At 41.8% G+C, this 144,179-nt stretch overlaps 1 pseudogene; it reads right to left on the reverse strand.

The window, feature by feature from the left end:
• Positions 1 to 10,918: 10,918 nt before the first annotated feature.
• On the reverse strand, positions 10,919 to 102,659 carry LOC137497000 (uncharacterized; annotated as a pseudogene).
• Positions 102,660 to 144,179: the final 41,520 nt, after the last annotated feature.

Below are 144,179 nucleotides of genomic sequence, written 5' to 3' on the forward strand. Positions count from 1 at the left end.
ATTGACGTTTTAAACATTTTTATGTACGTCGTGTACTATTGACGATACATATCTCGTGCATCGTACAGTCAAAGTGTTACACTTTTAAGAAATAAATACAGAAAATCTAAATTCTAGTTCCATTCGGAAGTGGATTATGGCAACATTGCAACACTGGTAAGTTCGGAAGCCAAGTGAAGTAAACATCAAATGCGGCCGGCGTGTCACTCGCTCACCCACATCAGTCAATTAGTGAAGTTTGGCTTGTATGGTGTTGTCAGCAGCGCATAATTATTCTTAGTATGTAACTGTCTTTTTCTGTAAGACAAATAGTTGCCAAGAGATTATCCCAATTTCCGGATTTGGAGAAAATATCGCACTTTATTTCAATACCTCATATTGCACAAATGAATGATATTAAGGTCAATTTTTGAGTGGTAAGAAATTGACAGTTTATAAGTGGAACTGACTGAATTTCAAGAAAGCAGTATATGGGTGAACAAATTCATACATTCGTGAAAATCGAGTGTGCTGTTGATGGTGAATACTCCGTTCAGAAGCCGGAGAACATAATACTTGCAGTGGAACAGCCTCTCACAAATGTTTTCGGCCATGAAGAAACTTGCTACAGTGCTACTTACTTTGTTTTGGTCGTTGTACGCATGCGAGTAGCTATTTTCTACAATGAACGTTGTGAAGTCAACAGTTAGGAACCGTCTTGGTTCAGACCTAAGTACTTCTTGTGTGTTATTGAAGACAAGAAGTAGTGAACCTAACATAAATGACATGCCTACTAAGATTCAGCAACAAATTTCGCACTAAAGCTGCGAATGGTATTTCACTTAATGTCCTTTGGCAATATTAGTATTTTTGATTTCTACATCTGATAATATTTGATGACGAAGTGCGTTACAATGGGCGGTTATTATGATTTTTTTTTACTAATAATGTTAGGTATTCTTAATACTTAGATATTTAAAAATGTATTTTTGAGGTATTGACGAAATACGACCATGGAACATGCAATCAAATGCATTATTTTACAATGTATTATTAAGAACGCATTATGAAACATAATATAGAATTAGGGATAGAAGTCGAGTTGAGGGGGGGGGGTTATAGCCATTCCAAGCAAAATAACAAGTGGCACAGTAGGCAGTTGAGAATAATAAACCAGACTTAAAATGACACGCTAGTTGGAAAAGGTTCGCCATCTCTGGGTTAAACGGTTTGCTGGGAAACTGCAAAAACCGAGTTTTCTAGGAAAGATGAGGACTGAGGTTCCCAGGGCTTTATTCACTTGGTCAGAAAGTGGTATTGCAGCGCGACTGACCGTATGAGTAACAACACATTTCGTAACTGTCTTTTTTACAATTAAAATTAGTTTTACATCGCACCGACGCAGATAGGTCTTATGGCGATGATGGCATAGGACAGGGCTAGGAGCAGCATTTGCCTAGTGTGACAATTTGAAACCACGGAAAACCATCTTTAGGGCTGCCGACAGTGGGGTCGAACCCACTGTCTCTCGAATGCAAGCTCACAGCTTCGCGCCCCTAACCGCACGGCCAACTCGCTCGGTCCTTTCGTAACACTCCGACGCATTAATCGTACTTCGAACGTCATTTCGTTACTCAGCATCACCCATACCTCGGCAGCTTTTATATTGTCACAGCCATGAATGACTAGGATTTCGATAGAAGCTTAATATTCTCTGGGCTGTGCCAAGAGCAGCTACAGAAGTACATCCATCAAGAAATGGCAACAGGTGGGCGATCTGTGATTGTTGTCCGACTATCGACGAAAGTTTAAGGATATCGATTTCAACCGAGTTTGCCAGCTCGGTACCGAAGCCTTAGTCTCACATATTATTGTTGGTTTAAATGATTATATTTACTCACAAGGAGGTAATAATAATAATAATAATAATAATAATAATAATAATAATAATAATAATAATAATCGTATGACCTAAGCTACCATCTGCAGGCATTTTGGTTTGACTTTATTTAGAATGCCTGAGTATCAGTGCCGACGTTCCATTTTACTCTTTCAGATGGCAGAGAAACGAATCTCTGTTGGGCGATCCGTAGCTGAGTTTTAATTTGCTTTTTCCGGTGAACATTAAACTTGTCACCAGAGATCGCGTACATGTCGATATCGTACTACATGAAGTGGCGAATACACTTTCTTCCGCCCTTCAAATATCCATCTCCCTCTGCCAGGTTTGAACCCGCTATCTTGGGGTCTAGAAGTTAGCACTCTACCACTTATCCACAACAAAGGGAGCTACAACGAGATATCATTATCCTCGAAACTTGAAATTTGTCGGAGAGTAGTGGCCTTGAGCAGAGACGGCATTGGACCGCAAGACCCTCGCTAATTACCATTCTTGAGAGAGTGAAATTGCAGTGTAATTTCCCAGGCCCTCCCTCAGTAACCCACCACGTGACTACGATCTCAGCAACGATATGCCACTAGTATTTTCGGGGATATGTGTGGGTGGAACTAGAACATTACATCATTATGTGTGGGGCTGGTTCGTACAGTATTGAGATTCCTTTCTCTCATGCGCTTCACTGAAATTACTGGAAACCTCTCCCACCTGTATACTCTAATTGAAGAGACCGATTGAACTGAACGTACTGTGTTCGTCAGTAGCATCTCACCACAGCACCGAATACGTATGTTATTTATTTATTTATTTATTTATTTATTTATTTATTTATTTATTTATTTATTTATTTATTTATTTATTTATTTATTTTAGCGTAGCTGTTATTTTGCTCTGATACATTTTTCGAACTTACATTATCACATTTGTTTTGTCCGGTTCAGCGGTATTAGGCCATTCAAGGCCGAGGCTTTCAACCCCCCTCCCCTCTTCCTTTCCCCTTTCTTGTATGATTTATTACCCCTTCGTTCTTCACGTGATTATTATTATTATTATTATTATTATTATTATTATTATTATTATTATTATTATTATTATTATTATTATTATTACCTACAAACTAGAAGTAATATGACACAAAATAACATAACATAAGCACAATAAATATTATTAGTCATATATTAAAGCTATCGTTACAAACTAAAGGTAACATGACACAAAATACCATAAGCACAGTAAACGTACATTCACACCACAAGATTCATTCAACCTGGTGACACACATCAAGGAGATGCTCACGGCAAGACGACTTAAAATAATTTAATTTTTATGCAACTTTATTTACGTCGCACCGACCCAGATAGGTCTTATGGCGAGGATGGGATAGGAAAGGCCTAGGAGTGGGAAGGAATCGGCCGTGACCTTAATTAAGGTACAGGCCCAGCATTTGCCTGGTGTAAAAATGGGAAATCACGGAAAACCATCTTCAGGGCTGCCGACAGTGGGGCTCGAACCCGTTATCTCCCGGATGCAAACTCACACCTATGCGACCCTAACCGCACGGCCAACTCGCCCGCTAAGTTTGTTATGGCTCTAATGTTTTGAGGGAGAGAATTCCATATTCTAGCTCCATTTGCAACAAAGGAATGGCTATATGCTGCTGACCTGCTGAAAGGGATACTAGTGTACTGCCGGAGCGTGTGTTATGCTGTTGGAAAGAGGACAGGGGATATTCTCGTTTAATACTCGATAGATTAATTCTGCCACGTGGAGTTTCTATTTTGTTCAAATTTAGATGGGAAAGTTGACGATAATAAGGGATAACGTGAACATCATAGCGTAAGAAGAAGATAAATCGAATACAAGAGTTCATAGCACGTTATAATCGGTTTAGTTGTTCTCTCGTGGCATCATAAGCACGGTTACATTAGGAAAAGAGGATAAGAGTATTTATAAGACTCATGTTTAGTGGCAGCATATTTTGATGATGTTTTAATGGGTGAAGGGAGGCGTGCACTTTTGTAGAGACATTGGTAATGTGCTCTCCCCAGTGAAGACTCTCGTTTATAATTACACCAAGTTTTCTTACCGAGTTTTTCGAACGGAATAATTTTAACAGATAAAGTTAGTGGAGGAATGTTTTTTAATTTTATTTTTACAGCAGTATAATAATACTCTTCAGGACCTGTCCACCCGATAAGTTAAACTGTGCACTGTCCCTGCACTGCAGGAGGCCATAGTCCTCAAGGGATTTACAAGACTATTTTTATCTATTTAATTTATTATTATTTTTTGTGTGGTTATTAGGCAGACCCTCCGATGAGAGTGGGTCGCATTTGCCGTGTGTAAGGAACTGCGTGAAAGTGTGGTGGAGGACAGTGTTGTCGGTGGCGTATGGGTTGTAGGGATGTTGGCGACAGCTCAAATTTCCAGTCCCCGAGCCAAGGGAATTAACCATTTAAGGTTAAAAATCTTCCACCCGGCCGAAAATCGAACCCGAGGCCCTCTGAATCGAAAGCCACTACGCTGACCATTCAGCCAAGGAGCCGGAGAAGTAAACTCTTAAATACCGGTAGTGCTAAACCCGAGGCGGTGTAGCTCGTTTTAGGCACACCCTGCATGTATAATTTTAACCACATATCAATTCTCCTGCATTCTTAAATCTCTGGTTGTACCGGGAACCGAACCCAGACCTCCGACGACGGCAGCTAATAGCGTTAACCGTTACGCTACCGAGACGGACAAACTTGTGTCCTTGTCCCGAGGTGGTGCAGCTCTTTTCAGGCACATTCCCAACGGAAGTGAGCTCTATGTACCATTTTAACCGTATACCAGTCCTCTTGCCATTTTAAAATCTTCGACACTACTATGAATCGAACCCGGGCCGAAGAGGACGGCAGCAAATAGTGATAACCGTTACATAATAATAATAATAATAATAATAATAATAATAATAATAATAATAATAATAATAAATGAAAATCCACAGGCTGTTTCCAGTCATTTGACCGGGTCAGAAATGGGATGAATGAAACCCACCATCTAGCGGCGAGGATAGGATTTGTGCCGGCTGCAGAAGCCTGTCGCGCTCCCCTGCGGGGCAATGATTAATGAAAGACAGATGGAATGAAATGATGTTGGAGAGTGTTGCTGGAATGAAAGATGACAGGGAAAACCGGAGTACCCGGAGAAAAACCTGTCCCGCCTCCGCTTTGTCCAGCGCAAATCTCACATGGAGTGACCGGGATTTGAACCACGGAGCCCAGTGGTGAGAGACCGGCGAATAATAATAATAATAATAATAATAATAATAATAATAATAATAATTTTTATATTCTGTTTAGTGCGTGAAACCGAAAAATTTGTAGTCACACTGTTACAACCTCAACTCACTGCCGTCGTACTCTTGGCGTAGCGGGAAGCGGGAGGGCTGTCCATCGAGATGCGGGCACAGGCTTGTGGCAAAACGAGAAGGAAAGCCACCAGTGGCTGTTTCTGACAACGCTGGCCTTAGCTTCAGTGAAGTGGCGAACTAGAAAAATGCTTTTTTTTTTTGGCTAATTGCTTTACGTCGCATCGACACAGATAGGTCTTATGGCGACGATGGGATAGGAAAGGCCTAGGAATTGGAAGGAAGCGGCCGTGGCCTTAATTAAGGTACAGCCCCGGCATTTGCCTGGTGTGAAAATGGGAAACCACGGAAAACCATCTTCAGGGCTGCCGACAGTGGGGCTCGAACCCACTATCTCCCGATTACTGGATACTGGCCGCACTTAAGCGACTGCAGCTATCGAGCTCGGTCTAGAAAAATGAGGAGTGGGGTAGTTAGGTAGGAGTTGCCCCGTTGCTTTCGTCACTGAGCCAGAAGGCTCAGCTTGCCAAGCTCACATAAATTTATTCATCACCCGACCCATTGAGCAACACTTTCCCACCATTTATCACAGTTTATTTGGGTTCTTCCTTGAAAACAATAATCACCTCCATATATTATAGACGCATGCAGTCCGGCCCCGCGGTGTAGGGGGCAACGCTCCCACCTGTCACCCGGCGGCCCCGGGTTCGATTCCCGGCCGGGTCAGGGGTTTCTAGTTGTAAATGATTAATATCCCTGGCCTAGGGACTGGGTGTTTGTGTCGTCCTTAACGTTCTTTTCCTCACATTCAGCACTTTACATTTCCGCAATATCCGAATACACGCAGGTTCATAACATATGGTTTCAGTAGGGGCAAAAGATATTTCTAGGTCAACGCCCCGAACAAATAGCATTTTTAAAAAATACACGCATGTAAGCGTTTAAATGTTACGATGCAATACAAGTAAAGTGCACTGGAGTAGAATGTAACAACAGCCTGCCTGGTGGCCATGTTTGTAGTTATGGTTTGACACGGTGGTTAGCCATTTGGAGTCCCATTAGCAAAAGAAAAAGTCACCATCAGAATGGTGGCCGGCAGGGAAGGAGAAGTGGTGGTATACAATTCCTAATCCTAGATAGCGTGCCAATAGCCTGGTTTCAATTCTAAACATCCCTGCAGTGCTCATGTAGTGTGAGAGCTTATATCACTGTTGATGGTGATTCGTCCGTCCGATGGAGACCCCTTGATGTTACTCGAGTAGTAGGCTATGTGCCGGCACCGGGTTTCACCTCCTCTTCTGAGGGAAGCACAATAGATCTAATTGGTTGCAGTGCAAGATCATGTGGTGGCCTCCCCATTTGTAAACCAACGTCACACTTTTGTTTTATACACCATGCTAATCCATGATATTATTTAAGTTAAATGGAATGTTTATAGCCCAACGACTTGAATAATTCGTCTCCGATTGAAGTCGGAGTCCAGGCGTGGTTCACATAATATTAAAGAATGATTGCTATACCTACACCTGTTTCAGCAATTCTGAAGAAACTACTGCCAGGAAAAGCATTTTACTTTCGAAATTGATGTGTTTAGTGAACTCCCTCATAGTGAATATACCACAGCTCGATCAGTGGGTGCTGTCTTCATTGTGAATTCTCTATCTCGACATTGGAGAGCGTACATTTATTAAAAATTCCTAGCATAACAGCTCTCGTTCTGCTTTATTTCGGTCGTATAATAACGTCGTAGTCTTCCTATATGCACTGCCGACAACCAGAGTTGAACAGTAGTTTTTTATTCGTCCATCCTCATTGGGGGATTTCTTGTTAGGCTTCTGTCACTCCATGTATGTTTCTGAACAGCATATGTGGTATTTTAGGGTCTAGGACCATATTAGCTCCATCTGCTAACTCACTCCTTCTGTAATTGTTGGCTGCCTGATGGCATCCAACTTTTACTCGCAAATTCGTACCCGTGGAATTTGTGCACATTCGTAGAATTCGTAGAATGGTAATATAAAAACGCATGCAGTAGTTCCTTTGTTGTTGTTGAAGGGGTAAGAAGGTATTACCGGACCTGTAACGTATATAGTTTTCAGCAGAACAAATAAGACCTAGAACGTCATAGCAGAACGTCATAATCCGACGCGAAATCGGAAGATTGTGGGCTCGGATTCCATTGTCGTGCGATTGTCCATTTTTTTCTATTTGCTTTACGTCGCACCGACACAGATAGGCCTTATGGCGACGATGGGACATGAAAGGCCTAGGAATCGAAAGGAAGCGACCGTGGCCTTAATTAAGAAACAGCCCCAGCATTTGCCTGGTGAAAAATGGCAAACCATGGAAAACCATCTTCAGAGCTGCCGACAGTGGGGTTCGAACCCACTATCTCCCGGATGCGTGCTCACAGCTGCACGCTCCTCACCGCACGGCCAACTCGCCCGGTCATTTTTGTTATGTAATTAACATGTCTTCTATATGCATTGAATGTACTGAACATTACCTAATACGTTGAAAGTCTATTTGAGTACTATGCGTTCGTGAAAATTCAATATTCATAGAAATATCATTATTAAGGCCACGGCCGCTTCCTTCCCACTCCTAGCCCTTTCCTGTCCCATCGTCGCCATAAGACCTATCTGAGTCGGTGCGACGTAAAGCAACTGGCGAAAAAACTAGTAGAAATATAATCCTTTGCGCTTTAATGCTATAATAAGTTTAATTTTCCTTCAGCTGCTTCAGAACGGGTCTTTAACGTGCCAGCAGTGGAACGAGTTCCCCGCATGTAGGCAGTATCTTTTTTTTTTTACAAGTTGCTTTACTTCGCACCGACACAGGTAGGTCTTATGGCAACGATGGAACAGAAAGGGGCTAGGAGTGGGAAGGAAGCGGGCGTGGCCTTACTTAAGGTACAGCCCCAGCATTTGCCTGGTGTGAAAATGGGAAACCACGGAAAACCACCTTCAGGGCTGCCGACAGTGGGGTTGGAACCCACTATCTCCCGAATACTGGATACTGGCCGCACTTAAGCGACTATAGCTATCGAGCTCGGTTGTAGACAGTCTTAAATGACTGCTGCTTGCACGAAGATATAAATACAAGACAAATCATGTTATTCCAAGGGTTATCGATTATCTAGGTTTTGAAAGCTGCAACAGACTTTCATCGTCGTTCGACGTCTATAAAGGCGGGGACGAAGAGGAAAAAGCATAAAGTAAAAAAACAAATAAAACAATAAACAGTTATAAACCACTAAAACAGAAAGTCAGTATGTATTAGTGTTTTATAAATTTGTATTTTATGTTCGACAGACAGAAAAAAGCTTAAAACGGCTTTATTAACTAAGGCGATACTGAAAAGTGTCGAGCCTCCTTGGCTCAGGTGGCAGCGCACCGGCCTCTCACCGCTGGGTTCCGTGCTTCAAATCCCGGTCACTCCATGTGAGATTTGTACTGGACGAAGCGGAGGCAGAACAGGTTTTTCTCCGGTTACTCCGATTTTTCCTGTCATCTTTCATTCTAGCAACACTCTCCAATATCATTTCATTTCATCTGTCATTCATTAATCATTGTCCCAGAGGAGTGCGACAGGCTTCGGCAGGCGGTGCAATTCCCATCCTCGTCGCTAGATGGGGGCTTCATTCATTCCATTCCTGACCCGGTCGAATGACTGGAAACAGGCTGTGGATTTTCATACTGAAAAGCAGCAGCTCGGTGGTAGACAGTATTAAATGACTGCTGCCTGCACGAAGATATAAATACAAGGACAGTCAAGTTATTCTAAAAGGGTTCTCGATGTAATGTAATTTTAATTAACTTTACCAACACTGACATATTTATAAACATCTTCCGAATTTTTTTGAGTCCTATTGTCCGAAGTATTGTTTCTTGATTTGGCAATACTGTTCTATATATAAACAAATTTACACACTTTCGTTCTTGTATTATATTAAAGTAAAAACGTCATCTCCATACAGGCCATGAATGTCTTTGGAGAGGTAGAAGGTAAAGGCTTCAACTATCCGTAACCTCGGCACTTAGTGAGATAGAGTGGTTAGCTCTACCTACACCAGGCCGCCTTTGCCCGCAGGAATTAACCTGGTACTCATTTTTAATGTAGGGTGGGTGAACCTCAGGGCCATGTATACCTCCAGAAGTGGAAATCTCGTTTCTTAAATTTTACGACTTCCTGACAGGGAATCGAACCCACGTCCTTCCGGCTTGTATTATATTAGTATAGATTAATTAACTCTGGATTAGGAAGGATATAGCCGCAGCCTATGAGGAAGATACTGTCGTACCATTTGCTTGAAATGAATTGTATGGGTAGCGTGTCTGTCTGTTACACGGTAATCCCAGATTCAATTTCCGTGTGAATTCAACTGAAGCGTTGTCTCATATAAGAGGCAGAAAACTCGGTCAAGAAATCCGAGCACCGGGCGACTTGACCCTGCGGTTAGGGGAGCGCAGCAGTGAGCTTGCACTCGGGAGATAGTGGGTCGGACACCACTGTCGGCAGCCCTGAAGATGGTTTTCCATGGTTTGCCATTTTTCACCAGGCAAATGCTGAGGCTGTACCTTAGTTAAGGCCATGGCCATTCCTTCCCATTCCTAGATCTTTCCTGTTTCATCGTCGCCATAAGACGTATCTGTGACGGTGGAACGTAAAGCAAAAATTGAAAAAAAAAATAGAGTAATACAGCTGAGGATGTTGCCGTGCTGATCACGTACACTGCAATATCTGCAGGCTGTGTTGCTTGACAGCAACCATCTTGGCAGGCCAAGGCTTTTAATGTATGTGCTACGAATTGGTTTCAATAGATTGATTGTTTGAGGTGAGAAAGTTAGAATTAGCATTTTAGAGATCAATTCGAAGACACCCTGCTATAATCCATTGATGTGGCTGAATTGACATGTGTTAACTGCACTGAGCTATCCTGGCCCGTGTATTTTACCAGAAAAAATATGATTGTCAAAAACCGTCGTTATAGATTATCAATGAAATTCGCGACAGTTTGAATACACAACAGACAGAAACAAGTGTGTGTCTCTCTCTCTTTTCAATAGTGCAAGTATTAATTGCATTAATATTTTAAGCTACAGGGTCATTTCATATAATAGTCGGAGACAGCGTTGGAGTATCAAAAGCTACGCTTAGCTAAATGGTCTCTAAAAGTGTCTGCACAACTGTTTAAATTGCTTGTTAGTTCGCACTGTCACGTACTCATTGAGTGCTAGTAAATTCCGCCTGTATTATTTTTCCCGTGTGTCCTCGTTTTTTTCTGAAGTAGAAAAAATTGTGCCTCTGTTTCTCTTGGGAATCTCTTCCATTTTTTCGATCACTACTATCAGCCTGTTCTGAAAGAATTATACAGTCTACCACGGAACTGTGAAAGAAAACAAAATAACACACAGAAAAGAAACAAAAGAACCCCGCAAGAAGAGTTCGGACATTTATGAGAAATAGATACGTGAACCTAGTAAAGCAGTATAAGTGTGTGAGAAATGAAAGGAAGGAAAACATGAAATGGACACATTCAAAGTAACCCAACATACTTCAAAAACTGTGACGAGAATGCATGTTCTGTAATTTTTCTCTTGTCCTTTCGAAATAGTGAGTACAATGAATACAATGCAGCGTAGTTAGTGATTGTACGTATTTTAAACACACATTAATCTTCTTCTTCTTCTTCAGCGTTTGTCCTTCCCGCTGGCGGGGTCCGCTACATGGATTCGTTGTCTCCATTTAGTGTTCTCCTGGCCCATGCCAAGGTGGAGATTGATACTCTTCAGATCTTTGTGAAGGGTATCGGGCCATCGCTGTTTTGGCCGTCCATTTGGCCTCCTACCGGCGTCTTGTACCATGTAACCCGTCTTCGCGATAGTGTCGGCGTCTCCCCTTAGTACATGTTCAGACCATCGTAGACGAGTCTCGCGCATGTTTTCCTGAATCTGTGCAATACCAAATCTCTCCCTGATGGATTCATTGGAGATGCGATCCAGTTTAGTGACGCCAGCTGTCCACCTCAGCATCTTGGTCTGCATGACACCCAGTCAACGCTCTGTCTCAGTCGTAGTTGGCCAACATTCGCAACCATACATTGGCAACAGGTCGGATGACAGTACGATGGATTTTTGATTGGAGATTATCTTTCATCCTCCGGTCGCAAGTGACGCCGCTTGTTCTCCATTTCACCCAGGCTGTGGATATCCTCATATTGACCTCTTCGACAAGTCGGCTATCATCAGTGATCGTGGAGCCAAGATACTTGAATCTTGCCACTCGCGACAGGTCCTCAACGTCTACGAGAATGGTTTCGATTGCTTGTGGATTAATAACCTGATAATAATAATAATAATAATAATAATAATAATAATAATAATAATAATAATAATAATAATAATAATAATAAAGCTTCTCCCCCTTCCCCCTACTTTTTGTTTTACAATCGGCACGTAGCACTGCACTTAAAGGCAGTCACACAGCTGCAACTGGCTAACGGAGCGCACGCCTCAAACGTTAAGATGTTTGGTCTGCATTGGCTGATGGCGAGGGACAGGAGAATATTTTGCTACAGAAGTTTCCAAGTGGAAAGCTGTTTCAGTCACAGCAATCATATGCGACTTGCAGTGCTAGGTTGCCGGCTCTCTCGTAGACCCATTCGCTTATTCTTACGTGGGGAACAAAATAATGAACTGTCAACCGTACTACATCAATAATACTTTTCTGTTCGATCGTACTATAATAAACTAATTACACGTGACGTAACTGTATCCTAATGACATACATTACAGTACTGTTGTTTTTCCAAGTATCGATTTCCAACCATGCCCGATATCTACTAATATCGTACGTGGAACAATCCTCAAGCCTCGAAATCAGCAATGCAAAATGGCGATTATGGCTGTCACATGTTTCATCAAGTATTGAAAAGTAAGATATAATCATCTGCAATACTGTTCATTAATAAGAAATACATACTCTTGTCTATTTTGTTTGTTGCTGTTACTTCTATAGCTCATCCCAAATACATTTGATCATTTCCGCGTTTTAATGTGTCCTGCTTCGAGGTTAAAATCTCGCTGCTCCGTGCAGGCCAGTGGTTTAACTAATCGGGAATATCCATGTTCAGTATATATCATGCCTGGCATCTGTCGCAGTAGTCGAGGCTTCATCCTTCGAACTTCGAAGCCAGACATTTTTCTAACAATATTCCACCATGCTGGATCATTTGGTCATTTCTGATAAAACTCTAAAAGATGTTTCTTGAATAATTGTTTTTTTTCAATTTGCCGAACGTCCCACCGACACAGATAGGTCTTACGGCTACGATGGGATGGGAAAGGGCTAGGAGTGGGAGAGAAGTGGCGTTGGTCGTAATTAAGGATCAGCCCCAGCATTTACCTGGTGTGAAAATGGAAAACCACGGAAACCATCTTAATAGCTGCTGACAGTGAGGTTCGAACCCACTACCTCCCGAATGCAAGCTGATAGCTACGTCACACAAACCGCGCAGCCATTTTCTCGGTCGTTATCAAACTGATCGGCGATGTTTATTGATGCTCAGTTTATGGGATGGAGACCGTTTTAACCTGGCAAAGTAAAGCAAGGTATGCTACAATGTGATGTATAATAATTCCTCACTAAGGTCATATCATATATCATCACATAGCATAGCATAGACCCTATATTTTTTTTTAACTTCTCTCCGAGTGCTAAATCTATTGATTTAAAATTTATCATCATTTGTGTACCAGACATGCCATTAATGCTGACATGAAGAAATTTGACCACCCATTATATTAACAACATGCTGTTGGAGAGTATAGAGGTATATTGGACATGGCTATTATTTAATGGCTATATTTAAGTAGGTAATCTCTGTTTTAACGTTTTGAATTAGTTCTGTCGAACGTTTGCCACATACGGCTGGTATGTAAAGCGAGTGTTTATCCACATTTGCTTTAGCGAATACAGTACTTGTGGTAACTTAATCATTGAACCCTGTTATCTGTTCACCGTTGGTTTAAATTTCTATTTAGTAAACGATTATGGGCGATTTTGCTGTCAAATCAGAAAACACTTTGCGTAAATTTCATTCTCGGAGCAAGATTTTTTTTTTCAATTTGCTTTACGTCGCAACGACGCAAATAGGTCTTATGGCGACGGTGGGATAGGAAAGGACTAGGAATGGGTAGAAAGTGGCCGTGGCTTTAACTAAGATACAGCCCCAGCATTTCCCTTGTGTGAAAATGGTAAACCACGAAAAATCAACTTCAGGGCTGCCAACATTGGGGTTTGAACTCACTATCTTCCGGATGCAAGTTCACAGCTGCGCGTCCCTAACCGCATGGTCACAAGTTGGTGTTATTATTATTGTTATTATCTATATATTAAAAGAGTTTACCAAACAGCTTTGGCAAGTCCATCCGTCTGTTCTACTGGACCAACTTGCTTCATTTTTCTTTTATTTTCTCCGGAATTACCTACCGATGAATCATGAGACATTGGTAGGTCTCTAAGTTCAGCCAGCTTTGAGTAATCATAAAATCAAATCCCTCGTCGCCACAAGACCTATCTGTGTCGGAGCGACGTAAAGCCCCTAGCAAAAAAAAATAAAAAAAAAATACAAATCTTTAAATGATCACTCCAATAATTGCAGGTGATGGCTTAACCCGCAATACATTCTGTACTTAGCAGGTTGCTAAGCGACTAACACCTTAATTAATATTCTGATTGTATGATTTTCATTCTTAGTAATGTCATTGCACGCAGCCATGTTTGATTATATCTGTCAAGCCAGAGATTATACACTTCCTCTGATCATGGAAGAATATTATTCTGTGCTAAATACTAGTTGACTCTCTGACCTTCCCCAGGGGGAAGAACTTTGCTAATAACGTACATGCTGGTAATAGAAAACATCGACGTACGCACTAACGGGAAGGTACTAAGTCTACTAGCCTTCTGCATGACCATTACCAGTAAAAAAGCGCAGGGGCAATCTCTTGAAAAAGTGGGTGTCTACTTACCTGGACCTGTATTCAGTCACGACCAGTTGTATGTAGCAGTATCTTGGGCAAGATCGTTTGAAAATGATAAGATCCAGATAAGCCCGAAAGGTAGAAGCACAATGAATACTGTATGGAAAGAAATGTTATAAACTACAGAACGAATGAATCAGTTATTATATATCGGTACGTGAAATGGCGTATAGTTGTTGTTGTTGTTTTTTTTTTGCTAGTGGCTTTTCGTTGCACCGACACAGATAGGTCTTATGGCGACGATGGGATAGGAAAGACCTAGGAGTTGGAAGGACGTGGCCGTGGTGTTAATTAAGGTACAGCCCCAGCATTTGCCTGGTGTGAAAATGTGAAACCGAAGAAAACCATCTTCAGGGCTGCCGACAGTGGGATTCGAGTCCACTATCTCCCGGATGCAGGCTTACAGCCGCGCGCCGCTAACCGCACGGCCAACTCGCCCGGGGAGTGGGAAGTGGCGAGCATGGGGTTGCGTCAGGAAGGGCATCTAACCATGTTCACATGTTCGATGGAGTTCGCACCCGCGACCCCATCGTGGCGTGGGAAAAGTGGCGGAAGAAGAACATTATTTCATTTCGTCCCTTTCCACGTAACTCAGATTAAAGGTGGCATTCCTTTTGATAACTTCTTGACTTGCCTGAAGCTTCAAAACATCTTTGAAGTTGTACTGTACCAGCAGTGATAAGACAGCAGTCACTTGTATATTTTTATATTCTGCACGTGGGATTTTTGAAATGAAAAGTCGCGTGCTTGTCATTCACAATCAACGAAAAATTGTAGGTCCCGTGCCTATGATCATGATACTGTCCTCAACAAGTCTGTGGTTCGCTATTTGTTTTGAGAGTGGAAAATGAAAAACTTTAAACACCTTGCTGCTTCTTTTTTTAATGATATTTATTCGGGGCGTCGACCTAAGGAGATCTTTTGCCCTTACTTTGCACCATATGTTATGAACCTGCGTGTATTTGGAAATTGCGGAAGTGTAAAGTGTTGAATGTGAGGAAATGAACATTAAGGCCGACACAAACGCCCATTCCCCAGGCCAGGGATATTAATCATGTGCAATTAAAACCCCCGACCCGGCCGGGAATCGAAACCGGGCCCGCCGGGTGACAGGCGGACTTGCTTCCTCTTTATTATTTTATTTCGCTTTCAGAATACCAAGTACAGAATCTAATGGAAGCTTACGTGATAAACGCAACGACTATACTTTTTTTTTCGAATACACTACCCCCTGTGGGTGGGGGAGGCAGACGAATATTACACCCACGGTATCCCCTGCCTGTCGTGAGAGGCGACTAAAAGGGGCGACCAAGGGATGATTGGATTAGAACCATGAAACTACTTGTGATTAGTACCACCACGCGGGGAACACCATGGGTCGTTATTACTTGCGCGTAGTACCACTGTGTTAGGTACCAAATAGGTTTGTGATTAGTAGCAATCAGGAGCACCGTGCGGTCAGGCTTTTACGGTACCTGTGATTAGTAGCACTATATGAGTGACACCAGGGTTCTGGCTTGCCTATGATTAGTACCCACTATATAAGGAACACCACGGGATAGTACGAGTCCCTGTGGTTAGTACACGTATGTGATGAAAACCATAGGTTTGCGTTGCTTGTAAATGGCGCCGCTATGTGTGAAACACCATAGGTCTGTATTACCTGTGCGAATTTCATTACCTGTGAGTAGTACCATAATGTGTGGAATACCGTGAGTCTACGATACTGTTGATTAGTACCGCACCATGTCAAATACCATGGTTGTACTTTCCAAGCGTTAAGTACCATTATGAGAGTGCGATGACCTATATTTTGGACCCCTTTAGCTTGCAAGCATCATCGATTTAGTATTGAGCTATGGGACCAGCCCCTTGGTCAGTATTGCTATTGTTTTCCGTCAGTTTCTGAGACTGAGGCATTGCGGGTCGTCCCCACTGATTGTTTTTAGCTTCATATCCATCCGTTCATTTTTTCGTCTTCACGTTTTGAATTCTGGTCAGTGGAGGATTTTGTGCGTATTTTTATTTTGTCATTGCATTTGGTCTCATTTCGTACCATTAGGGGCCGATGACCTCGATGTTAGGCCCCTTAAAACAACAAGCATCATCATCATCATCATTATTTTTTCGAATAGTCTTCAAGTATTGTTTAAATAGCACAGTGGTCCGCAAACTTCTTTTGTCACTCTCCCCTTGTGGAATATAAAATTTCTGGTGCTTGTTTATTGTTCCTTACTTCGAACTACTATTCTTTACCCAAAATATTGGCTCACGAGGTCTTCTGTTTGGGCTTATCTATCTAACTAACTAACTAACTAACTAACTAACTAACTAACTAACTAACTAACTAACTAATAATAATAATAATAATGATAATAATAATAATAATAATAATAATATAATGTCCGGCTCCATGGCTAAATGGTTAGCGTGCCGGCCTTTGGTTGAAGGGATCCCGGGCTCGATTATCGGCCGGATTAGGAATTTTAACCTTCATTGGTTAATTCCGATGGCTTGGGGGTTGTGTGTTTGTGTGTGTGCCGTCTTCAGCATTATAATTCATCATAGGTAGGGCTCCATCTTCGCAGACGCGCAGGTCGCCTATAGGGTGTCAACTCCAGAAACCTGCACCAGGCCTCTCCGGAGGCACCACACGCTAATAATAATAATAATAATAATAATAATAATAATAATAATAATAATAATAATAATAACGAAAAGAAGAAGACGAATTTAACAAGTACATGTTTATTCGCGTATCATAAAACAAAATGAAGCCCTCTTCGAAGAAAAGCACAAATTCAGAAATTTCACTTACACGAAAACTAAATAATATCCCTAAAGTACATCCAACAGTTTTATATAATCTTGTCTTTGTACTACTCAAAGGTATCGAAGATTTCAAATTGCACTTCACTTCAGAAAGTTTGTCACTAATTTTAGTTCTAACCAGTTCACATCCATGTTTCTTAGTTCATTTAGATTGCTTTTAACACTCGAAAGCATGACTTAAAGGCAGTACTACTGCCAAAACACGAAATAATAAAGAATATGAAAGCGTGTTCATTAACAACGTGTGAATGTCAGTTAAGAATGAGATTATTAAAATATATATCATTCTCTCAACTAAGCAAAAACACAACTGTGTATTCATAAAGATCAAAATCTGGTAGGTGAAGTTTTTCCGCGTCCCCTTGCATTACACTCTATGCTGTACCGTGAGAACCCCCCCCCCTCTCTCTCTTTCTCTCTCTCTCTCTCTCTCTCTCTCTCTGAAATAGCTTATATCAGAGTCAGTGTTATGGACATTAATGCAAGGTGTACAAGAAAACCATCAGAGAAATCTGTGGCGCATAGATTTAGGGTGTTGGCTTATATAGATAACTGGTGTCCAGTCAGATGGCCTACAGATATTGGAGTATCATGTGGTCATCTTGATGACACCTTCAGTCGTATTGTGAGGCTTTCGTGATCATACCGTGAAAATTATAATTGAATAAAAAATAGTAACGTTGTTTGTTCATATGTATTCCTAGACTTGCTGTCTAACAGCGTTTTAGGTCAGTTTGTAAATTCTCAGCTGACATATTGGCGTCGGCATCGTACGTGACTATCGGAGTAGGCCTAGTCGGGACGATAAAGGCATGCTCGATTCACCCGTAAGGTCGTGAGTTCGATTCCCGACCAGGAAGGCTAAACTTTAAAAAAAGAGATTTGCAGTACTAGAGAGGCATATGACTGAGGTTCACTCAGCCTACACCAAAAAAGACTACTACGTTAATTCCTGGGGGTGGGGAAGATGGCTGAGCATAGGACTAGCCACTCTATCCTCCTATAACTCCACTGTTATCGACGCTTTGTAGAGTAAACTAGATGGAACACAGTGGTGGTGGTGATTATTTTAAGAGGAAGTACAAATAGGCAACCATCTTCTATTAACACTAATCAGAGGGAAAACATGGAACGGGTCCGACACTTCGAAAAATGTTATCGGCCAAAGAAAGACATGGGCCACAAAGGGCGTGAAAATAAACGACTCCCTAGGCCTCGAATGCTCTAATATCGTCGGGGTCGAAAAAGAACAAGAGTTGACCAAGAGTGGTCGGATAGAATAGATGAAAGTGAGGAGCCTGGCAAAAGTAAGTGGAAGCAATGCCAGAACTCAGCTAAGGGCTCCGTGGTCGCCAACCCACGCTTGTGCAGGTAAACGGACTTAAATGAGTAGAATTTTGCTTAACTTTGACTCGAACGTTTACGGAATATGGTTCCTTATCTCAAATTGATCCATTTCCGTCCTCCATCATCCCTGAAATTTCGTAACATTCTGTATATAATATCGGTATAGTGCTCTGGTTTAGGGCTAGGATCTGAGAGATTGTCTCACTTGTTTCAATTGAAAAGCAAGTAATATTACGGCGCTTATTTGTCGTGACGACGGTGGTAGTTGTTACAGAAGGTGAATTACTTCCTAATTCGTGTACACGTCGACCCGTGAGATTCGTAGCTGTAGGGAGTAGGTTGCAAACTGAGATGATGGTGTAATCACGTCGTTTTATTATATCAACAAGTTTGCTCAGCTTTTAACGCTTGTACGCTAAAGTAGACTGTTAGTTTACCTGCCCATTGCTTAGTGACGTTGTTATTTTGTTGAAGGATAGCGTGTCCCATTGACTCGGAGAGTCACTCTGGCGAAGCGGGTACTGTACTTGCAATTTCTTCATGAAATTTATAATTTCTATAGAACTGTTTGATCGATTACCAAATTAGTCAAGTGTTAGATATTTATTTTTGTTGCCCAGATGCTTTTCTGGCGAGATATAGTATGCAGTGTGGACCATGTGTCCTAGTATGGGCTAGTTCAATATGAGGGGCATTCAAAATGTTACACATGTCGCTCGAACTAGAGAGCATTGCGCAACAAGCGTGGCGCATTGTCCGAATAGTGAATTTGTCCACGGCTTCCTGCAGCGACACTTGTGCTGTAGTACTGGTAAATTGTCCATACGCTGAATGGTAGCATTTTATGGGTAAACCGTCCCTACTGCACTGAAATTAACCGTATAATTGTGGCGGTGTATGGGCCAAATGCAATGTCACGTCGAGCCATGATTATGAAATGGTGTCAACAATTCGAACAAGACCGCACACACCTGGGTGATGCTGACCGGACAGGAAGGCCATCAACGTCGACTACAGAAGACAGTATCCTGCAAATCGCGACATCGGCTCGCAGCAATAGTGGGGTGCGCATCGCAGATATAGCACAGTAGATGGGTATCCGAATCGGCACGCATGCCATCGCCGGACACCGGCTAGATGATTGCAAATTGTGCTCACGGTGGGTTCCGCCATCATTGACACCCGAACACAAAACAACAAGGTTTATGGTTCTCTGGATTACCTTCAGCGTTACACTGTAAAAGGCAATGCATTTCTAAGCCGCGGTGAGACATGTGTGCATTTCAGACAAGAAAAAGAGGGTGTGTATGGAACGGACGCTGGCCCCGCGGTGTAGGGGGCCCCGCGTTCGATTCCCATCCAGGTCAGGAATTTTTCCGTGGATCTGAGGGTTGGTTCGAGGTCCACTCAGCCTCAGCCATATGACAGTGAAATGGTGGCCCGCGTCTAGAAAGCCAAGAATAACGATCGAGAAGATTCGTCGTGCTGACCACACGACACCTCGTAATCTGGAGGCCTTCGGGCCGAGCAGTGGTCGCTTGGTAGGCCGTGGCCCTTCGGGGTTGTTGCGCTATGTGGTTTGGTTTTTTTTTTTTTATAGAACGGAGATACACATCCTCGCCAAGAAATTCGAAGTCAGCATGGAAGGTTATGACCACTGTTTTTTTTTTTTTTTTTTCGATTATGAATTTGTTGTTTACACAGAGTAGTTTAATTAAGGTCACGACCACTATCTTCCCAATCCTAGCCCTTTTCCATCCTTGCGTCGCCGGAAACCTTCGTTAGTGCGACGTTAAATCTCTAGCAAAAACAAAACAAAAAGCATAGTCAATTTGTGATGATATTAATTTCAAACTGTTTATTCATCTATGGTTTCTTCTTCTTCTAATTATCATTGACTTAAATTTCTCTATAGAGTATTTTCTCATCATTATTGTGCTTCTGCTATTATAAGGAACAGCCTTTTCGAAATTCCTTCACCGAGCTGGATAGCTGCAGTCGCTTAAGTGCGGCCAGAATCCAGTATTCGGGAGATAGTGGGTTCGAGCCCCACTATCGGCAGTCCTGAAAATGGTTTTCCGTGGTTTCCCATTTTCACACCAGGCAAATGCTGGGGTTCTACCTTAACTAAGGCCACGGCCACTTCCTTCCAACTCCTAGCCCCTCCCTGTCCCATCGTCGCCATAAGACCTAACTGTGTCGGTGCGACGTAAAGGAAATGGCGAAATTCCTTCTGTTTCGTGTTGTTACAGTATCTTTTTAAGCTTTGTTTGAGAAAATGGCAGAAATCGACTTTCGAGCAAACGTTAGAAATACCGAATCTGCTTACTTCACCAGTCAGCGGGCTAAAGTGTATATAATATTTAGATACATACCTCAGATAGCTCCTGATGAAAGAGACAACAGCGCTCCACGACACACGTGTCCTTGCGTAGCCGTCCTAGAGCGAATTGCAATACTTCAATCTTCCTATTAGTGCAGAATAATTGTCCTGCTCAAGATACTGCCAAGTGTGATATCGCAAGTCTTGAAAGGCGATGAAATAGTATGTACGAATTCTGTTATCTCTGCTACGGAACGTCATCAATAAACCTAAGTCAGTTCTTTAGCTTTTGACGGTCGTTAAGTGTGTACAGCGAGATGAAAAGTTCATTTCGTACCCTCGGAACAAACACCTCAAGATTCTATCTTCATTTTACTGAAATTTGAATACGCTTGGTAAGATAATAACAGTGCAAAAGCAGTAGGCTATGCTAGTATTGCAGTTTGAAAGTCTAGAGAAACGTTGACATTTCATGAATATATCACAAGTCAGAGTGAGAGACCGGCATTTACCTTTCAATTACATGGCAGTAAGGGTAGAAGAGAGAGAGCGAGAGAGGGAACTGTTCAATATCACCACTCCCCGGCTTAATGAGATGCTGCGTTAACAAAAGAGTGCGGCTTCGCGCTCTCTGCAGGCAAACTCTACTTCGCTGGCCGCGTCTCTCATAACACCTGGCTACGATAGCACACCAACGCAGAGTTCAGAAGGCCACTCTTAATTATACAATTTCCGGGAAACATCTGGATTAGAACACACCCTAAAGTTAAAATACAAAACAGACAATGAACGAAATTCACTATGGAAATCAGTTCAGTGTATAAACATGTGCAGCATGAATACAGTAAGTTTAAATAGTGCGTTTGCTATTCTGTTAAACTCAACCTTTGTCAGCGAGCAGATCTCATACGAATTGCATTGCCATTATCGATAAAAGTTCAAATGTTATCATCAGTGCAGGAATTTCGATACGGTTCTCCTACTACACTGATGTGCAACCATTTTGTTACAGATAAACTGTTCATATTTTTCAGTCTCTCTTCCCCCCCATGGGTAGTTACGAAGCCCATGTGTACTTTCGTTTCATCACGTCCATGTTTTTAAAAAACAACTTTTTTTTTGAAATTCATGAAAATTTCTAAATACTGACATTAATATATATCTTTGTATCATTTATACTATTATTATTGCGTCGAAGCTGGTAATTTAGCCATGTCCGACTCGTTGGCTGAACGGTTAGCGTACTGGCCTTCGGTTCAGAGGGTCCCGGGTTCGATTCCCGACCGGGTCGGGGATTTTAACCTTAATTGGTTAATTCCAATGACACGGGGCCTGGGTGCATGTGTTGTCTTCATCATCATTTTCATCCTCATCACGACGCGCAGGTCGCCTATGGGCGTCGAATAGAAAGACCTGCACCTGGCGAGTCGAACCCGTCCTGGGATATCCCGGCACTAAAAGCCATACGACATTTCATTTCATTTAGCCATAATGGAATCACTAAAATCTTATAAAACAAATGAAATTAAAAATAATGAACAAAGTATCTTATAATACAGTCGAACTTCGATATCTCGAACCTCCATTCCTCGACTTTTCAGTATCTCGAAGTAACTTCAATTTTCCGGCCGTTTGTCCTATTATTCGCGTGTATTTATCTCTCTATCACTCGAAATTCGGTTACACGAATTTTTCGATTTCTTGAAGCAAACTTTTCCTCCCTTAAAGCAAAAATACTCTGTAACTCGAATTTTGTACAACATTGACTGTGCAATACAGCATTTGTAGTTTGTGAGGAACAGTTAACAAGTAACAGTGATGCTGAGAGCTAATATGACGTTATCGCGTACTTTCAAGGAGGTATATTACGATAGTATTTGCACGACCATGGGTAGTATAAACACGGAAATACCCAATAGAAGGTCGCAGCAACACGTGGAAGATACAAGGGCCCACCAAGGTCAGGTGGATAAAGAATAAATAATTTACTACTAAGTAAAAGAAGTTAATACTGACTAAAATAAAACAACTGACTTAAGTTAAACAGGAACTTTAATAATAGGAAAGAAAAGGTTGACACAAATCAAATAATAAGTCCTGCATATAAGACACAGGGAAGATTAAATTAAATTAGGAAGCCTTGGACATCAAGTTAGATTCAAATTAAAATCAAAAGAAACTGCTTTCACTATTCATATCGTAGGATAAATCTGGAATATATTTCAGGGTAAATTAGGAAACGTAGTACTTAAAGAAAGTTCCAATCCTAAAATCTTGGTTTGATTACACTATGGTAGTAGAGTAGAAAATGTTTTTCTATGACTACTTCAGAAGTTCATCAGCATAAATCAGAAAAGCCAAGTTACTGATCCCCAAAAAGCACCAAGAGCAGATCAGACGAGCGTAATTAAAATAAAACATAGAGGAGAAATTAGAAATAAAACTCACCGAGTAAACTAATTATTTAGTTTAAAATGTTAATACTTTAGAACACCAAGAACCGCAGAAATACGAAGCACGAACTCCGATTCACATACCCAACCAGAACAAAAAACACTCAACTCACGTCATATGTCCACCAGCAACAGTCGTATCAGACGTCAAATGTCAAAATATAATAATTACATTCACCAACCAAGGGTTGTGAATGTAACCAAGGTAACCGGTCACATGACCAAGAAAATGGCTACCCTTACAAGATAATCAACCAAAGCTAGAACCAGTCATTTGAAAACATTTTTTCTACTCGTACATTCTCCCATTTTCACACAATGCTTCGTATAGTAAGATATTAAAGATTTTCCAGACAGGACTAATGCATAATACCCCCTTTTAAAATTAAGACGTACTCTCGAAGGTATAGTAGAAGTATGGAGACGAACTTGTCACAAAATCTTTGAATACATTAATTTTCGAATTAAAAGAACATCTTTAGAGTGGTTAACAACCCAAAATCATTTTATGAATAATTATATAAAAGCCCCACGAAAGTTTATAACCTATTCACAATAAAGATAACCAGCAATTCAGTCTGTTTGGTTAATCGAATTTTTCACTAACAGTGATAATTGAATTTTACTTAGTACAATTTAGGTGTAGATATACCCGACGACACGGAACAGTTCGCTGATAATTACTGTTATCACATCCATATACTTCCAGGATCAAACGAAGATTGTAGTTACTTACAGTTTCCCAAGTTGACAAATAAAATACATCAAAACCGACTGGTGACTATCACCACACGGCGATAGAATTACCCCGGATCAAAAGGGTACATTTTCCTCCTTTTTTCCTCTGTTAATATGTAATTTAAAGATCCAACAGCAAGAGCAAGATTTTTCTTCTTCTATCCTCCATTGAGGAAAAAAAAAAACAGATGACGACCGAAAATATTGTTATTGTGTACAGGAACAATACAGTACAAGTTAAGTTGGGTACATGCTACAAGAGGGCAGCACAATACATGTCTTGAAGTTCACTGGAGGCTACTGCCTGCGGGAGGCACCAGTACTACTAGCACTTTGCAGAAAGATAATGTGGCTTATTTTAAATGCCCTTAAATTGTTCAATTTCCGTCAGAACGTGAACCGGAAAACAAACTTCTAGTGATCAGAAAATCGGCGAAGCCTCGTTGTTTTTCGGGTATGAATTCATTACCGGTCACGTAAGAAAGGAACCCCGGAAGTCGTGGATGACAAGTTCCATTTACGAATCTTGACTGCGTGGTTTCGAAACTACATACATAGTGAAACGAATATAAAATTCTTCCCGCTCATGCCATATTTTTCTCCCTCTATTACAGCGGACCGAGAGCGTTTTTGCTAACGGCGAGTCTTTTGGTTCAAAGGGACGGTACTGAGCCATGTACCAGCGTCAAAAACTCAAAAGCAATAAGTTGTGGACTGAAAGCGTCTTTCCCTCTGATCCTTCAAATGTCAGTGTTTCTTAAAGCAATAAATGCTGTACCGAGCTCGATAGCTGCAGTCGCTTAAGTGCGGCCAGTATCCAGTATTCGGGAGATAGTAGGTTCGAATCCCACTGTCGGCAGCCCTGAAAATGGTTTCCCATTTTCACACCAGGCAAATGCTGGGGCTGTACCTTTATTAAGGCCACGGCCGCTTCCTTCCTATTCCTAACCCCTTCCTGTCCCATCGTCGCCATAAGACATATCTGTGTCGGTGCGACGTAAAGCAACTAGCAAAAAAAAAATAAAAAATAAAAAAATAAAATAAAAATAAATGCTGTTTAAAAGTATGTAGAAGAAAAGAAGGTAAACAGTGAAAACAGAGGAGACGAACGTATTTTTTCCAAAGGTGTTAACGGACGCATGTTTCTTGTTTCGCTACTGTATGTACTGTATTTTGTCTTCTAAAAAGTTACTTTAATAATGGTCATAATTAAAGCGATGCCGCAAAATACGAGTTTGTTAGTGGAACATAAAAACAATAACATTATTATTATTATTTATTAAAACTCTACAGGTCATATGTAAAACAGGATTCGGTCATTTAGCTGCAGTTGGACCTTTTGCAGCTGTAATCTGTATTGATTAGACCAGAAAGCTTAGAAAGATGGTAATTGGATGAAAACGTCCGCTGTGAAATCTCCATTGAGGAATGAAAGTCTGGAGGTGAACAACATTCCACCACCATTTTGCGACAGACTGACGAAGCACATTGCACCTTGGTTGTGTAATATCCTTGTTCTTAGCGCTTTGCCCTCTCAAGTAGCACTTGAGTACAGAGGGTAAAATGAAGCTTGAAACTGCTACATTTTATAACGGCACGAAACACGGGGTGAAGTGACTTGTAAGTACAGGCATCGTCAACGATGGTAGGTCGATGTCTTCTATCGATGGTTCAAGTGGAGTGGCGGTCAGGTTATTTAAAAGTTTAACTTACATTTTCGAGATTATCATTAAAGACACGACACGTACAATTCGCTGAAAACAATGCAGAATAAATTACAACCTTTAATAGTTCTGTAGCTAGCACTAGCTGTCGTACCCGTCGTGGAAGAGTTAGTTTCAGATGACAACAGTTACACTGTCTTGCGGAGCTGACTGGCATCAGAAGAGACAGAGCGCACTTCATCTAACAATGTCATTGTTGATACATTTTAGGGACATTGTAGGCCATCACGTATTAAACCGTTCAAGGCCTAGGCGTCCAACCTTCTCTTTTATAATTCCGTTTATCCCCATTTTTCGAGTTATCGTTCCTCATGCTCTTCTGCTCATTTCGATAGTCATCTTTATTATCTTACTGATAAACAGGTACTAATGATCACGTGATTTTTCTGCTAATATCATAACAACCACCCGCCACCATCGCCAGCAGGTTCGTTACCATAGGGAATTAATAATAATTCCACGTCAGCAATGCTTGCCGTTGGTGGATTTCGTAACAAAAGCCTAAATTCCTGATCATCTCCATTATTATATTACCGGGCGAGTTGGCGTGTGGTCAGGGGTGTGCGGCTGTGAGCTTGCATCCGGGAGATAGTGGGTTCGAAACCCACTGTCGGCAGCCCTGAAGATGGTTTTCCGTGGTTTCCCATGTTCACACCAGGCAAATGCTGGGGGTGTACCTTAATTAAGGCCACGGCCGCTTCCTTCCAACTCCTAGGCCTTTTCTATCCCATCGTCGCCATGAGACCTATCTGTGTCTATGCGACGTTAAGCCTCTAGCAACAAAATAAAATAAAAAAAGGTAGCCATTATTATAGCTCGTGCGGTAAAACTGTATGAGACATAAAAGATGGATTTTTTGTATAATTGATGTATACGGATAGAAATTATTTTCCCGAATATCATTGAAAGTTCAATAAAAATTAAAGAATCGCACATATATCCGCAAGTACGCTTCGTACTGTAAAAGGACGTGAAGCATAAAAGATCGGAAATTATATTTATTCCACACTATGACGCAATTGATTTCTTTCCGTATGGAAAATTACACTTTACCGTACTACTGTAGTTACTTCCCGCACTGTTTTATTAAAATCATCTCTGATTTGTTGACCTCCGCTTCACAGTAATGTAAACACGGATAGTCAGAGAGATTATTAATCAGAATCCTGTTGACTTGTTCCTCCACCTGATTGCAGCACTGTGGTTCTGTATATGTACCCATCTACAGCAAAAATGGCGTGTCTGCATTCCCTGCTCAAGTAATCTGTCGCTATGACCTTTTTGACTAATGTATTGGGTAATCCATTTATGACAGACTAACTGTTGCCCACGGCTTCGCTCGGGAGGATTTCGTATTTTGATAAAAATGACTTGTTCCTCAGTATTGCACTAAGACATTATCTGTAAATCAGTAAAGTATAAAATCTCACCGAAAAATTGCATTTCATTTACCCCAGAAACTCTTTGTAAACCACGTTTTTGATATTGCCTTTTGGGGTTAAGATGAACAAGCTACTGGCAGACCTAAATCTGGAACATGCGACATGGAAACAGTAGTCTTTTTATGTCGAGAAAAAGAAAGTGTTCTTTATTTCTAAAGGAGATTCCAAATACCAATTTTCACGTCTGTAACATCTTGGTTTTTGAGATATAAGAATCTTCATAAAGATAATTCAACTCCTTCTTCACTTATTTTCGATCTCCTGCTTAAGTTGATTTTCCGAAAACAAAAAGTATGTGTTTCTTTATTTTTAAAGGAGACTACAAATAGCAATTTTCACGTCTGTAACATGTTAAGTTTATGAGATATACTGTAGATATACTCATTTTAAAAACTGCCCCAATCCTTGGCTGAGTGGTGAGCGTTGAGGTCTTAGGTTCACAGGGTTCTGGCTTCGATTCCGGGCTGGGTCGGGGTTTTTAATCGCATGTGATTCTTCTGGCTCGGGGACAGGTTGTTTGTATTTGTTCCAGCACTCTCCTCTTCATATTCACTCAACACACCACATTACCAACCACAACAGGAACACGCAATAGTAATGACATCCCTACACATTGGGTTGCCGTCAGGAAGGGCATCCAGCCGTAAAACAGGGCCAAATCCACATATATATGTGTGACACAGTGCGCACCATCAACCTCACAGGCGTGATAAAAGCGGTAGAAGAAGAATATACTAATTTTAAAAATTCACCCGATTTTTTTATCCTTTTCGCCCCCTTAAGTGAATTTTCCAAAAAAAGTGTGTTCATTTATTTTAAAAGGAGATTCAAAGTACCAAGTTTAACGTCTGTAACATGTTCAATTTCTGAGATATATGTATCCTCATATAAAAAATCTAACTCCTTCCTCACTTCTTCCCCCCCCCCCTCACCCCTTAAGTGGATTTTCTGAAAACAAAAATGTGTGTTGTTTTATTTTAAAGCAGATTCCAAATACCAAATTGTATGTCTGTAATATGTTAGGTTTTTGTGATATATTGTAGAAAATCTCGCTGCTTTAGAATCCTGGGGCTGACGTTGCCATGGGTACGGCAGTTCATTTCTTTATCCGATTCCTAGAGCAGGGGTAGTGTGTTGCCATAACGGTTAGTTTTAGGACCTTAAAACGTGGTTTTCGGGCCCGTAGGGCTTACCGAGTTTTGTTCTTTGCGTCAAGGGGCTTAAATTGACCTTTGCCTCGTCCTTGTACGGCAGATTCGATATTTTGCCTATATTAGCCTATTATTTTTATATATTCCCCCGTGCCTCCCCCCCCTCGAATTGTTTTGAAAATAAAATACAGCCCATGTCCCTCAGGGCTAATGTATATTCACATTAGTAAAATCATTATTAGAATCGGTCCGGTAGTTCCTGAGATTAGCCATTACATACAAACAAACAAACAAACAAACAAACAAACAAATAAACTTTACCCCTCTATATATTAGTATAGGTAAATATTGCATATAATTATTACAGTTAATCATACATTGCCGGTCCCGTGGTGTAGGGGTAGCGTGCCTGCCTCTCTCACCCGGAGGCCCCAGGTTCGATACCCGGCCAGGTCGGGGATTTTTACCTGGACCTGAGGGCTGGTTCGAGGTCCACTCAGCCTACCTGCTTAGAATTGAGGAGCTATCTGACGGTGAGATAGCGGCCCTGATCTAGAAAGCCAAGAATAACGACCGAGAGGATTCGTCGTGCTGACCACACGGCACCTCGTAATCTGCAGGCCTTCGGGCTGAGCAGCGGTCGCTTGGTAGGCCAAGGCCCTTCAAGGGCTGTAGTGCCATGGGGTTTGGTTTGGTTTATATCATACATTTCGTATTACCTTCATTAATCCAGGATCGGATGACCATGTTAACGACTTTGGTAGCTTAGTGGACACTTCACTGCTTCAGATCACATTCATTTTGATGTTTTATTATTACACTATTATTTTAATATTTCACCCCCTTTCAACCCCCGCCTTTAGGGGTGTCTTACTCTATTGTTTTCTTTCCCAAACAGTAAGTCATATGAGTATCATGTTTGGTTGAGAGCTACACCTACATCCATGATCTCGGTCATTTGAGACATTCCTTTCACCCCTTCTAACCTCCATCCTGATTGGTAAACTTTGGCTCAAACGGTATCCAGAGTGCCACGGTTCATGTCAGCTACCCCCAAAACTATTAAATCGCCACTAATATCAGTCATGTTTCAGATTTTGACATTTCACCCCTTTCTTCTTTTAGGGGTGCTAGGGGTTTCTTGCCAGTACAGTAATTTTTCCAGATATTAAGTTATATGTGTATCTAGTTTGCTTGAGAGCTATGCTGAAACATACACACACATTCACCCGTAATCTCTGTCATTTTAGACATTATCTTTCTTCAGTCCGCACCCCCTATGCCATGGGGACTTAACTTCGAATTTCATTTTTATATAAGGTTCATAGAAGAAGAAGAAGAAAACTTTTAAGAAACACGTTATAATCTTTACGTACTGTTGGTTAGGCAACCCGCTGATCAGACTGTTCATGCGGTTTACTTACCTTCTCCTGTTTTCTTTTTTACACCCTTCTCACCCTCTATGCTGAACTATCCATCAGATTACGTTCAAACCACACCTTCCTTAGCAACATACAACAAAACAAAGTCACCGAATAAGTCTAACATGGGTGATTTGCGCGATGACGTGGCAAAATAATGTACAATTAAATATCTGCCAACTTTCCCAATTATTCTTTCTTCCGATTTTTGCTTATTTTTGTTGAACTTCAAACATTTGTTTTCAAATCCCACCATTTCAGCTTTGTACGCCAGTCGCCGGAAGTCCTTCGCTCATTGGCGGCTTTCGAACGAAATATCGACGTTTATTAATACGAGAAATGCGCGCGAATGTGCGATGTTTATTGAAACCTATATATCGCGACGCGTATATTAGTTGTCGATCTCTCGTTCTCGCGTGCAATGTTACTGTTCATTCACATCAGTCTAGTCGATTCTAAAGACTAGTCGTAGATTTGGAGTCTATTTTAGTAATTGACAGAATTTCAGAGATAGCGACTAGTGACTTTCTTAGAGATTTTTGGTGCCATTTGGAGACAATGTAACGTTCCAGACGTTACAGTGTAATTATATTAATTTTATTATGTGTAATTAATTCAGGAATTTAACGTCATGATATTTATTTTGGTATGTAATTGTATTATAATTCATGTTTAATCATTTGCTCACTATCATTTCATTACTTTGTAACTACGACTTGTAAACGAGGGCTGAATATTCTAATATTCACTTAGATTCTTGCGACATTTGTTTAAAATTAACTTGCAGTAGATTTCCTCTATCTTGCCACATCACCGAGGAGGGAGGAAGGACAAATTTAGACCCCAAGTTCTGGGAAAGCGAGCACGTGTTCACGCGTCCTAACGAAAGCTACCGTATTTCGACCAGAATTATTCAAACTGACTCAACGCCTATATTTTCAAAGGAGCGTCATGTTGCCATGGATAATGAGTGAATGGACCAATAGAAGAACAGTTAATATCAGAGTTAAGACCCGTCAACTCTAATATCTGGAGTGGGGAGAGACATGTCATCTGATTGGACCACGTGTAGCGACCTGTAATTAGCGCCAGTGAAGGTTATAAAAGGGCATGCTGGAGCTCTTGGCTTCATCTCTTCTTATATCTTAGATCTTGGATCTTCTACGTGACCGGCTACTTAATCTTCTTCGTTTGATTCTGCGGTAGTATTCTACATTAATTACTTCATTTACCACGACGTGGTACTTAGAAATTCTGAATGAGGGATGTATAGCCACTTTCATCAGGAAGTACGTACAGCTCGGCTACAAGACCGGTTTGAACCAGTCTAAGTCAATAGGTAGTATTAATCTAGATAGAAATGAAACTTCAGAGAACATTTTCAGTAAAGTTGGAAGGATTCTTAATTGAGTATCCTCTCCAAATAACCCAAGGTGGTTCTGCTAACTATGACTTAGGGCTTATCTCCAATATACGGGATAAAGCATAATAGGGAGTGTTAGTTTTGAAGTCATCTTCCAATTAGTGGTGGGTGCAATTTGCAAGGCAGGAATGGTACTTACCTGCAGATGAAGAGATCTCAAAGACGACCGATGATGTTCCCGCTACAAGGATGGAAGCTTCCCAAGGACCAGCAGAACAAGACTAAATGGTGAGCAAGCGAGTTAAAGATATTGCAAATTTTTTCGAAGTAGAGTCATTCAATTTTCTGTTAAATTCATTTTTTAATTTAAATTCAGTTCTCGTTAAACCGTCGTCAATCATATTAAATATAATAAATAGTATTTTTCTAGTTCACTTTCATCAATCTGCCTTAATTAGCCTTTTGATTTTTAATTCTCCTGCTTAATGATTAGTGCACTATCACCCCACCCCTGTGATAAGAGTCCGTCCAAGCTTGATTATAAATTTTATCTTTAAGTCTTCAACTTAAAGATTGGCGCCCTTAGCTTGTATGGTTGCATTTCTCATTTGATGATTGTTCTCCGAGAGGGGAAGTCACATAAATGCCGCTCCAACGTGTGGCGAGAAAATCATTAAGTACGGAGCAGTTAATGACAGTAACGATATCAGAATTCGTATTATGGGCAAAATTTGGATATCCACGTTTCATTAGGAGTGTTTGATTGTGGGAAGGGTCATGGCTGATCAGACGAAAGAGGAGAGTATGTTGCGCAGTGGACGGGCGATAAAAGGCAATAACGTATTGAGTTCAGAGGAAGAGTTGTGTAGTCTAGTAGAGGAAATTGAAGATAGAAGTGTAAGTAGTATGGAGAGTGAAGGCAAGCAGAAAGAAGTCAGTATGGAGTCAGATGATAGTAGGATGGGGGGCGAAGCGGAAGTAAACACTAACAATGAAAGTAATAATAATGATCAGTTAATGAGAATGATGCAGTTAATGTTAAGTAAGATAGAGGACAGTAAAACTGAAATAAAAAGTGAATTAGAACAAATAAAATCTGAGCTTAAAGGTGAATTAGAACAAACTAACACTAAAATTGAGAATATTAAATATGAACTTAAAGAACAGTTAGAGCAAACTAAAGCTGAATTAAGCAGGGAGATGAGGGAAAATAAGGAGGAAGCGAATCGGAGAATGGACGAACACAGTAGGCAGTTACGAGATCTGGTGGTAAAAAATGAACATTTTAATAAGCGATTAGAGGACCAGAAAAGTGAATATGAACGGCGAGGGAAAGAGGTAGAAGAAAAGTTTGCGGGGCAGAGAAGTGAATTCCTGGAATTAATGGGGAAGGAAAACAACTCTACTAGGGAGGAAGTAATGAGGCAGGTCACTAGTATTGATAAGAGAGTTGAGACTCAAAGAGGGGAAATACGGATATTTAAAGACCACGTCCAACAAGAGATTGACACGGTAAAGCTTAGAATAGAAGATGAGACCCGGGCAAGTGAAGAAAGGTTTGCGATAGCTGAAGAGAATAAGATTGAAATTAGGACATTGAAAGAGAAGCAGGTTAATTTGGAGAGAGACATTGATAGGAGAGACAGAGATGTAGAATGCCGGATAGAGAAAGCAGAAAATCAGTTAAAACAGGTGGAAAAGGATAAACAGGTTTTCACGGGAAGGCAATGTCTAGGAAATAGCTACATTAGGGAAATAGAACTACCTAAATTTAATGGGAAACAAACGAACCCGCTAGATTTCCTTAAGATGATAGAAAAACGATTTGAAAAGCGTCTAGAGGAAGGGTCTATGGACTGGGAAGACGTTATGGAAAATATTGACCATGCTTTTGTAGGAGAAACTCGGTCTTGGTTCATGGTATATAGGCAGACGATGACGAACCTGAAAGAATTCAGAAATAAGTTTAGAGAGAAATTCTGGAATGAAGCGATACAAGCTCGGGAGAGAGAAAGGGTGGTATTTGGGAGGTACAAACAGCATGAAGGAGTTACTATGACCGAGTACTTCCTGGCACATGTCATGATTTGTCAGAACTTAGATGGTATAACCGAGGGGTCTGATGTAGTAAACTACTTTTAAGACATTTTCCGGACAGGGTGAGAGAAGCGGCCTGTATGCAAAAAGTTGGTACTATTCAGGAGATGGAGAACCTATTAGGCAGTTTTGATGCGTTAGGTAACCTTAGGAGTAGAACGGAGAATATTCAGAACTTTAGTCATCACAACGGAATGAGACATAACGGTAGAACACAGAATCACGAAGCTCGCAATCAGTTCAGACCTCAGCAGAACAGCAGGAGCGGAGCACAGGAATATAGGACAGGAAATTCCCAACGGAGGCCAGAGCAATGTACTAATGAGTCTAACGTCAATACACAAAGGGAACCTTTAAACTAACTAGAGGCTGTAATGTTAGGTCAGAATTCCAGCCTAGTACGAAGGTAGCGATGTGTCTTGCCATGAAAGTGTTACCATATGACCTCGATATTAGAGACGATTTGTTGTATGAACCCGAGCAGAATAATGGAGATTCAAGTAATAAAGTAGTCAATCCCGTTGTTAAATTGAAAGTCTGGGGGGCGTGGGTTAAAGTTTTGATTGATTCTGGTAGCCAAATATCATGTATTAGTTCTCAGTGGTATGAGTCATTAGTGAAACAGGGTATTCAGTTGGAGGAAATGCCTGTTAAGTCTACGTTTATCATTACGGCTGTTGGAAAGAAGTCTAAGCAAATTTGTAAACAAGTAGTTGTCCCGATCTGTATTAATAATTCTATTAGCGTTCAGATATGTTTGGTAATTCCGCATTTGATATTTGATCTTATCTTGGGATCTGACTGGTTAATGTTAAAATTGGCTCAGTTAAATTACAATGATCTAGTGCTAAATTTGAGGTGGAATAATGAGGATATCAAGGTCAAGTTTGAGGAGGAAATTCAGAGGAAAACGGAAGTTAGTACAGTGTGGAGAATGAGAGAGGTTTCTAAAGTAAATGAAGAGGCTAGTGAGGGCCTGAAGTTGTGTCAGTTGTGGATTAATGAGGATAAAATATGTGGCTTGAAAGAAGCCGTAAGTAGAAATGAGTTAAATGAAATCCAGAAGGACAAGTTATTTGAAGTGTTATGTGAACACGTGGAGATTTTCTCCGAGAAACCTGGTGTTACCCATCTGTATGAACATTCTTTTTCTGTGCTGGATAAGACTCCATTCAGCGGACCGCGGTATCCGATACCACACAAATATGCAAAAGCCGTAGAGGATCAAATTCAAGCTATGTTAGCAGACGATGTGATTGAATTATCAAACAGTCAATATGTTAATCCCTTAATTGTCGTGCCTAAGTCTGATGGATCAATACGTCTGTGTATTGAATACGAGAGCGTAGTGAGAGTGTTAGGTTTGCCTGAGGAACCGCCTCGTAATGCTGAATTTTACGTTCGACTGGCACGGGAGAACCTGATTAAATCTGGAGATAAACGGAAAAGGCAACAGAAACGTAAGGTACTTGATAACTTTGAGGTAGGTGATATGGTTTTGGTGAGAGTTCCCATGTTGTCAAATAGTGAGGATAAGGTAACTAAGAAATTTTTTCTGTTATATCAAGGCCCTTATAAAGTACATCGTAAACTAGGACCCTGTGCGTACAAGTTAGCGGATGGCGAGAGCGTAATGAATGGTTCATATAACATTAGTAGTTTACGGAGATACCTGTCGTGTGAGGTGGCTGAACCGGATTGTAAGATATAGGTCAGTAACTCGGGGAAGTTGCTACTTGTTATGTCAGACTACGAGTGGATGAGTTTACGTCTCTATTGTGGTGGTATTTCCTAGTTGTGTTTGTAAACAAGGGAGGTGTTGTGTGACGGTAGATTTACGCTTGTTCATTGACGATAGATCATCTGTTTTCCGTATGTGAGGCCATGAAATTTTGTATATTTGTTTTCTGAGATGTTACAGAAGGCTAATTAAAGCTGACGACGGCAAATAATTAATTTTCCCGTATGTGCATTTCTAACTTGCAATAATTTTACCGTGAGCTTAAATCACGTGTGTATTCGAGTGAAGTGTATTGCATCCTGCTTCAAGATAAGGTTGAAACATTCGAAAGGGTGATAAAAGTGTAAATTGTTTGTATCATTTGTTTTGCATGTTTCTAATGTAAAAGATTGGAAGAGAACGTGTTACTGCTATCTAGCAAAGAATGTCGGAGAGATGTGGGGAGTAAAAGGACAGATAGACACTCGGCAGAGTCTGTAATCTGAATTGTATATATATTATGTTATATTTTCTAGGATAATCTTGTTTTTTTTACAAAAGTGAAAAGTTGCTCATGTTGGGCATAATTTAGCATCTAAACCTCAAGATGAACTGAAATAACAGACAGTCGCAATGGTAAGCAGTCTAAGAGAGATATGATGGAAAGAGTGAGATATAATTAATTGTATGAAAATAATGTCGCTCGTTATGGGCAGGTAATAGAGGTATTTCAAGTCAATGTGGGAGTAAGTGTGTGAGTTCTCAACTCATGTGATATTTGTTAAGAACTCATGGGGGCGTATGTAACGTTCCAGACGTTACAGTGTAATTATATTAATTTTATTATGTGTAATTAATTCAGGAATTTAACGTCATGATATTTATTTTGGTATGTAATTGTATTATAATTCATGTTTAATCATTTGCTCACTATCATTTCATTACTTTGTAACTACGACTTGTAAACGAGGGCTGAATATTCTAATATTCACTTAGATTCTTGCGACATTTGTTTAAAATTAACTTGCAGTAGATTTCCTCTATCTTGCCACATCACCGAGGAGGGAGGAAGGACAAATTTAGACCCCAAGTTCTGGGAAAGCGAGCACGTGTTCACGCGTCCTAACGAAAGCTACCGTATTTCGACCAGAATTATTCAAACTGACTCAACGCCTATATTTTCAAAGGAGCGTCATGTTGCCATGGATAATGAGTGAATGGACCAATAGAAGAACAGTTAATATCAGAGTTAAGACCCGTCAACTCTAATATCTGGAGTGGGGAGAGACATGTCATCTGATTGGACCACGTGTAGCGACCTGTAATTAGCGCCAGTGAAGGTTATAAAAGGGCATGCTGGAGCTCTTGGCTTCATCTCTTCTTATATCTTAGATCTTGGATCTTCTACGTGACCGGCTACTTAATCTTCTTCGTTTGATTCTGCAGTAGTATTCTACATTAATTACTTCATTTACCACGACGTGGTACTTAGAAATTCTGAATGAGGGATGTATAGCCACTTTCATCAGGAAGTACGTACAGCTCGGCTACAAGACCGGTTTGAACCAGTCTAAGTCAATAGGTAGTATTAATCTAGATAGAAATGAAACTTCAGAGAACATTTTCAGTAAAGTTGGAAGGATTCTTAATTGAGTATCCTCTCCAAATAACCCAAGGTGGTTCTGCTAACTATGACTTAGGGCTTATCTCCAATATACGGGATAAAGCATAATAGGGAGTGTTAGTTTTGAAGTCATCTTCCAATTAGTGGTGGGTGCAATTTGCAAGGCAGGAATGGTACTTAGCTGCAGATGAAGAGATCTCAAAGACGACCGATGATGTTCCCGCTACAAGGATGGAAGCTTCCCAAGGACCAGCAGAACAAGACTAAATGGTGAGCAAGCGAGTTAAAGATATTGCAAATTTTTTCGAAGTAGAGTCATTCAATTTTCTGTTAAATTCATTTTTTAATTTAAATTCAGTTCTCGTTAAACCGTCGTCAATCATATTAAATATAATAAATAGTATTTTTCTAGTTCACTTTCATCAATCTGCCTTAATTAGCCTTTTGTTTTTTAATTCTCCTGCTTAATGATTAGTGCACTATCACCCCACCCCTGTGATAAGAGTCCGTCCAAGCTTGATTATAAATTTTATCTTTAAGTCTTCAACTTAAAGATTGGCGCCCTTAGCTTGTATGGTTGCATTTCTCATTTGATGATTGTTCACCGAGAGGGGAAGTCACAACAATTCTGGCGAATTTTAATTTATTACTTGATGAAAATAGCATTGCGCTTCGCATAATCGCGCGGGCGCGTGATGCAATATATTAATCTATGCATTTTCTAAGTAATGGCATCTGAGTGCATGATTGATTCACACGTGTGGAGTATGAGTTCATACTATTTTCGGAAGACTTACCAGAGACCGATCATCTCAGTCACATACTTCCTGTGAGGGAATAGAAATGTGTAATTTTTTAGCCTTGTAGCCTCGTATATCAACATTCGGGTTTTGAGATAGTGTTTTATACCATAGTACTCCTGTATTGTGCAAGAGATGTAGAATAAGCACTTTTGACTAATTGTTTCTTCTGATTTTTCCTGGTTTGCGTATCAAAATTTCCTGATTTTTGTGTTTGTAAAGTTGGCAGGTATGTTATTGTTATCATCCTTATATTTCACATCCAGACGCGCAGTCCACCTTGGGTGTCAAATGGAAAGATCTACATCAGGCGAACCGAGCATGTCTTCGGAAACTAAAAGTCATACACTAAGAACTTCACAAACACGCAGTTTACACGGGAAACGCCGCCCACCCTCGTTGGAAGGTCATTCTTACCAGGGCTACACAAGTCTAACAGTAGCCACAGGAAATAATAATAATTATTAGTATAAAAGTACTGGTCCGCCTCTGTGGTGTAGTGGTTAGCGTGATTAGCTGCCACCCCCGGAGGTCCGGGTTCGATTCCCGGCTCTGCCACGAAATTTGAAAAGTGGTACGAGGGCTGGAACGGGGTCCACTCAGCCTCGGGAGGTCAACTGAGTAGAGGTGGGTTCGATTCCCACCTCAGCCATCCTCGAAGTGGTTTTCCGTGGTTTCCCACTTCTCCTCCAGGCGAATGCCGGGATGGTACCTAACTTAAGGCCACGGCCGCTTCCTTCCCTCTTCCTTGCCTATCCCTTCCAATCTTCCCATCCCTCCACAAGGCCCCTGTTCAGCATAGCAGGTGAGGCCGCCTGGGCGAGGTACTGGTCATACTCCCCAGTTGTATCCCACGACCAAGAGTCTGAAGCTCCAGGACACTGCCCTTGAGGCGGTAGAGGTGGGATCCCTCGCTGAGTACGCGGGAAAAACCGAACCTGGAGGGTAAACAGATGATGATGATGATAAAAGTACTGTAAATTTAGAAAAAAATAAACCGAAACGAAATGACCGACAGGCTTTGACCTTTTAAAAGAATCATAATTTTCTTTGAATTGTGTCTCCTATACTTTATTTTTAACTAAATAAAACTGAGTAAATTCCGTCCCCAACCAGAAGCGCACCTCAACCGGAAATACGTCCACGATCTTTCTTTTCCTTTATTTGAGTTGCTATTTTATAAAGTGGAGAACTTTTCTTGTTCTTATTACAGGGGAGTTAAGCTGACTGTTATAGCTGCCACGTCGGATTAAGTGAAAATACCATTTCCTCCCTCTTTGTATTGTCACGCGAACTTCCTCCGCAATGAAGGTTTATTTTTTCCGGTAACGCGCGCGCTCGCTCACTTTCAGCCTCCCTTTCATGTTACAACCTATCTCGTAAGTGCGTGTGGGGTAGGACATAATCAAGACGGAATTCCACCAAATTAGATAAGTGTTATGTGTATGTACTTAGTTTGATAAGGCTTCATACTGAAAAGTATGTTGGATATCCGCTGACACTAACGCACCTTCTAATGTCATCTTATTTAGCAAGTTAGGTATTATTTCCTGTCTCTCTGCATCATTTTTTCATGGCCCCGTAAAACGAGACACTTCGTTAACAAGTAGTTTAAAACGGAACTGATCCATTCCGAAGTTCTAGCTTTTGAATTCAAGTTAACAGATCACTGAGCAAGAAAACAGAGTATTTCAATGTATTCCTTACCATCACTTGCGAGCCCCTGGGAAACACTTTGACGATCGGAACCGAGCTCTCTGGGAGTGTTTGCACGTATGTCAGGTTCCTACCCGACTTCCGACCACAACCGTATTAGAGGACTAGCGTAATGAGACATTCTTCTCCTTTCGTGACCTTTCCTTAGCCGATACTTTCATTTTTCGAAGGGTCAGATCACTTCGTCTTTCTCGTTGATGTCAGCGCGGGATGATAATTATCGCTCGTTCCTTAAGACAACTTTTACCAGCATTCTTAAAAAAATGCTCCGTATTTTGTTACGTCCTGTATTCGAACACCAAGTGTCGAGACATTTTCAGTGAATTAGATTTAGCAAACCGATCACTGTCTCTCAAATTTCTGATATGTTGAGTCCCAACTAATATTAAGATTGAAGCGAAATCTCAAAGATAACTGGATCGGTAATTAGTCATTTTGCACAGTACCCATGAAACGCCGCTTCATATGATCGCTTCAGCATATTTTTGATCAGACTCTAAACCAAAGTCTCAATATTCGGTAGACTTTTTGAATATTCCATGACGCCTCTCTAGCCAGGCACGTTGGACGCTTTGGTAAACATTGCAGTCTCATCTTCGGTGGACATTTTGAATATTCAATGACGCCCCTCTAAGCCAGCCCCGACTGACAGTTTGGTAAGCATTAAAATAAACATTAAAAAAAGGGCATGCCAAAGATTTTTATACTCTTTTGACGGCCGCTTTGTCTGTCTTCATCTGAAGTCTCCTAATTTATTATTATTATTATTATTATTATTATTATTATTATTATTATTATTATTGTAAAAATATGAATTTCAGGCAGAGATTTATTTTATTAAATCATCAGCCCCAGTTTGGGTTATTGCTGATATAAGGCTCATCATTGAAATTATGACTGCAGTGAAAGATTGAAATACACATTGAATACCAGGACCGAACGGGAGGCTGCGTGGTTTGGGGCACGTAGCTGTCAACTTGCATTCGGGAGATAATGGGTTCGAACCCCACTGTTGGCAGTCCTTGAGATGGTTTTCCGTGATTTCCCATTTCCACACCCAGTCAAATGCTGGGGTGGACCTTAATTAAAGCCACGATCGCTTCCTTCCTTCCCCCACCGAGCTCGATAGCTGCAGTCGCTTAATTGCGGCCAGTATCCAGTATTCGGGAGATAGTAGTCTCGAACCCCACTATCGGCAGCCCTGAAAATGGTTTTCCATGGTTTCCCATTTTCACACCAGGCAAATGCTGGGGTTGTACCTTAATTAAGGCCACGGCCGATTCCTTCCTACTCCTAGCCCTATCCTGTCCCATCGTCGCCATAAGACCTATCTGAGTCGGTGCGACGTAAAGCAACTAGCTAGCTTCCTTCCCGCTCCTAGCCCTTTCCTATCCCATCGTCGCCGTAAGACCTATCTGTATCGGTGCGATGTACGGCAAATAAAATGAGTACCAGGAAGACTATCTTAAAAACATTTAAACAAATGAAAATGAACTAGATTATTTAACATGTGTAACATGGCATTACAAATAAAATACATCACTGTAGCACATTAAGACGACCGACCAAGTGGCCGTGCGATTAGGGTCGCGCAGCTGAGAGCTTGCATTCGGGAGATAGTGGGTTCTAACCCCACTGTCGGCAGCGCTGAATATGGTTGTCCGTGGTTTCTCATTTTTACACCAGGCAAATCCTGGGGCTGCATCTTAATTAAGGCCGCGGCCGCTTCCTTCCCACTCCCAGCACGTTCCTATCCCATCGTCGCCATAAGACCTATCTGTGTCGGTGCAACGTAAAGGAAATTGCGACACATTACGAGGAAGGAAAAATGGTTAAATATACACTGATGAGTAGTTGAATTTGAGATAGCTTCGGTTTTAGGGGTTATTTGGCCCGATGAATATAATAGTACAGCGTCAAACATGACTGTGATGTCGTCAGACCTCATACTGACCCTGCAAGTAACAGTTAAGCACAGGATGGGAAAGACATGAGATCTTAGTGCATTTAATGGCGTCCATTTTTTTCGGCTGCAGACGTATGGATCATTTCATCTGGGCTTTCCACTGGCCACCGTGTCAAGAGGGCAGCATGAGTACGTGAATTCGGGAAAAACAACCGCCACCAGGGTGAGCTCCCATGGCGTACAAGGTGTTGATTTCTGTGGTATTTGGGAGATAGTAGGTTCAAACCCCACTGTCGACAGCCCTGAAAATGGTTTTCCGTGGTTTCCTTTTCACACCAGGCAAATGCTGGGTTGTACCTTAATTAAGGCCACAGCCGCTTCCTTCCCACTCCTAGCCCTTTCCTGTCCCATCGTCGCCATAAGACCTATCTGTGTCGGTCCGACGTAAAGCAACTAGCAAAGTAGAAAAAACATTTCTGTGGTCGCCGTCGGCTATCTCGGATGGTATGAGCGGATACACGGGTCACAGTGCAGCAGATCTCCCGCGAATTCAGTATTCAATAACAGCGAGGTGTGAGCAGCCGTACCATCCAGAACTATTCCTCCACTGGGGGTACCCCGAAGCCACTCCCCCACTAGAGGACTTCTTACCTCACGTCATAAGGAACAAAGACTGAGATGGGCAAACGAACATCGCCATTGAACTCTCAATGCATGGTAAAAGATCTGTACAGATAAGTCGAGGTACCAGTCAGTATAAGCCGATGGCGTAGTACGAGTGAGTAGCAAAGCGCATGAGGCGATGGTTCCCCCTTGCCAGCAGGGTGGTAATAATAATTTCGTGTGGCTATTTCTAGCCGAGTGCAGCCCTTGTAATGCAGACCCTCCGATGAGGGTGGGTGGCATCTGCCATGTGTAGGTAATTGCGTGTTATTGTGGTGGAGGATAGTGTTATGTGTGAGTTGTGGGATGTTGGGGACAGCACAAACACACAGTTCCCGACCCAAGGCAAATTAACCATTTAAGGTTAAAATCTCCGACCCGGCCAGGAATCGAACCCGGGATCCTCTGAACCGAAGAGCACTGCGCTGACCATTCAGCTAAGGAGTCGGACAGCAGGGTGGTGATGGTGTTCTCGTGTGCAGACTGCTCACGTGTGATGAAATGTGGCCCCTGATACGTCTGTCTACGGCCCTCACCGGCTAACGATACAGGAACCTGTTGTTAGATCATATCTACCCGTTTTTTTTTTTTGCCTTCAGCATCCTGGAGGAGACCTACACTTACAGCAAAACTATCACTCACTTATTGCACCCGAATTGTGGCTGATTGCTTCAGTTAACACTGCAAGGGCATGAGGATGCTTGCCTAGCCCTCAAGGTCATCCGACCTCAATCGTATTGAGCACATGTTGGATGCTGTGGGGAGGGATGTGCGTGCCCTGGATATTGTTCCGACAAGTATTCGTGCATTATGGGAGTGTCCACGGATCTGGATGTCTTCGCAACACTTCCATATTTCCGTTCAGAATTGTAGTAAATTAATAGACTACTAATACCAATACCTGCAAAGGTGCGGTTGAAATTATGCTAGATTGGTCGCTAATCTCTTAGAATACAGCTTAAATATCTCCTGTAACACGAGAACCACTGCGCAATAAATTCCCTGTTCAACTTGCTGAAATTTATTAAACTGCCCCTTACTTATGTGTTGTTAATTATTTGTACAAAAGTGTATACAGTGTATGAGTTAAACTTGAAATAGATTTCATGTCCAAATTATCTTGAAGGTAAAGAAAATCTGCCAAATAATCTAGCTGTCGTACTTGTTTCACTCCACAATATAATGATTGTTTTCTAGAACATTATCCGTGGTCTACTTGCTGAACTTCGGGACTTATGCGGTCTAAAAACGGTATACAAAGGCAAAGCAATCTGTGTACAGTCCACGAAGGCCATGGAAGAGTGTAAGATTGAACATTCACTACTTGTAACCGTGGCTGTAGTGGTTAGCTCTATGCTCTGCCGCATTTGCCCCACTAATACCCATTTCCGGTGTAGGCCGATTAGTCCCACGGGCAAATGCTTTTCCAGAAGTGGAAGTCTTCTCCTTCCTGACAGGGAATAGAGCCCATATCCTTCTGGGTGAACCAAGTACACCTTTACTGACTCGGCTTGGCAGATGGTTTCAAAACAGTACTTATAATTAATTCAGCTATAGTTAAACTACACAACAGCATTTTGAATATAAAATCCGTACGCAGCTTTAACAACTCCGGCGTAAAATTACCACACGTCTTCTCTTAGCCGACTATTTCTTCTTTTTCAGCTGTTGGTCCGTGCTCAGAATGGATTTCTTAAAAATCGCAAATTGTTAGCTTCTTTTTTCCTTAATCTGAAATAATCTGTTTAACATCTTCTTTTTTAAAAGAATTACAAGGCAATCTATGACTGCATTGTCGTCAATGGAGCCGATAAACCAAAAGGGAGAAATGTCATTTTCTAAGTTTTGTCATGTTCCATACCTATTTCTTATTCCATTACCACATTCTAAATATGATGCATAAATAGTGTGCCATTGATGTAATCGTAAGTTACCTCTGTTTCTTAAGTATGCCAGTCACGTACTTTTAAAAAGTAATTTTAAATGAGTAATTGCCACTTATTTATGTAAATTTACTGATGTTCTTGCGAAAAAGATAATCAGTTTTCAAGACAGGAATGAGTGAAGCCTAGTGCAAAATTTGTGTTGTATACCTTATCTCAGTATCAAGTTACGGTTAATGTTTTATTTTTTAAATGCAGTTATATGAATGGCGACTCTTTAATGTTATTCAGTAAGATAAGGAGGCCTTCGAAGTTACATTTCATATTTTAATCGTGCCCCCTTTTCCCCAGCCTTTTCCTCCCTTTTTAGCCATGTTTTTCCCTTGTGTGTCAACATTTGGGCACCCAACATCTATACCAATACTTGTGGACAGAGAGGCGTTAAAAGTATAGCCACTTCGTTAAAACGATCAGGGTCATACTAACCTAGGACACGAATAATAGACTATCAATAATACACACGAATACAGGACGAAGGAAAATTTCACATAAAAACATCTTTCTTAAAATAATGTATAAGCACAAATTGGCGTTTTTTAATAGTACCCACTATAATCAGGACAAGTTTAAGATTAATCGGGACGTACGCTCACCGTACTTTTGACAAGTATAATTACTATGTAATATTTTTGATATACAGTATTTTGTATGAGGTGCATTCATGTTCTGAGGTCGTATGTTCTTCTCGCTCAGAAAGTACTTTCATCAAAACTCGGAAACTTCTGTCAATTCTCCACAGTCTCTACATGCATACATTTTTCGTATCGTCGACACCGTGATTGCATGGCTGCGCAAAGGCTTCCTTAGGGGCCTTCTTCTTCTTTTTGTTCTTACTAGAAATGTTTTGATGCTAGAGCAGTGAGAATGGAAACTTTGTGACCCCAGGGAGTGTCCGTCAGCATTGAAAGAGCCAAAATTACCTAGGCTCAAAGTCAGGTGAGTAAGGAGCGTGAGAAATCACTTCGAAGTTGTCGGTGTGAAGGAACCTTTGAAGAAGGGCTGCCCATTGAGCAGGAGCATTGTCTTGATGAAAAAGCACAGCTGCACCTCTCTCTGTTTCTGTTATTACATTGGCAGAAACTTTTTCCTCAGAATTTTTACCTGGAAGTCGCTGTCTTGCTCTTGGGAACGTAATATGTGAGGATCACTTCTTTGCTACCCTAAAACATGACCGTTGTCGTTTTGGTAGCACTGGCGATAAGTCGACATTTATTTAGTGGCTGTGAGTCTGAGTAGCCGGCCCCGTGGTGTAGGGGTAGCGTGCCTGCCTCTTACCCGGAGGCCCCGGGTTGGATTCCCGGCCAGGTCAGGGATTTTTACATGGTACTGAGGGCTGGTTCGAGGTCCACTCAGCCTACGTGATTAGAATTGAGGAGTTATCTGACGGTGATATAGCTGCCTCGGTCTCGAAAGCCAAAAATAACGGCCGAGAGGATTTGTCGTGCTGACCACACGGCACTTCGTAATCTGCAGGCTTTCGGGCTGAGCAGCGGTCGCTTGGTAGGCCAAGGTCCTTCAAGGACTGTAGTGCCATGGGGTTTGGTTTGGTTTGGTTTGGAGTCTGAGTATTTCCATTGCTTCGACTGCAGTTTGGTTTTAGGATTGTGGAAAGCCATCCATGTCTCATCCGTCGTAAGAAAATTTCTAATGGAACCATCATTCATGACATGACGTTCTGTCTTCGTTGAATTGTCGCACCCACAAATGCACGTTTTTCACATCCATGAGACCATCACCGCTTGTCTCACTCAACTCACAATGAATTTCAATTGGTGTGACACCACGCAAGTGGAGAAAACGGATGATTATACGCTATTCCAGGAACGTGAAAGTTGCCATTTTAAGTATGAAGCGCCGTATATTCCCAGCCGCTGCTACCCAGATTCTGTGAGCCGGATGACGATGCAGTCTGTGTCACTTATTCACAAAGGATGGCCACGTGTTGTAAAATGCGTCTACCTACCTGCTACCATTTTCAAGAAAAAGATAGGAAACCTCAGAATTTGAATGCATCTCGTACTTTTCTATTTCTGTTCAGTATAAGGATAGCTGATATGACCAGCTTTTTCTTTCTTCCGTGAAAACGACGGGGTGAGTATTAGACTTAATATTGACCTTTTTGACGGGGAGATTAAAATAAGAGTAGGATATCTGATGTCATATGCGCTCTGAATTAATTCACTGTTTTAGTAAGAATACTACGCGTTTTGTAGCACAGTTTAATTTCCCGTATAAACATTTACTTTTTCTAGGAATACTACCAAACCTCTTCTAAAACAGCTGACAATCAGTATAGGATGTGTGGTTGCAGTGCTCGTATCAGTTACGAGATATTAGAGTTAAAGAATTTAAAAAATACGATGAACACTTCTTTCTTTCTTTCTTTCTTTCTTTCTTTCTTTCTTTCTTTCTTTCTTTCCTTCTTTCTTTCTTTCTTTCATTTTCGGGATCAGTATTTTGTGTAAATTGAAGCAAATTTTACGGCGGGATGCACTTCCTGAGGCCAACCCTTTGTACAGGGATGTATTCAATATTGCTTGTTTCTGCGGTGGTTGGTAGTGTGGTGTGTTGTATGTGTGAAGAGGAGAGTGTTGGGACGAGCACAAACACCCAGTTCCTCGACCAGGTCAGGAATCGAACCCGGATTCCTCTGAGCCTGAAGGCCTCGTCGCTGGCCATTCAGCTAAAGAGCTGGAAGTATGATAAATAATATCATAAATACTGTATTGTTTAGAGAGCTATAGTAATTCCTTTCGGGAGTAAAGAGTGCTTAAAGAGAGGTGTGATAGAACTTAGCAACACCGGGCGAGTTGGCCGTGCGGTTAGGAGCTCGCAGCTGTGAGCTTGCATCCGGGAGATAGTAGGTTCGAATCCCACTATCGGCAGCCCTGAAGATGGTTTTCCGTGGTTTCACATTTTCACACCAGGCAAATGCTGGGGCTGTACCTTAATTAAGGCCACGGCCGCTTCCTTCCAACTCCTAGGCCTTTCCTATCCCATCGTCGCCATAAGACCTATCTGTGTCGGTGTGACGTAAAGCCCTAGCAAAAAAAAAAAAAAAAAGAACTTAGCAACTGTTAAATCTTTGATCGTTATTTAAACCTGATACTAAACCATCTTCAGATAGTAAAAGGATCAAATATATTCTCAGACGAGGATTTGAAGAAACGTACAAATTCCTGTTCGTAAATATAACTTCATTTAAGGATGAGTAATCCAGTCAGTACACATGCGCGGAGCGCTATTTCTTATTTTTTTGAGTTGGTATGTAGTAGAACACATAGTAGAACACATACACATTAAATACTCAACGGTAACGAAAGCGTTGTTTCCGTTCTCTGAAGCTAACAATGTCATCCTTCATACTTCTAGTCTACTGAAGTCACACTATTGTGTCAATATGTCGTCGTAGTTCTTGCTACGGAATTTATGCGAATAAACCTTGCAATTGCTTATACTATTTTAAGCATGATCGGAGAACTGTTAACTTTAGTTGTCGCAGTTATGACTGGCATCAACTGGACGCTAGAGTTCTCCAGGATTTCACAGCATTTTCATTCAATGCGTTCTAAGAAACTTGCAAAAACGAATTAGTAGATGCTTTATTGCATTCATTTATCCCTCTGTACTTTGTCTTGAAACAGTATGGATGTTGGCTAAACTGCAGAAAATCGAACTGATGGTTGATATTAATATGCTGGCACATTGCCCTACATTGTTCATCTACCAAGTGGGCTGGCCCTACGTCTTGTAAAACATTGTGTGCCTGACGGACCATGTTTTGAGTAAGATAGCACGATGCCATGCATCTTAATACGAAGACAGAGTTAACTTCATTCAAGCGGATGCTTATTGATCCTCCCCTCTGTTCTCTTCTCCCATCATCATATTTCGTCAACTTGCGAGGAAAAATTGATTCATAATTTTCGAACCTCGTTCAGACTGTGCCGTGTTAATGAGCCATCTAATGGAGAAGTGTTGAGTGAAAATTACTTCATCATGTTGGAATGCTTTGATGGCCAAACGTCAGATGAGGTATGTACATTTATGTTCGCAACGGTAATAATAATAATAATAATAATAATAATAATAATAATAATAATAATAATAATAATAATAATAATAATAATAATAATAATAATAATAATAATAATAATAATAAATTTGAAGAGAACTTCAAATGCGAAATTTTGTTTGTGTTACCAGTCACTATGAATTGTTATTAAATAATTCATTATTCAGCGCTTTTCGGAGACTTTGCTCCATCTTCAGGGTTCTAGTAGTGAACCATATGTCCAGAATGATCTGGAGGTAGAAGCTACTAGAATCTCCCGCTCTTCTTTATAAAGACTGCAACTAGCATCTATGAAGTCTCTCGGTCTGTCTGTCTGTCTGTCTCAAGTGAATCAATTTTGAGTGCGTTAATCGCGAATGAAACTAAGCTGTACGAGAAGTCACAAGTCTATGATGAGTCATTCATCGGAATTGTGTCCGCCAGACGGCTACGCGGAGTTTTAATTTGTCTTTCGGTCTTATCGACCATGAAGTCAGGTACAGTTTTGTGTTTTTTAACTGTGCATTGACTTGATGAATTGAACTTACATTTAAGACAAACAGCCAGCCCCCGAGCGGGAGAAATTAACCAGGCGAAGTTAAAATCCCCGACCCAGCCGGGAATCTAAACCGGGACCCCCTGAATCGAAGGCCACTACGCTGACCATTCAGCCAAGGAGCCTACGCGGAGGTCAACGAGGATTGCTGTTGTGAACTCTGGAACGGCAGTGCGCTGTGTGAAGCCGTGTGGAGAACAGGGGTGCATTGTGATCGATCGAGTGAGTGCAGATGTGTGAGTAGAGAAAAACTGTGTCGGGTGGAAAACTCGATCGTGAGTCGTACGACATGGAGTGTCGAATGGACTTTTTTTCCGCCCTTCAAAAATCCGAGTACCTCTGCCGGATTTGAACCCGCTATCTTGGAATCCGGAGGCCGACACTCTACCACTGATCCACTGGCGGATGTAAATGTGGTTATATCATTGTATTATTGCAAGTTACTAAAATATAATATTCTGCTACCGTGGGGAGGGATGATAAATACACGCTGTTCCTTGCCTGTCGTAAAAGAAGACCCTGGAGCTTTTATCTTGGAACAGTGAGTTGGTGATCAGGGATCTCCTAGCCGACTCTGACGTTGCTTCCACGTACTTGTTAGGTTCCTTGCCTTATCTATTCGACCTCCCTCGGTCAAATCGGGCTGAGTGGCTCAGACGGTTGAGGCGCTGGCCTTCTGACCCCAACTTGGCAGGCTCGATCCTGGCTCAGTCCGGTGGTATTTGAAAGTGCTCAAATACGTCAGCATCGTGTCGGTAAATTTACTGGCACGTAAAGGAACTCATGTGGGACTAAATTCCGGCACCTTGGCGTCTCCGAAAACCGTAACAGTAGTTAGTGGGACGTAAAGCAAATAACATTCATTCCCTCGGTCAACTCTTGTTCTTTTCTGACTGCGATGTTATTAGGTATGTGAGGCCTTTCATGCCCTTCGTGGTCCTTCTCTTTCTTTTGCCGACTCCTTCATTCTTCAAAATGTCGGACCTCTTCCATTTTCTTTCAAATTGCAGTAGTGTTTATGGGTTGTCATTATTCATCATACGCCAAATAAATAAATAATAGAGAATGATTGTCAAATCTTAAAACAGTAATCACCCCCACCACCTCGTCACAAAATCAGAAATAATTGTGTGTACAATAATTACTTTAAGACATCGAGTTATCTACAGACGTCAGTAGGAAATACAAAACACTCTCACTCTCAGTGTGTGTGTGTGTGTGTGTGTGTGTGTGTGTGTGTGTGTGTGTGTGTGTGTGTGTGTGTGTGTGTGTGTGTGTGTGTGTGTGTGTGTGTGTGTGTGTGTGTGTGTGTGTGTGTGTGTGTGTGTGTGTGTGTGTGTGTGTGTGTGTGTGTGTGTGTGTGTGTGTGTGTGTGTGTGTGTGTGTGTGTGTGTGTGTGTGTGTGTGTGTGTGTGTGTGTGTGTGTGAGAGAGAGAGAGAGAGAGAGAGAGAGAGAGAGAGAGAGAGAGAGAGAGAGAGAGAGAGAACATAATGCAGCTGAGCTCTCGGAATTTGCGACCTTTAGCTTCGGAATGTCCGGTACTATACACTAGGGCTCTTTCTTAGGCATAGCCGCTCGTGAATTAATTTACGTAGAAGGCGCTGTAAGTAGGTCGCACGTACTTTGCCTTCCGTAAGTTCCCGATCGTTGGATTTTACTCCACCCTGTTAAGTACTGGGATTTACACAATTTCATTGAGGAGATCGTCCAATCGCTGTCATCAGAGAGAAGAGAAGAGAAGAGAAGTAATTGGACAGGGTCCTGTAATTGTGTTGCGTTATACGTTCGAAATTGTTCCTTCATATTGTTATTGAGGCCCGACAATGAAGGTAGGGCATGTTCTCGGAAGGAGAATGGTCTGATAAGAAATGCCCGACAAAATAGCGTCGACGTTGTATCGTTCATCGCTCTACCGATCTCCCTTGAAGTTTATAAAAATTTATAAATTTATAAACTACCTGAAAGAGAAAACATAGTAACAGTCTTACACCTGAAAAAGAAACAAAAAAAAATTGAGCAGTGTGTCAAAATAAGACCTCGTGCATAGCAGTATTGCATCCAGTTCTTTACACAAGCAGTGAAAACAATCATTAAGGCGTAAATTTACGTTTAAACTGAGTTATTTTACTTGGTATCTTTCCCGATTATGGAGGAATTGTATTTAGGCTTCCTTAATTAGTTATTTGTAATTGTTTGAAAAAGAAAAATTGTAAATGCTCTTAGTTTTGTCAAAACTACATGTTGTCACAATTCATTTGTCGTTTTGATTGAAACCATCTTTCCGTTTCCGGATGTGTTTAGGTGAACCCTTTTTCTTATCACCATAGTACATTTTATATGATTGGACTGAATAGAGATTTCATTTGTAACATCGCAATTACTAGACTAAAGAATTCCATTATGATCTTCAAGTATCATGCTTACGCACCTCAAGTAAAAGTTTTGACGTGCCTCACTATAATTACCTACGCTTTCGCCTATTTTTATGTAACTCATACTGTTTCGTGTAGGGCTAATCCGTTCACCCGTATATTTTTTAAGTACTCCTTGGGCAACCGGCAGCTATTGCGGGAAGAATGTACAATTTCATTTAGACAGCGTATTTATTTTTAAGAAATATGAAGCCCCAGGGTACATTTATTTTAAACTACCAGGTTGCGTAAGGAAATATACCATTTTAGATTTTTAGAATTCATTCATCCTATTCGCAATCCGTCTTCTTGGCTGAATATTTAGCGTATTGGTCCCGGGTTCGATTCCCGGCCGAGCCGAGGGTTTTATCTGCGCATAGTTAAATTCCTCCGGTTCGGGAACTGTATGTCTGTCTTTGTCTAAACACACATCTACAGACACCTTATCACACTCCCACAGACACGCATAATAGTGAATACATCCCTCCACGGAGGGTTGGCGTCTTGAAAGGCATCCGGCTATGAAGCTGGGCGTAATCCACATTAGTGCCGATCGTATATAATTGGGAAAAGACTCTTAAAAGAACATCCTCTTTGGTATAGTCTTTATCAATATAGAATTCGTTGGTGTTCCCGTGTCATAGTTTGAAAAACTACGGATTTCATATTATTTACTGATGGTAGCCATTTTTGTTAGGGGTTGATATCTATCCTCCTTCGATGTACTTGTGCCAGCATCCTCAGTATTATATTTCCTATTCGATCTCACTATGTTCACTCTTGTTATTTTCCGACCTCGAAGGGATTAGGTTTGCGAAGCCGAAGGAGTCCTTACTTTACACGCCATGCGTGGCCCTTCCTTCTTTCACCGACTCTTCGAAATATCGTACCTCTTCTTTTTTTTCTCTGATCAGTATTAAGAGAATGTTGCCCAGATATACTTCCACTTAAAGTTGTACCAGGGATACACCTTCACCGGTTTGTTAAACTGCTTGTCTTCTATAAGGCCATCTATGTCGACAAATTTGAACTTGTGAACTGCAAGAAACTTTGGCCTTCAACTGTTAGATGTCTCTACCATCGGTTTAATTGCTCCCTCTAGTGAACTAAACGCTAATTATTTCATAAAGAAATGTGTATTTTTTATGTTTGTCAACCTGGTTCTTAGGATTGTTTTTTATGTAGCGAAATTGTCAATACTTCAGCCGGTTCCTCCTCGATTGTAATCAACCTATCATATTCTTGGATATATCTTCTTTAGCCAGTTAAAAAACGGGGGTGTGTATAGGGATCCAGCCTATCAGTAAAGAGTTCTGGAAGCTTCACCTGAAGGTACTATAAAGTAGGGGGCTTTCGGGCCGTATTGTCGTAACTGCTCCAGTGTTTGTGAGTGCGGCGTGTCCTAATTGAGGCAGGGGCGCGGCCTGCGCGAGGAAGGCCCAGCGACTCAAGGTAATGACAGAATTTTCATAGATATATGATAGCTCCTATGGGTAGTATGCCAACGGCCGTAGCCGTGTTGAAACACCGGATCCCGTGAGATCTCCGAAGTTAAGCAACATTGGGCGTGGTCAGGAGTTGGATGGGTTGCCACGCGCTGTTGGTGGGGAGTAAGGGAATGGAGGGGCGGAAAGGAACTGGCCACCCTACCTCACGTAAACTCCGGCTCAGGAACACCTCTGCGGAGGTTCGGACCTGCCTTCGGGCAGAATAACCCTTACCTTACCTATGGGTAGTATGAGAGGAAGGTTTCAACCTCTTTTATTTAATGCAACTTTCTAAATTTGGTTGTTTAAATGTAGAATTTTCGGCAAGTCTGAGGACTGTGTTCTATTTCCTACTGGGAAATATATAATGTAAGGGAACAAAGAATGACTACCCTCTGTCGGTTCCCATTCATCTTGGCTGGGGTGACTAAAGTTTTCAAAATCTCTAAATTTCTTAAAACTTATTATTTGGCATTAACGTTTCTCATTTAGTCACCCCAGTGTAGTATAGGATCAGCCTCTTTATCTTTGGGCCATAATCCCACTTATGGTTTTAACCATTTCTAGGAGTGCAAGTGTTTCGCCTCCTTGCATTTTTTTATGGCCGGTTACAACCAACCTTTCTCTTTTGTCCTTAAGGCCATTTAGTATGGGCAATTATGCCCCTGTTTATTCGGTAATTGTTTCTGGTGTTAGTTCCCTTTGGGAACATTGAATTATATAACTGCTTGAGGAGTAGATAAGCCCACGTTGGGCAATTTTGTACAAATATTTTAATGTGAGGACAATCGATAGGTTTTCAGGTGGAACTTAAGTGCGCCATAAGTAATTGATACCTCTGCAAGACTGGACTATGGTATTTTTGGAATGCGGACTCCCATGTAGTTGTAAATGATCGGAGCAAATTGTGCACTTGTAAATTCTGTATCTGTCAAGAGCAATAAGGCTCTTTTCTATGTAACTGCCTGCTAATTATTACGAGTTTTGTACCTGATGTGCGGAATTCTAACTCCCATACTGTTAGAGCTGACAAGCGAATTTTAATAATCTATTCTATTGATGTGTTATTCTTTCAGATTCTTTATCAATTAGAAAAAAGGAAATAAATAAAATTTCAAAAATGTGTTGTGTTAAGGTCTGCTCTAGTTAATTCCTTGTTCAGCCATTCAAACCATACGCTTGCGTAATCATGTGTCAAGATTGTTTACGTTGCGGAAACAATACTGTACATATATACGCATGTTTTAAGTGATTTGATAGAATCTGAAGATGTTCTTGTAGAACGAAACATGCCATTCTTTGTATAATAGTGTGTATTTTTACAACTATGTTTATAGTGCTATAATTTATATTGAAATTGCTGTGTGTTTGACAGACTGGAAAATTTTTATGTTATATTTTTCACCTGTTTCTCCAGTGAGAACACCCATCAGTGTCGTTTGCATTGATGACCATCATTAAAGTGATAGTATGATAAGATTGTGTGACCGCATGTGTTAGGAATCATGAAACTGTTGCTCTCACCTGAAGATCATGCTAGGTATTTAGCATCTGTCAAGATTTGACAGGCTTGATATTGCAGTTGCTTTGATTCCTCAATTACCATTCTGTTATGTTACGGGGGGTGCCTTCTTCGATCTCCCAGACTGTGGCTTGCACGTATAGTTCGAGATTTTCTGAACTTGGAACTACCTGCCCTTCACTTTTTAGATTGGCTTCCACTTCAACAGTAACTTGTTTTTAAGAAATGCTCATTGTTATAGCAATGGGTCTCCTCCCATCTGATTACTTACCAACTTACCGGAAGTTCTACCGTTCAAAGATCCGAGTTTCAAATCCTCGCAGTGACAGCGGCTATATTATGTGTGTTTGCCTTCAGATTTTCCCTCACATTCTAAGAAACCTGAAATAGATACTGAAATAGGTCTTTATTTGAAGTCCATACCTTCTTATACCATACCTCACCTGTGTTAGTTACTTCCTCACAGTCCGCACAACAAACATTTGATATCCGTCATTGTACCGCCTACAGTATGTCTCTCAAGCTTGAGGACCACGTAAATTATATTGTCAGTCTAAAAGAAAAGTGAGGAAGAAAGTGCGATGCCTGATCCTCAGGATTGAAGGACTTAATACTTTAGGAAGATTAGCTTATACACCTTACCGATACAGCATACCACCCACATCTGCTCCCATCCGAACGATTAGCGATCAGGGTCCGGGCTGTTTCAAATGCCATGAGATTAATCAAGCGGGCGTTTCCACCGTTAAAGAACATCGTCATTTATTGATGTGGAAAGACAACACTCATTACTCATAACATGAAGTGAATAAGGTAGGAGGAATAAGTTTAACCCATCATAAGATTAGAACTTGCATAAAACTGCTGATGATGTTGTCATTGTAGCTAGAGACGAAAGATTCTGCCAAGTCACTTGCAGAGCTAGATATTGCAAAACTTTAAAGAAGTTCGATTAAAAGAAATTTAGCAAATCTATAAGCATGCCTAGCCCACAAAACTGTTTTGCTTTACGTTCAAGTTCAGGCCCTTTACTGCTAACAAAGTCAGCATTCTCCATTTTAAAGGAGAAGTAATGAACTTTTTGTGCTGGTTAGGGAACGAAAATTGTTTTAAAATCTTACTGAATGTATAGTTTGATGCCAAGAATGAAATTTACTAAATACGATATATATATAACACTTTTAGTTCGGAGTTTGCTAATTTTGCTTCTGAAACATGAATTTTGTTGCGTTTGCATCAAAGGTCAGGGAGAATTTTGACGGAGCGACTGTGTTCAGCAGACTTGTATATGCATAAAGTCACATTGAATAAAATATATGTTTAATCAATACCTATGTAGTAAATCTTCACAATATATAAATAATTGGACTTTACTTTAATCAATACTTTCGAGTAATTATCCAAATCATTTTCATTTGAAGTAAAAGTTAATCTAAAAGCAATGTAAATCAGAAATAAAATCGAACTTACGAATTGCAGCAGACTTTATTTTATACTGTTCTGGACATTTTTCCATCAACATATGCTCACATTCTTTTTCATCTGCCTCATCATTGGTTTCTAAATTGCTATCCACTAGCTGCTTAAAAAGACATCTGGTTCGGTGTTGTGACCCCAGTTGTCACTGAAATGAACTTCCAGCGCTCATTTCGCGTCATGTAGTTTCTTTGGATGAAAGCTGCATTGATTTGGATGACGTTCACTGCTCTATATAGTAACATACTTTGGAGCCAGTCTCATGCATATGCGTTATCTCTTCCCAACGGAAATTCCTCTTATTAGTTTTGGGTCTCCTACAAGGAAAAATACCAAGCATTTAGAGTCATCGAATACCGTATAAGATCTCACATTGAGTTTTTAGTTTCATGAACGATTTCTTATTGATTTATTGATTTGACGTCTCTCTAACTACTTCAACGGATTTCAGAGACCCCGAGTATTGCTTTCAGAACAGTTCGTTGGAGAGGATCTTGTTAATTAAGGCCACGGCCGCTTCCTTCCAACTCCTAGACCTTTCCTATTCCATCGTCGCCATAAGACCTATCTGTGTCGGTGCGACGTAAAGCCCCTAGCAAAAAAAAGAGGATCTTGTTATTTGGGTCATCAGTCCATAGACTGGCTTGAGATAGCTCTCCGTCCCACCTTATCCTGTGCTAACCTTTTCATGTCTGTGTAACATATACTCGAATCTTTTTGTCATGTTCATTCCTTGGTCTACCCCTATCGTTTTTACCGCGTACACTTCCCTCAAAAACCTACTGAACAAGTCCTGGGTGTCTTAACATGTTGTCCTATCATTATCTCTTCTTCTGGTTAAATTTCTCAACGTTCTTCTCTCACGTCTGTCATTAGTTATTCTACTGCCCAAGTAACAATATTTATCTACATCCCTTAAGACTTTTTCCTAATCGAATATTCCCTGCATCACCTGACTTCGTTCGACTGCACTCCATTACTTTTGTTTTGGATTCATTTATTTTCGTTTTGTACTCCTTCTCCTAGGGGCTGCCTGGCCGAGGCGGTAAAGGCGTGCTCGGTTCGCCCGGAAGGACGTGGGTTCGAATCCCCGTCAGGAAGTCGTAAAATGTAAGAAAGGAGATTTCCACTTCCGGAGGTGCACATGGCCCTGAAGGTTCACTCAGCCTACACCAAAAATGAGTACCAGGTTAATTCCTGGGGGCAAAGGCGGCCGGGCGTAGAGTTAACCACTCTACCTCATCAAGTGCCGAGGTTACGGATAGTGGAAGCCTTTACCTTCCACCCCTCCAGGGGTCTTCATGGCCTGTACGGAGATGACCTTGCTTTGCTTTGCTTTGCTGTTACTCCTTCTCCAAGACTGTGTCTATACCATTTCGCAATTTCTTCAGATCTTCTGGATACCCTCCAAATTTCTATCAAATGTAACTGTTTTGAACAAAATTATATCAAAAGATATGGTATTTCTAACATTATGTTTTATTCCTTGCAAAATATAACAGTTTGATCTTTATAAAGGAAGTTGGGAGGAATTTTTATAGTTCATCAATGCTTGTGTATCTCTTTTTAAAGTCATTAGCATGGATGGTTAATGCCCACGAACTTGGTTGATAGACAGGGGGACTAGCCAAGCTGGTGTGTTCACCCGAAAGGACCTGAGTTCGTTAGGAAGTCCAAAATTTAGAAACGAGATTTTGTTTCGATATCATTTATTCAGTAGGGGGCTGCCTGGCCGAGGCGGTAAAGGCGTGCTCGGTTCGCTCGGAAGGACGTGGGTTCGAATCCCCGTCAGGTAGTCGTAAAATGTAAGAAAGGAGATTTCCAATTCCGGAGGTGCATATGACCCTGAGGTTCACTCAGCCTACACCAAAAATGAGTACCAGGTCAATTCCTGGGTGCAAAGGCGGCCGGGCGTAGAGCTAACCACTCTACCCCCATCATGTGCCGCGGTTAACACTGGTGGAATCCTTTACCTTCCACTCCTCCAAAGGCCTTCATGGTGACTTTGTCCTTTTTTTATTCAGTGGAAACGACCGTTATCCATAGTGACTGTATGTTATCCTGCATTCTCCCTCTCTCTCTCACACACAATAATTATTACATAACTAGCAACTACTTCTGCATATACGTAAAGAGCATTCTCACAGTTCATTGTCATTCGCACGCTCAGCTGTACAGCGCACACACGTCAGTCGTTAGCTTTCAACAGGTAGTTTTGCCATGCCATCCTCATGTTCGTTGCATCGAGCCGTAGGGTCTTTTCAAGATCTTTTGAATTCAACTAATGAGTCACTGTTCCTGACATGCCGATCCCGCCGTGTAGGGGTAGCGAGTCTGCCTCTACCTAACGGCTACGGTTTCGATTTCCGGCCAGATAAGGTATTTTTATCTGGATCTGAGGGCTGGTTCGAGGCTTACACTGCCTACGTGAGAAAAATTGAGCTATCTGACGGTAAGATAGCGGCCCGGTCTAGAAAGCCAAGAATAACGGCTGAGAGGATTCGTCACCTTATAATCTGCAGGACCGACCGAGTTCGCCGTGCGTTTATGGACACTCAGCTGTGAGCTTCCATTCGAAAGATAGTGGGTTCGAACCCCCAGTGTCGGCAGCCCTAAAGATGGTTTTCCGTGGTTTCCCATTTTCACACCAGACGGATGCTGAGGCTGTACCATAATTAAGGCCACGGCCGCTTCGTTCCCACTTCTAGCCAGTTCCTACCCCATCATCGCCCAAGAGAGATCCGGTTTACTCGGTCTGCCATCTAGTGGGCATAGAGTAAAACGGAACGTCGAAATTGACGAGCAGACAGCCAGATGGCGTCAAATCGAAATGTCTGCACACGGTAGCTGAGGCCATACGATTATTATTATTATTATTATTATTATTATTATTATTATTATTATTATTATTATTATTATTATTATTATTATTATCGCCATAAGACCTATCTGTGCCGGTGCGACGTAAAGCAACTTGTAAATAATAATAATAATAATAATAATAATAATAATAATAATAATAATAATAATAGACTAATAATAATAATAATAATAATAATAATAATAATAATCTGCATGCGTTCGAGCTGAGCGGTGGTCGCTTGATAGGCCAAACCCTATCAAAGCTGCAGTGCCAAGGGTTTTACTGAAAGGGGTTTTCCCTGACACTTCCTGGCAAGGAATTCGTAAGTCTAGAACCGTTCACGATAAAGGTGTTGTACAGTCGTTCAAAAAGCGAATGAGCGCAGGGTATTGTTTAAGTTCCTGGCGGGCACATCTGCGTATGCGGAATCCATCATGCACAGTTCATATGCTCCTGAAAACAGTTATTCGATTATTCTAAGCAATGGAAAGAATGACTGTGGGGAATTCAAGTTTTAGCTCTTATTAATCCAATAAATTAAGAAGTACAGTAGAACCTCTGTTCATCGAAGGAAAGGGGAGAAGGGGGTTTCGGATAATCAAAATTTCAGATAATAATTGAATGTCATATTTAGAAGTTAAGAATCGTTTTTTGAAGATTTGGATGAAAGTAAATGAAGGCAATAGGTTATATAATAGTACACTGTTGACAAAGTATTTTAATACTGGAAACTCAGACTCAACTGGATTTACAAAACAAAACGATGCTCGATAGTGCTTATACTGCAAATATACAGTAGGTCGTACTTTTTTTTTTCTGAGTCTTCTATTTTTTCCTTTCCTCATCGTTTGCTACACGCTGTGTCACGCCACGGTTTCTTTAGCAGAAAGTCAGAATACCATAACAAATTATGTTTGTAATTGAACCAATTTTTTTCAGGATCGTTTTGGTTAAACGCTATTTCGGTTAAAAGTGTTCCAAATAACGGAGGTTCTTCTGTACACATGTAGATTGTAATTAGGTTTATTCGTCCAAGTTCAGTAGTATAATGCAATGCAGGCCGCTTCATACCTGTGCCAGGTGGCGTAGATGGTTGGGGCGTCCGGCCCAGCGGTGTAGGGGGCAACGCGTCCGCCTGTCACCCGGCGGCCCCGGGTTCGATTCCCGGCCGGGTCAGGGGTTTTTAATTGTAAATGATTAATAATCCTGGCCTGGGGACGTTCCTTTCCTCACATTCAACACTTTACACCTCCGCAATTTCCTAATACACGCAGATTCCTAACATATGGTGCAAGTAGGGGCAAAAGATCTTTCTAGGTCGACGCCCCGAACAAATAGCATTAAGAAAAAAAAAGATGGTTGGGGCACGGGACATAGACCCAAACATCGCGAGAACGTTTGTGTATTTTAAAGATACGTTTCGTTATTCACGTCATAGATGTCGTTGCTAGTTAAATTGCTTATAGTTCATTAATCTTAATCATTACACTCTTTTGTGTTTGTTATGAAACATGAATCGATTTCTTGTCCATTCTTGCGAAGATACATTTTGCTACCTACAGTCTGATATCCTTGCATGGCGGTACGTGGCGCAAACTCTGTTCGCAGCCGTCATTCCTATAATGGCGGAGCTTCTAGAACGTAGGTCAGTCGTGTTGGCGCTGGTGAAGGCTGGTTTTTCAGCAACAGAAGCAGGTTGTAGGGAAGGCGTTCCCCGCTTCTGCTAGCCGATGAGCTTTTATCGCGAACACGCTCACGAAGCAAAGAGACATTTTATAAGCCACCTACGCATCTCTACTAGGGAGCAAGTTGAGGCCCTTCTGGCAGCGCTTGAGAGGGAACCCTTCCTCTCAGCTGTTTTAGAGATATAGTGGGTTCGAACCACACTGTCGGCAGCCCTGGAGATGGTTTTCCGTGGTTTCCCATTTTCACACCAGGAAAATGCTGGGGCTGTACCTTAATTAAAAAGTAGTTTTAGTGAGGACTTAATCTTCCTTTCCTGGTGCGGTGCAGACTGCACGTAACCGAATAAATTAGGGATGCGGGACTGCTAAATTACGTCGCCACTAGGAAGGTCCATTTGACCGAGGATCAAATAATTGATTGCCTCGCATATGCCACGGGACTGCTGAACTTCGCGTTTAAGATAATTATAGTCTTCAGCGATGAAGTCAAGTTATACTGTGGAGATGCAGGGCAGATCCGCGTATATCGTGAACCTAACGCCAGGTATGATGCTAAATACGTTGTCACCTCTCACAGAAGTGGTCATTTTAGCGTCCATTAATGGGGTTAGTTTACCTTACATGGTGCCAAGATGTTGAGAATTCCGGCTGCACTCTAACGCCGAGATTTACTAACATCTTTTGAGTCTATGTGTGATTCCACCATTGGACATAGTGTATCCCGAAGGGTAGCTTGTGAACTTCCAGCAGGTTAATCGCCCAGTTCATAACACAAAGGCAATTCAGTGATAGTTTGTTTTGCAGGCAGGGATCGAGGCGATACTTTGGCCTCCGAATAGTCCTGATCTGAACCCCATTGAGAATGTCTGGTGTGTAATGAAGAGGACTCTGCGGGAACGTCGTCAACACTGGAGCTCAAAAGGAAGAGCTATGGACAATGGTGTTCAACCTTTGGGAAGAACTAGCCTTTTAAGGAGAGTTTCTCCCACACCCTCGTAGCTTCTGTGCCCACTCGATTTCGAGCAGTCATAGAGCATAGGGGTCGTCAGATCCTATACTGGTTTGTGTTTTGTTTTTGTTTTTTTGTAGGGACTGGCGTTAAATCTCGCGGCATATTTTTATTTTATTTTTGTTTAGTCCTTGAGGGCAAGGGAATCAACGGATACTCGTAATAAATACGATGCAGTAACTTACTCCCCGTGCATGGTAACATCCGCATCTCTCCTAGCAACAAGGAATCAATATAATGAAATTGAAGGATTTTAATCTACGTCCTACTACACTGTCTTCTCAACCTAATGCCTCTACCCGCACAGCTAACACGTGGCGTCGTGACTCAATTTCTTTCTAAAGTATTCCCGTTCCAATTTATTTCTTCGTAGACACATTGATTTAAGTCCCGGGGCACATTTTTACATTCTTTCTTGTTTAATTCTCGATTCCAGAGCCAAATCTCAAAGGAATGAGTAGAGAGAGTAACGTCGTAATATATAGGTACTTATAATCCGTAACACTGCTGTACAATTCCTCATGTGAACCCGCTGTCAGGAGTTGGCCAAAACAGCACTCAAGAGTGCGCAAAAAACTTTTTTGAGCGACTGTACATACATGAATGGTAAAGAGGAATAGCAAGGGTGGAGCCAGTTCGAGTGTTACAGTTATGAAAGGACAGAAAGTTAAATTTAGTATAGTATACGTCTTTTATCAGGTTTTAGCCAGCGAAATGCTTGATAGTAAGGAGTAATCATAGCTCAAGGTAAACATGAATCCAAGGTAACAGTTCAAAGCTCGCTGCAGTTTCATTGTTTGTTCTTTAGTTGCCTCAATTGCGTGTATTTCTGTACGCTCATTCGGGTAATACTTATTCTCTCCCAAAAAATAGACGGTTCTGATTTCTTCCGCAGAAAGGATACAGTTCCTTTCCCTTCCAATTTACCATTATTCATCTTTAGTGTAGTCTGATTTTCCGTCACACCTAAGGTATCTCAGATTTAGGACTGTGAAGGGTAAAAGTAATTAATACACTTCGTATGTGTTTGAACACTATGTATTTGTTGGCCAAGGTTGTCTTTTTACCTTCCGTTCATGTCAATTAATTAAAACTGAAATCGCAATTAAAATCTTTAAAATGTTTAAACGTTCTTGAAAACATTTTTCTTCTACATAAAGATATTGGAAAAAGCCTTGGAAGACGTAGCATTGCAATACTGTGAAAATGTATTTTAATTTTAACAAACGGTAACTTTTTCTTTAGAGGTCTTTGTAGTCAGGACGGAGTTGATAAGGGTGGAATTGTTTATTTTAGTGTCTGCCAGTATTTAATATAAAACATCTAAAATAGTTTAAAAATGCAAATCTTGCCCCCTCATTGTTTTTTCACACTCACCATAGTGTGCTCACTGCACAGTCTACTCCCTAGAGTACTATTCTATGACGAATGAATATGCCTTAGTTCCTGTAAGTCAACGGTGTGCTATAGAATTATGGAAAGGAAGACGTTTCATGGGAGGGAGTTGGGCGTGTTTAAATCCTGTTATTCCTTTCTGATGAAGAGAGAATTGGGTTATTTACAATTTTTGTTCTGGAGAGAATCGGGAATAAAAAATTAATCACTGGAGGGAATCTATAGTCTCCCCGTTCATTTGCTATCGAAAAGTAAGCTTGTGTCGGACATATATCCTTTCTATTAGGAGTATTGTAAATCTCACTCAGATACAGAGATCATGTGAGTCCGTTTTTGTACGGAATATATTTCGTGGGAGATGAAAGAGAGAGTAAACTGCATAAAAAGTTTGCGAGCCTCTAGCGTAACCAACTGCGCTACTTAACTCGTCACGAAAGTGGTGCTGTACAAGTTTTTAAGGTTGTAGGTAGAGTATTCTGACCTTGGATAGCGCGGGACAAGACACCAGCCGGTAAAAGAGCAGTGATGTAACCCAGCAATGACTGATGGACGGTTTTACTTGCGTACGTTGTAGGTGGCAGGCAGGTTTGTAGACAGCACACCTTGCCGATAATACGTGTATGTACTGTCCATAGGTTTTAAACACACAGTAAACACTGCTTAATCCGCAAAACTTACTAACGGATGAATTGCCCTGTTGGGAAACAAAAGTTCGAAAACGATCTGTAACATAATTGAAACCGCTATGAATTATTTAAATTTTCAGTAATTTTAAGTAGTTTGCTTAATGCATTTTATTTTATTAATGATACTAACCAATAATTATAGGGAAAACCAGATTTTACATGACATTATATCGCAATAGTAGTCTCGAGACCTTCAGTTTGACGTGGGTGCCGAACCACAAGACGTGGCCCCTGTAGATGCAGGGTGGCGGAATAACATTCACGGTACCCCTGCCTGTCGTAAGAGGCGACTAAGAGGTCTCAGGGGCTCTTACCTTGGGAGCGTGGGTTGACGATCATGGGGCCCTTTTGTTTTTCATCTTAAACAATAATCACCTTCACCACCACTAGAGGACGTGGCTTTTCACTGCAGGCTCCTTGCTAGAATGGTCAGCGTAGTGGTTTTCGGTTCAGAGACACATACCCCCAGTTCGATTCCAAGCCGGGTTTGGGATTTCAATCTTAAAAACTCACTTCTTTTGGCTCGGCCAAACACAGTAGGGACAATACGCGATACTTCCGGATTTAGCCTTGTTCAAATGGGGAGACAAGTCGCAAGTGGCGCTCCTAGTGGCTTGACCTGAAAATTCGCGCTAAATTCAAATATCAATGGAAATGTATATACGGAAATTGATAAATAAATTACGTCTAGAAAGAAAGTGTTACTAAGATATTAACTTCAAAGTTGCTAAAGCAATTCTGGATAAATGAATGAAGAATTATTTAACAGGTTATTATTTAAAGACTGAAATTAGACATATAATCAAGACGTGAAATGGACTGCTGTGATAGGGCTTGATCTTTCATTTATGCATTACTGTTTTAGCTTTAGAATTCCTGCCTGAACGTTCACGGCTAGATTTTTCTTTTTCCTCATTTAAAAGCATTGTAACATCATATTAAAACACTTGTCAACAAAAATATCGGCACATTCCTTGCACACATGATTCAATGAATTTACATTTAAGAGCTGGACATTTTTCCTTTTAACTTGAAGCCTAGTAACAGAAAGAAAATTTATAAATTTAGCCTCAAAACATTCAAACTTTCCCTATAAGCAATATTTGCCATAATGCCATTACATTAGGGTAAATCAAATTTGCATTATCATATTGTTTCAACAAAATATTTACATTTCTTAAATCGCCCATATTTTATTCAGTGCTTGACAACGCATTACGGCATTTCAAATGGGGTAACTTGGAACACAACCAGCCACACTCATATGCATATGTATTTTCCTGAATTAAATCAAACCCACAGGTCACACCTACAACAACACATCGGTATTGAAGGTTAACTGCTGCACTATACAATAAAATATGCGTATTATATTTTAAGCCAGTTAAAATATGGGTCGAGCAGGTCAGAGGATTATGAAGTTCTATAAAAATATCTTTGTCACTGGAAGAATATATATGCAAACACAATATTACATTTTCTTGTCAGGAGGGAAACGAAAGAAAGACCGCGCATTCTTCTCTACTTCATAGTTACTGCAGCTAAACACAGCACATACCTTTCCCCTCATGTTGAGAGGAGATATCAAGGAATGACACACGCTACTATTTAATTGTCAGCTCACTGAAAACGCATAAATAACACCAAAAACTTCACACACAAATACACGTGCTGTTATGACAGAATCAGTAGTTCTCAGGTCAATCCGCTAGAGAGAGCTCTAATAGCTGTCTCTCGATATCTCGCAGAGTGTCGCGTATTGTCTCTACTGTATTTGGCTCGGCGACTGGGTTTTGTGCTGTCCTCAACATCCCTACAACTCACACACAACACTATTCTCCACTACAGTCACATGCGACATGCAGCTTCCTACACATGGCAGATGCCGCGTACCATCGACGGAGGATCTGCCTTGCAAGGGCTGCAACCAGGCTAGCAATAGCCACAAATTTTTTTATTTATTTATAGAATCGTAATTTTGCAATCGTAGTGTCATACTTTTTTTGGCTCGAAGAGTCCCTTTCTAGTTTTAATTTATGCTCCATTTGTGAAATAATAATAATAATAATAATAATAATAATAATAATAATAATAATAATAATAATACACTGACTGACAGAGCAAATGCAACACCAAGAAGGAGTGGTTCGAAAGGGATGAAAGTTGGGGAAAAAACAGAGACGGCACGGACGAATAATTGATGTTTATTTCAAACCGATATGCAGGTTACACAATGCGCACGGCATCGACTCAGTAGGATGTAGGACCACCGCGAGCGGCGATGCACGCAGAAACACGTCGAGGTACAGAGTCAATAAGAGTGCGGATGGTGTCCTGAGGGATGGTTCTCCATTCTCTGTCAACCATTTGCCACAGTTGATCGTCCGTACGAGGCTGGGGCAGAGTTTGCAAATGGCGTCCAATGAGATCCCACACGTGTTCGATTGGTGAGAGATCCGGAGAGTACGCTGGCCACGGAAGCATCTGTACACCTCGTAGAGCCTGTTGGGAGATGCGAGCAGTGTGTGGGCGGGCATTATCCTGCTGAAACAGAGCATTGGGCAGCCCCTGAAGGTACGGGAGTGCCACCGGCCGCAGCACATGCTGCACGTAGAGGTGGGCATTTAACGTGCCTTGAATACGCACTAGAGGTGACGTGGAATCATACGCAATAGCGCCCCAAACCATGATGCCGCGTTGTCTAGCGGTAGGGCGCTCCACAGTTACTGCCGGATTTGACCTTTCTCCACGTCGACGCCACACTCGTCTGCGGTGACTATCACTGACAGAACAGAAGCGTGACTCATCGGAGAACACGACGTTCCGCCATTCCCTCATCCAAGTCGCTCTAGCCCGGCACCATGCCAGGCGTGCACGTCTATGCTGTGGAGTCAATGGTAGTCTTCTGAGCGGACGCCGGGAGTGCAGGCCTCCTTCAACCAATCGACGGGAAATTGTTCTGGTCGATATTGGAACAGCCAGGGTGTCTTGCACATGCTGAAGAATGGCGGTTGACGTGGCGTGCGGGGCTGCCATCGCTTGACGGCGGATGCGCCGATCCTCGCGTGCTGACGTCACTCGGGCTGCGCCTGGACCCCTCGCACGTGCCACATGGACATGGCGCCAACCATCTTCGCCACAGGCGCTGCACCGTGGACACATCCCTATGGGTATCGGCTGCGATTTGACGAAGCGACCAACCTGCCCTTCTCAGCCCGATCACCATACCCCCTCGTAAAGTCGTCTGTCTGCTGGAAATGCCTCCGTTGACGGCGGCCTGGCATTCTTAGCTATACACGTGTCCTGTGGCACACGACAACACGTTCTACAATGACTGTCGGCTGAGAAATCACGGTACGAAGTGGGCCATTCGCCAACGCCGTGTTCCATTTATCGTTCGCTACGTGCGCAGCACAGCGGCGCATTTCACATCATGAGCATACCTCAGTGACGTCAGTCTACCCTGCAATTGGCATAAAGTTCTGACCACTCCTTCTTGGTGTTGCATTTGCTCTGTCAGTCAGTGTAATAATAATAATAATAATAATATGGGTAGATAATGAGGGAAAGTATGAAATCCAACAAGTGGTCTGTTGAGTAGAATTTAAAAAATATATAATTTGCTTTACGTCGCACCGACACAGATAGGTCTTATGGCGACAGTGGGATAGGAAAGGCCTAGGAGTTGAAAGGAAGCGGTCGTGGCCTTAATTAAAGTACAGCATTTGCCTGGTGTGAAATGGGAAACCACGGAAAACCATCTTCAGGGCTGCCGATAATGGGGTTCGAACCCACCATCTCGCGGATGCAAGGTCACAGCTGCGCGTCCCTATCAATCAATCAATCAATCAATCAATCAATCAATCAATCAATCAATCAATCAATCAATCACCACTGATCTGCAGTTAGGGCAGTCGCCCAGGTGGCAGATTCCCTATCTGTTGTTTTCCTAGCCTTTTCTTAAATGATTACAAACAAATTGGAATTTTATTGAACATCTCCCTTGGTAAGTTATTCCAATCCCTAACGCCCCTTCCTATAAACAAATATTTTCCCCAATTTCCTCTTGGATTCCAACTTTATCTTCATATTGTGATTTTTCCTACTTTTAAAGGCACCAGTTAAACTTATTCGTCTACTGATGTCATTCCACGCCATCCCTCCACTGACAGCTCGGAACATACCACTTAGTCGAGCAGCTTGTCTCCTTTCTCCCAAGTCTTCCCAGCCCAAACTTTGCAACTTTTTTGTAACGCTACTCTTTGTCGGAAATCGCCCAGAACAAATCGAGCTGTTTTTCTTTGGATTTGTTCCAGTTATTGAATCAAGTAATCCTGGTGATGGTCTCATACATTGGAACCATATATAGTTGGTGTCTTACTAGAGACTTATATGCCCTCTCCTTTACATCCCTAACCGCACGGCCAACTCGCTCGGTTTGAGCAGAATCACCATGAAGATACGTCGTATGCCTGCACTGCATATAAAGAGGTTTGGAAATGAATGCGGGGCTTTTGGCACGCAATGCGGAGATTAGAAATTGTATACCACCACCTTCCCTATCCTGTCGCCCAACATTCTGATTGTGAAACTATTTTCCACGGTGTCAGGCCATGGAACCTGGACGCCTTAACGATCGTGACCACTATGCATTCAACAGTTCAGTAGAGACAGAACACGTCCAGATATTACAAATTTTCTCCCCCTTATAAGTACCGAGCGGAGGTTACTGACTTCAAGAATGATGTCACGTTCATGCTGTATGCACGGCCTTAGCAGACAGGATTGTATCATGAGTGCACAACTGCATCAGCTCCGAGAACGAGGCCGACACTAGGGCCCATTGTGTTCCTTATTGGCTATAAACGGACGGTCATAATTCTATCTTACAGTTCATAAAACTACCTTGAACAGAAATGAAAACTTGGCTTTCTTTGAACATTGAATAGCCTTGAATGTGTATTACGAGTATAAAAGAAATTAATCCCTCTCAGAAGTACATAATAATAATAATAATAATAATAATAATGATAATGTCCGTCTCTGTTGTGTATTGGTTAGTGTGATAGCTGTCACCCCCTGAAGCCCGGGTTCGATTCCTGCTTTGCCGCGAAATTTGAAAAGTGGTACGAGGAGTGGAACGGCGTCCCCTCAGCCATCCTCGAACTGGTTTTCTGTGGTTTCCCCTTTCTTCTCCAGGCAAATGCCGGGATGCCTAACTTAAGGCCACGTGCGCTTCCTCCCCTCTTCCTTGCCTATTCCTTTTAATCTTCCCATCCCTCACAAGGCCCCTGTTCAGCACAGTAGGTGAAGCCGCCTGGGAAAGGTACTTGTCCTACTCCCCAGTTGTATCCGCGATTAAATATTTCACGCTCCAGGTCGCTGCCCTGGAGGCGATAAAGGTGGGATCCCTCGCTGAGTCCGCGGGAGAAATCAAACCTAGACGGTAAACTGACTAAATAAATAAATAAATAAGGGATCCCTCGCTGAGTCCGCGGGAGAAATCAAACCTAGACGGTAAACTGACTAAATAAATAAATAAATAAATAAATAAATAAATAAAATAATATTCATCGTCATCATCATCATCGATTTGAATTTAGAGCTGTCGCCTAGGTGGCAGATTACGTATCATTTGTTTGCGCAGTCTTCTGTTCAATAATTTCAAAGAATATGAAAATTAAATAAACAGCTCCGTTGATAAATTATTCCAATCCCGAATTTCTCTTCCAACTTGTCCTGAATTCCTACTTTTTACGATCTTTCCTACTTTTAAAAACTTAATTTAGGCTTATTCGTTTACTGATGTTATTCCATGCCATCTCTCCACTTACATTTCGGAACATACCGCTTAGTCGAGCAGCTCGTCTCTTTACTCCCAAGTCTTCTCAGCCCAAAGTTTGCAACATTTTCTTAATCTTAATTTAATCTTTTGGCGGAAATCATGCAAAATAGATCGTGCTGCTTTCCATTGGATCTTTTCCAATTTTTCGAATCAAGTAATCAAGTAATCCCATTTTTTAACAGACTGAGGACTGTGTACCTCAGTATGTACGGTTTTAAAATGTTATACATTATCAGAATTGATTCCCCAGTTTCGAGGTAAAATAAATTTTTCAATAAGATAACTAAAATCTAAAATACATTTTTGACTAGTTAAAGTTTAAAACAGAGGTGTTACAAGAATGAATATCTTCTTTTGCAATTGTTCTTTTAAACCTGGTTATATATTTGCTTCTTAATTTGATATGAGTGTTGAATTTCCTTGATGACATCTGTATGTGTAACTACAGTATAATTCAAGGCCTAAAACTTACGGAATCAACTGGAGTAATGTTAAATTCAGACCCAAAATTTACGGAAATCAACTCAAGCTCCAAAAGTTCGGCTTCGGAACCAACTCGAGAATTCCGGGCAGCAGGTAGGGCAGCCTGTAATGTGTCTGATGGTTGCAGACGGTTAGCAATGTGGAACTAACCTTCTTGCTGGTTGCATTCAGCGACGAAAGCTTCATTCAGACGCTGATTATAATCATTTGGCTTTCAGATATGAATACTATTGTGTTCTTGGTGCAATGCATTGCGTACACCATCTGTATATAATGTTTCGGTCGATTGACCCTGTCCATCGCAAACAGCTCTGCCATAATGATCGTGAATGGTCTTCGAGAACGTAGCGCTGTATTGCGGAGTCGATTCCGTCTTTTGTGGATTGTGTCTGTAATTTTCTCTATTTTGTTATAGACTTCCTTGTTTGAATTTGTTTTTGGTGGATGCCATTTTAATTGGATCTCATGATTCCTCTAATAATTCTGCGTTCTTTTTTTCTCCAGTTCTTCGAGGAACCCTTTATTGGTATCTAGGGATGAGGTTTCGGCTGCATACATAACTACTGGCTTCAGTGCCGTTTCATAGTGACGTATCTCAGTGTTATGGAAAAGGCATTTTTTGTTTGTAGTTTGTGCGTGACGTTTGATAGGCTATTTCATATTTGCGTATTCGTTCCCTAAATACTTCCTTGTCTAGTCCATTTTTCATGATTGTATCATCCAGGTATTTACATTTTTCTACTCGGCTGATGTCCATGTATTTCGTTCGAATTTTATTATTATTATTATTATTATTATTATTATTATTATTATTATTATTGAACAGTTTTCATTATGGCCTTGCGCCTAGAAGTCTCAATCTGCAAACGTAAATTTGTTTCGTACAATAAGGATCAGTATGGCTTTGTACCGAGAAAAGTTATTTTATTCAGAACCGCTAACTATATTTAAGATTTAGAAACCAAAGGCATCTTTAGAAACTTCATACGGCCTTCCTTTGAATTTCTGACAAATCCTTTCCAGTCACCATACTACATAATCCATTTTCTTGTATCTTCGATTATGTCCTTGTTATTTACCATAACATCCGCCAACAAATTTCCTTCCTGAATTGCTCAGCTGATGCAAGTAAAGAATAATCAGAAGATCGAAATGTGCTTCATACTTCTGACGATAGAAGGTGCATCAATCGAAAGCGAAAATTTGCTAAAAATCAGTTTTGCCAGTCGCTGTATATCGTTATCAAGAGTAGCTCCTGGTAGGTACCTAACGCTCACACGTTGGTGGTGGTACGCAAGGCATAGTAGCAGCGCATTTACACATTCGGGTGGTTTATTTCCAATGTGGCTTCCATCTAGTTTGACCTTAGGTGGCAGGATCAGCCCCTAGTTGTAGTCCGCAAACCATTCTTCAAGCTTTCGCTCCAAACTATCATTACTTAACATGTGGAAGGCCTTGGTAAATTATCACTTTCCGTTCGGTCTTATAGCTTTTTGTTTTGTTCCGTTTCCCAATCACTGATTCTTATTTCATTATATAGAAACTAAAGAAATGTTTTAAAAGCAATAACGACGGATGTGTGTGAAAGAGGAGAAGAGAAGCAACTGTTCAATTCAAATGTACAATTGGATGTTTTTTGTATTCGAATGTTCGAGAAGCGGAGTAGGACTTATGACCTGTAGATACATGATAAAGAAAGATGGTGGGTTCGAATCCCACCGTTAGCAGCCCTGAAGATGGTTTACGGTGGTTTATCATTTTATACCAGGCAAATAGTGGTAGGGGGGGATTTGTGCCTGTCTTAATTAAGGCCACGGCAGCTGCCTTCCCAGTCGTAGCTCTTTCCCACCCTTGCGTTGCCGAAAATGTTCAATGTGTTATTGCGACGTTAAAACAAAACAAGAAAAAAAAACTGAAATGCACGGTAAATCTTACAGAGACACAGTAGTATCGAAGTTAGATAACCGAGGTAATCCCTTGCCTAGCTAAAGGGAGTAGACAAATGGCAAGGCAAACCAGTCGCAAAACTGAATACCTCACGACGACTTCTTGGTTTTCCCTCCATTACACAGGATTAGTCTGCTAAGAACGTCGGAGGTCTGAGTTCGATTCCCGGCACTGCCAGAGATTCTAATTAAATCAGTATAGAAATTGAATGTTAATTACGTCCATCATTTGTCATTTTGCCTTCCACATGGAACCACTTCCATTTTTATTCCAGAATATCGTGTTGCTCTCCGTCTTGACGGCGCGTAGCTTTGTGTCTTCTCCCGTCCCAAGGCGAGAGCCGTATTGGACTCACCACGCGCGCCTCCACCTGTTCCGCACGTTGTCAGTAGCAGCGCAGGAGCAGTCTCGTGACAGGTTTTCTGTGGGAGGAGAGTTCTGCCATCCAGGGACGATGCTTTAGCGGGTTAACTCTACGGAGTTCCGTCGGGTGTACCCAGATGGCAGCACAGTATGGCAGTATTGCTCTAATTCTCGTACTTCTCGCCAGGAGCGTGAAGGTAGCACATGGGTTTTTTAATGTTGATGACTCAGATTTTCGCCTTGAATTACAGAACAGTTTCACACGTTCATTTAGGCCTATGTTTGAAATTATGTACCAGGTCAGAATGGATAGTGCCGGGCTGAGTGGCTCAGAAAGTTGAGGCGCTGGCCTTTTAACCCCAACTTGGCAGGTTCGGATCCAGTGGTATTTGAAGGTGCTCGTCTGTACCCTCGTGTCGCTAGATTTACTGGAACATAAAAGAGCTCCTGCGGGACTAAATTCCGAAAACCGTAAAAGTAGTTAGTGGGATGCAAAGCAAATAACATTAATTATTAATTAGAATCGATAGTGATTGTGAGAGCGTAAAAACTTCCCAATACCGATAGGTTGAATACAGTGTATTTTTTAAATTTTTTTGTTTGCAAGATACTTTACTTCCCACCCACACAGATAGGTCTTATGGCGACGATTGGATAGTAAAGGGCTAGAAGTGGGAAGGAAGCGGTCGTGACCTTAATTAAGGTATACCACCCCAGCATTTGTCTGGTGTGAAAATGGAGAACCACGGAAAACCATCTTTAGGGATGCTGTCAGTGGGATTTGGACACACTATCTTTTGATATTTAACATCGCTGTTTTTAGTAATTTTATGTAGGATAGCACCAAAAATTCGGCAGCGCGTCGGCCTCTCACCGCTGGATACCGTGGTTCAAATCCCGGTCGTTCCATGTGAGATTTGTGCTGGACAAAGCGGAGGCGGGACAGGTTTTTCTCCGGGTACTCCGGTTTTCCCTGTCATCTTTCATTCCAGCAACACTCTCCATTCTCATTTCGTAGCGTCTATCATTCATTAATAAATCACTTTGGGAGTGGCGACCCCATCGTACTAATAGCCTATATCTGCTTCATTCATTCCATCCCTGACCCGGTCAAAGACTGGCAAACAGGTTGTAGGATTTCATTTCAGCACCAAAAATTAATATAATATAATTATAGATCACTTCATCTAAAACTTTTATACTACTTACTACAAATTTTAAATATTGATTACATTTGGAACATTTTACTGTTACAAATAAACGGAATGCAAGTTGGATGTTAGATTACCATGTTCCAAGTCATCAGCTGTTGACAAGTCATCATGGGAACTGCTTGGAAATGTGCATTTTGCTTAAGATGAATTTGAATTAATGGAGGATATATAACAAAAACACGCAGCTCCCATACACGGCAGATGCCGCTCACCCTCATTGGAGGGTCTGCCTTGCAAAGGCTGCACCTGGCTAGCCGAACATGCCCTCGGACACTCGCGGTACTAAATAAACCATACGTTAAATAAAGATTTTTTAATGCTATTTGCTCGAGGCATCGACCCATGTGGATCTTTTGCCCCTACTGGCACCGTGTTGTATGAACCTGCGTGTAATTGGAATGGCGGTAGTGTGGAATGTTGTGTGCGAGGAAAGGAGGATTAAGGACGTCACAAACACCCAGTTCCCAGGACTGGGATATGGATATTAATCATTACAATTAAAATCCCCTGACCCGGCCGGGAATCGAATCCGGGGCCGCCGGGTGAAGGCGGACGCGTTGCTCCCTTCACCGCGGGGCCGAACGAGAATAAAGTTACTTTGATTGTAAAATTATCCTATGGATATAGTGCTTTTCGGAAAGAAAGCTTATTTTAGCCCTGGATTTAGTTCAGGGAAAAATTGCATTCCTTTCGTTGTTCACAAGGATTTAATATTATTTTGCATGAAATAATGTCACCAGTGGATGCCTAACCTCAAATATTGTACAGCTGTACTTTTAGTTGAAAAATTCAATTTTCGTAGATAGTGAGAAAGCTCGCATAATACCAAGCCACATAAACTGAACGAAAGGGACTGTTGGTTGCGTACGACAATAACGATTTGTATAGCATTTGTTCACACTCAACAATTAGGACACGAGATGTAGGCACAAAGATGAACACAAAAACTGCTGAGTACTGCAGCTCCCTCTGAGTAGTAAATGTAGTGCTTCCGCTAATGATCACAACTTTTTCCTTCTGTGTGTTGTATTGATTTCTGTAGGACATATATCTCAATCTTCGTCCTCCTCCATGATTATTTCTTATTTTGTTTTCCATCGTAACTAGTTTCTCTTGTTATTTGTTTCAGAAAATATACCGGTTTATATAATATGGGACACTTGTGTATTTTGGGCACTCCGCTGGTGTTTAATTTTTCTGTGTTGACAATTATTTCTGTTTGTTTGTTTGTTTGTTTGTTTGTTTGTTAGCCCGAATGGTGGCAGGTTTCCCAACTGTTTATCACCAGCTGGCAGAAAAAGCCCAGGCGTCAGTAAAGATTCAAAAGTATGGATACTCGAGATTTAAGCGTCAATAGAAAAGCGAACGAGTAGACCAGTCTCAGACCTACTCCTACTAAATCATAACTGCATTCGTTTTGCGTTTAAGGGTGGTTCACAATTTTATTTTTATTTTTACATATCCACTCCTTATTATCGGAACGAAGAAAAGAACCTGTTTTCCGGCCCTCTGCGGAGAAACCTCGACTTTAAAACTCCGTAAAATAAAAATGCATCATCCTATCATATTCAACTCGTAATATGCCAAAGCCGTATGTGTTCTTAGCAAGTTTTCAAAATTACAGACTTCTATCATCACTATTTAAAATCCTGTCAATTTAATTTCTCATTACTGCGAAGTCAGACGAAGTTGTGTTTAACATCGTTATGAACATCGTAATTATTATTTTCATAATCAATATGTACAGAAAACGTACACTTAATAGTTATGCATCGATTATCTGACCAAAAAAAAAAATGAATGAGTGCCATGATGAGAAAACAGCGATAGTCAGGGCGGTATCGGAAGCGCTGTTGCCGCGTTCACCGATTTCCTCGCGCTTAACACTGTATTATTATCGAAATACTTTTTTAAACTCTCTTTAAAAAGAAAAACAATATTTTGCAAACTTGTAAAGGCATCTCCGTATGGGCCATTAAAGGCTTCGACCATTTTCATCACCCATTTGCATGCAGGCATTGGACTTCTATGGCAGGTCTTAGAATAGTGAAGTACGTTATGATTTAAGACATTGTTATTAACTATCCTTGTTATGTACACAATATTTATATATAAAGTTTGGTCAACATTATTCTTATTTACATATTTGCAGGAAATCAGGTAGTAGGGATGCATCACTCAAAACTTGTCCGCTAGGCAGCGTAACGGTAATACACGGTATGCGCTTTCCGCTTCTCGATTGTTTTACATGGGACTAACATGGAGTATTTCTAAATTTATGATATGTGTTGGATGTTGGGTATTCAGCCCAAAGGCTGGTTTGATCCTCTACAGCTCCACCAACAGCTGTCATAGATAGCCTAGGTGTCACTGTAGAGGCATACTAGGGAAATGAGGAGTGAGGTAGTTTCCCGTTGCTTTCCTCACCGAGTCAGAAGTTGCTATTACATGTCAGTCTGCCATGCCCACTGAAATGCATGAACCAACTGACCCTATGAGCGATATTTTCACACCATTCATAACAGGGACTGGCTGCATAAGGAACGGTGTTACCAGTATCACTCATACCTCGGTCACTTTCATATTGTCAAAGCCAAGGATGAGACTGAGACAGGTCAGTGAAAGTAACAAATTTATTCTAGCCCATACCAGAAGACATAGTGCACTGTAAACACTACATCCTGCCAGCAAAGGCAAATCGAAACGAAATTGTTACTTTAAATGCATGAAAATGAAATTACCAGATTATGCTGATGTTTTGAAAGACCCAAACCAAACCCCATGGCACTACAGCCCTTGAAGGGCCTTGGCCTACCAAGCGACCGCTGCTCAGCCCGAAGGCCTGCAGATTACGAGGTGTCGTGTGGTCACACGACGAATCCTCTCGGCCGCTATTTTTGGCTTTCTAGACCGGGGCCGCTATCTCACCGTCAGATAGCTCCTCAATTCTAATCACGTAGGCTGAGTGGACCTCGAACCAGCCCTCAGGTCCAGGTAAAAATCCCTGACCTGTCCGGGAATCGAACCCGGGGCCTCCAGGTAAGAGGCAGGCACGCTACCCCTACACGACGGGGCCGGCTATATTTTGAAAGAAATGGGAAATAATATAGGTGCAATGATGACGGCGGATTTGAAAGCGGAATTGAAGGAAAAGGACAGAAAATTATCCGGAAAGAAGAAAGGTGACTGAAAGGGAAGGACTAAAAGTAGCAAGCATTTCTCTCAGTGTCTTTGTTAAGATTGAGTTCTTTAAGTGCAAATAGCCTTTGGAAAACATGTGTAATATATATACTTTAGGTTAGAGGTGTACTGTATAGTACGCGAACCTTTTTTGAGCCGTGAACTCCATAGTGCATAATGGGAACTAGGGCTCAAGAAAAAGTCCGCGTACTATACATAAAGCACGATATTGGTACGACTCTAGTTGATCGTAGTACTGTACCAGAGGCTACATCCAGTACTACTGAATTTAATTTCCCTTCAACGCACAAGTTTCATGGCCTTGTTTCGGGTCATATGTGAGATATCAATATTTTAAAATTGGAATTGATGAATTATTTCGTGTTCAGGAAGTCTGAAATTGATGATGTTCCAGTGTCATAATAAAAAAGCCTCCGTGGCTCAGACGGCAGCGCGTCGGCCTATCACCGCTGGGATCCGTGGTTCAAATCCCGGTCACTGCATGTGAGATTTATTCTGGACAAAGCGGAGGCGGGACAGGATTTCTCTGGGTACTCCGGTTTTCCCTGTCATCTTTCATTCCAGCAACACTCTCCAATATAATTTCATTTCATCTGTCAGTCATTAATCATTGCAGGTGCCACTCCGTGAAAATATCGAAGGTGCAGGCGTTCTCCTTAAGTCTTCATCTCTCACATAAAATTATTGGATAATAATGAAACTGAAAATCCTCATTCGACCGGGACAGGAATGAAATAAGTGAAGCCCCATCTAGCGGCGAGAATAGGCATTGTGCTGGCTGCTCAAGCCTGTCGCACTCCTCTGGGACAATGATTAGTGGATGACAGATGAAAAGAAATGAAATTGGAGAGTGTTGCTGGAATGAAATATGACAGGGAAAACCAGAGAAAAACCTGCCCGGCCCTCGCTTTGTCCAGCACAAATCTCACATGGAGTGACCGGGTTTTGAACCACGAAATCCAGCGATGAGAGGCCGGCGCGCTGCCGCATAAGCCACGGAGGCTCATTGAATAATAATGAAGAATGTTATGGTTTTTACGTCCCACTTAATACGTTTAGTGTTTTCGGAGACGCTGAGATGCCGGAAGTTTGTCCCGCAGGAGTTCTTTTATGTGACAGATAATCTACCGACACGAGGCTTAAGTGTTTGAGCACCTTCAAATACCACCGGACTGAGCCAGGATTGAACCTGCCAGTTTGGTCTTAGAAGGCCAGCGCTCTACGGTCCGAGCTACTCAGCTCGGCTAAAATGATGAAATAATAATGATTTATAATATCGTGTGGCTATTTCTAGCCGAGCACAGCACTTGTAAGGCAGACCTTCCGATGAGGGTGGGCGGCATCTGCCATGTGTAGGTAGCTGCGTGTTATTGTGATGGAGGATAGTGTTGTGTGTGGTGTATGAGTTGCAGGGATGTTGGGGACAGTACAAACACCCATTCCCTGAGTCAAGGGAATTAACCAATGAAGGTTAAATTCCAAGACCCGACCGGGAATCGAACCCAGGACCCTCTGAACCGAAGGCCAGTACGCTGACCATTCAGCGGACAATGATTGAAATAGGTCATATTAACTGATCAGAACGTCATTAACTTATCATAAAATTATTTCTTAATGACAAAATCTTCAACTGCAAAATGCTTTCAGCGGAGATTTTTATATATATATATATATATATATATATATATATATATATATATATATATATATATTTTGCAAGTTGCCTTATGTCGCACCGACACGGATAGGTCTTATGGCGACGATGGGATAGGAAAGGCCTAGGAATGGGAAGGAAGTGGCTGTGGCCTTAATTAAGATACAGCCCCAACATTTGCCTGGTGTGAAAATGGGAAACCACGGAAAACCATCTTCAGGACACTGGCGGACTTCAGCTATTGAGCTCGGTAGGAGCAGAGTTTGATATTTAATCACAGTTTTATTTCTTAGTTCCTGTCTACGAAGCGCATGCAACCGCTTTTTACTAAAGGGTTCCTATTTAGGAAATTGATGGTATGATTACGATTGACCTTGAGTTTGGAACATTGGAATAGTCCATTAGTCCAACAAAAGTTTTCTTGTTTTCTTTTCTGCCATTGCGATATACTAAAACTTTAACTTCATCAATTAACTAGGCAACTTCCATTAAAAACAGAGGAACAAATGCCGATCATCGACAAGCGCATGCCGTGTACCACTCGTGAGACATCTATCGGCAGTGCTTCAGTACATCCCTATTCTGTTCACACATTTCCTCATCAGAGAAGTTGCTTTCTGTTGATGAGTCAGAGCCCGAATCCTTGCTAATTTGGAACAGGTTCTGTCAGAATAATATTATCAGAGAGTTCATCTTTATCCCAGTTATGACTTTTATGATTTTCAGTATACTGGGCGTACTGAATATGTTTTTCCATAATTATTTATTTGTTTTCCGTCTCCAGATGCACTGCTAAATAATGTTTTTCCAGTATTCGGCTACAAGGACAGCTTCATCATTGGCCTGCAAAACATCTTCCCTTGTGCACGGTGATGGTAAAATGCTGTCAAACCAAAAAGGCGTTCTTCATCTTGTAGTAGTCCACAATCACAGCTCATGTCTCCTTGTACTAGCCCCACTTAACTAGGTTAGACTTGCACTTCGAAACACCTGCCCGCAGTCGATTGAGGGTCTTCCAGACGGGGTACGGAAGGCAAAAACCTGCAGAAAATTCTTCCTTTAAACCCAGGGATGAATTACGTACTTGCTGTTGCCACAGTTCACGTCTTCGTTTTTCTGGCTTATCAACAACTGGTATTGTTGTTATTAAAAACCTCTTCCGTGACCTGAGTCTAACGGGCTGTAGATAGCAAAGCTTCACTGCATGTATCTTCCATTATTTCCGAGACACTGTGTGATACCATTTGTCATTCGCCTTTGCACATACGCCTAAAGAAAAATGAAAAAAAAAAAAAAAGAGCGACACTGAACATTTTAACGATTTCTCCTTTCGAAACCCGCTATCTCAGTGACATCTTGACACTCAGATCGAACAGCAGAAATCACTGTGGGGCTGTCACTGTTTCACCCGCTTACAAAAAATCTGCATTGAAATAGGCCCTCACCGGGCGAGTTGGCCGTGCGGTTAGGAGCGCACAGCTGTGAGCTCGCATCCGGGAGATAGTGGGTTCGAACCCCACTGTCGGCAGCCCTGAAGATAGTTTTCCGTGGTTTCCCATTTTCAAACCTGGCAAATGCTGGGGCTCTACCTTAATTAAGGCCACGGCCGCTCCCTTCCCATTCCTAGATATTTCCTGTCTCATCGTCGCCATAAGACCTATCTGTGTCGGTGTGACGTAAAGCAACTAGCAAAAAATAGGCCCTCGCGGGACTACCAGGTGTAAGTGGCAACAGTGCTAAAACCAATATAAATTAAACGAATAGGTAAACGTGTTCTTTAAATATTGATTGTGAAAACAGTAATTATGGCATTCATAAGGATGTTAAGCACAGCTTCATCTAACTTCGCAGTACCGAGAAACCCATTCCACTTTAAATTTATGGCCAATTAAACGGTGACGATATAAGTCTGTAATTTTGGAAACTCGTTAAAATCAATTTGAACTACGGCGCATTAAGAGTTCATTATGATAGGATGTTTTATATGGAGTTTTAAATTCCAGGTTTGTTCGCAGAGGGCCGGGAAAGAGGTTCATTTTTCGTTCCGATTAAAATAGCTATAGCACTGAACATGTAAAACAATATATACAGCACTTAAAAGCAGACAGAATGAAGCTATAATTTGGCGGTGTTTTTGTTTTAGATTGGTCCGCTCGAACTCATACTTTCTTCGTACTTTTGAATCCGACAGTAGGAAAATGAGGTGGATGAAATTCTCGTTCCTTTACTTACTGAGCCAGAATGTTGTGTATATTATTATGAATCTGCTAAACCTGCAAGTCATACTTTTGCACCATTCATCACAGCGATTGGCTACATGGAAATGTCACTTTTACATTGACAAACCCGAAGATGCGAATGAAACAGATCGATGAAAGTAACAAACTTGTTCCAGAAGATACAGTATAGTGCACTGTAAACATTGTTTTACCGGAAATTATTCTAGGCATGCTAATGATATTTTACGGAATTATACAGGCTTCATTAGTGTTCAAATTGTAAATGAATTACCACGCTGGAGCGCTTTCAACCACCATGTGCTTGGCCGTCTTTAGCAACTAACTTCTGGGACAGGAACACTTGATGATTTAATAATATTGTTATTGGTGTTACGTACCACTAACTACTTTTACGGTTTTCAGAGACGCTGAGGTGCCGGAATTTTGTCCTGCATGAATTATTGTACGTGTCTATACATCTGTCGACACGAGGCTGGCATGTTTGAGCACCTTCAAAATAATATCACCGGACTGAGCGGGGATCGAACACACCAACTTGAGCTCTGAGAGCTAACGCTGTACCATCTGAGCAAGACACTCGGATTGGCATTTTATGTTTTGTGTCCGTGACGAACATTGCTGTTGGAAGGGCAGTTTACCGGGCGAGTTGGCCGTGCGGTTAGGGGCGCGCAGCTGTGAGCTTGCATCCGGGAGATAGTGGGTTCGAATCCCACTGTCGGCAGCCCTAAAGATGGTTTTCCGTGGTTTCCCATTTTCACGCCAGGCAAATGCTGGGTACCTTAATTAAGGCCACGGCCGCTTCCTTTCCACTCCTAGCCCTTTCCTATCCCATCGTCGCCAAAAGATCTATATGTGTCGGCACGACGTAAAGCAACTAGGAAAAAAAAACAAGGGCAGTTCTGTATGATGTGGTTGTTTTGCGCATGTAATTTGAATTTCTCTCATCGTTGATAACGTTGCTGCTGGGAGATGTAGTCGGTGTGTATATTTCAAATTCTTCTGGAATGTGTCCTGGGTGTGGAGGATTTCCCTGCTTGTGATGGTATCTTCATATTAAGAAAGAAAAGAAGACAGTATTCGATACAGTATTATGCTTTTTTTTTCTTTTGCAATTTGCTTTACGTCGCACCGACGGTGGGATAAGATGGCCTAGGAGTAGGGAGGAAGCGGCCGTGGCCTTAATTAAAGTACAGCCCCAGCATTCGCCTGGTGTGAAACATGGGAAACGACGAAAAATCATCTTCAGGGCTTCAGGTAGTGGGATTGGAACCCATTATCTCCCTAACCGCACGGCCAACTCGCCCAGTAGATTATGGTGTTTAGCAAGTGTTATTCATAGAACAAAATATGAACTAGAATTACTCAGGAAAACGAAGGCATCGCGTAGTTGCTAACAGGCAAATAAATGGACGAAATTGGGGTACATTCGGCGATGTACTTGGTTAGGTTATTAATAATGGAAAATTGAAGAAAATTTTCCGTGTTCTGTTTAATACAATATTTTAACTTTCTAGATGTACACTGCTGCACGTTGTATGGATGCTCTACATTTAACTAGTTTTAACTTCCTCTGTTCCAGATCATTAATTATATGCATGTATTGTGTAGTTACGGATGAGTAAACACTGTTCGTTACCAACGTGCTTGTATAGCCCCTATTTTGCAGTTAGTTTTTATATATATTTTCGGGCTCTTTTATGCGTTTCGTTCCCAACAAACTGAAACGGTGATCCAATTAGTTCCAATTTAGTTTTAGCTGTCGTGTCTCATAATTAGTGCCCTATGTACATAGCAGCAGTTCGCAGGCAGCATTGTGTCTGCCCCGCGGACTCGCTGATCATTATTCAGGCCAGTGTGGTGAGGACTGGACTCGTTACTACTGGTACGCGAAATTCTCATTCGAAGCTGCAGCAACATCATGGCGCACGGATATATGGTCAAGGTGCGATGAAATATTAATAATAAATCCAATTGCACTCATCAACGTTTATTTTTCACTGGATAGCTCATTAACTGATTCCTAAAGCAGTTAGACATGAGGCTACACTCACATGAAGTGTCCAAAGGAAAAACTGGTTAACTGTACATAATTTAAATTTTTTGACAGAGTCATTTTAAAAATTGAAATACTATGGCTTCAGTTTTCGCAGTTTAATGGAAATAAATTTTTCAGTTGAATATGCTGTACATATAAAGAAGAAAACAGTTTGTAGATTTGGAAACATGTTTTGTGTCACAGCTACAAGATATTGTGAGGAAAAACAGGCTAACTGGGGAAGACCTTTTGGTTTCTCACTTTCTTTTGCCGATGACTTCGTTCTTTGAGGGAGAGGATCTCTTTACTTTCCTCCTACTATTAGACTTAGTGATTATCTTCGGTGTCCTGCAAATCGCCACCAGTAGGGGCTGTTCCCAGCAAAGAGTGTAATCTTTAAAGCTTGGGCTTCGCAGGTGGCCTGGTCTGTCTTAAACGGTCAGATGAATTTTACTGAATCCCAGCGCACTTTTCATAGGCTTTGGACTGACTAAATGCATTATGTATTGCACATAGGTGTGTTTAAAATTAGCTATTAGCTTCGTCACTTAATTTGAGCTCAAATTTAATCCCCGTCGCTAATATTTACCTTATTACGTTTCGTTTAAGCTTTATATTAACTCTTCACATTTTTTGGAGATGAGAAATTGTTTTCATAGAAATGCCATTATCGCCATATTCTTCATACTTTTTGGCCGTTCTTTTCAGTCTGTCATCTAGAGTCATGTTACCCAGACTCCGTCTTCCTTCCTTTTGTTTGGCAAGAGAGCAGATATAACTGAATATACATTTGTTTCGTATTTTGAGCTCACAAAGTCTGCATGACTCTTGAAAGTGCCTTTGCACATCCGGCAAGTGCTGGGACTGTAACTTATTTAAGGCCACGGTCGCTTCCTTTCCAGTCTTAGCCCTCTTTTATTCCATCGTCATCATAAGAATAGTATGTGTCAGTGTGACGTAAAACCAATAGCAAAATGACGAACGAATAAGTTAAATAAATAACAAATAAAAATAAATGAGTAAATCAATAATAAATACAACATAAAATAAATAAATAAGGCAATGCCGGGATGCCGGAATCGTTCTTTTACGTGCCAGTAAATCGACGGACACGAGGCTGGCATATTTTGAGCACCTTCTAATACCATCAGATTGTGGCGGTATTGAACCCGCGAAGGTCAGTGCTCTACCGTCAGAGCTACTCAGCAACCAGTAGACTAGGTGAATAATTGTACTTTCATCCATGAGTGAATCAGTCAGCCCAGCTAACTTACAAAATAATGCTGGCCTGCCTGGAATGGAGGAGTATCAGGCAATGAGCGTGATGACACTTCTCCGTTCCAAACCTCATACTATACAAGTCCGTCACTTTGGCTGAGTGGTCCTCGTGGTCTTGGGTTCGATTTCTGTTTGGGTCGAAGTATTTTAATCCTAAATTGTTAATTCTCTTGGCTTGGGGACTGGGTGGTGTTGCTGTCCCCAACATTCCTGCAACTCGCACACCATTCACCTCCACTACAATAAAACGCAGCTTCCCATACATGGCAGATGCTGCCTACGCTGCACCAAACTGGCGATTAAAAAACTCGTGGCGCAACCAAAGGCTTTAATATTACTTACCGGGCGCAACAGCCCTGAAGGGGCCATGGCCTACCAAGCGACCGCTGCTCACCCCGCAGGCCTGCAGATTACGAGGTGTCGTGTGGTCGGCACGACGAATTCTCTCGGCCGTTATTCTTGGCCCTGGCTGAAAATCGAACCAGGGACCTCCGGGTAAGAGGCAGTCACGCTACCCGTACACCGCGGGACCGGAAGACTAGAAATAGCCGCACGAAATTTTTTGCTAGTTGCTTTACGTCGCACCGACACAGATAGGTCTTATGGCGACGATGGGATGGGAAAGGCCTAGGAATTGGAAGGAATCGGCCGTGGCCTTAATTAAGGTACAGCCCCAGCATTTGCCTGGCGTGAAAATGGGAAACCACGGAAAACCATCTTCAGGGCTGCCGACAGTGGGGCTCGAACCCACGATCTCCCGGATGCAAGCTCACAGCCGCGCGCCTCTACGCGCACGGCCAACTCGCCCGGTCCGCACGAAATTAGTATACTATTATTACATTTCTTGAATGAGCAAGGAATCTAATTTGGGGCCACCTCATGAGGAGCAGAAACACTATGCTTAGACTATGAGACTGGTGATTTTCATACGTGATTTTAATTTAAATTTTCTTCTCCATTCTGTAACTTAGCCACCTAATAACACCTTCACTGATACAAGAATGACGTAATATAATTTATCTTAACTGTTATATTCATGTAAATGATTTTGTCTCGTGTGACACAATGGCGCCTGGTGGTGCTTGTATAATAGCGGAAGACGAATCTCTCCCCTGGGTTTTCTGTAGTTGGCTTCTTTCTGTTGATAACACGATCATGCTTGGGTCATAAATCGTCCGGTTGTCAGTCACGGGGACATGACTGTGGCTCGAAAACAATGACATAACTCTGACAATGGCAGGCTGATGAGCTGTGACATGCCGTCCAGATGAATGTAGCAGTCTGCTCCCTGCATAGCTTGTCCCAGACTCTTTCATTAATATCAGCTATACGTTGTCTATCTGCTTTCTCCCACCCAAATACTGAAGTTAAGAAGAAACGATGCCTTTGCTGGCAGGACCTAGTGTTTACAGTGCACTATGTCTTCTGGTATGGGCTAGAGCAATTTTGTTTTCATTGATCTGTCTCTGTCTTATCCTTGACTTTGACAATGTGAAAGTGGCTGAGGTATGAGCGATGCGAGTAATGCCATTCCTTATGCAGCCAGTCCCTGCTATGAATGTTGTGAAAATGTTGCTCATAGGGTCGGTTGGTTGCATGCATTTCAGTTGGCTTGGCATACTGATTGTAATAGCAACTTCTGGCTCGGTGAGGAAAGCAACGGGAAACTACCTCACTCCTCATTTCCCTAGTACGCCTGTTCAGTGATGTCTAGGCCTTCTATGACAGCTGATGGCAGAGCTGTTGAGGATCCAACCACCCTTAGGGCTGAAGACTGAACATACATACATACAAGAAGAAAGGAAGCATTGAGTACATGAAATACAGTATTATTTGCTACTACTTCCTAGTTGTAAACGGCCGTAGCCGTGTTGAAACACCGGATCCCGTGAGATCTCCGAAGTTATGCAACATTGGGCGTGGTCAAAATTTGGATGGGTTGCCTCGCGCTATTGGTGGGGGTTAAGGGAATGGAGGAGCGGAAAGGAACTGGCCACCCTACCGCACGTTAACTCCGGCTCAGGCACACCTCTGCGGAGGTTCGGAACTGCCTTCGGGCAGAATACACCCGTACCCTGCCCTAGTTGTAATTGATCTTCTTATTCTACTTCTTCGTCTGCATATGAATGTCGTTTATGATTATCCCTAAGTATTTCTACTTCAACGTTATGCTCCTTTGTTTTGATTTATTTAATTGCTTGTTTGTTTATATTGTCACAGTGATGACTGAGAGATCAGGCAGGGGCCGGCGGAGGACTACATTAACGGCGAGAGGCGATAATGTGTGCGTGGTCAGCAGCGAGCAAAACAATACCGCCGGCGCATTGTTGAGGGCTCCGATACGGAAGCTCCTTAGAAGCAACTCGGAGGTGGCTAACAGTGAAGAAGGCGCTCAGAATGACCTAGAAGTGGAAACTACGAGAATATAAAGAGCGAAGCCGGGAAGGCATTCAAGACCTGTCAGCGGTCGACAAGCCATAAGTTCACGGCCCTGTGGTTAACCCTACAGTGTCGATGAAAGAGGGTTGGATGGGCGACTGCCCTTAATGCAGATCAGTAGTGATTGATTGATTGATTGATTGATTGATTGATTGATTGATTGATTGATTGATTGATTGATTGATTGATTGATTGATTGATTGTGAGTCAGTCTGTCATTAGTCAGTCGCGAGTGAGCGCGAGTTTAGTCACGAGCCATTCGGGATTGCGTGAACAGGTAGTGTGAGACTGTTGTGCGGAGTTCAGCGCGGGGGCTGAGTTGTGAACTACTGTGGTGACGATACTGCGCTGTGAGGGACGGTGTTGGAGAGCAAGAGTTCGACGCACCGGAGGGCTGTGTGTTCGGCTTGTGACTACAAACTGTGTGAAGTGGAAAGCTCAAACTTGTTAATATCTCTAAATAGTAGTTTGATAAATTTGGTCTGTAATAAAAGCACCCTACCGCAGTTAGTCGTCATTTTAGCTTAAAACCTCGACACAATATTGTGTTCTGGCTGTCGTGCCCGTCGTTGATGAGTTAGTTTTTGTACAGTAGTAGTAGTGGTAGTAGTAGAAATGCTGTCTTGTAGAGGTGAATGACAGCAGAAGAGGTAGATCCCACGTCAGTATTAACAATAATCGGTCAGTAGGCTATAATCTTATTATTGATTAGTCCCTCTGAGGATTAGTGATAGATTATCGGTCTTCGGATCCCAAAATCACACCAGGTTCAAAAGTGATAGCGGTAACATTTCCTTGGTTATTCGCAGTAGTATGTCAGCCAGGCTTGGCTCTACCAAAGAAAGGCTGTAATTATATGAATGAAGTAACTTTTGTTTGAAACATTTCTAAATAAAATATAACCGTTTTCAAAATATTAGCAAGAACTGTGACTGACTGTCTTGGACCATATCAGAAATGAAGCTGTGCGACGTAGTCTTGGTGTGGGCCCCAGTCGTAGATAAAGTGAGAGGAGCTTAATTCCGGTGGCATGGCCATGTCATGCGAAGCAGTGATGATGTTGCAAATGTGCAAGGTTGACGGAGTACGGCAAATGGATCAATTTGAGATAAGGAACCGTAGTCCGGAAACTTTCAAGTTAAAAGTTATTAATAATCAAAGTTGTTTAACGTCCGAGCGTTCTTAACAGACGCCGCAGTAGTTCTTTAACGTGCAGGAAGCGAACGACACGGGGTTGTAACCTTTGAACACCCTTAAAAGCCACCGACCGCAGTCAGAGGATCTCTTGGCAAGAATTCTCGCTGCCTGCAACGCTGTTCAAACGACACCTGGGCAAACGGGTACGACAGAACTTTGTGCGACGATGCCATGCCTGCATTGACGCAGGGGGACGCCATTTCGAACATTTGCTGTAAATGGAGTAGGTTGTGAAACTTGTGCAGGTAAACGGACATACAATGAGTAGAATTTTGCTTAACTTGATTCTTTATCTCAAATTGATCCATTTGTCGTCCTCCATCATCCCTAAAAGTTTGTAACATCATCACGGATACACCCTGTATAATTCAGTAAATGAAAGGCTCCCCCAGCTTGACCCATGTAGGCGCCCACCACGAAGGAGATCGCCGAAGCAGTGGATGGACATCATAGAAGATATGCGTGCTGTGGACCTCATCCCTCAAGATGTCCTAGACAGAGCCAAATAGCGAACATGTAGCAAGAAATCACTTCAGCCACTGCCCTCTTACTTCGCCTTCTTCCTTTGAATATCGTAATACCAACTAGCTCAGAATCTTAAGTAAATACAGTTGTAAAATATAGCAAAGTCATCTCCGTACAGGCCGTGAAGGCCCTTGGAGGGGTGGAAGGTAAAAACTTCCACTATCCGTAACCTCGGCACGTGATGGGGTGGAATGGTTAGCTCTACGCCCGGCCGCCTTTGCCCCCAGGAATTAACATTGTACTCATTTTGGGTGTAGGCTCAAAGAACCTCAGGACTATATAAACCTGTGGAAGTGAAAATCTTGCTCCTTAAATTTTACGACTTCCTGACGGGGATTCGAGCCCACGTCCTTCTGGACGAACCGAGCACGCCTTTACCGCCTCGGCCAGGCAGCCCCTGGTTGTAAAATATATACTGCTTTAGCGCGGAACTCGAATGCGTACATACATGCATACATACTGTAGCAGTAAAATAGCCCGACTTTATGAATTAATTTTAAAGTTAGCATAAAGTAGATCTCAGGGCAATACTGGGTGATTTCTAGCTAGGCTTGGTACAGGAGGCATGCTCCTATCTACAAGAAAATTTTAAGATAGTTTGAATAATAGTTTTTTATTCAGAAAATGCATTTTAAAGTGCACATCACTTTACTGTTGATAGTTGCTGTCTCCAACATCATCTTTTGATGACCCGTGCTCCCAGTTCACCAGGCTGAACGGGACTGGAACACGTTCTGCTAGTTGCCAATATTACGTTGAGATAAGGCCGGAACACCCAGGTCGGTTTGATATGGGTTTGAGTCTCGAACTTTCGACGTTCTGGATGATCTCCGACGATATCGGACGATCTCCGACGATGTTGCGGGGTAATCACTCGTCACATAACTTATACGAGTGTCCAGAATTACACCGTCCCCCGACACTTTGGTTTAACAGCACTGTTTCATTTAATATGGTTGTGATATGCAGTCGAATTCACTGTTAATCTCGTAGACAGAATTTATAAGTTCACTAAAGATGAAGATGGAAATAATGAAACTGAAAATTGTTCACGCACTTGGCACAGTTCGTGGTGATTTTCCACTAAATAAAGTAGTACTTGACATTGAAAGAAATGTATGACTGCTCTAGAGTTTATCAAAGACACTGCTGTCAGTCATGCAATGATACTAAACACTATGACGAAGAAATAAGGTTGAAATTAAAAGCACAGTTCCTTGTTAGGTGCACTTGAAATTAAATAAAATAGGCGACTGTTCAAGAGTTTATCAAAGACACTGCTATCAGTCACACACAAATAATTTACACACTGTTCAAAAGAAATAATACACAATTTTGTTTGAATTGGATAAGGAACACAGTTTGAATTTGAATTCGGAGTGAAATACTGGTGTCGTAGCACACGATTATGGTAATCACTTGCATTAACATTCATGTGAAAGTTCGAACACTTTCATAAACACCCTTGTTTATTAATGAAATTATGCTGACTGAGATTTAACAAAAATGTCACAGTTAATAGTATAACGTAGTAGTGTCACACTGAAAGTAATGCTATGTGTTCAGAGATTAAGTTCTGCTGACTGAGATTTAAAAGAAATATCATAATTCCTAGTATATCGCAGTAGTGTCACATTTAAATTAATAAAATTGGTTCAGAGACTTAAGTTTCACACAGGTAACGTGGTAATAAACTCAGTTCCACAAGAACGAAAGTAAGTTATATCGAGAAGTTTCTACATGCGCACAGAATATAAGTTCGACTTGACTGTTGTCACCTAAGTTCTACACGACTTGTCATAATCAGAGTTCCAGTACGCGCACAGATTATAAGTTCAACTTGATTGATAGACTCAGCGTCCATTGTAAAGACTTTGTTATACATTAGAGTTCACACGTGCACAATTTATAAGTTCAACACGCCTGCCAGAGTTCAAGTCCCACATGAAGACTTTGAACCATTCGAAGATAGGCTCTGTCAGCACTTCGACGAACACTACAGCGTGGAGTCAGGCTGGACACCCAACTATGACTGTCCGATCAGGTCAAGTCAGCTCAGCTTATAATCAGTTTGGGGCTCCTACTTCATCAGATAACGTGATCTCTTTAAAGTTGATTATCTCGCGAATCCTAGATGGATTTTCTTGAGATTCAAAATTTGAGACGTTTATGTTATCCTCTTCAAAATGACGTATCGCTCAAGTCGCTGCGATTAATATTATAGGCGTTTTAAAATGTTTCTACATCGAATGTTCGCGAAAGCGTGACGTTCATATCCAGAACATACCAAGCCATGGAAGTTACACGTGGCGTCAGGCGGGAAGTCTATATTGTCCCTGCAGCTACGTCGCACACTCACAGCTGTCGCTGGCTCGCCTGCTCGCTCCTCCGAACGTAAACAAACAAAGTTCGCTCTGAATGTCTTGCGTGATGATGGAATACAATTAATCGTCAAAAAATACAGCATGTACGGGTCGTAACCGGTACAATACATACATACATACATACATACATACATACATACATACATACATACATACATACACTAAACAGGTTACGTAGTCTCGAGAAGTTGATTAACCGGTTCGAATTCCGTTTGTCGTAAAATGTTTCACCATCCGAATGTTGTCCGGTAGGATAGTGGTTGTGATATACAATTTTTAATCACTACATTGCGTGTCGAAAGCCTGGATTCAGTTCCACACCTCCCCGCAGTGTTTATCTGGAGTGAGGCCATATGGCGCTGTTGATGGTGATTCGTCCATCGCATGTAGACGTAAAGCCTCTTCAGCAGACCCCTGGGTGCTATTCGACAGGAGTAGGCCATGTGTCGGAACCGGGCTTCACCCTCCCCCTTCCTACTATCATATATCACGTCATTAATTTCATCTCAGTAACTCCTCTGATGACATTGACGTCAGGAAGGGCATCCGATCGTAAAAACTCGTACGAAGATGTATGTCACTTCATACCCGACCCCGTAGAGAAACGGGACAAGGGTTGGACATACTACTGCGAAATCGTCCTCTCGTGCTCTTTTAGCTCACCTCAGTTTTGATCTAACAACAGCATTACGATCTCGACTGCATTACCCGCCAATTGACTGGGTTACTCCTCCATGCTTCCTTTGGGGGACGTCATCGCTAGCATTGAGTAATAATATTGCTACTGCACTATGCATCTCATTAGTATGCATTGAGGGCGGGGACCGCGGGTGGGTCGTATCCTGTCACTGCCGCCTCTTTTGTAAATACTTCAGGGGGAGTGTGTCCATTAAACTTCAGGCGTTACAGTACAGCTAAGGCAGATAGAAAAATGTTGTCGAGTTTGAGATAGCTTTGCGAAATATTTTGATTTAGACCCTTCCGAGGTTTTCAATAGATTTGTTTAAAATACGTAATAAAATAAATACTTGTGGATTTTGTATTCTGTAAATAAATGTACTGAACATCAATCAAATTATTATTTCATTTATAATAGGTATAATTTCTGAACAGCTAGAAACTATAAAATATGTTGTTATATCTCTGAAACATATGCTTTTGACTTTGTAACTTACGTTCGATTCATTACAATAAGAGTGCACAGCATAATGGACTTTTTCAACCTTTCTCAAGTATAATAATAATAATAATAATAATAATAATAATAATAATAATAATAATAATAATAATAATAATAGTCTGCAATCGCTTAAGTGCGGCCAGTATCCAGTATTCGGGAGATAGTAGGTTCGAACCCCACTGTCGGCAGCCCTGAAAATGGTTTTCCGTGGTTTCCCCATTTTGACACCAGGCAAATGCTGGGGCTGTACCTTAATTAAGGCCACGGCCGCTTCCTTTCCACTCCTAGCCCTTCCCTGTCCCATCGTCGCATAAGACCTATCTGTGTCGGTGCGACGTAAAGCAACTAGCAAAAAGAAATGGTTTTACGCCCCATTAAGTTCTTGTACGGTTTTCGGAGACGCCGAGTTCCCGGAATTTTTGTCGCGCGGGTGTTCTTTTACCTGCCGGTAAATCTACTAACACGAGGCTGGTGTATTGGAGCACCTTCAAATACCAACGGACGGAACCAGGATTAAACCCGCCAATTTGGGCACAACATCAAGTTGCCGAAGTAGACTGTTGCGGACTTGTTTGTAAAGGTACGATTGATTGATTGATTGATTGATTGATTGATTGATTGATTGATTGATTGATTGATTGATTGAGGATCACTCACAACAAAACCATGGTCGGGATGTATTCGGACCGTCGAGCGTTGAAGAATGAGGTTCACCGAACGAAATTGCCTCATTAGTCGCGCTGTGTTAACTTCTAGTCCATCCAGCTGTATGATTTTGGGTCGGGGGTTGTCCAATAAACCGAACATTTCTCGTGGGTTCGAACGTCACTGTCGGTTTTCCTGGGTTGTTCATTTTCACACGAGGCAATTGCTAGGGCTGTTCCTTAATTGAGGCCACGGTCGCTTCCTTCCCACTCCTATACCCTTCTTACCCCATCGTCGCCATAAGATCTACCCGTGTCAGGGCGACATAAAGCAAATTGAAAAAAAAAAGGTATTTAATTTATTTCGAAGAACTTGGGGAAATTTATCAAAAATTTCCCTTGATAATACTCTTCCTATAAATGGATATTTGCCCCAAAGTGTCCTCTTGAATTCCAGTTTTAGCTTCATATAATTATCTTCCGTACCTTTAAATGCTCCACTCACGCTTAGGGCTGGTTTACACGGGTAGAGTAGCGAGGCGAGTAGAGTGGATAGTAGAGCTACTAGCATCGTTTAAACGACCGGGATAGTAGCAAGTAGAGTAGAGTAGTTAGTAGGCAGTAGAGTAGAGTGGGTTTCCGCTGCGGTAAAGTAACTCTACCACTATCCTTCCCCCTCCACCGGAACCGAGCTCCGAGAGCTGGCGGAGAAGTCCGAGGACGCTCAATTTTTCAGCTGGCGCGTCATTCGACTGCTGTATTTGCATGTGTACAGACGGTGGTATTACGTTGAGCGTTTATTTGGCGGCAAAATGAAGTGGACGGAAGAAAAAACTTGCAAATTTGTGGAGCTCTACAGCGAAAAAGAATGTTTATGGAACATAAACAGCGTTACTTATAGAAAGAATATGAGACGGGCGGCGGAAGAGGACTTGATTGCGAAAATGGGTAAAGAGGGTTTTGGGTTAACGGAACTGAAACAGAAAATAAAAGATTTACGATGTACATACAATCAAGAACTCATGAAAATACGAAGATCCAAGAAGTCTGGAGGTGGTGCCGCAGACATCTACACTCGAAGATGCAACATAAAATATAAACAAGTGTCAGCTGGATTTTAACTTAATATGAAGATTTCTCAAGTTTCAGTGTTACACAGCGTGTTCATCATGTGTCTCGACATGTTTAAGTTAGGCAATACAATGGTGCAGGACTGTGTACATTAATCATATTAATAACATACATAGGGATCTTCTACATATCACTTGCCACTGCCGTTAATTTTCAGCAATAACAGTAATTTCCTCAACAAATTGAATAGTTTCCATATGTTATTTGGAATATCCAAAATAATTATTGTTTACAGTACAGTGTCAGATCTAGAAGCTTAAGCTCTACACCTGGGCCGTACAAGCAACGAAAAAAAAAAAGATCAATAATTGGGATATTTATGGCGAAGAAGCTACTGCAAATTAGGCCTACGCCAGCGTAATTTACAGTGTACTTATGGCCGGTTACGTCTCAAAACTCATGTGCGTAAATTAGTAGCAAAAGGTATCAAAACTCACGACTGCAAACTAATAGTTAAATTAATATTCCAATGAGTCTCAAAATTCACAACTCCGGATAGCAGGTGCCTGCGACTACGGCAGGAGGGGTGAGGTGCGCGGTGACTCACTCACCAGGCCTCTCCTGAGGCCACAATACCATTAACATTAAATTTATATCAAAAGGAAAAATACGTTATATTACCTTTAAGGCCACAGAAAAATGTTTTGATAATAATAATAATAATAATAATAATAATAATAATAATAATAATAATAATAATAATAATATTGCATCCGGGAGATAGTAGGTTCGAATCCCACTATCGGCAGCCCTGAAGATGGTTTTCCGTGGTTTCCCATTTTCACACCAGGCAAATGCTGGGGCTGTACCTTAATTAAGGCCACGGCCGCTTCCTTTCAACTCCTAGGCCTTTCCTATTCCATCGTCGCCATAAAACCTATCTGTGTCGGTGCGACGTAAAACCCCTAGCGAATAATAATAATACACCTCTGTGTCATTCACAGACCATTATTTTCCCCTGTGTGTTGGGGTGGCAGAGTAACATCCACAGTATCCTCTGCCTATCATAAAAAGTGACTAAAAGGGGCCCCAGGGGTACTTACATTTTTTAGAAAAGGCCTTTGTTTTTCTTTGCCCGAAACCTTCATTTTCTCGAAGTATGGGCCACCTTCCATTTTTTCCCTCTGATTAGTATTAATAGAGGATGGCTGCCCAGTTGCACTCCCTCTTAAAACAGTAATCACCACCACCACCTTTTCCTTCATTGTTTTCAACACTTATTGATTTTTAATGAACCTTTCCACATTTTCTTGGCTGGGGAAAGAACCACCATCATAAAATATCATCAACATCAGCGCTGTGGAGTCTTTTTTAAGTCATATAGCAACAGAACGTCAAAGATAGCGATTGGCTACTCCGCTATATTTTAGATAAAATTCTGACACATTTTAATTTATGATTTTATAAATTTGGTGACCCAAGTAGTCAATACTACGAGTATATAACATTGTGTTTCATGTAATCGCGTGGGGGCGTGATGTAATATATTAATCTATGCTAAGTAAGGCATCTGGGAGTACATGACTCAGTCATACGTGTGGAGCATGAGTTCATATTATTTTCGGAAAGCGTATCAGAGACCGTTCATCATACTCGCCTACTTTCTGAAGGGAATGGAGATAAGTAATTTAATTTCCCTGCGATGAGATTCATGACCAAATTAATCTCTAATGAAACTAAATGAGTGAATTAACAGTCGTAATATTTAATATCGGTAAAATAAAGTTTCTTATATAAGTAAATGCCGTCTTCTGGCCTCATAATAGAACTAAGCCCCGGTAATTACTACCAACTGAAAATTAATTCTAACTAGCAGCAGGCAATATACCTACTTTAATTTTATGTCGTCCAGCTGCATGGATACATGGTTAGCATGCTGGCCTGTGGTCCAATGGGTCCAGGGAGTCCCAGGTTCGACTCCTGGCCGGGATTTTCACTTTCATTTGTTAATTCCTATGGCTCGGGAACTGAGTGTTTGTGCCGTCTTCAGCATTGGACTTCATGGATTGCAAAAAAAAAGGCGTATTTCTATTTGTCATCTATTCACATAATTCAATCGATTATCCATCCGACACACTTACACCGAAAAATTTATTCATGACGCAACCGATTATTCTACGCGATATAACTGAATGATATTTGAAATTCATTTGATTATTTATTCCATTATTTAAATAACCGGATGGAAGCTATTTGATTTTAAAAAAATATCCGATTATATCATCACTAGTAGGGTGGGCATATATCCATTCAAAGAACTGGTCCTGCTCGTGAGGTTTGAGACTGGCCCAAAAAGAGAAACCTATTCTTGCTAACCCTCTTGTTAGAATTCGTGAATTTTGATACTGGTGAGTTTTGAGACTCGTGGGTTCTGAGACGACACACTGATGGCCAATGGATATTCTTTCTATAACTTTTGAAATGAATTCTGTAAAATTTTATTCGGATAAGATTTAGGTTGGCTGAAATACAAAAAAATGGAAATAGATACATCACTACAGTCTAACTGGGGAAAGGAGTACCTCACCCCTTCACCGTGGAACAAAAACCTTCGCCAGAATTATGATCTATAATTAGACTGGAGCTCGTTCATATAGTTTTATCTTAAAAATCACCACTACAGTATTCACAGACGAAGACTAGTAAAATCCTGAGGGGATGATTACACTGTCGTTACTTTCTGTACAATAATGAATAAAGTCATAAAAATTCAATCGTTTGTGTTCCTGGGTTAAAATGCATGCTTGTACTGCCAGGGAACTGCTCCTTCATTAACAAAATGATTCCTGAGACGATCCCTCATGTTCTTGGCCAACTGTGTCGAGTTTGTCCCCCCATATTTCTCCAAATTACCAAGTTCTCTCAGATTTAATGCCGATGCCCCGAGTGTATCTCTCCTGCTAAGCCAGCCTCTTACCCATTCCCTTTTTTCCTCATTTACTTCTTCTTCTAACGCTTCACCAACCTCTTGCAGTGATATGTTTGTAAATGCCTTTAAACACTTCCTTACGATGTGCTTACGTCTTGTCATGGTGCTACTACCGTACTCTACTCTACTGTATGACTCTACTCCCGTATGAACGATGCGAGTGTCAACTCTACCAGACAGCGGTAGAGTAGAGTAACGTGGCTACTCTACTAACTACTCTACTCGCCTCGCTACTCTACCCGTGTAAACCAGCCCTTATTCGTGTCTAATGCCATTCCACGACTTCTTACTCCCAAGTCTTCCCAGCTCAAAGTTTGTCGGAAATCACCTAGAACAAATCGTGCTGCTTTCCTTTGGATATTTTCCAGTTCACGTATCAATTAATCCTGGAGTGCGTCCAACCCTGGGACCATACTCTAATTGGGGTCTTACCAGAGGCTTATACGCTGTCTCCTTTACATGGCATTTAAAGGTGCTCAAATACGTCAGCCTCGTATTGGTAGATTTACTGGCATGTAAAAGAACTCCTCCGGAACAAAATCACGGCATCTTGGCGTCTCAGAAAACCGTAAAATTAGTTAGTGGGACGTAAAATAAAAAATATGAATATAGCCTTATTTTCTCCTTTACATCCTTACTACGACCCTTATATACCCTCATAACAATATGAAGAGATATGTAATCTTTATTTACGATACCCTTAATGTGGTTACCCCAGTGAAGGATGTTTCCTTACATGAACACCTAAGTACTTACGGTGATCCCCATGAGGTACTATCACCCCAAAAGCACAGTAGTTCAAACTGAAAGGACTTTCCCTCTTGGTAAAACTTACAACCTGGCTGTTCGTCTCATTTACGATCATACTGTATAAATATAGTATAAGAAAACATAAAGGTCCAATAATAGTGCCTTGTGGGAGACGCCTGTTGATCATTACAGAATCAGATACTGCTTCACGTACTCTAATTATCTGAGTTCTATTTCCCCCCCCCCCCTAGAAATTTAGCATTCACTTAACCACTCTTTTGTCTAGGCGAATAGCCCTCATTTTCATCACTAGTCTCCCATGATCTACCCTATCAAAATCCTTAGATAGAAAGACTCTAACTGTCTTCTATCAAACAAATTAGTAATTTCGCAAACGTGTCTAATGTAATCAGAAAAATTGCTTTCCCAGAGCTTACATTCAACACATGTCAAGTTGATTGGCCTGTAACTATCCGATTTATGCTTATCACCCTTTCCTTTGTACTCTGGGCCATATCTGTAGTGACTCTTCATTCATTTGGTATAGCTCTTTCATGCAAATAGTAATACATATTTCTGATATGACGCTGTATTCCAACTCATTGCGTTTAGTATATCTCCAGAAATCTTATCAATCCCAACTGTTTTCTAGCTTTCAATCCTATTTTTAATAACTTTATTATCATAGGTAAATGTCAGTACTTCGTCAGTACTCAACCTGGACATTATCCTATATCTATCTATCTTGACATACTGCTGACTGAGTACTTCTGCCTTCTGTAAATCCTCACATACGAGTATGTACAGTATACACCCTCATTGTCCATTCATGATCCCTGGATATACTTCTTGGGACCGGTTTCTGCCTTAAAGTACCTATACATATCCTTCCATATTTCCCTACATTTCTTTCAGGTCGGTGCTGTCTGTTGTCTGTATCAACGAAACAGTGCTCTCTACTGCAAACTAGTGTCTATGCAGGAATAGTTCGAGGACAGTAAAGTTTCGGAAATAGGCTACGGCTGGACTTGCTAGTCTGAATCCCGTAGAACAGCTTTGAATGACCCGGAACACAGGTCTTCGCTTCAGACCTCAATAACCTACATCATAAACTGCTTTAGCTACAGCTCTTGAGGAAGACAGGACTACTATTTCTCTGGATTCACGGAGACATCTGGAAGAAAGCTTCCTGAACAGAGTTAAGAGTTGTCACAAAGTAATGGTTTGAGGATTGTATCCCGAGGAGAGTATGATTACAGGTTGAAGTAGTTGTCCGGATACTTTTAATTAGATAAAATGTGTTTTCTTATTGTATATTGCCCGTTTCGCATTAAATGAATAATAATTTCGTGTGGCTATTTCTAGCCGAGTGCAGCCCTTGTAAGGCAGACCCTCCGATGAGGGTGGGCGGCATCTGCCATTTGTAGGTAACTGCGTGTTATTGCGGTGGAGGATAGTGTTATGCGTGGTGTGTGAGTTGCAGGGATGTTGGGGACAGCACAAACACCCAGCGCCCGGGCCATTGGAAATAACCAATGGAGGTTAAAATCCCCGACCCGGTCGGGAATCGAATCCGGGACCCTCTGAACCGAAGGCCAGTACGCTGACCATTCAGCCAACGAGTCGGATATTAAATGAATGAAATATATATTTAATACATCATGTATAATTTTTATTGTGAATTCCCCGTGCTATCTGTATGTCCGTACGAAGTCTCTCATCTGTGCATATTGGCGAGATTGAATGAAGTTAGAATTGTAGCTCTCTGTTGCCTCTTAACAATTAAAAGTGTATTATTTGCTTCCCTCGCTTATGAAGTGGTAATCTAATTGATTTAATCGTGAATCGGGACGGAGACAGGCAGTTATTCACAGGAAACATTGCTCTCTGTTTGTGAATACCTCTTGTTTCCTAGAGTCTAATTGATTGTGAACACTGCTTATCTAATATTCCATTGAACGTGAGAAGAATGCTTCCGACGTCAGCTGTAATGTCAGTTTTCTGTTGTATCATTTTGCACCGGTCAGTGGATTTTTACTTCAAAGTGGCCGGTTGGCTTTACCTTGGCTGTCTAATTTCCACCCTTCCGTGATAGGTATAAATCTGTACAAAGCTCTCGCTTACCTCTGGGGCGTCCGTGACCTGTAGAGCCAGTAACGTGAATAATTTCATTGGTGAACGAATGTACTCCATGTAATACACCAAAGCAGCTCACTCGCGTTATCAGTAACGTTAAACGAGAGCAATGATTCGCCATTTTAGGCATTTTGGAAACTGTCGAAGTGAAAACATATTTTATGTTGCTGTAATGATTAGTATTACTTTGCGGAAATAAACTTCTTCTTCAGTATGATTAGTCCCACTTACTCTATGCGGGGTCGCTGATATGGATATTCGTCGACCACGTTGCTCTGTCCTGAACCATTTCCTTTACGAGCCCCTGCTCTTTCATGCTTTCTTGAATTCCGATCGTCCGTCGGTCCGTCCGTCCGTCGCATTTCTTCCACGTCCAGTTTTCTGCCCATCTTCTTGTTAAATGCCACGTTTCTGCCCTATATATCATTACTGGCCTCACTATAGCCTTTAGTGCCTTCCATTTTGATTTTTCTGGTGTTTTCTTGTCGGACAGTACATTCGATGTCTTTCTCCAGTTGAACCATCCCGACCGTATCGTGCTGTTTTTCTTTGTACAAAGATATCTGAACGAATTTGCTATTGGGATCTCTACTCCAGCTAAATTAAAACCTGTGTCACCTCCCCTTTGTCTCAGGAACTGTGTCTTACGTCTGCTTATCTTAATTCCTCGGCTTTCTAGTGTTTCTCTCCATTCCTCTAACCATTTCTCTGTAAGTTCCTCCATCTCTGCACACAAGACCATATATCGTCAACGAACATCGTGGACCACGAAGCCTCGTTACTGACTACCTCTGTCAACACGTCCATGACAAGTACAAATATTAATGGACTGAGGACGGAACCTTGGTGTACTCCTGCGTCCACAGGAAATGATTCTGTAGACTTCGCGGAAATAATTTTTTGCATTTACTCAGTTATCGAATCATGTAATTTAACGTGTTAAATTCCATCAAATCAGAATTCATTGTTTATTTTGTGAAGTAAAATTTGTTACTGAATTGATGTTTGCTGAACGTTTTACTGTAATCAGACGTTTAGTATTTAGTATTTCATATTTTAGGCTTATATCGGCTTTCAGTTTTTTATCGCATAAATGGTTCTTTTCATCATCTCATGCACTTCTGTGATATACCAAACTCCGCTGCATGTCGCTATTCTAGCAAGAAAGTGCGCGATGCCGAGAATGACAGCCGGCAGCTGCGTTTTAGGAGCGTATACCGGTCCTGGCCAGTTCACAACCACCGTGTTGGTCACCGACATGCACAGTTATCTAAGAGGTTAACTAGCAGACTATGGAATCAATCAATCAATCAGTCAATCAATCAGTCCTGATCTGCATTTAGGGCACTCGCCTAGGAGACAGATTCGCTGTCTGTTGTTTTCCTAGCCTTTTCTTAAAGGATTTCAAAGAAATTGGAAATTTATTGAACATCTCCCTTGGTAAGTTATTCCAATCCCTAACTCCGCTTCCTATAAATGAATATATGCCCCAATTTGTCCTCTTGAATTCCAACTTTATCTTCATATTGTGATCTTGCCTACTTTTAAAGACACCACACAAACGTATTCGTCTACTAATGTCATTCCACGTCAACTCTCCGCTGACAGCTCGGAACATACCACTTAGTTGAGCAGCTCCCAATTCTTCCCAGCCCAAACTTTGCAACATTTTTGTAACGCTACTCTTTTGTCGGGAAAAAAAATAATGGAAATGGCGTATGGCTTTTAGTGCCGGGAGATTCCAGGAAGGGTTCGGCTCGCCAGGTGCAGGTCTTTTGATTTAACTCCCGTAAGCGACCTGCGCGTCGTGATGAGGATGGAATTATGATGAAGACAACACATACACCCAGCCCCCGCACCAGGAAAATTAACCAATGTTGGTTAAAATTCCCGACCCTGTCGGGAATCGAAACCGGGACCCTTGTGACCAAAGGCCAGCACGCTAACCATTTAGCCATGGAACCGGGACCCCTGTGACCAAAGGCCAGCACGCTAACCATTTAGCCATGGATCGGGACTTTTGTCGGAAAGCACCTAGAACACATCGAGCTGCTTTTCTGTGGATTTTTTCCAGTTCTTGAATCAGGTAATCCTGGTGAGGTTCCCATCACTGGAACCATACTCTAGTTGGGTTCTTACCAGAGATTTATATGCCCTCTCCTTTACATCCTTACTACAACCCCTAAACGCCCTCATAACCATGTGCAGAGATCTGTTCCCTTTATTTACAATCCCATTTATGTGATTACCCCAATGAAGATCTTTCCTTATATTAACACCTAGATACTTACAATGATCCCCAAAACGAACTTTCACCACACCAACGCAGTAATTAAAACTGAGAGGACTTTTCCTATTTGTGAAACTCACAACCTGACTTTTAACCCCGTTTATCAACATACCATTGCCTGCTGTCCATCTCACAACATTATCGAGGTCACGTTGCAGTTGCTCACAATTTTGTAACTTATTTGTTACTCTATACAGAATAACATCATCCGCAAAAAGCCTTACCTATGATTCCTCTTGTTTACTCATATCATTTATAAATATGAAAACATAAAGGTCCAGTGATACTGCCTGGAGGAATTCCCTTCTTAATTATTACAGGGTCAGATAAAGCTTCGCCTACGCTAAGTATCTTAGATCTGTTTTCTAGAGAGAATTAGACTTTTGAATCCGTCGACTTTGTTATACATCGATGTTACACGTTGGAAGATGTGAAGTGGCAACTTGTGAGTTGTACGGAGTTTTGTCAGGGTCTTTGAAGCATTCTGTTCTAACAATTGGCTTTACTTGGCGGAACGGGATCCCTCTCTGTTACATTGGTGTACACTCCTCACAGGGAGGAGTTGGACGTACTTGTTGGTGTTCACTGGACGATGTAATCATCACTCAGTGATTGAGGCACAAGTTGAAGTCGCTCCCGTCGTGAAACAACTTCTCTCACAAGCATAATCAGACACTGTACGACGCAACCTTAGCTAAAATGTCAGTGTAGACTTTGCTTTTGACATAATAATAAACGATTTTGTGTGGCTATTGCTAGTCTGGTGCAGCCTTTGTTAGGCTGACCCTCCGAAGAGTGTGGGCGCTGGCATTTGCCGTGTATGGCAAACCGCGTGCTTGTGGCGAGGGATAGCGTGTTTTCTCTCTAAGTGTTGCAGACTTCGAACGTATTACAACGATACTCCTCAGTCAGTTCCCCATGCAACAGTAATTGGCATTCATTATTAGGCCTATTTAAATACTGTAATATTTGTTACCATATATTCACATTTTCGTTCATTTATTCAGTAATAATAATAATAATAATAATAATAATAATAATAATAATAATAATAATAATAATAATAATAATAATAATAATAGTAGTAGTACGGGAGTGTTACTGCTTGTATAATCAGGTGAGAACAGTGGCCATAGGACACTTGTAACGAGGAGATGCAGGCTAAGTTAGTAATGAACCCAATGGAAGAAACTATGCGTGTGAACCGGCTTCGGTGGAGGGTACATGTGAAACGGATAGGAGATGGTAAGAGAAACAGAGACCAAGGCGATTGTTGAACCCAGTACTTAATGATTTAAAGGTTAGAGAACTAAACGAGAACGATGGAGCTGGTTGCAAATAGAGGATTGTGGAGGCGCTTATTTAATTCACAGAGGCTTGCAAACTGAACGCTACAGGGCATAACAGTCTGTTATTATGTATGTTTTTTGCTTTACGTCGCACCGACACAGATAGGTCTTATGGCGACCATGGGATAGGAAAGGCCTAGGAAGTGGAATGAAGCGGTCGTGGCCTTAATTAAGGTACAGCTCCGGCATTTGCCTGGTGTGAAAATGGGAAACCACGGAAAACCATCTTCAGGGCTGCCGACAGTGCGGCTCGAACCCACTACCTCCCGATTACTGGATACTGGCCGCACTTAAGCAAATGCAGCTGTCGAGGTCGGTTGTATGTTTTATATCGGTTGAAGAGGATCTGCTCTGAAATAGAGGTTCAATAGCTTACCATTTAATTATGTAGCCAGATTTATTTCGTACTTAAGCACTCTTTGAAATGCCAGTTGTTGGCAACAGGTGCCTGTTTCTTGAGCGTGACTAAGAACGTCAATCACACCTTATTTGGTGTGTTCCAGGGTGGACCTTGGGAACACGCCTAAAGTGAAGCGCTTTTAGTAGCTGTGTTGCCTGGGCAATTTTCAGTCATTGATCCTTGCGTGTCGCGCGCTAATACAGCTGGTGGGAGAGGTGTGATTACCGTACAGCCTGTTCAGACTGATGTGAGGCTACTGGTCAGATAACATTGTATGTCTCAGACATACCTAACGCGTGTTTCGTGCCGTCTTTGAGAGTCTTGTCAGACAGACTTCGACCACAAAGACGATGTTGTTGCTTCATGTTAATCTTCGGTCGGGCGCAACTGATCTATAATGACAGTTCTCACATTCTATTTCGCCTCTCCCTTTCTAGACGATGGCGTTACTAGTAGTTTTATGCTGTGTGAATGTGTCTCTCAGTTTACAGTTTCTGTGAATATTTTGTAATTATTTTGTTTTATTATTATTATTATTATTATTATTATTATTATTATTATTATTATTATTATTTCGTGATGGGCAATCAAAATACGCAAACGTTTAGGATTCATGCTTCTGTGAATAACATGCCATTCTTTTCAATAAACTGGTTATTATTTTTCCGTTTATGGCCTCTCAAAACGTGCATTATTGTCATTGATTTTATTACATTGAATGAGTTTTTATTGTTATAGCTGTGCTAATCTCATTGTGTATGTATGCATGTATGCTTTTCACTCAGAGGATCTCGGTTTGATTCTCCGAGTTTTCTCAGTTTTGTGACGTCAGCTGAAAAATTGTGAGATGAGAGGCCATGTAATAGCACATGGAAGCCAAGCTATACTTCCTGATGGGCCCAAAACTCTTCAGGACCATGTAGGCTACTACCCATTTTAAGGGACGCTGGAACCCTAAAAATCGAAGGTTTTGACACAGGTTTTCATCCCACAAAGGTATTTGTAAGTTTCTGATGAAATTCATGTTTCATATTTTATTAATAAACTAGTTTGCTAAGATACAGTTTACTCTATTTTTCACATGTTCATTTTGAACTTCTGCATTTCCAGAATCAATTATTTGAGAATGCTTTGGTATTCACTAATTTGTAGAAACAGTTTTATAATTTATGCCATGCAAATATGGCTGCCGAGAATGAGGTTACCGGTTTTTAATTTCATTTGATATTTTAATATAGTATAGTACGTTCCTTTATCTCTCAAACTAAAGAATGGATAATACACATTTTCATCAAGGTTTTAAAATGTCTAAAATGGACCACTGATCAAAGATCGTAGCGACGATTTTTCTCACTTCCTAAATGTATGGCCTCAGCTGCCGTGTGCAGGTATTTGATCGGGCGCTTCTAAGCTACCTCGTTGAAGAGGGCAGCATTTTGAAAGTGCTAATTGAAATCTTCAACGGCTAGACCAAGAAGGAAGGATACTTACTGTCATGGAAATAAGTATTCTTACACTATGCGCTGCAAAAAAAAAAAAAAAAGTGCGTGTTTCTATTAGTAAACTATAAATTACATCCAGGCTGACAGGTACCATGTTGTAGGGTAATATAACTACGTCATAGGTTATACAGCTTTCCATATGCAACGGAAATGCTCTATGAAAATAAAAAGATGCAATTCGTACGACATACGATCAGGGACAAAGTGAAATGAAATGTCGTATGGCTTTTAGTGCCGGGATATCCCAGGACGGGTTCGGCTCGCCAGGTGCAGGTCTTTCTATTTGACAGCCGTAGGCGACCTGCGCGTCGTGATGAGGATGAAATGATGATGAAGACAACACATACACCCAGCCTCCGTGCCATTGGAATTAACCAATTAAGGTTAAATCCCCGACTCGGCCGGGAATCGAACCCGGGACCCTCTGAACCGAAGGCCAGTACGCTGACCGTTCAGCCAACGAGTCGGACTTATTCATATACCAGACTAGTTGTAGCCGAAACAGCAGCTTGATCCAACCCCTTAGTGCAAGGAACACTTGTGTAGTCATGTGGTGTACCGTAAAGTATCAGCTGGCAAGAGGTGCGTACTGTGGGACAGAAAAATGGGCTGCCACGAACCTACTACGCTGGCGTTGCTTGGGGAGAGGTGATATTCCCCCGTGGCGCGTCCCAGGTGGCGGATAGGGGCGTCCTAACCGGCTTGCCGGCGAACTTGAGGGAAATAAAATACCTCTCGCGGACCAAACACACAACCCCCTGTTGGTGGGGGACGCAGACGAAGAATACACCTACGGTATCCCCTGCCTGTCGTAAGAGGTGACTGAAAGGGGCGACCAAGGGATGATCAAATTAGAACCATGAGACTACTTGCAATTAGTACCATCACTCAGGAAACACCATTGTGTGCTTTTACTTGCGCGTAGTACCACTATGTTAGGTACAGAATAGGTTTGTGATCAGTAGCGACAGTGTGTGGCTCAGGATGCATTTTACAGTACCTGTGATTCGTACCCCTATATGAGCGATACCTTGGTTCTGCCTTGCCTATGCTTAGTACCCACTGTGTGAGGAACACCGCAGTATAGTGCGAGCCTGTGTGGATAGTCCACTTACGTGAGGAACGGCATAGGTTTGCGTTGCCTCTAAATAGCGCCGCAGTGTGCGTAACACCATAGGTCTGTGTTTTGAGAAGTACCATAATGTGTGGAATACCGCGAGTCTACGCTACTTTTGATTAGTACCGCAACATGACAAATAGCATGGTTCTATTTTCCTAGCGATAAGTAACATTATGAGGGGCCGATGACCTGGATTTTGGACCCGTTTCGAGTACAAGTATTGTGCTTTGGAAGCAGTCCCTTGGTCAGTAATACTATTCTGGTCAGTGGAGGATTATAGATGTTTAAATTGTCGTAACATTTCGTACCATTAGGGGCCGATGACCTAGATGTTAGACTCCTTTAAAAAACAAGCATCATCGTCATAAAAATGGGCTGCAAAGGGAAGGAAACGATCGTGGAGGAAAGAAACATTCTTGTCTTCCAATGTTTTCAATGCAGGTCATATTCTGAAATTGCAAGTATAATCGGAAGAAGCCGAGCGATTGTGCGATCCATCATTAAGCGATATAAGGACAGAAAAACAGTCAAGGGTGAAAGAAGAGTCGTCCACGGAAGCTTACGACAAGAGAGACTAGAATTCTTCAAAGAATGATAAAGAAATCCCTTAAATTGGTAGCGTGTGAATGATCTGGACATCTTAGTGACCATTTCGGAAAGGACATCACTGCAAGGCCAATTCGTACCATTATCAACCATTCGGACTACAGAGCCAGGGTACCTAGACGAAGACTCTACATTAGTAAAAAGAACTAGATATGGAGATAGGGATTCACAAAAGAGTATGTATCGAAGGCAACAGCTTGTTGGGATACGGTGTTATTTACGGATAAAAGTAAATTGAATCAATTTCACATCCAATCGAGCACCTGTGGAGTGAACTTGAAGCAAGAGTGAGGAAACAGGAAATTCTTAGTAAGAAAGCTTTGAAAGAATGTCTATTATTGAAGTGACAAAGTATTACGTCACATTACAATAAGATTGGTCCATTCCTTTCCAAAGAGGTTGATATAAGTTACACATAGGAAGGGTATGCATAGGAAGTATTAAACCAGTTGTGGCTTTGTTATAAGTTGAATTTTCAGTCATTGTATGAATACTTACTCGCAGTGTAAAGGAGCACTTAACAGTATGTTTTAGTGTTTGGTTATGTAAATGCTTGTTCTTTTCTACCTGCATAGCTGTAGTTGTGGATGGACGTTGTATATTGCAAATGCACTGAACGTATTTTGTTTCCATACCTAGGTAGTGGTAAAAATAAAGTTTACCACTGTGCAGTGTATGAATACTTATTTCCATGACTGTCCGTCTCCATGGCTAAATATTTAGCGTGATGGCCTTTGGTCACAGGGGTCCCGGGTTCGATTCCCGGCAGGGTCGGGAATTTGAACCATCATTGGTTAATTTCCCCGGCACGGGGGCTGGGTGTATGTGTTGTCTTCATCATCATTTCATCCTCATCACGACGCGCTGGTCGCCTACGGGCATCAAATCAAAAGACCTGCACCTGGCGAGCCGAAGCTGTCCTGGGATCTCCCAGCACTAAAAGCCATACGCCATTTTATTTTTTTCCATGACTGTATATCCAAGATTCCTTGCACGATCGATGCCACTTAACCTTTACTCGTCATTATATGCGGCACGACGACCTAGCTGCTCAGTTCATTACGTGCAGAAACTATGATTCATGCATAACATGAGAGCAATACTTACCATTTTGTTGCTGCTCTGACTCTTCAATCTTCTGTCTCGACTACTTGTGTGTTTAATTTGAAAATTGTGTGCAAGCGAAGGCAGCTGACATTTCGCGATCTCATTTATTTGACAAGTTCTGTCTCCCGCAGCATATTTTATCACATCGCTGGTGTCGAGATAACTGAGCGGAGGTAGGGTGGAGGGCGTTATAGCTAGCTGTCTATATGTGTGGTTTCTCACCAACGCGGCAGTAGCTCTGGATCCGCACAGTACATTTGCGATGTTTGAAATGAAAGCTCACATTGTTGTGGTTCGCTTTCCACGTAAAACTGGAGATCCTGTGGTTGTAATCCTTATATCAACAGTCACGTAAAACTACAAGCTCTGTTCTTGAAACTCAGTCATTAGCAACAATTAAGGTTGCCACACAGTATCGTCATAGACTGACACGTGTCCCATGTGCTTTTAATTCTGATTGCTTGCACGGAAGTACCACTAAGGGGCGTACACGTTTCTGTCTCATTCAAAGATGCGGCAGTACCAGTGTGAGCCACAGTGCTAAGTTGAGTGAACACGCAGCATGTCCCGACGACATATTCAACAAGCCTTTATTTAACCTGCTAGATGAGTTTGGGAGGAGCCAACTCGCGGGACTAGAGACAGGTTTGCCGTTTCTGCAGGTTGCTCGCCACTTAAACGGCTCTGACTACACTGTGCGTCAAGTTTGACGCAGTGGGAATGTGAGAGTACAAACACGCGAGGAGAAGACTCGGGTCGACACCGGCGGACCACAAGCAAGACGATAGTTTGATCGTGCGACTGGCCGTAAGCAGTCCACGGCGTCGCTGTGCACCATCCAGAGATGTGTGACAGCAGCTGGGGATATGACTGTGTCAGCCAGTGCATAAATGGGATTGTAAATAAAGGGTACCGATCTCTGCACATGGTTATGAGGGTGTTTAGGGGTTGTAGTAAGGACGTAAAGGAGAGTGCATATAAGTCTCTGGTAAGACCCCAACTAGAGTATGGTTCCAGTGTATGGGACCCTCACCAGGATTACCTGATTCAAGAACTGGAAAAAATCCAAAGAAAAGCAGCTCGATTTGTTCTGGGTGATTTCCGACAAAAGAGTAGCGTTACAAAAATGTTGCAATGTTTGGGTTGGGAAGAATTGAGAGAAAGAAGAAGAGCTGCTCGACTAAGTGGTATGTTCCGAGCTGTCAGCGGAGAGATGGCGTGGAATAACATTAGTAGACGAATAGGTTTGAACGGCGTCTATAAAAGTAGGAAAGATCACAATATGAAGATAAAGTTGGAATTCAAGAGGACAAACTGGGGCAAATATTCATTTATAGGAAGGGGAGTTAGGGATTGGTATAACTTACCAAGGGAGATGTTCAATAAATTTCCAATTTCTTTGAAATCATTTCGGAAAAGGCTAGGAAAGCAACAGATAGGGAATCTGCCACCTGGGCGATTGCCCTAAATGCAGATCAGTATTGATTGATTGATTGATTGATTGATTGATTGATTGATTGATTGATTGATTGATTGATTGATTGAGTGCAGTATCTACTGTACTCGGTTAGCAGAGCAGGATCTGTCGCCGCGGCTTGCTTTTCGTCGCCGAACACGTTTGAATTTCTTCTAGGAATGGGCGACATGGCAGCTTGCGGATTGGCGATGAGTGGTGTTCAGTGAACGATCACGGTTCTGTTTGGAAACGGACGACTGTTAGAGTCTGGAAACGTCCTGGCGAGCGCAGCGATAAACGCTTCACTGTAGAGTGGCACATGCCCCCAACGAGAGGTTTGATATTTGGGGGTGCCATTTCCTACGCTTCCCCTCTCCACCGGCGGTGATTCATGGAACGCTGATGGCGCTGTTGCTACGTCCGGGAAGTTCAGCGACGGTATGTGCTTCCCTTCCTGGCACAGCTCTACCACCCCCTTTTCAGTAGGCTAATGCCTGTACATAAACATCACGAGTACAACAGGCCTGCATTCGTTATGTCAGCATGGATCCTTGGCCAGCAAAGTCTCCAGACCTCTCGCCCATCGAGAACATATGGGACCTGATTGGACGGCAATTACGACGGATTTGGAGGATCTGTTGTATCAGCGGTGGCAGGATCTTCCTCAGGAGAACATCCGACGTGTGCATACGTCGATGCTTGACCGTATTGCCGCTTGTCTCTGTTGGTGCTCCAACACCTTACTGAGGGTATCCTGCAAGTGTTTGTTATTCTGCAATGAATTGTAGGTGTGGTACAGTACTTTGACGTTTTCTTTATAGTCTGCTATATACCCCGTATGGGTGTGGGACGCAGATGAAGAAACACCCACGGTATCCCCTATTTGTCGTAAGAGGCGACTGAAAGGGACGACCATGGGATGATTGAATTAGAAGCATGAAACTACTTGTGATTAGTACCATCACGCGGGAAACATCATGGGTCACCTTTACTTGCGAGTAGTACCACAGTAGGTTGGTGATTAGTAGCAGCAGAGAGTGGTTCACTGTGGGTTTACATTACCTGTGTTTAGTACCACTATATGCGGAACACCACGGGTCTGGGCGTTGCCTGTGGTTAGTACCCACTATGTAAGGAACACCACAGGAATTCCGCGCCCGTGATTAGTACACCTATGTGAGGATCACCACGAGTTTGCGTTGCCCCTGAGTGGCGCCATTATGTGAGAAACACCATAGGTTCGCGTTATCTGTGCGACGTACAATATCTGTGAGTAGTACCACAATGTGTGGAACACCGTGAGTCTACGCTACTTTGATTAGTACCGCAATATGAGAAATACCATAGTTGTACTTTACTAGCGATATGTACCATTATGAGGGGCTATTGACCTGGATTTAGACAACAAGCATCATCGATTTAGGATTGTGCTTTGGAAGCAGTCCCTTGGTCAGTAAAACTATTGTCTTAAGATAGTTTCTGAGAAGGTGGGGCATTGCAGGTCGGATCCACTGATTGTTTTAAGTTCATAATAGTTGTTCTTCGTCGTCTTTTTGAATTCCTAGTCAGTGGATCGATTTTCGAATTATTTTTAACTACCATTATTGTGAGCTGGATCCGCTTATTATTTTAAATTCATATTCATCCATTCATTCATTCTTCATCATTACGTTTTGAATTCTGGTCAGTGGATGAATTTTGGACTTTTAAATTGTCATTACATTTCGTACCATTAGGGGCCGATGACCTAGATGTTAGGCCCCTTTAAACAAGCATCATCATCATCATCCATCATCACTTTTATATTACCATGCTTACTACCCACTGACGAACCCCTGCGGTGCCTCATTTGTGGTGCGCAAGTAAGTGTAGCTGGAGCCTATGGCCTCGATTTTTAGCCCCTTAAAACAATAATCACCAGTGCAGTGTGTGGTGTTTTTTTTTGCTTTACGTCGTACCGACACAGATGGGTCTTATGGCGACGATGGGATAGGGAAGGCCTAGGAGTGGGAAGGAAGCGGCCGTGGCCTTAATTAAGGTACGGCCCCAGCATTTGCCTAGTGTGAAAATGGGAAACCACGGAAAACCATCTTCAGGGCTGCCGACAGTGGGATTCGAACCCACTATCTCCCGGATAGTGCGACTCTAACCACACGGCCAACTCGCCCGGGGCACCTATTTTCAAGAAAGAAGATTAATAACTTAAGAGGTATCCCAAGAGAATATTATGATAACAATTAGACAAAAGATCAATAAGCAAATACAAGAACAAAGTTTGGTTTCACATTTTCTTCATAGGACAAATTATTTTAAAAACACATACCGAATGTGTTGTTTTACGAAGTAGCATATAACTGTTATAATGCGGCCGTTGTAAATAAAAAGTAATCAGACTTCTGAATAGGCTAGGGAGATTAAATATCAGACTCTATCGTGTTTGTATTCTGTGTTAACTGGGGATTAAAATGGCTATAGTGTTGTTAATCTGTACCAGTCTCTCTGTTAAAGGTCACAGTTTGTTACTTGCTCAGGCGTGACATTCCACAGCGAACGTGTTCTGTTCAGAAGAAAAATCTGTCTTGGTTACGTAACATTTTCAGACGGCATAGCATGTCATATTTATAACCTCTGGAGTTATATCGCCTCGGTTCATTTCTGAGACTCCCATTCTTAGTCAAGTGGTAAAGTTTGTATCATAACAGAACTGCGAAACTGCGCCGTTCGGAGGTCCTAGGTTTATATTCTGATTCTGCAATGTGTAACCTGATTGTGTATCGTGGTTATGCAGTGGCCATCCTGAATGTGTTTTTCCCGCCAGCCAACAGGGAATTACTTTCACAAGCCTAATACCGTCCGGGACGGAAGAAAACAGAGTTGTCCAGTTGAAGTCGGGTAGGCCTAGTAAAAATGGAAAAGGAGTCTGACATAAATAGCAGCAGTGCCAGGCTGAATGTATAGGGTTGTTACAAATGATTGAAGCGATTTCATAAATTCACTGTAGCTCCATGAATTGACATGGTTACGAAACTCTGCTGAAGTTGCACTTCAGATTTCTGCCACGAGAGCGCAGCAGCAGTGAGAAGTGCGCAGTGAGACAAGATGGCGACAGGAGCTGAGAAAGCGTTTGTTATGCATGAAATGCACTCACATCAGTCTGTCATAATAGTGCAACGACACTTCAGGATGAAGTACCACGGAGATCCACCAACTGCTAATTCAATTTGGCGATGGTTATGTGCAGTTTAAAGCTGCAGGATGCCACCGTAAGGGAAAATCAACGGATAGGCCTACAGTGACTGAAGAAACAGTAGATCGCGTGCGGGCAAGTTTCACGCATAACCCACAGAAGTCGACGGAGAGAGTAAGCAGCCAGCTTGCTATTTGCTTTACGTCGCACCGACACAGATATGTCTTATGACGACGTTGGGATAGGAAAGGCCTAGGAATTGGAAGGAAGCGGCCGTGGCATTTGCCTGGTGTGAAAATGGGAAACCACGGAAAGCCATCTTCAGGGCTGCCGACAGTGGGGCTCGAACCCACTATCTCCCGATTACTGGATACTGGCCGCACTTAAGCGACTGCAGCTATCGAGCTCGGTAAGCAGACAGCTAAACGTACTACAGACGACCGTTTGGAAAATCTTACGGAAGCGACTCAAGCTAAAGCTCCCGATGACAAAGTCAAACGCCTTGAATTTTCGGCGCGGTTGCAACAGTGTATGGAAGAGGATGAGTTTAGTACGAAACTTGTCTTCAGAAATGACGCAACATTTTTTGTTAATGGTCCAGTGAGCAGACACAATGTGCGAATCGGGGGGAGTGAATTCTCACGCCATCGTGCAGCACATTCGAAATTCACCGAAAGTTAATGGGTTTTGTACAGTCTCACGGTGTAAAGTGTACGCCCCCTTTTTCTTCTGCGAAAAATCCGTTACAGGACATGTGTATCTGGACATGCTGGAAAATTGGCTTATGCCGCAACTCGAGGCCAGCGCGGACTTCATCTTCCAATAGGATGGTGCTCCACCTCACTTCCATGGTGATGTTCGTCAATTCTTAAACAGGAGATTGCCAAACCGATGTATCGGTCGTGGTGAAGCTGATGATCAGCAATTCGTGTCATGGCCTCCATGCTCTCCTGATCTAACCCCATGCGATTACTTTGTGTGGGATTACGTGAAAGACTCAGTGCTTGCACCTCCTCTCCCAACAAACCTGCCAGAACTGTGAGCTCGCATCAACCGTGCTTTCGAATCCATTGATAGGGACATGCTGCGCCGAGTGTGGGACGAACTTGATTATAGGCCTGATGTCTGCAGAATCACTAAAGGGGCACACATCGAACATTTGTAAATGTCAAGCTCTTAAACCAGAGGGAGTTAAAAGGTGCGGTTACCCCCCTGTGGGTAGGGGACGCAGACGAAGAATACACCCACCGTATCCCCTGCCTGTCGTAAGAAGCGACTAAAAGGGGTGACCAAGGGATGATTATATTAGAACCATGAAACTCCTTGTGATTAGTACCACCACGCGGGGAACACCATGGGTCGCTTTTCCTTGCGCGTAGTACCACTATGTTAGGTTCCAAATAGGTTTGTGATTAGTAGCAAATGAGAGCGCGACGTCTTTTACAGTACCTGTGATTAGTAGCACTATATGAGCGACACCATGGAATGACGCAACCCATGGTTCTGGCGTGCTTATGATTAGTACCCACTATATGAGGAACATCACGGGATAGTACGGTTCCCTGTGGTTAATACACTTAGGTGATGAACACCTTAGGTTTGCGTTGCCTGTCAATGGCGCCGCAATGTGCGACACACAGAAGGTCTCTAATATATGTACGAATTTCATTACCTGTGAGTAGTACCATAATGTGTGGAATACCGCGAGTCTACGCTAATCTTGATTAGTACCGTAACATGACAAATAGCATGGTTCTACTTCCCTAGCGGTAAGTACAATTATGAGGGGCTGTTAACTTGGATTTTGGACTCCTTTCGACTACAAGCATCATCAATTCAGTATCGTGCTATAGAATCAATCCCTTGGTCAGTAATACTATTGTTTTACGTCAGCTTCTGTGCATGTGAGACACTGTGGGTTGGTTCCACTGATCGTTTTAAATTCATATCAATCCAGCCATTCATTCTTCGTCCTCACGTTTTGAATTGTGGCCAGTGGATGTTTTTGGGTTTTTAATTTGTCATTTCATTTCGTCTCATTTCGTGCCATTAGGGGCCGATGACCGAGATGTTAGGCCCCTTTAAACAACAAGCATTAATCATCAAGCAAACGGTGCGGTTTGTACCAAAATCTTCCAAATCGTCTCAATAGTACAGAAAAATCTTGCATTTCTTGACAAGTCAACGGAAATATATTTATTTTATATCATTCATTTAATTACGTATCTGCACCAAGATTTGGATCGACCTTGATGGATAGATTGCCGCTAGGCGACAGCAACTTACTCAGTATTATGATAGTCCAGTAAGAAATCCTATATATAGGAGGATGGGAACACGCCGCCATGTTTTATCAACTACCCTTCTTGCTAGGAGGTTCATGTAACTAGGCAACTCATTGGCTGTTATTTGGAAATAGCAATCCAACATGCCGTGTTCGACATGTACTTTCATGTAACTAGGCAACTCATTGCCGAGGAATCTGTTCATTTTCGCACCAGATGGAAAAACAAAGTGTGTCGTGTATCCACTCGCGTTGCAGTGAACATCATGCATCATAACAATAAATCGCCATTTATGTAAGCAAATAGAAATAGTTTGATCAAATATTTACAGTAAATATTTCTTTGCTTTGTAAGTGAAATTACAAGTGAATGTAATAAGAAAAATATAAATAACAAAACAACCAAAAATAAAGAAAGATAAAGTTAATACAAGTAGAATTAATCAGAAAACATCTTTTATTTATTGAGGCGTAGCAACGCACGCCGAGTATCAATTAGTAATACTGAATTATACTAAGAATAAGAAATTGTCTACAGATGAACTGGAAAGGAGACACTGATAAGTTTCTTTCATGCCAAAAACGATGGGAAGTTGTCATTAAACAAGAAGGGTATGCTACCAAGTATTACAATTCTTTTCCTACATTTCATTTCATTTTAAAGTGACATATTTAAGTGTGTTTACATTTGGTTTTACGAAAAATAATGTTGAAATGTTGCAGCGTTTCCCTTAAAACAAACAGCAGTTGAGATGTTTTACGATTTCCATCTCTAGTCTCCCTGCGAGCAGTTAGCAACTGACTGTGGTAATATGATATAAGCAGATTTATATTTTCATTTCATTATCTCTGAGAAAATTATCATTATTATTATTATTTTTGTTAGGTAGAAGTTTTATTTAGTAATTTTTTATTGTTACGGGTACGCGTCACACATGTACATATTGAAATTTTCTAATATAGTGGTGTCCAGATGCAGATTATGAACACCCATGCAAGTCGTCCTCGAGTTTCTCAATACTATATTATTAATAATAATAATAATAATAGTAATTTTACCAGTTATATACAAGGTTCTATCTAAAGCGCTATTAAACACAGTAGAACAACAAACAGATTATTTGGTTGGTGAATACCAGGCAGGCTTCAGAAAAGGTAGATCGTGTTCTGAGCAAATTTGGAGTCTGAAGACGATATTAAGGATACGCCGCAGTACCACCACATTTGTCACTTTTGTGGACTTTAAGAAGGCGTATGACTCTATCTACAGACAAACTGTTGTGGACACCCTAGCAGAGCTCATTGTGGACAAGAAGATCACAGAATTAATCCGCCAGACTCTCACAGACACAACATCTCAAGTGAAGTTTCTTGGTGAACTATCAGAGCCTTTTGAAGTGCGTACAGGAGTTCGACAAGGAGACGGCCTCTCCCCAATCCTTTTTAAGTTAGTGATAGACAAAGTCATCAGGGAATGGGGAAAAGAAATCGAACGTATAAACATTGGTACTCGGGGACAAAGAATTAACGTGAAGTGCCTAGCTTTTGCTGATGATCTAGCTATCTTTACCAAGACTAGTGAAGAAACCAGGTATGCCATAGAGAAGTTACATGCGATAGCATCAAAGACAGGCCTCCAAATATCGTATGAGAAGACTCATATCATGGTTAATGGACACCAGAATATCCAAAGATCCCCACTACAGACAAATTATGGAATAATCACACAGGTCCCTTCCTTCAAATATCTAGGAGAAATCATTGTACCATCCAGATTGGACAGGAAATCTAATTTAGAAAGAGCCACCAAACTCCTGAAAGCATACCGAATAACATGGAACTACTACAATAAAAGAGTGATGTCACGAAATGCAAAACTAGGGCATTACAAGACTGTTGTTCTTCCGGAAGCCTTGTATGCCTCAGAAACCACATCCCTAGGAGGCCACTCTAAAATTGATGAAATTGAAAAACAAGAACGAAAAATTCTTGGGAAAATATATGGCCCCGTTCATGTAAATGGTATATGGATCAAAAGGAAAACTGTAGATTTGTACAAAGCAATCGACAAGTTCACCAATACCGTACGCAGGAGACGATTGAAATTCTATGGCCACATCTGTAGAATGGGCGACACTAGATATGCAAAAAAAAAAAAAAAAAAAAAAAAAAAAAACCTGGTTGGTATAATTAAATCAAAGAAGGTCAAAATAAGCTGGTTAGAGGAAATAAAGCAGGACTTAAAAGAAATGAATATAACAGAAGATAGCATCAGGGTTCGCAAGGCTTTTGGGAATCTGATTGCAAAACACACGTTCACGGAAAAGGCTAAAAGAACCACAGGGAAGCAATGGACGGAAGAACGCAAGAAACAGCATAGCGAGTTCATGAAGAGATTTTGGGAGGAGAAGAAGAAAGGAAAACCATCATCAGGCTAACAAGTTCCAACGCGCTCTGTAAACAGGCATAACGAAGAAAGAAGAGAATAATATTAATAATAATACTTGGCGAAATACTAGTAGTAATTGTTCCATATTAAGATAATCGTGTGTCCAGCGCTTTGCCTGAAGTGCGAGCGTTGTGGCCTTCAGTTCAGAGGACTCCGTTTTGGTTCGCGGCTGGGTCAGGAATTTTAATCGCGTCTGGTTATTTCCACTAGGTCGGGGGCTGGTTGTTTGTGTTCGTCTTAATAGACATCTTCAAATAAATACATAGGCTTTACATGCATACATACATGCATACAATTCGCACGACAAACCACCGCAGAAACATGCAATAGTGAATACATTCCTCCACATATTGTTGACGTCAGGAAGGATATTTGGCCGTAAAACTATGCCAGATCCATTCAAAGTGCTGACTCCAGGTAATTGCGAAAGGCCAAGAAGAGGTAGATGAAGATGATGATGATGATGATGAGGAGGAGGAAAATGATGTAGATCATTGTGTTTTGACATCGACAATAAATTAACATGCAACTGAACGACGTATTTTAAAATTATTCTTTATTACGATTAAAAGACAATTGCCAATGAACCTCTCAATTGTAACACATTTATAAAATAATAATAATAATAATAATAATAATAATAATAATAATAATAATGTTGGTTCTGAAATACCAAATCGTCCGGTAGGACTAACTAATACCCAATACTCCATGCATTTTGCTTGTAACCTAATCGTAGTGTAACTTATTTGAGACTTATTGTTGCACTACTGACACACCACAATACATTGATTTGATTTCATTGGAAGTCGTGTGAGTGTGATCTGTTCACCATATTCGAAAGGTGCGAATTGCAAACATGAATGGACGGACGGACTCATTTCATTTTTGCAAAGGGAAAAGTGGTTTCTTTTTAAAAATAGTCGTCCGGTGGCTTGTTAAATATAACAGAAATTAAATAGTGTATACAGGTATTAAATAGAGAGTTTATAATTTTCAGAATAAGCGAAAATGAAACGATAGCATTATTCGTGCTGTGTTAGCAAATATTTTGGCTTCATTGTACCTACTGTTTTGCTTAGTTTTCAGTTATATTTCTAATGCTGTCTCTGTTTATAGTTTTCAACGTATTTCTGTATAGTTTTCAGATCTTCTTAAATAAAAATAATGGTGTGTGTATGTGTGGCCTGGTGCAGATCTTTCCAGTTAACGCCGTAAGGGCGACCTGCGCATTAGTGAAGATGGGACAGTACTAAAATGAATTCTATTGCTGCCCTCGAGCCAGCGGAATTAACCAATGAAAATTAAATTCCTTGACCTGGCCGGGAACCGAACCTGGGACTCATTGGACCAAAGGCCAGCATACTAACCATTTAGCCCTGGAGCTGGATATGTTCTGAGGTGAACTTCATTGATACGATAGGTATAGGCGCAGTTTCTACAGGTAGGGTCTGCTCAGCATGATGTAATACAACAGCAGAAACAACACTGATTTGAGATTTGTGGGTACCTTTTCCAACCTTCTCATTGTCTGGGAAGAGGGGCCGCTAATTGCTCATAATGAAAGTTACAATGCTATGTGTTTAACATCCCGTCAACAGTTTTCGCTTTTCGGAGACACCAACCAGTATACTAAAAATTTTTATTAAAAGATTTTCATTTTACGTTCTAATGAATTTACTGAAATACAGTTTTTTGTTTCTAAATGCTCGTAGATGCCGTTATTCGATCTCACAACTTCGAGCGCAGAAGACAGGTACCTTACCAGTTACACATCTCAGACGCTCTCATTTTTAGGATCCCCGAGGTTTGTACCTTCGATTAGAACAGCAATTACTGTGATGAAATAGCAAGTGACGAGTTGTCTGCTGCAGACCCCATGTAAAGCTAAGGGGCGTAATTCTCAGGAGCTGACTGACGGCTGTTGAGTACGAGAAGCGATTCTTTGAGTTTTACGAGTTGGGCCTGTTTAAATCTTCAGATCCTGGAACACGAAGATAATACACGTTTCATTCAACAGTAGGATTTTGACATACGCCGTTTCGTTTTACGAGACAATTGACCATCTGAACTTGGAAGAATAGAATGCCCTCGTCATGCTATGAAGGTAAATAATAACCATCCTCCAAAGATAACTTTGCAAGTTGAAATTCAGAGCCATAGATAACACAGGCGTTCGGACAACATTTAGGAGTGGTGGAAGATAAATATTGCATAGCTATAGCCCGCCTGGTAGCAATAATCGTTTAGGCGTCAGGTCTTTATCGTATGATATAATGGTTAGTTAGTTCGAGTGCCGTTCATGAAAAAAAAAAAAAAAAAAGAATCTCCATCAAAAGGTTGGGCGGCAGGATAGGAGAGGTGGTGGTATACTATTTCTGATCATTAAATTGTGTGAAAATCTCTCGCAGTGTTGATATGAAGTTCACGCTGTTGATGGTAATTAGTCCTTCGGATGGAGGGAGACGTTAAGCCTCGAGTAGACTCCTTGGTGTTATTCAACAAGAGTAGGCTATGTGTCGACACCGGGTTTCAACCTGCTCCTACATCATCATCATCGCACTCCCAGACACACAGGCCGCCCAGCATCAGGTTCCGGAGGCCACACTACAACACACATATGCATAGCTATTATTCTGTGTGGTAATCGGTAGAGATACGTTTTCTGAGGTAACTGAGATTCAGAATACCGTATTACTACTACTACTACTACTACTACTACTACTACTGCTGCTATTATTATTACTACTACTACTACTAATTATTGTCAGCAACCCGAATGTGGAGATCTTTACCTAGAAGCCCCGGATTCGATTCCCGGTCAGTCCAAGGATTTTAATTCTCTACTGAGGGGTGGAGCGGAGTCACTGATCTCTATACCTGGATGGCTGGTAGCTTGGGTAGCAGTAAGCCGAATAGAAGATGACTGGCGTCGTAAGATGGCAGCGAGCGCATGGTGCAATAGACCACGAGGAGCGCGCTTGCTTTGTTTATGCTTAGTTCAGTGACGCCAGGCCTCTTGATTGTAGTTTCACGAGTGTTCTGTGCTGTGTTATTGCAAAGTAAATAGTAGTGTATTTTACGAATTTAGGTTCGTTGCCTTGTAGTATGCTTGTGAATTACGAGATTAAATTTAAATATGTATGTGTTTATCTGAAATATAAATGAAGAAACATTCTACGGGGTATTAACATACCGCAGTATTCAGCTTATGGATGTACAAACAGAACCGATCAGCAGAAGGAGAAATCATTTCATCGGGGAGTTTTAATAATAATGTTATTTGCTTTACGTCCCACTAACTACTTTTTTAAGGTCTTCGGAGACGCCGAGGTGCCGGAATTTAGTCCCGCAGGAGTTATTTTACGTGCCGGTAAATCTACCGACACGGGGCTGTCGTATTTGAGCACCTTCAAATACCACCGGACTGAGCCAGGATCGAACCTGCCAAGTTGGGGTTAGAAGGCCAGCGCCTTAACCGTCTGAGCCACTCAGCCCGGCTCGGGGAGTTTTATACTGTACATAAGAATCTTCCTAGGGTAGTGTTTTGAGTTTTAGGTTTATTGTATCTTATTTCGCATATTCCGGGAGCAAAATGGCAATTAATTTTTGTAGGTTTCCTTTCTCGAGACCCGAACATCTAAGATCATCGATTAGGAGTATCAGGCGGGAGAATTGGGAGCCTTCTAAAACAGCTGTTCTCTGCTCGGATCACTTAGAGGAAGACTGTTTTGATAGAAATGGACAAACTGTACACCTTAGAAGTGATGTACAGCCAACTGTTTTCAATTTTGCTGAACATTAACTGCAAGTAAAGATTTACTTATATATATTTTTTTAATTTCTCATAATTAAACTGACTGTTTCGATGAAATAATTGACGTGACCTTATAACAATCTTAGGAAATGAAGTTTGGAGGAATTCTAGACCTTATTTACATCAGTAATAATTATGGGTTTCAGACACTGGAGTGGTGGGAGAAGGGAAAGTGTGGTGGGTGTTTGGGGCTATTCCATTATACTATTCGTGGTATTTGGGACTCTTTTAACTGGTGTTACATATTTCTGATGATGACTATCAATATCGCTTTGCTAGCTGAATTTAATTAAAGAGGTCTGTAATAGTACATTAAGCTGCAGGTAATGTGATATATTGACTAGTTTTGAATATTTGCTGGTTTTATAAATGTGTACATTTGCTTCAATGATATTTTAATTTGATAATATGCGCGTTATTTCTTGGAAACAGGAAACAGAAATTCATTATCAAGCACCGATTACGATATGTCGAATCTAGGCCTGTATATTGAGCTACGTTTATAGGTACATCATTTTAAGAATGCCTAATTTCGTGGCAAAAATGTATACAATTTACAGCAATGTTTCCAGAAACTGGTTTTCACTCGTATTGTGTTACCGATCGCTAATTGCATGTATTCAGCACCTAAGTTAATATTTGCCGGCCGTTATTATACACTCATTTTTATTGCTATCCCGGAGATTTACTGACCTCGGAATGACGTGTCAGTGATCCCAATGTCCTTATGCTTTGAGTGAACATGTCTCTATATTTTTAATTATTCCAATGCGCCATTAATTGCGACTTAAAATTGACTATACTATCATTGCTTCCCCATAAGGAGAGCTCGAGGTTGGGTACGCCAACATGGCGAACCGCGCGTTCAACTTGGCGTACTTTCTCCTGCAGCGGAGACCTGCCATCAGCGATCCATGTATAGAGATCAGTGAGCGGAGTTCTTCAGTCCAAATGAGGGGCTGTGTGATGCGAGTGACAGTGGACTAAACAATCCAACTGAGGATGTTGTCATATTGATCAAGTGATAATTAATTTCGTGTGGCTATTCCTAACCGGGTGCAGCCCTTGTAAGGCAGACCCTCCGATGAGGGTGGACGGCATCTGCCATGTGTAGGTAACTGCGTGTTCTTGTGGTTGAGTATGGTGTGTAAGTTGCAGGGATGTTGGGGACAGCACAAACACCCACCCCCGAGCCATTGGAATTAATCAATGAAGGTTAAAATCCCCGACCCTCTGAACCGAATACCAGTACGCTGACCATTCATCCAACGAGTCGGACGTTGATCAAGTGACACTGTATTATCTATTATTATTATTACAGTATTATTATTCATTGCATAAAATACTTTCTGTACAATTTCTCCTTCGCATGCCATGCCAGACTGCTATCGCTAATTATTATAAAAAGAGTATTTTAGTGTGAACTGTTCCACTTTGTGACAAGGGTATTAATTGACGTTCTCTTTTGTTTGCAGGTAAGAGCATCCCATAAATATCCCGTGAATAGTCCAATCAACTTTTGAGTTTATCTGCTGAAGGTAATTCGTATTTACATTCATTTATGAGCTGTTTGTTTGTAAGGATTTTAAATCATGCCTTCTAGTTAGAAAAATTGCATACCTGGGGCATATGTTACATTGTGAAAGATTGCACCTCATTTTAAAAGCCAAAATTGAAGAACAATGAGGAGTAGGCAGACAAAGAACGTTTTGTCTCAAAAACATTCAAGCCTGGACTGGAATAAGAACCGTCGAACAACTCTACCGTGTTGCTGGTGATAGAAAAGCACGGTCCATATTGACCGCCAACGTCCGAAAGATCGGATAAGAAGAAGAAGAAGAAGGTTGCAAGGTAGGCTGGCAAGTGCGTTCGTTTTTCTGTGGGCTATGCATATAATTGTGTTTGTTGGTTGGTTCCATTGTCACCAGTCATATAAAGCCCAAGCATTACTCAAGGGGCATATTAGGAACCAGAAGGTTCTGTTACGTATCAGTCCTCTATAACAGAGGTTCTCATACTCTTATACGATTGTATCCCTCACTCATGACTAAAAGTTTTTAAAAATCCTTAAATGATAGGTTTAAAAAAACCGGGCGAGTTGGCCGTGCGGTTAGAGTCGCACAGCTGTGAGCTTGCATCCGGGAGATAGTGGGTTCGAATCCCCCTGTCGCCAGCCCTGAAGATGGTTTTCCGTGGTTTCCCATTTTATACCAGGCAAATGCTGGGGCTGTATCTTAATTAAGGCCACGGCCGCTTCCTTCGCACTTCTAGGCCTTCTCTATCCCATCGCCGCCATAAGACCCATCTGTGTCGGTGCGACGTAAAGCAAACAGCAAAACAGAAGAAAAAAAAAGGTTTAAAAATAAGGGTACAGTACCTGGCTAATTATTAAAACACTTTCCATTGATTAAATACCATTCTTTTAAATACACATCATAAATAACATAAGATCTTGAAATACCATTTTTATAACGCACCACAAGAAATGTTAAGAGTTTTGTATATCAAGTGCTATGTAATAACAATAAATTAACACAACATTCCCTCTTTGTATGAAAGTTTCACAAAACGCTAGATGCCTTGGTATCAAAATAATAACTAAGAATTCTGTAATTCAGAGATTACGAAAAATTTCAATACTGTGGGTATGCGTGCATGGTAATCCAAGAAGATCCAATAAGAACAACCTGCAGCTTTGTGAAGGGAGCAGGTATATCTAAGTGGGAATGAAGGAAAAACAGGGTAACAAAAGATCTTAGAGGCCGACGCCAATTAGGAACTAATATTTAGAGGCCCCATGAAGAAAAGAAGAAAAGACGAAGTAGAAGAAGAAGAAGAAGAAGTGCATGGCGGGACACAGCTTTCTGATGTGTGGTAGTCCAGGCGAAACTTTCAAGCGATGTATGGTTCCAGATATAACTTACTCTGCTACCTTACTTATGTTTTTTTTGGTTCGCTCTGCATGAAGCAGCTCTCTTTGCATAGATACGTTATAAAAATGGATCATAAACTTGATGTCACGGTCAGCGATATGAGGATTTGTTTTAAAGTACCTAAATATGTTCAACTTCGCATTTCTTTCCATATATATATATATTTTTTTTTCAAATTTCTCCTTGAAGGCTGCTCTCGTTCCCGACTAAAAGTCTCAGGCATGCCAGTAGGGGTACACGTACCACCATTTGACAACTACTCCTCTATAACATGTGCACCATTCAACCCTAAAAGCCGTCCTTTTACAACAGTTTATCACATGGACTAGCTGTAAAAGGAATGGCGTTACTAGCTTCACCGATATCTCTGTTACATTGAAATTGTCAGAGATAAAGATGGCGTCGAAAATTAACGACATTTTAAAACAACCTGGAAAATCTGTATGGTTGAAGATACTCCCATTGTCAAACACTGCACAGTGGAAATTAACACGATGATTATTAACATGAACCAGTATCCGGCTCCATGGCTAAATGGTTAGCGTGCTGGCCTTTGGTCACAGGGGTCACGGGTTCGATTCCCGACAGGGTCGGGAATTTTAACCATCATTGGTTAATTTCTCTGGCATGGAGGCTGGGTGTATATGTCGTCTTCATCATCATTTCATCTTCATTATGACGCGCAGGTCGTCTAAGGGAGTCACGTCGAAAGACCTGCACCTGGCGAGCCGAACATGTCCTCGGACACTCCCGGGGCACTAAAAGCATACGCCATTTCATTTCAACATTAACCAGTTAGCGTATACATTTTACATGCTTTTTGTTTACATAGGGACACCATTTCTGTGCATGTGTGTACAAAATTGGAAAAGTAGAACGGGACCCCGGTTCACACTCTCCGTATGTTGTGCTTGCCTCGTCAGACATAAACATTAGCTGTGGATCCAAACTTTCATTGTAAACACTTTCCACGAAACCAGTGACAGAAATTCTAGCGACGAAATCTGTCTGGTGAAAATGCTGCACAAACCTTATTTTATATGGTCGAAATTTCAGCAGTCTAATCGCTTTGTGGGCCGTTCCCATGGATTTGTTTTTTTCCTGTGCTAGGCGATTAAGTGATTTTCTGGAATTTACTTCTAACCATACCCAAATATCACCAAGTTTATCATTAGTTAAAACGTGTCTTTTCCGCTTCCTCTCCACGTCATAAACTAAACTCGTTATACGCCACCTTTTTTATCAATTTCGAAACGTAAGATTTTGTAGGACTAGAGTAAGGATATTTACGAGCAAACCTCCGAACGCATATTCTATAGTTATCTCTTTTCAAGGCCGCCTCTGTGGTGTAGTGGTTAGCGTGATTAGCTGCCACCCCCGGAGGTCCGGGTTCGATTCCCGGCTCTGCCACGAAATTTGAAAAGTGGTACGAGGGCTGGAACGGGGTCCACTCAGCCTCGGGAGGTCAACTGAGTAGAGGTGGGTTCGATTCCCACCTCAGCCATCCTGGAAGTGGTTTTCCGTGGTTTCCCACTTCTCCTCCAGGCGAATGCCGGGATGGTACCTAACTTAAGCCCACGGCCGCTTCCTTCCCTCTTCCTTGCCTATCCCTTCCAATCTTCCCATCCCTCCACAAGGCCCCTGTTCAACATAGCAGGTGAGGCCGCCTGGGCGAGGTACTGGTCATCCTCCCCAGTTGTATCCCCCGACCAAGAGTCTGAAGCTCCAGGACACTGCCCTTGAGGCGGTAGAGGTGGGATCCCTCGCTAAGTCTGAGGGAAAAACCGAACCTGGAGGGTAAACAGATGATGATGATGATGATCTCTTTTCAAGTACCATACCTAACATTATACCATATAAATTTACTTTCAACCGAATACTTCATTTTCCAATCGATTACTTAATACACAAGCAACCTACAAGGAACAGTCGCACACTCGTTCCGGTACAATTTTCAGAAGCAACTAACTGCAGGGATGTTTTGTACACTTGGCTTTCCACGGTGCGATCGGGGGCAGCGGAAAGTCGGCCGGCGGGAAAGTTATGCGAAGTTTCCTCGTAAAATGAGAGCCTACCATACCAGTCACCATTTGAGAAGACCTTTGGCCGTGCAGGGAGAGAAGAGACGACAGTGTCTGTCTTATTCATTTCTTGACTGCGATGTTGCCGGCCCTCCATCCCTCGCCACAGCCGACCAAGATGCGTTTTTGTTTGCACGCTAGTAGATGAAGATCACGTGATTTACCGAAGGGCACACCAGGCCAAGAGCCTTCCGAAATGGTGACTGCTATACCAGACGTTCAGAGCTCTCATTCAACACAGAAAAGCGAATGATCGCGCCACTCATTGTCATTTAACCTTGAACTATTCGGAAAGACTCTTTGGGCCTTCCTCTTTTCAAGTCAGTTATAGTATTTTTGATAACTCTTATAGTTTTGAAATTATTGATGGAAGTCTGGTATACACTTCCTGCTGCCCCTGCTTATCGGCAGCCCTGAAGATGGTTTTCTGTGGTTTCCCATTTTCACACCAGGCAAATGCTTGGGCTGTACCTTAAGGGCACGGCTGCTTCCTTCCCTATACCATCATCGCCTTAAGACCTGTCTGTGTTGGCGCGACGTAAAGCAACTTGTAAAAAAAAAAAAAAGTCTCTGATTGTGGTGCTTTTCACCGATGCTTCTCGAAGAGCAGAGAGAACGTCATTCGCTTGCTGCAACATACCCTGGAGAATTGATGATAGATAGGTAATTTATTTATCCTGGCAAAGTTAGGGACAGCTGTCCCTGTCTTACACTTAACCAGTATCAAAATTAGGTTGCAAACTAATTACATATTATTAAAAGGTAACCTGTCATAAACTTAAACTAAGAAGAAGTATTGAACTATAGCTAACGGTAACTATTTGTACAGTTAAATTACAAAAATCAAAGGGTAAGAACGTAATAACACAGAAAAGGAGTTTACAATAAAGTTGTGAAAACAAGAAAAAAAGAGTCATTTACAAAACAAAATATAACTTTTCCTGTGAGTTTCCACCCAAGTTAAGAAAGGTGCAGGGGAAGAATAAAGTAGACAGGAGAAAGAGGATTTAAAAGATAAGAGGGCGAGGAAGTAGGAATGTTAGGTGAATCTTAGTATTCGAAATTTGTATTAAATTAGATCTTCTCCCTGACATTGAACCTGTACATACGGATCATAAGAATGAACGACAAGAAACTATTTTAGGAACTAAATCTCATCAAGGAAGGCTACAGCTGCATGATCATCGATTTCATTCAAACTTTGAAAACTAGATCTACGTTATACATAAACAGATACGTGTCCGGGAGTTTGTGCCATTGCCCATTACTTTTAACGAGAAAATGACCCTTTACTTATAATAGCATTTATAGCTATTGACAGTTGGCGAGCGAGTATCTGTCGCACTGCTGTTCTTGTGGTCAACTTCCCTGCCTTCTATGCGGTCGCAACTGTTTCGAAGAATGCCAGTTCATTTTTATTTATTTTCTTCTCCATTTTAGTTTTCTCTTTCTTTAATTGACTTGAAAAAATACTGAGGAGTTCTATTTTTGTTATAAAATATGCCATATAATTTTCCACTATTTAAAAAATGTGCCCTTGTTCTTCTCCTCCTCCTCCTAATCCTCCTCCTCCTTATCCTCCTCCTCCTCTTTCTCCAGCATGATTAGTCCCGCTGACACGCGGGGTCGCTGATGCGGATACGTCTCCTCCATTCATTTTAATTTCTTCCACATCCACCTTCTGATTAATGTCTAGTTCAGAAATTACATGAAGGTCACACATAGATGCGCTATATTTTACAGTGGTAATCCGCACCGATTTATTCTACGATACTGAAAGTTATTTTATGAAATTACCAAGCAAAGATAGAGCCTCCGTGGCTCAAGCGTCATCGCGCCGGCCTCTCACCGCTGAGTTCCGTGGTTCAAATCTCGGTCACTCCATGTGAGATTTGTGCTGGACAAAGCGGAGGCGGGACAGGTTTTTCTCCGGGTACTCCGGTTTTCCCTGTCATATTTCATTCCAGCAACACTCTCCAATATCCTTTCATCTCATCTGACATTCATTAATCATTGCCACAGAGGAGTACGACAGGCTTCGGCAGCCGGCACATTTCCTATCCTCGCCGCTAGATGGGGGCTTCGTTCATTCCATTCCTGACTCGGTCGAATGACTGGAAACAGGCTGTGGATTTTCATTTTCACCAAGCAAAGATATGGCAAACTTGTACAATTAACATCCATATATATTCGCCTTTCTGTGCGTACTTTTTGAATATCCACCTTATACTTCGTTTTTATACTGGATAGGACAAATAATAGCCTTTGTTGGATTGAGTTTAATTCTTGTCTGTTTCAGCATCACGGCAAAACGAATTGAGTGGTTACCATAAAACCTGGTATTTTCTTTTAGGATACGGACGAGCGGGTTGTTTATATTTTTATATTTTTGTTTATGTCAGCCGGAGGGGAGCTTTAGAGGCGGCCTAAAACTCAAAACATTTACAGTTGCTTTTAGAGATAAATCGCTCCTGACCAATTTATAATATTCTTTTTTTCGATGCATTCAGAAATAGGAAATTATCAGTGGTGGTCGACTGAAAGTTGAAGTCCAAGACTGATAACTAACATTATGAAGAATTGCTGTGGAGATAAAACTGGGAACCTGTTTAAATGATTAGTACATCTCTCTCTTCCGTACGATTCAATCTTAACAGAATACTTGGTTTTTCTATCGGAAGGAAGAGATCAAATGTAAAAAAGATTAAACCGCATAGGGCCAGAGAGAGCCAGGAAACGAGTACATTACAAGCCGCTAGCAGGGAGAGATTCTCTACGTGCCTCAGAATCTCAGCAACAACAGAAATGTAATCATGCACATGTTAAATGGTAGTTCCGTCAATATGCACCCCCCCCCCCCACCACCACCACCACCACCCTACGGCACTTAACGCCCTGGAACGGGCTTTGGCCTGCCCAGTGACCGCTGCTTAGCCCGAAGGCCTGCAGATTACGAGGGGCCGTGTGGTCAGCACGACGCATCCTCTCGGCCGTTATTCTGGGCTTTCGAGACCGGGGCCGCCATCTCACCGTCAGATAGCTCCTCAATTCTAATCACGTAGGCTGAGTAGACCTCGAACCAGAGAAAAATCCCTGACCTGGCCGGGAATCGTACCGGGGCCTCCGGGCGAGAGGCAGGGACCCTACCCCTACACCACGGGGCCGGCAACATGCACAACAGGTAGTTGTAAATAAAACTTTCTCAATACAATTCATAGCATGAGTGCTTTCCTTTCGTACTAATATTGTTGTTTTAAAACGTAAACAATTTCATTCTCTCTCCATATCGTATCATAACTGCAACTATGGTTATAAAAATTACAGAAAGAGCCGTCAGTGGCAAAACGGGACGATAGTATAAGAGTTGATGGTACAGCTTATACTTACGCGCATTTCTTAGTCCGCGTTTACAAAGACAAAAACAGAGAAAATGTGTAGGGGGTAGCGTGCCTGCCTCTTAACCGGAGACCCCGGGTCAGTCAGGGATTTTTACCTGGATCTCAGGTCTGGCTCGAGGTCCACTCAGCCTACCTGATTCCAATAAATTGAGGAGCTACTATATCTGACAGTAAGATGGCGGCACCGGTGTAGAAAACTAAGAATAACTGCCGAAAGCCACTAGACCAGCGATACTGCGGTACTCCCGCGCTAGTTGCTAACAGATGTGCAGGCTGTTATATTTAAAGACCATTTTCTCGTTAAATAAGGGCCAGTGGCACAAACCCTGGGAAGCATTCAGGGCTGTCGACAGAGAGTTTGGACCCACTATCTCCCGAATGAAAGCTAACAGCTACGTGATCCAAACCTCGTAGCCGAATCGCTCGGTGGTAGGTTTTTTTTTTTTCCTAGGGGTTTTACGTCGCACCGACACAGATAGGTCTTTTTTTTTTTTTTTTTTTTTGCTAGGGGCTTTACGTCGCACCGACACAGATAGGTCTTCTGGCGACGATGGGATGGGAAAGGCCTAGGAGTTGGAAGGAAGCGGCCGTGGCCTTAATTAAGGTACAGCCCCAGCATTTGCCTGGTGTGAAAATGGGAAACCACGGAAAACCATTTTCAGGGCTGCCGATAGTGGGATTCGAACCTACTATCTCCCGGATGCAAGCTCACAGCCGCGCGCCTCTACGCGCACGGCCAACTCGCCCGGTACAGATAGGTCTTATGGCGACGATGAGATAGTAAGGGCCTGGGAGTTGGAAGGAAGCGGCCGTGGCCTTAATTAAGGTACAGCCCCAGCATTTGCCTGGTGTGAAAATGGGAAAGCACGGAAAACCATCTTCAGGGCTGCCGATAGTGGGATTCGAACCTACTATCTCCCGGATACAAGCTCACAGCCGCGTGCCTCTACGCGCACGGCCAACTCGCCCGGTAGTAGTAGTAGTAGTAGTAGTGGTAGTAGTAGTAGACTGTAGATAATAGTGTTTTGACGTGTATTATACGCTAAAAATACATACAACGAAACCAGCATAGTGCGAGTGGGGTGACAGATTGCCACGTAAAAAGACGAGCTGGAGTTACATGTGTGGCAGTCTCGAGGGATGGACTGGGAAAGGAACCGGAGATTGAATCCATATCCTAGGTCTTGAAAGACGAGTCGTGGAAAGGATTCGTGTCGAAATACATATATCTGAAATAACATGCCCATTGTTGGTAGATATGAGAGTGTGCAATACGACTTATCATCGAATTACATTACTAGACTATTTCACATGGTGGTGGTGTTACTCAGTAGTGTTAGAAAGAGGGTTAGTGACATACCTATCTCATTTACGTCGACCTTTCATTCTATCATTTCTACGAGCCAGATAAAAACTACAGAAGACGACGTTTTGACTGCTTTTCCATTTGAAGTTTGTGACTCCGTGATGCTGGTAATGTTATTTTAAGAAGGTTATACAGCAAGTTTATGAGCCCAAATTACTCTGCTCTGGTGTCCTTGTCCCTAAATTGTTTAACGAGGATGATGGTGGTTGCTTTATTGGGCCTAACAGAGTTTTAATCAAATCCCTAATGACACATTTATACTAAAAGCAAAGCAAAACCATCTCCGTACAGACTGTGAAGGTTCTGAGGAGCGGAAAATAAAGGCTTTCTTAATTCGAAACCTCGACCGAATAGCACCAAGGGGTCTTATGATGGTGAAGCACGTTTTCGAACAATGGAACTCGAACCGGCTAACGACGGTGTCAGACCATATAGACTTTTCGCCTTAACGATCATGGCCAACAGGCGGTATAAAATAATAATAATAATAATAATAATAATAATAATAATAATAATAATAATAATAATAGTAATAATAATCCTGATACTTCGAATAGTCTGAGTTAAACCACGATAAACAGGAAAATTAAATACATTCTGAATCTTAGATGTCCTGACGTTGTCGGTTTGGATTAAATTAACAGCTGGCTGGATAATGTGGACTTGAAGGGTGAATAAGACGAGCGTGCATTAGTATAAACAATGTTGGATCTACCTTGGAGTTCCGTGACCGGCCTTGTAGGCCCTCATTTTGAGTACTATCTTATTGAAAATACTGTATCGTCATCCATAGCACAACGGCTTATCCCATATAATGTGAGAGATCTCAGAAGACAAAGATGACTAGTTCTTATCAAAGCCGCAATTGTTGGGGGGCATGGTAACCAAGTGTCGTTGCTACTAACTTCTCATCAAGGCGGCTATGGTTCGAATGCGGGCTAATGCAATGGGATTTTCGAAATGAAACGTACTCTCCCTTTCGTTCAGAATCCATTTAAAACTGAAGATATCCTGGTTGTGATCACGATATGGATAGTCACTTAAAACTACATGCTTGCTGTTTTGCTTGCGCAGTCATAGTGTTATTTTCTCTGGAAATTTCTAGAACCAGCTTCAAGCAAATTCTTACGTGGTACATCAGATCTGAAAGTGATCTGAAAAGCCTCGGGTTTTAATTTGAACTGTGAATATCAAGAGAAAATGCAGTTATGAAAACTTGCTTTCATTTTGTCATTGAGAATCAAACTTGCATGCTTCGGTAATGTTATTCAGAGGACTATAAAGAATTTCTTTTCAGCGAAGTATTTCTGCTTACTCTGTTTTTACTTCATTTAGGGGCTTGGGACATCGTAATCAACTTGTTTTGTACTTAATGCGTGTGTGAATTGCCTGATAGGCTGTTATGAATATTTCTTTACAATGTTCTGTTCGATTTCGTAAGGAATATCTACAACCATGATGAAAGTGAAACTGGTGACTGTTAGGAAACCATTGACGTCGGCTGTTGGTAGAATTCGAATCAAACATTATTCCAAGCATCACACCTGCCGGCGCACTGGAATGTAATAATGTATATTCGTGGCTGTTGTCGGGTGTAAATCCATAAATTATGCACCGGGCTGAAAATTGCCCGGGAAGACTTGACGGTTCACTTGCTAAATTGATACATAGCTACATGAACGTCGATTTCGAACCATTTTTCTCGTGTGTATTATATTTAAAATTAATTGGGGGTAGAATTGAGAAGAAACCTGCCGTTTCTTTTGGTAAAGGTTAGAAAGAAAGGAAAGCACTGAAAACCGTCGCTGATTTTTTGATGTAGAATAAGTCTGTAAAACCGCACTTGGGTCGGTGAGTGTGTCAAAAATACACTGACTGACAGTGACAATGCAACACCAAGGAGGAGTGGCTCGAAAGGGATGAAAGTTGGGGAAAAAACAGAGACGGCACGGACGAATAATTGATGTTTATTTCAAACCGATATGCAGGTTACACAATGCGCACGGCATCGACTCAGTAGGATGTAGGACCACCGCGAGCGGCGATGCACGCAGAAACACGTCGAGGTACAGAGTCAATAAGAGTGCGGATGGTGCCCTGAGGGATGGTTCTCCATTCTCTGTCAACCATTTGCCACAGTTGGTCGTCCGTACGAGGCTGGGGCAGAGTTTGCAAACGGCGTCCAATGAGATCCCACACGTGTTCGATTGGTGAGAGATCCGGAGAGTACGCTGACCACGGAAGCATCTGTACACCTCGTAGAGCCTGTTGGGAGATGCGAGCAGTGTGTGGGCGGGCATTATTCTGCTGAAACAGAGCATTGGGCAGCCCCTGAAGGTACGGGAGTGCCACCGGCCGCAGCACATGCTGCACGTAGCGGTGGGCATTTAACGTGCCTTGAATACGCACTAGAGGTGACGTGGAATCATACGCAATAGCGCCCCAAACCATGATGCCGCGTTGTCTAGCGGTAGGGCGCTCCACAGTTACTGCCGGATTTGACCTTTCTCCACGCCGACGCCACACTCGTCTGCGGTGACTATCACTGACAGAACAGAAGCGTGACTCATCGGAGAACACGACGTTCCGCCATTCCCTCATCCAAGTCGCTCTAGCCCGGCACCATGCCAGGCGTGCACGTCTATGCTGTGGAGTCAATGGTAGTCTTCTGAGCGGACGCCGGGAGTGCAGGCCTCCTTCAACCAATCGACGGGAAATTGTTCTGGTCGATATTGGAACAGCCAGGGTGTCTTGCACATGCTGAAGAATGGCGGTTGACGTGGCGTGCGGGGCTGCCACCGCTTGGCGGCGGATGCGCCGATCCTCGCGTGCTGACGTCACTCGGGCTGCGCCTGGACCCCTCGCACGTGCCACATGTCCCTGCGCCAACCATCTTCGCCACAGGCGCTGCACCGTGGACACATCCCTATGGGTATCGGCTGCGATTTGATGAAGCGACCAACCTGCCCTTCTCAGCCCGATCACCATACCCCTCGTAAAGTCGTCTGTCTGCTGGAAATGCCTCCGTTGACGGCGGCCTGGCATTCTTAGCTATACACGTTTCCTGTGGCACACGACAACACGTTCTACAATGACTGTCGGCTGAGAAATCACGGTACGAAGTGGGCCATTCGCCAACGCCGTGTCCCATTTATCGTTCGCTACGTGCGCAGCACAGCGGCGCATTTCACATCATGAGCATACCTCAGTGACGTCAGTCTACCCTGCAATTGGCATAAAGTTCTGACCACTCCTTCTTGGTGTTGCATTTGCTCTGTCAGTCAGTGTATTAAAGTTTTATAATGTAAATAATTTCTAGACACCACGTGCGATAACAGTGTTGAATATCTAATTTTGAAGAGGAAGGATCAATGTATCTTGAAACAAGAGTCTTAGCTAGGTATGTCGGTAAGGCCGCCATTTTAAGGTACTAAAATCGCCGTGCCGGGTAGCTGTTGATTAGTGTAGGTCTAAACTCCGTCGTGGTAGCACGTCTTGTGAGGCGTCGTTTGATTCATTTTAGTGTGTTCTACAAATACATGGTGGGGGAAAAATTAAATAGTTAACATTGTAGTGTGAAATAGAGCGGAAAAAGTTATTTCTTTCAAAATATGTCGTGACATATAGACAGTAATTGGCTTCAGAATCATCGAAAAACCATTCGAGAGGAACTAACCGCTTAACCTAGAATTCTGAATACAGTGTAGAATTGCGTAGCGAAGCACGGGTACATCAGCTAGTCATATCTAAATTTGTATCAGAATCTAATTACTCTGTACCGGGGACTCCGAAGTTAAGTTTGAAACCCCTTAAGAAAACAATCGGTAATGTTTGGTAATAAAACACGCGAGTAGCGTTACGAAAATGTTGCAAATCTTGGGCTGGGAAGACTTAGAAGTAAGAAGACGAGCTGCTCGACTAAGCGGAATGTTCCGAGCTGTCAGTGGAAAGATGGCGTAGACTGACATTAGTAGACGAATAAGTTTGAGTGGTGTTTTTAAAAGTAGGAACGATCACAATGTGAAGATAAAGTTAGAATTCAAGACGACAAATTGGGGCAAATATTCGTTTATAGGACGAGGTGTTACTGATTGGAATAATTTACCAAGTGTGATGTTCAATAAATTTTCTAATTCTCTGAAATTATTTACGACTTAGGCCTACTTACCGTGTGACGGGAGTGTCCGAGGACGTGTTCGGCTCGAATGGTGCAGGTCTTTCTACCTGACACCCACGGGCGGCCTGCGCGTCTGGATGTGTGATAATGATAATGAGGTAGGGAGAGATGAAACCCGGTGTCGGCACGTAGCGTACTCCTCTCGATTAATACCAAGGGGTCTGTTCAAAGCTTTACGTCGCCATCCGACGGTCGAATCACCACCAACGTCATACGCTCTCACTCTATTTGAACACTGCAAAGAGGTTTGGATTTGAATCCAGTCTTCTGACACGCATTCTACCACCAACTTTCCTACCCTGCCGGTCTACATTCTGGTGGTGAATGTTTTTTCATCCAGGCTATGTGGCTCAGATGGTTGAGGTGCTGGTCTTCCGACTCCAACTTGGCAGGTTCGATCCTGGCTCAGTCCGGCGGTATTTGAAGGTGTCGTTGGATTTACTGACACGTAAAATAAGTCCTGCGGGACTAAATTCCGGCACCTCGGCGTCGCCTTGAACCATAAAAGTAGTTACTGGGACGTAAAGCCAGCAACATTATTATAATTATTTTTTCCCGACCAACGTCACTCGAACCGGCTAACCACGGCGTCAGACCTTTATTTTAGAGGTTACGTGCCAGATGCGACCGTGCCGGATGCGACCAGGCCATTATCGTGCCAGTAGCGACCGAGTGGTTAAGCATCGTGCCACATGCGACCCATCAATATCTTCCAATTGATCTGCATTAAGGGCTGCCACCAAGTGGGAGATTGCTTATCAGTAGCTAACTCGGTATTTTCTAAAATAAAGGTCGGACACCGTGGTTAGCAGGTTGAGTGCCGTTGGTCGAAATAAAAATATAATAATGTTGCTGGTTTTACGTCCCGGTAACTACTTTTATTTATTTATTTTATTTTATTTATTTAATTCAATTTTACTGTCTCATATCTTAACCGTAAGTCATAACAAAAGGAATATATGAACATTTTTTAAAATTTAGTGCGATACTATTACATATTTTATGAATATTATATATTTCACTAATATTTACTACAGTTTTATGTACGTTGATATTTCGCACTTTGATCTGTACTAATAATATTATAAAGAGGAAAAATGTGTATGTTTGTTTTAACGGATAGACTCAAAAACTACTGAACCGATTTTAAAAATTACTTCACCTATAGAAAGCTGCATTGCCAATGAGTAACATGGGCTGTATTTTATGTTCAAAATAAATTCGAGAGGGGGGGGGGGCACGGGGGTAGATATAGGCTAATATACCCTAAATCGAATTTGTCGTACAAGGACGAGACAAAGCTCATTTTAAGCCCCTTAACACAAAGTACAAAACTCAGTAAGCCCTACGGGCCCGAACACCATCTTTTAAGGCCCTAAAACCAACCGTTATGAGATATTGGCACCACACTACCCCTGCTCTAGAAATCGGATAAAGAAATGAACTGCCGTAACCATGGCAGCGTCAGCTCCAGGATTCTACAGCAGCGAGATTATCTACAATACATCACAAATATAACTAACATGTTACAGACATGAATATTGGTATTTGGAATCTCCTTAAATAAACACACTTTTTTAAATATCTACATAAGGGGGTGAAATAATAAAAAAGCGGGTGAATTTTTAAAAAGAGTATTTACTTCTTCTACCGCTTTTCCCACACCCGTGAGGTCGTGGGTGCGAACTCTATTCCACTTGTGTATATGACCCAGTTTTACGGCCACTTGTGTATATGACCCAGTTTTACGGCTGGATGCCCTTCCTGTCCCCAACCCTATGTGTAGGGATGCAATTACTATTGCGTGTTCGTGTTGTGGTTGGTAATGTGGTGTGTTGAGTGAATATGAAGATGAGAGTGTTGGGACGAACACAAACAACCTGTCCCCAAACCAGAAGAATTAATCACGCGTGATTAAAATCCCCGACCCAGCCTGCAATCGAATTCGGAACCCTGTGAACCGAAGGCCTCAACGCTGACCACTCAGCCAAGGAGTGGAGCAGTTTTTAAAATGAGTATATCTACAGTAAACAGGGTGAAGCGTAATTCGCGCACTCGGGCGTCGCAGCGCGACTCCTCACATGCCAGAAATAAAAAAAATGTCTCTTACAAAATTTCGTCTTGCGAGTATATCCGGTAGAAAACGGACGTTAAAGAGTAGCAATCTGGCAACACTGTAACCATATGTAAGGTAACTACCGCTGTCAGCACATCTACGTCGTGCTGTACAGTTGGTGCAGTGGGTAGAGTTTTTGGTTGGCATGCAGGAAGTCGATGGTTCGATCCTGGGTTAAGGCGCATTTTTTATTTGCTAATTTCCATCTGACATTACCTACTGTGATACAGTAAGACACCGTTTCTGAGGTCACATGTATCCTACATTTACAACATAATAATAATAATAATAATAATAATAATAATAATAATAATAATAATGTCCGCCTCTGTGGTGTAGTGGTTAGCGTGATTAGCTGCCACCCCCGGAGGCCCGGGTTCGATTCCCGGCTCTGCCACGAAATTTGAAAAGTAGTACGAGGGCTGGAACGGGGTCCACTCAGCCTCGGGAGGTCAGCTGAGTAGAGGTGGGTTCGATTTCCACCTCAGCCATCCTGGAAGTGGTTTTCCGTGGTTTCCCACTTCTCTTCCAGGCGAATGCCGGGATGGTACCTAACTTAAGGCCACGGCCGCTTCCTTCCCTCTTCCTTGCCTACCCCTTCCAATCTTCCCATCCCTCCACAAGGCATAGCAGGTGAGGCCGCCTGGGCGAGGTACTGGTCATACTCCTCAGTTGTATCCCCGACCAAGAGTCTGAAGCTCCAGGACACTGCCCTTGAGGCGGTAGAGGTGGGATCCCTCGCTAAGTCCGAGGGAAAAACCGAACCTGGAGGGTAAACAGATGATGATGATGATGATAATAATAATAATAATAATAATAATAATAATAATAATAATAATAATAATACATTGAGATACGTTCTAAACAGCATGCGGCAGAATTATTGGGACCATGGTGATAACACATACAAATTGTAACCGAGTTTGGACATTATTCGCAGAGCACGTTGCTTGGCCTACTGGTAAAGTAAGACCCTAACGAAATGTAATGGACCTGAACGAGGCAAGAATAATAGTTGGTACTAATCTATGGGACCATTGGAGGAGGGTACAAAGAAAACAGGTTTCACATCTAGTAGATGAAGTGGTGCAAATAAATTCACGCCCACGACGTGGAAAGGGCGCCTTTCAAAGCTCACCAATGAAAACGATTGTTCGTCCATTTCTAGGACCGTAGTATGTAAGTGCAAATGGTTTCTAGAGGACCCACTGCAATCGCTGTTGACGATTAAGATGCCAGATACCATACCACCTGGACTACATTTACGAAATAAAAAACATACGCCTCAACCCAGGACCACTCGACCTCCTGCATGCTAACCCAAACTCTATCCATTGCACCAACTGTACAATACGAGTAATGTCTGCTGACAGAGGTAGTTACCCTACAAGTGGTTACATTGTTGCCAGATTGCTAATCTTCAACGTCGTTTTTCTGCCGGATATACTCGCAAGATGAAATTTTGTAAGAGACATTTTTTTATTGCTGGCATGTGAGGAGTCGCGCTGCGACGCCCGAGTGCGCGAATTACGCTTCACCCTGTATATCATAAACTTAACATGTTACAGACGTGAAAATTGGTATTTGGAATCGCCTTTAGAAATAAAGAAACTCTTCTCTTTTTTGTTTTTTTACGACGTAAAGGAGGACTATTTTTCACATGTAGAGTTCCATGTTGCATGTTCCAGATTTAGCTCTTCCAGTAGCCTGGTCATCTTAGCCCCAAAAGCTATGCCACAAACGTGGTTTACAAAGAGGTTCTGGGGTAAATGAAATGCAATTTCTCGATGAGTTTTTATACTTTAGGGATTTTTCAGATAAAGTCTTAGTGCAGTACCGAGGAACAATGACTTTTATCAACACGAAATCCTCGTGAGCGAAGCCGTGGGTAACAGCTAGTATTACATAAAAGTCCGGGGCCTACTCATCAGTCAAGCAGTCTACACAAAACCTCTCTACCAAAGGCATGTTCTAACGTTGTTAACATGGATATGTTTTTAGGCTGGGGGGTCTATCAGGAATTAGCGCCATCGATTTTGTGTGGACAGAAAACCAACACCGTGGTAACCAGGCAACAATGTTCGTCATCTGTCTATACGAAGTCTTCGTCATCTTCCTCACGTTATTACCGCGGGCCAGAAATCTGCCTTCTATATACAGCAAGTACGAATGACGCCGTGTTTTAAACGAGTCTCCACTGTCTTCGACTGGCGTTTCGTCTAGGTCACAACAAAGCCCCTCACACGCGGTAACGTTACCGAAGTCAGCAGAAATTTTCTTATAATTAGGGCCCGGATTTAAAAAAAATGCATATGCAGATGTATATTTTGATCGTTACTACATATTTTGAGCGTTAGTGCATATACGGACATATTTTTCTTTTATGTTTGGTCGATTATCTAAGATTTCTGAACGAAATGAAAAATTTTATAAACTTTGTATATTGTACATCCTTTGGCAACACCTTGATGACAGCCGACATCCAGTGACGATATGGTACAAGAAGAAGAATACTGATTTGCTCTCAAAGGAATAATTGTGTGTTGAAGAAAAATAAACTATTAGTTGTTTGGCTATTTAAAGCTGCAGTGATCAAGCCTTCCCTGATCAAGGAAAAAGCTTTCAGTGTCGCAATACAAGCAGGTAGACGGATAATGACGCTTTTCACAATAGCTATTTCCTTCTTTCTGACATTATTCTTTCCTTCTCTTTACTGTAGCCTTCCGAGATTTGCTTAAACAAGTGCGTTCATCTGTTAACTTGCTCTTCGTCTGCTGCAGTGTTTCACCTGATTAAATTGTAAAAATGCCTAAATTTTTGCCAGAAGAATGTTCCGAGCAGTCAGTGCCAGTGTTCAAGTACTACCCATTTACGTCCATCGACATAGAACGATCATTTTCAGCGTATAAATTAATTCTGTCCGACAACATAAAGTCATTGACTCCAGAAAACATTGAAAAACTGTTGGAACTTACTGTCATGCATCACCTTGCAAGGAATTAAACAGGTTTATCAATTTAACACTGAGTTAAAATTAAATAATGCGTATGGTAATAGTATTTTATTTTTAGTGCATATTTAAAACATTTTTAGTGCCTATGAGCATGCATATTTTCGGATTTTTAGTGCATATGATGATGATGATGATGATGATGCTTGGTGTTTTAAGGGGCCTAACATCGAAGGTCATCGGCCCATAGTGCATATGAATCCGGGCCCTACTTATAATACGTAGGCTATCTTATGACCAAAAAATTTTGTGTGCTAAGTCAGCGGTCATTTTGTTGGACGTAGATCTTGGTGCTATATATTTCTTTCGATTTATTGGAACTTTATCTCCCTTATGGATGGAGTGAAAGGATACATTATCTGTAAGAGTCTACTAAGAGGGGAACAACCGAAGAATATGTACTCGGTCTTTCGTCTTCTAAGTTCAAAAACATATCCATGATTCTATGCTTCTCCGTTTAACTTTGATAAAGGTGAGAAGTTGCCCCAAACTTAATGCAGTGACAGCTGATAAGCACGTAAACCAATGGTCACAGTGGCATTGATAACTTATTAGCAAGACGAACACATTTGGGGGAAGATAAAAAAGGTCAAGGCTACCCCTTTCAAAACACCTAAGAAGAAAAATGCACTAGGGTGTGGTTGCACCCCATCTTACACATCCGGGTTAAGAGTGGAGTTTGTCAATACATGAGGGAACATCCGGAAAAGATCTCAAAGCCAAGGTCTTTTTTGAGTACAAGTGAAAATTCCACCTTTATGTCTTATTGAGGCACAAGAACCCAAATTATAAACCATATAAAATTAATATCCCTGAAAAACAATGAAAAGTGGCAGAGGGCTGGAAGAGGAGAGGACCGTGTTTAGTAGTACATTGATCGGTTAAATGAAGAGATTTTTGTTATTTTATCCATGACTCAACATCACAGTGATCCAGCACGTGAATACTTGATCCTAACGTTCTGTCTATCCCGACAAAAAATATCTACCCTATTACTGACTGTAAGGCAGATACCTTCAAACTCCCAAAATCTCACGCGTGCGAACCGAGGCGCAGGGATTCTGTGCACTGCGCATCGGTCTGACTCGGCTCGGTCCGGACCTGCATTTTGTCTCGGGGCGACTCGGCTAAACTCGGCTAAGGTTGGCTCAACTCCGCTTGGATGTTGGAGCGCTGCAGAGGAAGTGAGGAACGGGGAGACAGGCGTAGGAAAGAGGGAGACAGCGCCAATGTTCAAAATCAAGGAGTGGCGGTCTGCACTCTGGTCAGTCCAGTGAAGTCGTCTTTTGTACCTTGCGCCGCGCATTGCACCGGTGCATTCACTCTGAGAGAGCTTGCTGTAAGGATTGCTACTCAAAAAAGAAGAAACTAAAAGTGCGAGATATCATTACATCACGAAGTATGAACGAAGCAGCATTTGCAACTGAAGATGCTTTCATATGTAATGAAGAGATGTTGCAAATAGTGAAATAACCGATAATAATAACTTGATTTTTATTCGGGTTTTTATTTGCATAGTCACTAACTTGTAAGATGTTGCAGGTCAGAATATATTCTAATAATTGCAGTATCTGTATCACTCGGTTTTGAATGGTAGTAAATCTGTTCATAATCTGCATGCAGTTGCAATTTGCATAATTTGAGAGCTTTTGGTATGCCAATAATTAACATGATATTAACTGTGGCCCGAAGGCCGACCCCTGAGAGTCACTGAGGGACTTACTTTGCTTCTGCTGATGATGACACTTAAAATGTGTTGAAACCGGTCCCATTAAACAGGTTATAACTACTTTTTACCATCTTATTACGGAGTATTGAAAGGTGGATCCTAACCTATAATATTGTACATCTTATCCTGGGAGAATGCACATTCCAAGTGCATGATCTCCCTGTTCCACTTTTGTATTCCCTACTTGCAATTCAACCCTCTTAAGTTTCTTCCCTATTGACTTTACTGTAGTCTTGGAGATGCTCATTCATGGCATAATCGCTGCATCTTTTTTCAGGCTTCTCAATATTAGATTGCAGACTTTCAGTAGAGTTTGCTCCATAAGACCTATCTGTGTAGGTGCGACGTAAAACAAAATAGCAACAGTAGAGTCTGCCATTAAGATCAAGTCGTCGGCATAGGCTTAATTGGTTACTACATTTCCATCCAACTGAATCTCTCCGAGTCATTTTACACCTTTCAATTAGTGATCCGCCGGGCTGAGTGGCTCAGACTGTTGAAAAGCTGGCCTTCTGATCTCAGCTTCGCAGGTTCGATCCTGGCTCAGTCCGATGGTATTGCAGGTGCTCAAATACGCCAGCCTTGTCCGTATATTTAATGGCACGTAAATGAACTCCCGCTGGACTAAAGTTTGGCCCCTCGGCCTCTCCGAAAAACCTCTAAACTAGTTAAATGGACGTAAAACCAGCGACATTATTAGTAAATGATTCGTGTATACTATGCCTTATTCCTGTAATTACTTTAAACCAAGAACTCATTCTACCATCAATTCTCACTTTGAGTCGATTATCAACATAAATTCCTTTGATTGCCTGTGATAACTTACCTCTAATTTCATAATCCCCCAGCACAACTAACATTTTTTTTTCTTTTGGTACTTTGTCATATGCCTTCTGTTTACGCAAGATAAATACAACTGTACCTTTCTCTCAACTCTTGGTCTTCTTCAGTATAATTGTTGAATTCGCTTGCTGAGAGACTATGAGCGTGCCATTGTATTCATTCGTGTTCTTAGGCACTTAATTATCTGTATTGGCCCCTCTTCTATTCAACCTGTACACACATGACCTTCCTGTAACTAAATCCAGAAAATTCATCTACGCAGATGACATCGCATTGGTTGCCCAACATCAACGCTTCGATGAGTCTGAGTCGACGCTTACATCAGACTTAAAGATTCTAGACAGTTACTTTTATCACAACAACCTTAGACCAAACCCCAAGAAAACTGTTGTGTCTACCTTCCATTTGCGGAATAGAAGTGCTGGGTACAAACCAACCATACCATTCAAAGGAATCTACAGTATTGTAGTAACCCAAAATACCTGGGAGTCACCCTGGACAGGTCCTTGACCTACAAGAATCACCTCTATAATGTGTCAGCCAAGATCAAGACCAGAAATAACATCCTCCAAAAGCTGGCAGGTACATCCTGGGGTGCTAATGCCCAAGTCCTGAGATCCACTGCTCTTGCACTCTCTTATTCCGTCGCTGAATATTGCTGCTCTACCTGGCTTAACAGTGCTCACACTGGATTAGTAGACACCCAGCTGAACCAAGCAATGCGTATCATTACAGGATGCATCCGACCAACTAACACACACTGGCTTCCCACCCTAAGCCACATACCACCTCCATCCCTAAGAAGATCACAGTCACTGCTTAACTTGTGGAAGAAAATTGAAAACAATCCTCACCTTCCTATTCATTCTGACATAGCAGCTTCCCCAGCTAAACGACTGAAATCCAGACACCCTTCTTGGCGTACTGCAATGAATTTACAGGACACCTCCTTTAATGTATCGGACGCCTGGAAAGAACAATGGCAACAGCAATCCGCATTACCACATCACCACATCATTGAGAACCCATGCAAGTGCCCAGATGGTTTTTCTCTTCCCAGACGGCAGTGGAGGATGCTAAATCGAATTAGGACCGGCCAAGGTAGATGTGGAGCCACTCTCTTCAAATGGGGATGGAAGACATCACCGCAATGTGACTGCGGACAAGGGGAACAGACAGTGGAACACCTTGCATTTGAGTGTCCTTTGCGTAGTTACAGAGGCTCTATTGAGGACTTAAACTGTGTCTCAAACGAAGCTCTTCTCTGGCTATTAAATTTTGACATGGAACTTTAGTTACGAGCTTGAGATGGTAGTTGTATATATTGTAAATAATATTGTATTCATCATACGCTAAATAAATAAATAAATAATCGACATTACTGAGTAACTTCAGATCTTGCGTGGGTAAACGAAATGTAGGCGCTGGGTTGAGTTGCTCAGGCGGTAGGGCAGTAGTTTTCTGACCCTAACTTGGTGGGTTCGATCCCGGCTGTGTCCAGTATTATTTGAAGGTGCTCGAATTTTGTAGCCTCATGTCGGTAGATTTATCGGCACGCAAACGAACTCATATGAGACAAAATTCCGTTATCTCTGCAGTTCCAAAGACCGTAAAAATAGTTTGTGGAATGTAAATCCATTATTATTATTATTATTATTATTATTATTGTTTGAGTCATCAGTCCATAGACGGGTTTGATGCAGCTCTCCATGCCACCCTATCCTGTGCTAACCTTTTCATTTCTGCGTAACTATTGCATCCTACATCTGCTCTAATCTGCTTGTCATATTCATACCTTGGTCTACCCCTACCGTTCTTACCACCTACACTTCCTTCAAAAACTAACTGAACAAGTCCTGGGTGTCTTAAGATGTGTCCTATCATTCTATCTCTTCTTCTCGTCAAATTTAGCCAAATCGATCTCCTCTCACCAATTCGATTCATTATCTCTTCATTCGTGATTCGATCTATCCATCTCACCTTCAGCATTCTTCTGTAACACCACATTTCAAAAGCTTCTATTTTCTTTCTTTCTGAGCTAGTTATCGTCCATGTTTCACTTCCATACAATGCCACGCTCCACACGAAAGTCTTCAAAAACATCTTTCTAATTCCGATATCAATGTTTGAAGTGAGCAAATTTCTTTTCTTAAGAAAGCTCTTCCTTGCTTGTGCTAGTCTGCATTTTATGTCCTCCTTACTTCTGCCATCGTTAGTTATTTTACTACCCAAGTAACAATATTTATCTACTTCCTTTAAGACTTCGTTTCCTAATCTAATATTTCCTACATCACCTGCCTTCGTTCGACTGCACTCCATTACTTTTGTTTTGGACTTATTTATTTTCATCTTGTACTCCTTACCCAAGACTTCGTCCCTACCATTCAGCAACTTCTCGAGATCTTCTGCAGTCTCAGATAAAATAACCTTATCATCGGCAAATCTCAAGGTTTTGATTTCCTCTCCTTGGACTGTGATTCCCTTTCCAAATTTCTCTTTGATTTCCCTTACTGCCTGTTCTATGTAAACATTGAAAAGTAGAGGGGACAAACTGCAGCCTTGCCTCACTCCTTTCTGGATTGCTGCTTCTTTTTCAAAGCCCTCGATTCTTATCACTGCTGACTGATTTTTATACAGATTGTAGATAATTCTTCGTTCTCGGTATCTGATCCCTATCATCTTCAGAATCATAAAAAGCTTGGTC

The sequence above is a fragment of the Anabrus simplex genome, chromosome 1 (genome assembly GCF_040414725.1).
Source record: "Anabrus simplex isolate iqAnaSimp1 chromosome 1, ASM4041472v1, whole genome shotgun sequence".
In the NCBI taxonomy this organism is placed as follows: Eukaryota; Metazoa; Arthropoda; class Insecta; order Orthoptera; family Tettigoniidae; genus Anabrus; species Anabrus simplex.